Source organism: Chenopodium quinoa, unplaced genomic scaffold (genome assembly GCF_001683475.1).
Source record: "Chenopodium quinoa cultivar QQ74 unplaced genomic scaffold, ASM168347v1, whole genome shotgun sequence".
Taxonomy (NCBI): Eukaryota; Viridiplantae; Streptophyta; class Magnoliopsida; order Caryophyllales; family Amaranthaceae; genus Chenopodium; species Chenopodium quinoa.
The window spans coordinates 3,528,641-3,672,819 of record NW_018743175.1 but is presented as its reverse complement, the minus strand read 5'-3'; the positions used below and the strand labels follow the sequence as shown (position 1 = coordinate 3,672,819).

The following is a 144,179-nucleotide window of genomic DNA, read 5'->3' as shown; positions in this document are numbered from 1 at the left end:
CAATATGGTCAAGAAGTCATAACTAAAAGAAAGTGTACATGTACAATTTCGCCATAGAACAAATCATCAAAAACTCATCCCATCAAAATAAGCTCACACAATGTCACCAATCTCACCTTTTTTTTCATTTTTATTTATAACCACAATTCAATTTTACCATCCCAAGTTCATTATTCCACCACAAGCTTTCCCTTTAACCCTTGTATAAATACACTCTCTTTCCTTCCTCTGCCCCTATCCTAGTCCCTGCACCCTACCACCACCACCATCACCACCACAACCTATCTCACTCTCACTCCCCTGCCGTCGCCGCTGTCCCCTGCACCCTACCACCACCACCATCACCAAATTATTTTCCTCATTTGCTTATTTTTATATTTGCTCTTTTTTTTTTGTATTTGTTCATTTTAATTATGTTTGCTCATTATATTTTTTCTATATTATTACACATATTTAGGTTTGCTCATTTTCAATTTATTTGCTCATTTTAAATTTGATTGAAAATAAGAACTTAATAACATAGGAGCATAATAACATCATTCGTAAATAAGAACATAATAAGAACATTGTAATGAATATGCTGACCATAAATTTAGTACTGAATTTAATTTTGAATAAAAAATTAAGCCATTGTCAATGATTGTACAACTCAATTCTTTGAATAACTCAAATAATGCTTCAATTTCATTCACCGTAAGCTCAAAATCAAATTCGAAAACTAGATCCACAAAAAATTAAAATTAAATGAAAATTCATCAAACTTACATTGAGATTCACGAGCAAGGCGAGTGAGGTCGGTGTGAACTTGCTTATGATTACTTGGAGGATCCAATTCGAAGCAAGGAGAAACAGTGTTACTAAGCTTATCAATGATTATAATAAATGGGAGTAAAACAACGTAGAAAATCTCTTCAATCGTCAATGAGCTCGAATACTACAACAAATCAAGCAATTCATGAATCAATTTTCAGAGCAGTAAAATCGAAATTATGAAAATTAAAATCAGATTAAGAGAAATTCAAATAAGAGAAATCTGAAAATTACTACTTGAAACTATGCAGCACTGAAGAAGAGGAGAGAGAAATCATCGATCTTCAATTTTTAATCTCCAATGTAATGCTACCTTCAAGTTGTTTTGAACTATCAAAATTGGAAGAAGATGATTTGAAATTATCAAATTTACAAAAATCAGAACAAGAAGTTTGGGAATTCAATCGAAATTATCAAAATTAAAATCAAATTAAGAGAAATTCGAATAAGAGAAATCAATTACTACTTGAAATTATGCAACAATGAAGAAGAGGAGAGAGAAATCCCACCTTCAAGCTTTGAAAAGAGAGAAAGAGGAGTATACAAAATTGTACGGGTTTTGGGGGCTGATTTGTTTGTTTTGAGAATTACATTATTGCCATTATTAGTGGAACAATCTCAGTTGTTGGATTAATACAATCTAATGGATGAGATTTGTTCTCACATATGGGATGACTTCTCACATAGGAGGTGGTTCTCACCGGATCCCGACCATATATATATATATATATATATTGAGGTGCATATATAAATTTTGCACATCTAAAAAAAGGTTTAAGTATGTGGCCTCTATCTACCCAAAAAACCAGAAATTTAAATACATTTATATCACCTTAATTAATTTTTAGTTATAAAAATTAAATACAAGAGGCTCTTATACTACTGTTTTGGTATCTCTTTTGCCATATTTTCCATTTCCATAATTAAGGGTTTTACTTGGTTAACATTACTACAAGTTTACACTAAGAATATATAAAGTCTATGTAGTACACTAAGAATATATATGGTGTTTGAAAAGAATGTGTCGGTTATCCTCTATAATCAAGAAGAAGAATGAAAGAACAAATCACCTTTCTTCAAACCTTCTCCCTACAAAAGAATCGGAATAATGTATGTCTTACTTAGAATTTGAGTAATGAGTCATAGCTCATAGCTCATAGGTCAGATCTTCTTCAATATATAGCACAACTATAGTCATACAAGAAACATTTAGTGCACTCTTGACAAAAATATTAAAATTGGTTAATGATTTTCGTTTTTTATTTCTTTGTAAGAAGAAAAATTTAATTGTAATGAACTTTTTTTTAGAATTGTAGGTGAATCAATCCAATTATACAAGTCTAAATCCCTCCAAACAAGGGGATAAAGAAATGTCTGAATACGAAATATAATTTTTTTTTTATTATTTTTTTTTAAGCTTGAATACGAAATATAAATACAAACTATTGCTTCAGTCCGCACTGACCAAATGTTTTGTAGCGGGTTTTTGCTGTATACCAATGATCGCTCCCATCGACGACTTTGTTATTGGCGGTGGTATCGCCGATGGCGAGAAACTCGTTGATTGTTGATTATATTTGTCCATGATTTATGCTTGAATTGGCTTGATAATTGCTTGAAATTCTCGGATATTACGAAAAAATGCCCAAAAAAATCGATTTGGGGCTTTCTTGTGTGATGTATAATTGTTGAAATTGATTGTCCTATGTGTTTGTATGTTGAATTGTGAGCGTTTTGATAACAAATGAATGTATTTTGGTTGAGAAATGAGCATGTTAGTTTATACCCATAAGCTTAGTACGGGATCTTCAATGGTGGTTCCGCCATTGTTGACCTTCAATGGTAGGAAGACAATTATAGCATTTGTTTATTTTAAAAATAAAGATTACTAAATATAAAATAGGCATAATTTTATTCATTCATTGTCTAAATGGTATCATCTAAAGGCTGGATGATATCATGTATTGTGTCTACAATATTATCTATACGATGGATGATATCTTCTCTATTGTTTTTTTTCATATCCTCTATTGTTTTTATGATACGAGTATCTTCTATGAGTTGGATTATATCCTCTATTATTTTGATGATATCCTCTATTGTTTTGATGATATCTGCTATAAGTTGGATATATCCTCTATTGAATCTATCATATAAGCTAGATGATATTATCTATTGTGTATATAATATCATCTATAAACTGGATGATATCCTCTATTTAAAGATGGCAATGGATCGGGCCGGCACGAAGCCTGTCACGACACGGGCGCGAAAAAATGCACGGCACGGTACTGTGCGTGTGGGCCGTGGGCCACCTTTACTTGGGAGAAGCACGATAAGGCCCGGCACGATAAAACATGCTAAAATCAATGCAATTTTGCTTAGGCACGCAAGCCCGACACGATGGCACGTGGGTCGTGCATGGGCCAACCTTTTAAAAACATAAGCACGACATGGCACGAAACTCGTGGGCCAAGCCATGGGCCGGGCCTAACTAACCCCAAAGCACGTGGGCCTGACATGAGGCACGGCCCAGAGCCATCTTTACCTCTATTGGCTACATGATATCATTTATATTGTGTTTATGATATCCTCTATTGGTTGGATGGTATCCTCTATTGGCTATATGATATCATTTATAATTGTGTCTATGATATCCTTTATTGGCTGGATGATATCCTCTATTGGCTATACGATATCATTTATAATTGTGTCTATAATATCATCTATAGGCTGGATGATATCCTCTATTGGCTATATGATATCATTTATAATCGTGTCTACGATATCATCTATAGGCTGGACGATATTCTCTATTGGCTATATGATGATATCCTCTAACAAACTGTGGTATCCTCTACCAAAGATAAATTGTACATATCCTCTATCAAATACTACATATCCTATAACAAACAATACTTATCCTACAACAAAATTGTATGTATCCTCTATTAAATAACACATATCCTCCAACAAGTTGTACATATCCTCTATCAAATAATACATATCATGATCAAATACTGCATATCATATATACTTGATGCACGAATTATTTGGTGCGGCTTGCCGCACCCAATACCTTTTCTGTAATAAAATGCTTGAAAAGTGATAAAATGCCAAAAGGAAAAAAAAAAAAAAAAAAAAAAAAAAAAGCCATACACCATGACAAAAGTACCATATATTGAAATAAAAATACTCCGTAATAGAATCAAAGAATTAACAAATAAAACCAGGGTTATGTCTCTAAAACCATATTTAATACACATGATTAGGGGTTGGCAAATGATGCATGAAACGTGCCCAAAACTATGAAAGTGGAAAATGGAATCAAAATAATGATTTATGACAATATTTGATTATTATAAAAATTGTCACTTTCACAATGCCCATCAAGCAAAACGTGCCTTTTTATTTTTTAATATAGCTCAATTTTGATTAATTTAATAGCTAGTTGATCTACAATAAAATGAGAACCTTATCTTAGAATATAATTAACCATATAGTAATATTTAATTACAGACAATATCTGGGGTGGCCCCATGACCAAATCAATGGTTATTGATTTTTCTCTCGTGAAGCCAACGCATTCTCTCCTACTCCATTTTCTTTGATGCTTTGGTTTTTATTTTTTTGAACTCTTAAATGATTCAAGATTTTATTTTATTTGCAACTTGTATTTATTTATTCATTTTTTTAATTTGTTTTTGGCGTGTATTTAATGCTTTCCTTCAATTATATTGTAAATTAAACTACATATAATTCCCACTTGTCCCTTCAAAAAGTATAATTCCCACTTGTTTATTTGTTCTTATTCTATTTAGAGTATAAGTTAGAGGTGTCTGGTGTCCCTCTTAACACTCGAATAAAATGAGACAATACAAGTTTCTCAACATAAGAAATATTGTATGTATTTTCAAAGGGTATTTTGGTCTTTTTGGTAAAAAAATTACCCACTGTTCTCAACTTCTCTCTCCTCAACCATGGACTTTGAACTGTTTTCAACAATGGAAATCAAATATTTCTTCAACAATGGAGGGTTTGAACTGTTTTCAACAATGGAAATTGAATATTTCTTCAACAATAAACAATCATTTGGAGTTCACCATATCCTTAATTTATACTTCATCCGTTTTATAATGTTAGTCTTATATGGAATCATCACATAAAATAAGAAAACAAGAATATTTGGAATCTAACATTAAAATACAAAATAATTCATAATTAGTTTACCTTATTTAAGTTTTTTGATTTTTTTTTTTTGGAAAGCATAAGTCATAATTGCATAATTCAAGGTAGAAATTTCCTTACTTAGAGTCATGTTATCAATCCACAACCAATTAATTCCAAAAAAATTAAGTTAAAAATGGAACATATTCAATATGGGTATATCTTTTTAAAACGCCCAAAATAGTATATAGGACTAACATTATGAAACGGAGGGAGTATATTATTCTTATTGTTTTTCGTTAAATTCGGCGACGAAGCTGCCAGATATGGTGGTGTTATAGTTGTTGTGGTGTTGGTAGTGTCGGAAATGGTGTTGGTTATGGTGATGGGCTTCGTCTGCCATTAAAATTCGAAAGGTTGAAGAAGGAATGATAAAAATGGAAGGAGGAGGAAGAAGATGAGTCAGCAAGAAAAAAATAATAAAATATTAAAAAGTTTTCCATTATTTACAGTATTTGTCATTTTAAGAAACTGGGGCAAGCTCGAATAAAATATTGAATGATGAGTGACAAATAAAAGCTTTGAGTTTTTGGAATTACTCATTGAATGAGAAAGAAATTGTTGGGAAGCTAATTATATTGAAGAGTATACAAGAGTATTTTATAGTACATAAGTAAGCATTAGACTATAACTAAATACATTAGAGTATTTGTCTAGGTACATTAGCTAACAATTAGGGAATCCTTGTCAATCAACCAAATTGTGTAAATCAAGGGATAATGAATTGCTAATATCATTATCCTTTACACGTTCCTGCAAGACAGACGTCCGAAACGAGTGCCCGATCTTGGATATAATAACGCAAATCGATCTTGGTCAATGTACGAATTGAAGTGTAGTTGGTGAGAAGAGTTGCATTGCATTGTCATTCTCCGTGAGGGTTTAGAGAGTTTAGTTTTTTTTTTCCTCAAATGTATAGAGAATAAGGAGTTGCTTCATGGGTGTTTTTCACGGTTGTTGTGACACGCGAACCATTGACTGCAAAATTAAAATGAAGAATTTTTGCTAGCATGTGCTTTCAACGTATGGGAGAAGAATAAAAAAATAAATAAAATAGGGATTCCTTCACAACTATTGAAGGTGAGATAGAAAGAAAAAAAATGTAATGGTATTGATGGTGGTTTAGAACGGAAAAAATGTTATGTTTCTTCATAATAATGGGTTTGGAGAGAGAATTTCATGTTTGGCAACACTTGGTATAAGTAAATTACGGGATGCCGAAAAGGAATTGTTTCTCCGTAAGGGGTTTGGAGAAAAAAAAATGGATAATTGACATCTCTTGGTATATGAAATACGGGGTGCCAAAAGAGTTGAGCGGAAAGTGTGATTTTGGTTGAATCATTCAGAGAAGGAAGTTTGGTATGGTCACCATCATTTGTCGGGTCGGCAAAGGATTTTGATAGTGTAGCCATGGTAGTAGCGGAAGCAAGAAGAAATGGATCAAAATCTCATGAGACCATGATAAAGTTATGAGAAAGAAAATGTTGGAAAGCTAATTATATTGAAGAGTATAAAAGAGTATTTATAGTACATAAGTAAGCATTAGACTATAACTAGATACATTAGAGTATTTGTGTAGGTACATTAGCTAAAAATTAGGGAAATATTTGAGAATCAACCTAATTGTGTAAATCAAGGGTAAACATAAAATTGTGCCTAGTGAATGGTATGTAATGGAGAATCAACTTTAATTTACACTTTGTTTGGATTGAGATAATTGGAGGGAAAGGAAGAGAAGAGAAAAGAAGGAAACCATCCTCACTTCTTTGGATACCTTTTGATAGAAGGGAAGGGAAGGAAAATGGAAGGATTCATTTTCCCTCCCTCTTTAAGAAACCCAATAATCCTTTCAATGTTGGAAAGATATGGAGGAAAAATGTAACCTTTTACCTTCTCCCACCCCTTCCATTCCTCCCCCTTCCTTCTTCTTCCTTCCCTTCCCTTTCTCTTCCCCTTTGCTATCCAAACAAACCGTTAGAGTGTGTTTGGATTGAATGAAATGGAGGGAATGTAAGGGAAGAGAAATGGAGGTAGGGAATAACTTTCATTTGGATAACAAATTAGGGATGAAGAGAATTGGAGGGGAGAGAAATGGAGGGATTAAATTCTAAGAAAATTATCTCTTCAACAATAAAGAGATTTGGAAGGAAATAACTCCATTCTTCATTCCCATTTCTTTATCTTCCCTTAACATTACCCAAACAAACTGTAACTCCAACCGCGAGTTAGAGGCTCAATTCTTGAAATATTTTATACACATCCGGGCGTACTGTGTACTATACCCAACTAATCCAAAGTTAGTTTTTACTCTTCATTTGATGATTAAATAAAATCAATTATCAAAATGAGAATAAAATACTCATGAATGTACCGTGCACTTGAATGTATATAACAACATCTCCTCAATTCTTATTTCAAATACTTAAGGGTAAGACTCTTTTACGACTCTTTTTCTCTACTTTCTCCCACTTTCAAATTAAAAATAAAATTTATTAATTTAAGACGGATTTAGGCATGTGAGTCCAAGTGCAATAATTCCTCAACCGAAAAAAAAAGTTTTACAGACCTCCCTCTCGATTTGCCCGACCTTAGAATATCTACCACCTTATACCTAGACCTGATCAAGTATGGCTCGGCTCGTTGGCCCGGCCCGATTTTGGGCAGAATTTTTTGGCCCGAAATCGGGTTGGGCCCGACCCGACCCAATTTTTTTAAAAATTTTATTTTGGACGGGGTTGGGAATGCGTTCTTATGCATATTTAGTTGATTTTTAGGCCCGACCTGAAAGCCCGCACGACCCGACCATTTTGAGCAGGTTTGGGCACAAAAATTCCGGCTCGAAGCTTGGCCCGGCCCGAGAAGTGGGCATAATTTTTTACTGCGGCCCGGCCCGCCCAATTATCACCTCTACTTATACCCTATTTATACATGGGTAATGTTATCTCTTTTTCTACCTTTGTTTTGTTGTCTTATTCGTTGAACCTACACAACTTCACATTCATTCATCACTTTCCTATAGATATAAATTATTTTTTTAAGAAAATGTCATAAATTGTGTGGTTATAGTAATATAATCAAGAATGTCTATATGTATTAAACTAAGGATGCACTTCATTCATCTTAAAAAAAGATTTTGACGCTAATTAGATAAAATTAAAAGTAAACATAATGTGAAAATTGGTTCAATCAAGTTTAATAATTTCAGTTAATGAGAAGCAAACGCACCTTATAAGAGTGTATTTAATTGAAGAAAATATCTAAATAATATACTTATGAAATTTACCTAGAAGCACTATGCGTAACATTAATCATATCACTGTAAAAATTATACCGAAATTTTTATTCCACGTATAGTACAGGATATAAAATTGTGAGCATATAATCTAAATCATCAATAATTTTATTAATCTATAATAATAGTAGAGGAGGTTCAATACTCCATTACAGCATTACTCCTATTCTTTCTAGTTTCTAATTTATTGTCATATTAATATTACATTTTGAGAATGTCTAAGAAAACATGTATACATCTGACTTGGAACACGTTTAACATTTGAATGGTATGTAAATAAATAAAGACATGAAAAAGGCATAAATCTTCCATAGACAGACGAAGCTTCGTATGTAATAATGAGGATTTGCATAACTGAAAGAGGCAATAAAGTATGCAAGGAACTAAAGAAGCAAAAAATTGTAGAAGCAACTAAATTTGGTCAAAAAAGTTGATATAACTACTCTACTATCAAGTCTAAGCTTACTCGGTTTGTTACGTACCTACCGACCAAGGTGATAGTAATACACTATTAGTATTACTACTATTGAGTACCGTACTACCGGCCAAAGAGTACTAGAATTGTAAGAGTAGAAACTACTTTTTCATAGTATCTGCCCTCTATAAAGGAGTACGGAGTATTATTCTTACTCTTTAGTGTCTTAGATTGGTAATGTATATGTAAGACACAATACGTGTGTACTCGTTTAATTCATTTATTATGCTATTTCTTGAATATATAGAGATCAATATTTGGTGAAATAAAGTGTTGAAAATGGGTCTTCTTTGGTTAAGGGAGTTGATTTGAGCTTGTTGTTTGACCATAAACCTGAATTTTGTATTCGATTGTGTTGACAATAAAAAATTATGAAAATTCCATTTTAATAAAATACATATTATTATGAATCTAATAAGACCCACTTGATATATTTTTTCTTTATAGATTATCATATACATAAGGTCAAAGTTTGGTCAAATCCGACAATCAGATCAAATAAATTTTATCAGAAACAAAATTAAGGTGAATTAAACTAGTCCTTCGTAAGTGCTTTTTAGCTTTATGTAAGTGTAAAAAATAAAAGGATTGTTGTAAGCAACATTTGTTTTACAAAGATTCGAAAAGAGGGTATAAGTGAAAAAAAAGGCCTAACCAACTTAGGGCCTGTTTCGATTTACTGAAAACAACTGAACTGAATATAGCTGAAATGAATTGTTTATGAGAGAAGTAAATTAAGAGCTAAAGTGAATTGAACTGAAATTAAGCTGAACAGAATAGACCCTTAACCCCTAATTGGCAATATATAGGTCTATAGAAGTTGAGGCTAGCTATATGAACTAAAAATATAACTTTTGACAAAGATAACCTCCACCATTAAGCACTATCCTTATCACTATGTTGCCACACATAGTAGTAGTTTACTAAAAGCTACTTTGTACTTTAAAATAACTGTTGAACAAGCAAAATAAATTAATACAAGTTCAATGTTGTGAAAATCAATTACTCCATACTATATCAAAAATAGTTTAAACGAGACAGACAAAATAAGTTGAGTAAAACGGAGTACTTGAATTAAAAATAAGTCAGATATTTATATAATAGCCCACGCACCCATGACTGAATTTCTCCGAGTGTCATACCCCCCTCTTACCCACTCCCTCTCTAATCAACACTCATTTATTTCTCTCTCCTCTTTCTTCCCCCACGCATTTCACACTGCCTTCCCATCTTCTCCAAGCCGCCACTCCCTCTCTTTCACGTGTTTCATTCCTTCCTCTCCTCTCCTCATTTTTCATGAATTTCTCTCCTTTGAAAATTCATCCCAATTAAATAATCCAATAATGATGAATCTCTGGTCATCTGATGACATTAATGGATCTTCATCTTCTTCCCTACTCATGATGGACTCTTACAACCCTTCCATCTCCACAACCACCGCCTCCGCCGCCGCACACGACACCCTTCACAGCCGTCTACAAGCCTTAATCGACGTCCCCGCCACCCCTCGCGGTGAGAGCTGGACTTACGCTATTTTCTGGCAATACAGCATCGATTACTCCGGCCAATCTCTCCTCGGTTGGGGTGATGGGTATTACAAAGGTGAAGATAAACAAACCCGCCAAGAAAAGGCGGCGACTAACCGAATTTCTCAGGATTTAGCCGAGCAGGAGCACCGGAAGAAGGTTCTCCGGGAGCTGAATTCGCTCATTTCCGGCGTTTCTCCGCCGGAAGATTCCGCCGTTGAAGAGGAAGTTACCGATACTGAGTGGTTCTTCCTTATTTCTATGACTCATACTTTTGCTAGTGGTGAGGATTTACCGGGCCAGGCCCATTTAAGCTCCTCCCCGATTTGGGCCGCCGGGCCTGAACGGTTGTCGAGTTCGCCGTGTGATCGGGCTAAACAAGGGTCGTGTTTCGGGCTTCAGACGATGGTGTCGATTCCGGTGTTGAACGGCGTTGTTGAGTTGGGGTCCACTGAGGTGATTTTTCAGAGCCCAGATTTGATGAATAAGGTTAGGGTTTTGTTCTGTTTTGGGCCTGCGCCTGGGCCCAATGACCCGGGTTGTTCGTGGCCTGTTCCAGGTTCTACCCCTGCTCCTTCCAGTGACAGTGATCCGACTGCGATGTGGATCAACGACCCGAACCCGCCGGAAGTGAAGGAGGCGAGAAAAACTCCTACGCCGCCGCCACCACCGCCGACGATACAACAACAATCTCAGCCGTCTCAATCGAAAGTGATTAATTTGGATAGTCCGATTAAGAGCAACGTTAGTGAGGCTCAGAAACCTGGGTTTTTTACCAGAGAGTTGAATTTTTCGGAGTACGCTGGGTTTAATGGAAGTGGGTCAAAGAGTAATGGGAGTTTAAAGCCGGAATCTGGAGAGATTTTGAGTTTTGGGGGGGGTGATGTTAAGAAACCTGTTAACAATGGTAACTCCAATTCAATTTTTGGGGCGAATTCTCAGTTTTTAATGGATGAGAATAGCAATAAGAAGAAGCGTTGTTCGCCTAATTCAAGAGGGAGTAATGATGAGGGGATGTTGTCTTTTACTTCTGGGGTGATTTTAGCGTCGTCCGGGGTGGGGAAATCGAGTAATAATGGCGGTCCCGATTCCGAGCATTCCGATTTGGAGGCGTCCGTTCGAGAGGTGGATAGTGGTAGGGTGGCACCTGAGCCGGAGAAGAGGCCGAGGAAGCGAGGGCGAAAGCCTGCTAATGGAAGAGAAGAGCCATTGAATCATGTAGAGGCGGAGCGACAACGGAGGGAGAAGCTTAATCAAAGGTTCTACGCGCTTCGTGCGGTTGTCCCCAACGTTTCGAAGATGGATAAGGCGTCCCTCTTAGGGGACGCCATATCGTACATAAACGAACTTAAGTCGAAGCTCACAGTCTTTGAGTCGGAGAAAGAAGGATTGGTTGCTCAAGTTGAAGAGTTAAAGAAAGAGTTGTTAGCCTCTAGAGGAGGCGTGGGATCACTAAACCATCATCAACAACAACCACCACCGCACTTTGATAATGATATCAAAGTGAATGGAATTGAACAACAGCATTTGGTAGATTTAGAAATCGATGTTAAGATTGTCGGTTGGGAAGCGATGATTCGCGTCAATTGTAACAAGAAGAATCATCCAGCCGCGAGGCTAATGGCCGCATTGAAAGAGTTAGACTTAGATGTCACACACGCTAGTGTATCGGTTGTTAACGACTTAATGATCCAACAAGCGACCGCGAAGATGGGGAACCGATATTATAGCCAAGAACAACTAAGGATGGTTCTAACTTCTAAGGTATCAGATCCCAGATAACAAAGTGAAAATTGATGATAAGATGATATTTAGAAGTTAGTTATGCTATGTTGTTCATATTAGTTATTATTGATCCCAGTATTAATTATTGGGCAGTGTATAATTATAGTTTAGTTGAAGTTAAATTCTTAGATTAAGTTTAGTGTATGTTGTATGTACAAGTAAACAGGAGCTGGGTGTATATATATCCTTTGCCAATCTTTGTAAATGGAAATAAAACACTTAGCTCCAACACCAAGTTTTGATTCTTGAGTTGATTTATGGTCTAAGGTCTTGTATGTGTATAAATGTATAATTCCTGTTTGTTCTGAGCATTGAACTGAAATGTAAGGCTGCTAGGAGAGTAACTACTATGGTAGTGTTAATAGTGACCTTTTGGAACTACTGTTATCGGTTTACAGAAGTTAGTGTTAAGGTTACTTATAACAACCACATCTAATCGGAATAACTAGAAATGGAGCAATTATTTGAGGATGTAGTAGTATTCCGTAATAGTGTTACGCGGAGTACTTTATAAACAAATTGGCATGTGCAGATTGAAGGAAATTAAAAAGTTTATGTTATGTTAGTAAAGTGACATTCACATGGGAGTTGTTGTAGCCGAGTAACAGTTTTTTGTTTGTTTATGCAAATAATAAAATGCAAACTTTATAATAGTAGGTCTGTAGGTGGATATTTTTGTACAATTTTTATCTGTAATTCAGTAAGCATGTTATGTTGATTGGTTCATTAATAATAGCAAAGTGCATGATTTGGAAGATTCAGGTTATCTCACTCTGTTTCTCGCGTCACTGTTTTGGGATCACTAACAACCACGTCTTACTTATTTCTGCTTTTACTTAGAATGTAGCAGCATGTTTGGGTTTATCTTGTTAAGTTTTACAAACTTACTTGCCAAACTCCCCATTTCTTGTTTTCTCAGTTTCTCCCCCTCCCCTTTGCATCTTTATTAGGGTGTTTATTCGGTGTTTGGTTTGTATTTGGGTCCAATAAAATTCAATTTGAATTGAATTTTATTTGAAAATATTGAGTTCAATTTAAAATGTCTAAACAACCAATTCTATTCGAAATGAATTATAATCCGTAGTACTTATATATTTTTTTTTATCCAAACCGAAATTTGAATAAGAATAATCTGCCATATAATTTTAAGGAAATGACATGTTTTTCTAATAATGCAATTAAAAATACGAAATATTAAGCAAAGTTTAGTTTAGTGGAAAAGTTAGCATCTCACTAATACAAATATAAGGTTGTGGGATCAAACTACACTTAGGCATTTTGGGGTGGGGATTATTCCCTTATCCTTCCCCCCCCCCCCTACTTCTAAAAGGGCCTAATTTGTTAACTCAGACTGAATGTACTTTTGAGAGATTTCGACATGCAATTCTCCTTATCTTGATCAACATAAAATCATATACAATCCTCATCTACGTCAATTGTATATGTCACTTTAATTATAAGTTGCAATTATTTATCCATATCTACTACTCCTGGCCTATATGTTTTAGCGGACATACCGCCAATGATCTAATATTTAATCTGGCAGCTAACTAACTCTTTGAACTCATTTAATATGTTTAACAATAATTTAGTTTTATATAGTTAATCATGTTGCCTATTCCATTATAAATTCATGCAGCTGCCAGACAAGAATATAATGCTCATGTAATTTTGTTAAATAATTCTCCTAATAAAATATTTGCATTTGACTTTGATTTGTTAACGTTTATTAACTTTGATCGTATTTTAATCAAGCTTAAGCCTTAGGGGGTAGTCGGGGTACCAACTACCAAACTACGAATTGATATATTTGCTTCTATTGATATCATTAGGTGTTAAATTATCTAGCGAATTTGTATCTTAGGGTCATCCTCTCACAATCTCATACACTCCTTGTATACTTGTACGTACCCCTGCTTAGAAGCATGAAATGAGTATATAAAAAGAAATATTATATTTACCTAACATTGTTAATTGGTAAGCAAATAACCACATATCATATTCTTATCCAAAAAATAATTGAAAATAAAACCCCTTTTTTGAAGGAAAGAAGGAAGAAATATAATAATACCATATTACCATAACATAAGCAAAGTGAAGACTAGTGGTTGGAGCTTGAAAAACAGAGATTATATATTTTAAACCTAATTTATTTCAATTCTTTAGCTTGAGTGTAAAATGACTAACATGTTAATAATTAAATCTTGCTTACTCTTTTAAAAATTGCCTTTATATCAATTATCAAAAAGAGTCATCCAAGAATTGCGCCACGGATCTAATATGGACTAGAATAGACATACATTATGGTGGACCGAGGATCGAATTAGTATAGAATTGAAACCAATTTGTCATTTTAATTGGATTTACAAAATTGCTTAGTAGCCTTTCGTAATTCATATATCTTGAATACAATATACTTTATGGTGGATCGAGGATCGAATTAGTATAGAATTGAAACCGATTTGTCATTTTAATTGGATTTAAAAACATATTCGATGTAACATTATAATTGATATCATATACTTGCATAAGTTAAAAAAAAAAAAAAAAAAAAAAAAGTTTCATTATATGGATTGGATTATTGCAGGCCAAACTGAAAAGCTAGAATTAGGGTTTTAAGGACTAGAATCAAAACTAGAATCCGTCGTTCCAATTCATACCGATTGTCCGGATTTTGCATGCATATCCTTAGCTAGTCTGCATATGTAGCAAAACACATGCATCTTCAAGGTAAGTCCAAAAACAAAATAAACTGTATATGGAGGTTGATCCCATCATAACAAGCAAAAGCAATAAATGGTTTCCCAGAAGACAACGACAATTAGAGTACATGTTAATTTTCTCAGATAATTATGGTTGTTTTGTCATTGTCCATGAATAGGTGCAAACAAACTCCCACCACCTTGAAATAGAGATTAGATATAGTCATATAGCTTAACTTTGATAAGAAATTTGTGATCGTCAAAGAAGCAACGTGATTTATTATGTTACATTGATCCCCACCTCCCAAAATTTTGGGAAGCATGTACATGATTCATTATATATGGTCCCTCGAATGCAGCGCACCAAAAGGTTTATGGATGAGCTATGCTCTGTACGCTTTTTTTTTTTTTTTTTTTTTTTTTTTTTTATGCAGACTTTTGTCTAGTTCTTTTTAACTTATTTTCAACTTACTTCAGGTCATTATTCTACTTCATTTTAGTTCAATTCACTTTAGCTCAAAAGAACAGGACCTTAATAAGTCATAATCAATTACATCTAAAATCTCTTAAAACGATAAAATATATCTACTATGAAATTACAACTTCCCCGCCTATATATCCCAATTCCTTCCCTTTGAGGATTTAAAGCACCATCTTGAGTAACAATGTCCTCCGTATAGCTCAATTAGGAATAAGGTTCTCTGGCTTAAGAGTAATTTGTCCATGAGTACATACGGCGGGGATATTTCGCTAAAACAATTGTTCTTCCAAATTGGTTCAAGACAAGCAAACAAAACTAATCTAGCTAAGTGACAAGCTTCATAATTACCCCTTCCAGCTAAAATAAAAGATCATTGAAAAAGAAGCTTTGAAGCCTCCAATAATTGATAGGATTAATCCCAACTTTGTTCGATTCGCCAAAAATAATCTCAACTTTTATTTATTTTTTAATAATCGGAACTTTAATATGAATTTGCTTCTAATGGTCCCAACCGGTCATAAAACTTGTTATAACAAGTCACCTGACACGTGTTAGGACGTGATTGGTCAAAAGAAAATAAAATACTATAAAAATTTTAAAAAAATAATTAACTAAAACGTAAAAAAATAAAAAAATAAATAAATAAAATTATTACTTAAAAAAACTTTAAAAGATTTTTTTTTTTTTTTACAAAAAAAAAACCTCCACCAGCGCCTAACCCCCATCTCGGCTGCCGACGCCTAGTTGGCCTACTCCCCGGTTGGCAGATCTCGCTAGCGCATTTCCCCCCTCCCCCGCCGGCGAAGCCATCTCACCTATTTCCCATTCCCACGAACAACCCCTCCCCAAATTCCTCCACCCCAACGCGTCGCCCTCCTTCCATTTCCTCACCCCGATCCACCGCATAAACGCCCTCCTTCCTCGAAACGACCTTCGTCCCCTATTCGCCGTCCCCCAAAAGCCTAAATCTAACTCAAAACAACCCAAAAAATTTAATGGGAAGCCTACCCACAACAACCCAGAAAATCAAACAGGACGGGGAGAGGGGTGGGTGGGCTTCGTCGGTAGGGGAGGGGAAATGAGCCGTGCAGGATAGGCGTCGGTCGTCAGAGGTGGAGGTTGTTGCATTGGTGGTTTTTTTTTAATAATATTTTTTAAGTTAGTTAATTACACAAATAATATAAATAAAAATTAAAACTAAACTTATTTTTGACCCATTATGAAATGACACGTGTACATTAAACTTTATTTAAAAAAATTTACCTATTCAACAGGTTACTGGTCACCTGGGACCATTGGAAGCAAATTTATATTCAAGTTCGGTTATTAAAAAATAATTAAAAGTTGAGATTATTTTGGGCGAATCGAACCAAATTGGGATTATTTTTGTATCATACCACTGATAAATAAAGCCGGTCTCGCAGCCAGGCCACGAGACAGCGACACTTGGCATTCCAGTTTTTCACCAAGTGTCGCGCCACGTAGGCTATAAATAAGTATTATTGTGACATGTATGATGCTAAGTAAGAGATTTTTAAATAGATTTTTTAAGATAATATTGTTGAATAGAGTTTTATTATCGATAGAATTCTAATATTTCATATATACAAAATTAATCATAACTTTTTATAAATAGCCTATAACTCAATTCTATTTTCATCATCAAATTCGTTTTAAAAAGATCTTTAAAATAAGATCCATTTATAGTATATTTAATCACAAACTTTTATATGTAGCTGGTCAAACCGCGTCGCCAACTATTATAAGAGTTACTTCGTGAGTGTATAGGGGTTAATTGGTTAGTGTTATAGTGGTTACTCAATTAGTGTTATAGATAGGGGTTACTTAGTTAGTGTTAGAGGTTACTCAGTTAGTATTACAAGGATTACTCGGTCAGTTTTATAGGGGTTACTTTGACCGGCCAGATGGTGTGGCTAGCCGCATACAAAATGCATTGTTATTTAATTTATTTAAAAAAGATAGAGAATCAGTAAACATAAGTTTTAATCTGTAAAAATAATTTTAGTTTGGTAAAAATACTTTAAGTTTAGTGAAAATAATTTAAGCTCAATATAAGTAATTTCAAGTCAATAATAACATAGATATCTATTTACAAACAAAATTACAAAAAGTACACTATTATATAATATACGCCATATGATGTCGTATGTCTAATTAGCCTACATTATCATAACGGATTATATGACCGTATTTATTAACATTCAAGTAAAAATGTTATCTTAAAATTTTATCAACCATCTGGGTATTGCCCGGGCACAAAACTAGTATATATATAAAGGGGAGTTTTTTCCCGAGTTTTTAGAGCGCCACATAGGATTTTATTTTTAAAAAAATTATTAGAGCGCCACTTAGAATTAATATTATTAAAAACGCTACAATCGGATTATGCCATGTAAGATTAGTTTATTTAAAGCACTATAATAAAAAAGCGTCACGTAGGATTAATAATTTTAAAACGGTACAATAGGATTATGCTACGTAAGGTTAATTTTAGAGCGTCACATAGGAAAATGCTATATTTTAGCCAATGAAAAAAAAAGAATTGCAATTTATTTTAGATCAAAAATTTTATATTAATTAATTATAAAAATAAAATCAGCGCGTTTTTTGTGTGGCTTGTCATATCGTGTGGGCGGCTGAGACACACCCAAACATTGACCGAGTGACCCCTGATCGATTGAGTAACCCCTGATCAACCAAGTAAGTCCTGACCAAGTAATCCCGACCACACGGTGTGACCAGCCTCATATGAAACCTTTTGAAATAAAATATTATCTTTTTATATTACGAATTTTATCTAAATATGAGAAACAAAGTTAATAATTTATTTTATAATAAAAAATTCAAATAGTAAGCAAGCGAATGTCACTAAAGTTATTAGATAAATATATATTTAGTAAAATATTTTATTTGAAAAAATACAAACAAATCGTGCATCGAACGGACTTTATCTAGTTTTTCCTAATTGATAAGGCTATTTTAAGCACGTTCTTATTTGAGCCGCAAAAAAACAAACACATTTATCTTTGGAAATAAAGGGGGAAGTGGTTTTTCAAGAAATAGCAACGCTAACAGGTATGCATGTATTACTGTGTTAGCGAGGATGTGATATGAAAGCCACCTTTCTTATTACCAGTAAGTTCATTTCACTGTTTATTTTATTTTAATTTCTCAATTTCATAATAATTGATACATTTTTATTTTTGAATATTCATATATCAAGTTTATTTACTTTGATTATTTTTTTACAAATCGATCTGAAGTATCCCCCAACCAACCAAAGGGCCCCAACCCCTTTTTTAAAGTGCCTTAGTTGATTTTTACTTTTTAGCATGCACTATTTACCTAATCGATTCATACATAGGTTAAAAAAAAAAAAAATACTACGTATATAGTTATATAGGTATTTGCTGAAATCGGTCTCAATATAGTTTAAAATATTACTCCGTAACTTTTATTTTTATATTCTATACTTACTGATAATTAAATATATTACTCTGTATTGATCCAAATTCTGCGTTGACAATCGTAGTTAGACAGAGAAGGACGAATTTAAAAAAAGGTACTCCGTATTAACTATTAAAACATATATAGTCTGTATTATATTATCATATAAAATGTTATTATCAACTTTTTAATACTTTTTACGGAGTAATATTAATTATCTATAGTTAGGGGTAAACAAGTACGTTAACCGTGTTAATTATAAAATGGAAACAATATTAGCTTAAACTTTACAGCACAAGACCTTTGTCAAGATTCAATGGTTCTTTACTACTTTTGCCCCAGAATCAAGCAAAGAGTTAAATCATGATTGAAATTTTGCTCACTTTTACCATCTTTTTCATGAATTATTGAGACGGCTATTAGCTTTAGGCATTTGTCACAATCAACTCTTTAACTGTACCAATAATAATTACTTGTTAATCAACTTAGAAAAAAGAATTAAGAAAAGCCTACTCACTAGTCATTACTCATTTGTGGGAGTGGGATGACTGGGATCTTGCATTGTTTGATTCGTTTTAATTAGCATACTACCTCCGTTAAATATTATGTGTAACTTTGGAATATTTTATATCTCATAAATAATACCCCAAAGTTGCACATAATATTTAACGGAGATAATATATGCAATTTTCATATACTACTTAAAGTTTAATAAATTGTTATACGAGTAATAAATATCTGAACACATTTTTTGTTGAATATATGCAATATTAAACAATGCTTATCAATGTTGGTCACTCTCGCATGAAGTCCATGTACATACTAGCCTAGGTAGGCCGTTTACAGGCTCCTCCAATCTACATTGCCCTAGTTAAGCCCTCAATGATGTAAATTAAACCATGTAACTTTAGCTTAATATTACCTTATTTTATACGCAAAGCACTTTGTAATAATTTAACTTTTAGTTCTCATGTTTTAATTTTGTTGACAACCAAACAATTTAACAAGCAATATATTATAGTGTAACCTCATACGGACTCCAATCATCTATAGTTCCAAAATTGACCTTTGTCTTTACCATATTTCCTATGATAGTACATTAAATAACTGGTCAATTTAGGACCATTGTTCAGAACTAATCAATAAAAATATGAATGATCAATAAGACAACAAGGCTTCAAAACATATGTAGTAAATCCCACGTTGTTTTTAGGAAGAGATATCATTAAATTCACTGGTTTATATTTTATTTTTTATTATTTAAGGATGACACTGCATACATCTATATTGTATCATATCTCAACGAAATCATATAGAGTGGTTATATGCCATTGATTTTATTGACGGGATATGCTAGTAGGATTACCGGATCAGATTTCTATATAGCCACGTCTCATGAATAAAACCCTCACCCTTCCCCGGCCCTAACCTACATTGCCCATTCATATTGAGTTAAGCCATTGTTGTAAACTTGTAACTTTAACTTATTTAAAATTTATATCTTTATCTATTAAAAATAAAAAATTAACACCTTTATTATTTTTTATATGAATTTTTTTTTTTGGAAATTAAACCATTTTTTTTTATGTTATTAAGAGTTAAATCGTGATTGAAAATTTGTTTACCGTCTTTTCTCATGAATTACTGAGACGGCTTTAGGCATTTGTCACAATCCACACTTTAACTGTACCAATAATATTTACTTGTTAATTAACTTATAAAAAAGAATTAAGAAAAAGCTACTCATATGTGGGATCTTGCATTGTTTGATTCATTTCAATTAACATATACGTAATTTTCATTTCAATTAACATATATGCAATTTTCATATATCAAAGTTTAATAAATTGTATAATAAATATTTCATATTTGAACATATTTTTTTGTTGAATGTTTGCATTTAAAACAATGCTTTTACGATGTTGGTCACTCTCGCATGCAGTGATGCAGTATAGTTCCAAAAGTTTCCACCAACAAATACAAAATATTTATGTCCATTTTGCATCAACAGTTGTCCAATTATGGGGACCTTTGTTTATATCATATATACTTCGTATTTCCTTGTGATAGTACATTAATTAAATAACTGGTCACTTTAGGACCATTATTTCAGAACTGATCAATAGAAATATGAATGACCAACGATTTTGTAACAATCCTTTTCCCAAGGCTTCAAAACATAGGTATATCCCACGTTGTTTTTAGGATGAGATCTCATTATATTCACTAGTTTTTTTTTTTGTTTTTTTTTCTTTTATATATATATATATATATAATTTTTTTTTATTATTTAAGGATAACACTGCATACATCTATACTGTATATTATATCATATCTCAACAAAATCATATTGAGTGGTTGTATGTCATTGATAATATATTGACGGGATATGCTAGTAGGATTACCGAACTTCTGATAGGGCCACGTCTCAGGAATAAAACCCTCACCCTTCCCCGGCCCCAACCTACATTGCCCTTTCATATTGAGTTAAGCCATCGTTGTAATTAAACTTGCATTATGACTTTTTTTTATTTTTTCATTTTTTATTTTTTATGGGAAATTTTAACTTATTTTAAAATAATACCTTTATTATTTATTGTAGATGAAATTTTTTTGGAAATTAAACCATTTATATTTTTTTATTAGCTGTCCTTTGGTTGAACAAAGGATATGCATTATGTTATTTGATTTACGCATTAAAGTAATTGCTATTATTAATCTCAAATCATTTGATCAGTTTAAGTTCATATATCAATATTATTAGTAAACGTCAACTGATTTTACTATCTATTTTTTAAATTTTTATAAGGAGCAACAATGCAACATGCATTAGTAAAGTTTCTTGTTACCAAAATAATTATTTAAAACTGTAAGAAATTATATATTATTGGCTTTATATATATTGCAGAATTGTGTTCTTACACACACTGCACAAATGTGTTTATTACTAGCTTTGAATCTATTTTACAACGTCACAGATTCACAGTGCTTATACATTAGTAGTGTAACCTGAAAGCAACCTCGACCATCTAAAGCTCCAAAATTCCTACTATACATATACAAAAATCCATGTCTATTTCCATCTATCAACAATGACTGTCCAAGAATTGAGACCTTTATTTGTCCTATTTATCCTAATTAATATCACATATTGGAATAATAATGACTAATCAACAAATATATGAGCGGCCAACATTGATCTTCTAAGAATCTTATAATAAGCTCATTATTACGTTGTTTATAAAATTAGATCTAATTAAATTCAATTCCTCGATTTGATTATTAAGAGTAATCGTCATATACATCCAAATTCTTCGTTCTTATATCATGTCTTTTCGACAGGATCATATCATATCATATCGTTTGATTGTAAAACTATTGACTTCATTATCTTATCAATGTGTTTAAAAGAAGTATGAGGTTGAGGGTTTAAGAAGAATTTACGTTGATGAATTATGTTATGTGTGTGCATGGTAGCCATGGAAGGAAGAGGAGACGAAAAAAAGGGTATGAGTAATAGATAATACGCACGTGCTTTAAAAGCAATGGAGCATGCATGGCAGTTTTGAAATAAATTATTCAAATAGTTGGTGTAAGGGGGCCCTAGCTGGTGTGGGGGTGTGATTAATATTAACACACCAGAAATTGGAGTTATGGACCGACACGTTGGATTTTTTCTCTTATGTTTACCGACATCACCATTACTCCTAGCTATATAGTACGTTCTTCTACTCAACTTCGTTTGATAATTTAAGACATGGTGCATAATAAAGGCCTCATTTGACAACTGGTTGTTGGTTATTTTTCTTAGCTGATCTGATCAGTTGTTTGTATTGACTTTTTTTTCCAGAAACCTGTTTGTATTGACTTTTTATAATTGAAATTTAACTATTGGCTTTTAGTAAATATGTTTGAGTTAGGTAATTGGTTATTGGTTGCCGAAAATAGAGCAAGTATTTAAAAACGGATGAAAAAAAAAAGTGGAGCAGGTATTTAAAAACAAAAGGAGTAAAAGGCAACAACACATAAAAGCGGCTTTTGCTGAAAAGGTTGGCTTTTTATAGCCAACAAAAAACCAGATAACCAAACATTTTTTTGGCTGTTTGACTATATCCAAAAGTCATAGGAAAAGCCATGAAAAAGCTGTTTACCAAACAATCCCAATATCTCTATATTTATTTCATACTTTGTATGTTACTAAAATTTGAAGAAATTTTACTATTGAATATTAGATTTGTCTAAATATATATGAAACAATTTATTAGGTTCGACCTACTTCTTGTTTTTTTTTTTTGTTTTTTTTTGTGACTTGTTTTTCAAAACTTTCAAATTAGATAAATTAATTAATTTGTTAGTCTCATTTGACATGACATAGCTTCTAGTTTCCACTAGTGAATAATTTTTAACTGTAATTACATGTATTTAAAAATTATAAAAAGCTAATATCTTGCGACGAATCTTTCAAGAATCTGGATGCATAATTATACCTTTTTCATATACTCTATAACTTAATGAATAAATACGATCAAAATATATCTTTATTCATATGAAATACCTCAACGAATAAATTAAAGGTCTGAGTATATAAACATCATCAAACCAAAAGGTCAAAAATTGCCTATTACCTCGAGACAAAGGGATAAGTATTTAAGTGTATACTAACCTCACACCACTTTTCATTTTGGAGAAGTGATGGTATCAATTTAGGGCATTTCTTTACAATTGAGACAATGAGGTTTCTTAACTTTCTTATGATTTTGTAATCTCTTAGCAATTTGTGTCTCAAATTTATAGGCACGTCACAAGTACAATGACCTTTGCCCTTAAAGGTTTGTTTTCATAAGCACTAAGCTAATCAACACAATTTGTCTAGGTTAAAATAGGTAAATTTTTTAGGACCGTTGTTGAAGAATTTCTTTAGTTGAGATGGATCATGATTCATCACCATACCCACCCACGTGGAGTTTCGTATTTCTGGGCCCTCATTAAGTTCAAGAAATTTTGGTTGTTAGATTGGGGTAAATAAAGAGGAGTACTAATGACGATTTTGTCAAATTTCCGGAATTTTTATGTGTTACTGCTAAAGACATGCTTTTGATGTTATTTTGGAGTTTTCCTTAACTACGAAGTACTCGTATTAAACACTTTTTGGGTTTTCAAACTATTTCATACACAAGTAACTTTATTTTAGACAAATTATTTACAACTACTCGTAGTATATCTTCTTATAACTTCAAATAAATAAGTCGAATATAACATAACTTTGCGACTATATATGTAAGAGCAATGTCAATGGTGGGCTAAAAATATGCTCATGGGCATATTTGTAAGCAAGAAGGGAAAAATAAGGCTTGTAATGGTGGGCAAAGGGTAAGTTGCCCATGAGCATCTCATAAAATGCCCCAGACTTGGGCATATTTGCAAGTGAACAGTGATGTTGTGGGGCCCACCAATTGCTTGGAGAAATAAAAAAATTTTGGTGGCTGGTTCAACAAAACGCACCGTTTAATGGTGCATGCAAGAAGATGGGCAGTTAAAACGCAGCGTTTTGACCTGCGAATTTTGAAAAAAAAAAAAAAAAAAAAATGACTGACGCGCGTCAGTCAGTGAACGAATCGTGGAGCGCCACGTGGCTTGGGCATGCTGCTGGCCAATAAGAAAAATAGAGCTGTTGGCAACGGTTATAATTTTTGTAATACAAATTCTGAAATAAATATTTATTTAAAAAAAAAAAAAATTACCAATGGTCATAAAATTTAATTCTCTATAAATAGACATGCATTTTGGTATATTTTGGTATAATTTCAGAATTACCATAAATCCTCCATATTCTTTATTTTTCTAAATAAATAGAAATTGTAGAAGAAGTTTTTTTGTTGTATTTCACCGATTTTCAAGTAAATATGATTTTTTTTTGTTTTTTTTTTATAAATTCAGTTATTTATTGAAATTAGTATATATGTGATTTTTTTGCAAATTAAAAAATGTAGTTCATGTAATGTACTTGCAATTTTATATATAATTGTATTTAGAAAGTTGTTGATATGTTGTTCATACATTAATAAATTTAAAGTTAATTTAATATGAATTTATTTGCCAATTTTTTGGAAATTGGGTTGTTGTTTTGTACATGTGAAGTAATTTGTTATGCTAAATTATATTTTATATGTTATTTTGTATAGGTAGTTAATTTCTGTTACATTACATTATGTATTATATGTTATTACGAAGAGATCAACAAGAATTAACACCAGCATCAACGAACGTCTACAACGCCACCATTTGAATTCAACGTAGGTCGACCTACCAACTTTGACTTTAACTCATTTCTACAACGAAAAGCTTCCCTCCGTGATAGAGAAATTCATCTATCTCTGAAAAGTGATTTAGTCGAACATATTTGGTTACAATACGGGCCAACTAATTAGGGAAAAATTAGTACGACTTAAATAAGGCCAAGTACTATGGCCTACCTACTTTTCCGTACGCAGTCGGGTTTTTTTTAATTATTTTATTTATTTTATTCCCTAAGTTTAATTACGCATGACGTTTCAAATGTAATCAGTTTCTAGTACTGTACCGCTTTTTAAAATAAATAAAAACATTTACGAAATTTTGATCGTTTTGTTACCATTATTTCATCTAACGTACATAATTTAACGACAAATTTTACCGATAAAAACGACACAAATAAAAAAAATAAGTTACACATATTTAGACTAGTTTTGGACTTTTGGAGTAATATTGTTAAAGTATAAATGAAATTAAATAAAGAAGTGTTGTGTATGAGAGAGAAAGTAATAGTGGGGTATTGAAAAAGTAAGAGAGAGAGTGGTGGACAAGCATTATTTTTGCTCACCATTGGGAGAGAAATTGTGAAAAAAAATTATCCATGGGCAAAACTGATTTGTTGAGAGAGAAAGTGGATAGAGAGATAGTGGGCAAGCATTTTTTTTGCCCACCATTGGGAGTGGTCTAAATGCTATTAGCATGCTTGTCCTCTAACATTGATTTTAGCTTTGCTAACAAAGGCAGTTGATAAACACAAATTACCACTGGTTTAGCTTACTTGCCGGCAATTAAGCTACATAAATAACATTAGTTAAAACCAGTTGTTATCCAAACATAGATCTTTTTTGCTGGTTTTCCAACATTTCATCTCGAATCCTTGAAATATTTACCTTCATTTACTCCAAAAAATGATTTTCCTCCCTCTATTGTTTTTTTTTTCTTTTTTCTTCTCTTTTCCTATTATTTTTTTTTCAAATTTCTCCCACCCATTATACCTTAATCTTCAACTAATACATGTAAATATTTATAGAATAATATCATAATAAGAATAAAAAGGGGAAGAAAATGAGTCTCAATTGTTGCCATGTTCTTCATAGAACGGACTCCGATCAAGACCTTAGCAAGAGACTTATTAGCCATGATGATAAATCTAGTACTCCTAAGAACATTTCAAGTCTATTTAGTCACAAAATTTTGGCTGAGAGGAGTTGGTCAGGAAAACTTATGGCATCCCCTCGCGAAAAAAAGGTTAAATCGATGGTTGGTGGTGCAACTCCTAAGAAGTTCAAGGCTCATCATCGTAGGTATGGAAGCACCGGAGCTTTGTCATACGGAGGTGAGGGCGACGATCTCACAAACGAGCCAAAGTTAGTGAGGAGTGGTGGATTAAGAAGGGATTGGAGCCTTGAGGATTTGGAAGCCGAGCTAAGAGATGGCAAGAGATCAAAGCAGAGAAGGATGAATAGATTCTCCTTTAACAACAAATATTAATTAACCCTATTTTGCATGGTGATAACTAAAAAGCTAATAATAATGTATTTATACAATTTTGTGCTATTTGGTTGAAGTTATCTCAAGGGTGAATGGGTGGGCTGGAGGTAAAATCGATGGATGAGGAAACTAGGAAAGGAGGTATTGTTTTGTCTATCGTTCTAATTTTATTAGATGTCTCTCAACTAGACATAATTTCATGTACAAAGTAAAACTATTACGCACTAGTTTTGTTCCATTATTATATCCTCCATCTTATATATTGAAATTTTTTTGGTATAAAGATAAAAATGTTAAACTTGTAAATTCTAATTTATTCTGCACTTAATTGATACCCATTTCTGAACTTTATCACGTATATTGCATGAGTTATTGAATAAAAGAATCCATGCTCATGCTGCAATAATAAAGCATCTAAATTTCTCAAAGATGCCGAGAGATAGAAAAAGGTGACGAATTTATCAATGGATGCTAGGATAGGAAGTCCATATCAAATACAATAGCTGCATAGTAAACATAAATAGAACAAAGAAACTTTCGGCCTGAAGACTATTAGAGGAAAGCAGCACGCAGCACGTTCGACCCTGACCCATCCCTCCTCCCACAAGCGGCAGTTGCAGGACAGTAGGACACCCTGGTCCTCCCCTTCTCGGTTGTTGGCAAGTCAATACAGCTCTCTTTTCCGGGCTATATTGTAACTATTTTTCATTTTAGGGACTCCAGATGTCTGCCGGATTAAGGAAGGCTTGCAATATTAATAGATCAAGACAGAACCAGGAAAACCAAGGTTATTCTGCCGATTAGAGCAGCTAATAAGTCAAGCTGTTCATAATGAGCTAAAGCACTTTCTAATTGTGCAGCGTTGCATGATAGAAAGTAATCATCAAAACCCCAAGATTGCAGACACCCTCACCAAGGGAGTGGCTTTAATGACTTACTAAAGATCAGTTCTTAGAATGTTTTAAGCCTGGTTGTTTTGATAGTCTTCTTCACAACCCAACAAACTACTACACCCTAGGCGCTGGACACTCACAATACATCCCAGCTGGTAGTCAGAGAAGTGAGCAACTCACCAAAGCTCTTGACCTGGTTTCCATCTATAACAGAAGTTGATGCCGGAAACTATAGTTGCAATGAGGCGCGCCCAATTGGTCAGAACTAAGAAGCTGTATACACCTAAATTGTGGACCATGCAAAATTTATAGGCCTGCAATTTAATACTGTAGACTAACAAAAGTTTGTTCGGTTTGGTGGCTGTTCAAGATGGAAAAAAAAAAATATTCTACTGTCTTACTGAATTGTTCCTACTGAAGGACAACTACACTGAAGTGCAGCAACCGTACATGCCTTATGTTGCAACAACAGTACAAAGTTAGCTGCACGGGAGAGTTTATATTTCCAGTTTGACAAATATTAATCATGGCTCACGAGGACCACTCAAACCACACCAGCCCTGACATCTTTTATGTCTTTTGGAAACATGAAGTTTGGAAATCTGTATACACAGAAGTGCACTATCTCTAAAGCTAGAAATGGTGAATGAGGTGTGATGTTGCAAGTTTGAGAACCAATGAAGGTCCTGAATGCCAATATGAGAGCTATGTTATGCAATATGCTGTTTTGCAATGGCTATAACATATGTATTTTTAACCATTGAATAGCCAAAACTGGCTGGTTTCATAGACTTGAACTAACGAAAATGTATATAATTTCCAGGATTCATTCCTTGAAAAAATGTACATATTCCACATTACATACTAAAGCATCAATTTTATGTCAATTGCCTTCAATAAACAAGATGTGTATGATATGTTCATCACAAATTTTCAGGCTACCCCTAAGATAAAGATTTTCATCATGTATAAGAATGCTAAAAGAATCTCTGTTTACAATGAATTTTAGCAAAGAACTATAGAAAGATGCTAGGAGCACTAATGCTCAGGTACAAGAAATACGAGCAGCATACAAACAGCTTGTTACTAAGTTGATTATGCAAGATAGTTTGGCATATATCATATCTAAAAATCAAAAGACTTCTTTTTTGGCATTCTAAAGGCTGTCCAGTTCAAATAATTAGTTTTTCTGATCACCCATTGACTGACCTGATTTGTAGAGAGCCAATTCCATTCAGAAATTACCAAGCAGCTGAACAAATTGGATAATTACTGCAATGAATCTGCATTAAAATACTAAGTAGAGATGAAACAACGAAAACAAATGTGAAAATTAAAACAATATTATTGCCATCTCAGTGCACCTGAAACACAAGGGTTACTTTTTGGCTTTTTGCAAGGAGGATCTACCTATTTCTTATTTCTTGCCTCTGCTTTCCAATCTCTTCTTCCGGGTCTACTTCTATTAAGATAGCTTTCTGAAGAATCTTCGCTTTTTAGAGCTTGTTCTGATTCCCGCATTCCCAAAGGAGCATGTGGCATGTTATTTTCAGTGGCTAAAGACTGACCATTGGGAAGAAGTCCATTGAATATGGCTTCTGGTATGGCAACATGGACTCTCCTTGCGTCCTTTTTCCAATCTCGTCTGCAATGAACACGGGTTACAACTTGTTCCACATTCCCATTCCTGTCATGCCCATTTGCATCTGGCAGCGATACAATTTGCATCTGGGATGACTGGTCAGTGACATGCCCATTCCTGGCATTTCCTTGGAGACGTTTTCGTTCCCTGTATCTACGCTGTCGTTCTCTGTTCTTCAGCCGACGATTCATGACATCATTTAGGGTTTTGCTACTATTATTAACATCAGAAATCTCCATTGTGTCACTACTATCCCGTATTTAGTAGGGTTCCCTTGCGTCTGCCTCCCACGGCTCAGAATTTCTATATGTGAAACATGCAGAGACTGATAACAAGGTTACTACTTATCCACAGCTCCATTGTCTTATGATTGTGTTGTGTTTAGATGAAGCATCCTTTGTCTGCTTCTAAACTCAGTTTCTCTGTATGTAAAACTTGTTGAGACTGATTACAGGGCAACCATTCAGACGTGAAATCAAAAATTAGTGAAGTAGTGAACTGTTTCACTCTTCTATGGTTTTGTAGTAGACATCAATGTTATCAAGGCATCCTAACTTTCTCAACCATCAACTACGCAAACTGGGGCAATATCTTGTTACAGGTCCCAACCCTTAGAATATACAGTTTCACGTCAAACAAAGGCAATATCTACATACTAGCCTGACAAGTGGAAAACATTCAAGAATACTGTATGTCAAACAAAAAGAAGTTTAAGTTTCCGGCTTGGAGACGTGTGCAAGGAAAACTCTTAATGTTGCTCAGACTTGACAAAGGAAAAATCCAGTATACATTATTTAGATCAAAACTCTTAAGCACCAAAAATAGCCATAATTCATTCCACATTCCTGGTCAATACATTCACACCCACAGGCCACAGCCACATGAGATAGTGACTAGATAGGGGAAAAACACATTAAAAAAAAAGTCAATTTCAAAGTAAGGGGAAAAAACACAAAAAAAGTCACTTCAAAGTAAAGGAAGCACTATGAAAATAGAATGGTAAAGAGTCTCATGCTAAGATTGCTAACAGTAAACAGAAAGTTCTTTTCATGTTAGTAGGTCCAACAGGCTTTCCATAATAGTACTTAGTCCAGCAGGCTTTAATATCAGATTGGAATCACTCTTATATTTTTATACTTACTGATACTGATATTTATCTTTCTTTGCATGACCAATCGATCAAATTTTATGGTTGAGGCAAGAATGCTAATAAATAATACAGAAACACAAAACTCACAAAGGCTAGGCTAGGAATCTTGCAACTAATCATAGATTCCCTAAAATGCGCTCCATCTGCTTAGCTTGCATCAGAGTAAATAAAGACATAACAAAGACCAAAGCAACTCAGAAACAGAGTTGTGCAGTTTCCCAAGCAATCAGTCCAAAGAAAACAAAATGGAGAATCCAAAAATGAAATACTTCTAAATGGAAATTTTATGTTAAGACTTTACGACAAGAATTTCAGATAGCCAAGTATCATTATCCAGAGTTTCCTTTTTCTCAAATTAGGGGTGAAAGATGTGAACAAGATGTGAGTAGTCCGTTCTTTCCTTTTATCACCCCCCCCCCCCGACACACACACAGTCACACACCATGTAACACTATCCAGGATGCCAGAATCATCAAGGATACCTACATTAGTACATCATCACAAGGCAGGTCTTGTAAATTATATAGCAATTGTGATCATAGGTTCTGCCCACAACCTCTAAATTTAGAAGTCTGAAAATAAAGTTTAATAGCTTCTGACTCTCAGTTATCTGACAACAAAATGTTACCCAGTCTTGCCGATACCTCAAACTTAAGAGTTAAGAGATCCAAAGCTTGGAAAAAGATGAGGAATGAATAAAATAGATCCCTTCATAGAACTGTCTGGGCATAATCTCAATTTCAGTTGAAAATTAACAAGTAGAAGGATGCCATAATAAATTATCCATAATCATCTACAAAATTTGATGGATGATGCTGGCCAATGGAGATTACACACTGCCTCATTGACTTAAGATGGAATTCAAATTCCATTTACTTTCCTCATCTTTGAATATTCTAAGTTCCATCTTGGCTAGTCCAATCCATAAATTCAAGGGTTCAGATGTTCTTTCATACGCTACAAAGATACAAATTCAGATGAATCGCAAGAAAGGAATTGGTCAAGGTCTCAAGGATGTGTGAACTGGAAAAAGTTCATCTTACGTTTGAAAGGTCCCAACCCAGCCAGGTCCCCAAAATCCAATTTGTTTTCTGGTTAGCTTCCTAAAAATTGAACAGTAAATAAATTTACTCTTGCTAGGGAATGTCTCCCCTAGGGCTCCTCAACTTTTTTTCCTATGTCCCTGACTCCCAGAGCTTAGGGGCTATGAGATAAAGATGATTGATAGAAACATCATACTTCTGAGACCCTTTTATATCTGTTTCCTTTAGCTCAGACTTATGAATAATTTATCCTCTAAAGCCATTTAGAATAACTTGCCTCACCTCCGGAGTAATATTCCTCTGAATATGGAAGGTTATGACCAGATCTTTCAAGGTTATACAGTCCCCTTTGACAGATGGGCCAGTCCAATTAGTTAACACAGGACAATGGGAGTTTCATTCCACCTCAAATAGACCTTAGTCCTCCACTAAAACCACTCATCCCAGCTTCTCAATGAAATCCCTCCTTAATGGACTGCTGGTAAGCATTTGGACACTGCTTAAATCTCCAGGGAGTTCAGGTTTTTGACTAAAAAAGAGGGATCAGGATCATCCTCACTTCTAATTTGCCCCCTATTACCCATCACCTTCTCTTATACGGAATCCTTGGTACATGAAAGGGCCCTATTTTCATGAGAGAGAGGAGGGTGATGGCTGATGGGTTTTTTAATTATGCCATTCACCTAAAATTTTCATTGCTTCATGATTTTGCTCTATCTCTTAAACCTCTCTGTTTTTCCTTCTTCAAGATCAAATAGCAACTTTAGAGATGGGAGTCCAATATAAAAAATCTGAATTTGCGATAAAAGTATTTTGTGCAAAAAAGCAGTTTGTATGTAAAACAAAAGATTCTATACTCAAGGCTTTAAGCAAAAGAGGGACATAAGCCACGAAATTGATTTTAGTCAAACTAAACCGACTGAACGAAAACACAAGAACTTCAGAAAAAAAAAAAAAAAAAAAGCATCTAATGTGGGAGGAAATGGCAACATAGTCTGTGCGTATAGCAACTTTGGTCAGTCAGGTGACGGAACAAACACTTTGCAGCAGTTCAGATAAGGTTGATTCATGTCTGTAATCGACAATTATATCCTTTTGCAGCCTCTAGGTATGTTTATGGTTAGAAGACTTACAACTTCGAACACAAAAACAAATTCTTCAATTACATAAATGATGGTGTATAAGTGGCAATACCCTTATAGTAGAGTGGAAATTTGAAACAAATGTCAATTAGGGTCAAAATCTTGCTCTTAGGGACAACACTATATGTCTATACTCTTTCGCATTTGTTTTCTAATGACTCACAAAGATTGGATAAAGAATCTACTACAAACCACTGTGTAGAATATAAGTATCTCACAATCGCACTAATGAACCTTTTCAAAGCACAAAACCAATAGCCCAATACGATATCTAGAAATTGATTTGTTAGGTGATTTGAATCCACTATCCAGTATCCACCACAAAACTGTCCTCCATTAATCTAGAATTATCAAACAACTCCATTTACAAATGAATCATTGTTTTCCTTTCCTACTTTGGTCCCATTACATGTATAATTATCCAAAACTTGTCAAATTTGATTGCATTTATCAATACCATCCTGAGACTCTCCCACATAATTTATTTTTCTGATTTCATAAATCAGTGCACAATCCAAACCAACCATCAAAAGACACAAAGCTACTATGCCTCTGAGATCGACAAAACAATACCTAGTAAAGGTACCAAATACAGATAATCTAATCAACAATAACCACACTGCACAATACTAAAAAGTTGCTAAATTAGCTATTACTCTTCATAAACACTTCATAATAAACACAAACCATCAATTTTTCTTTTCAACTCACCTTCCAAATCCATTTTCCAAATGCAAAATAGCCAACCAGCTTTCCCTTGTAAAAGGGTTTCTGGGCAAGGCATCACAAAACCCAAAAAGAACTATATAATCTACCAAAAATAATCAAACAAAAAATAAATGAAATAAAAAAGGCAGCTTTCTCATACTAAGATATGAATTAAATAATGGGTGAATCAAATTTAACTATGGAAAATCTAGAATCACTGGATTTCAAATGAACAATAAGGAAAACGTGTCAAATTACAAGAAGTAATTAAGGAAATGATCAATAATTAATTCGAACCCATTAATGAAAAATTACATATCAAAAGATAAGTCAATTACAAAAAAAAAAAAAGTAAAGATTGGTATACATACCAGTTGCAGGTCACAGGAATGTAGACTGATTGACAGGAAAGATTTGGAGTAGTTGTAAGGTTTTAGCGACTGGTTCCTAGATTGGTGTTGCAGAATGCAGCCTTCTTACAAAAAAAAGAGAAACTGAGAAAGTGTTTTTTGTATGACCAACTTTGAGTTTAGATATTTAACCCGTTTTTTATCACCCCATTAATCCGAAAAGATTCAAACTATTAACTTCTTTTGTTGTTTTTATCTTTTGATTGATTAATAAATTTCTCACTTTAATCAGAATATTTTTTAATTCAGAATTTTGTCCATCTTTAATTATTAATAAATATAAACTATAAAAAGTTTATATTTAAAAATTATTCATTAAGACAATTCTAACAATTACGGAGTACTAACATGAGTATGTTTAATTTTACATATAAAACACTAACACTAGTCAAAGTCATGTAAGTGATACTGAATACTATAAAAGGGGACATTTATAATGAAGCATAGGGAGTATAATTTATTTTTTTGTAAAAAAAATAAAAATAAAATAAAAATAAAAAAAAAACAGCATATTTGGATTCCATGCAACTAATTTTTTTTCTATTATTTGGACTTTTGATAAACCATTTTTATCATCAAAAGCAAATTAATTTTGTATTTCATCTTTGTCCGTTTTTTATTTTTTATTTTCCCACTAACCACTTCATATAAAATGAAGAGGTAAGTGAAAAATGAGTTTTTTTTTTTATTTACATTTTAGGTAGTAGAGAGAAATTTATTTAGAAACATTGGTATTACCGTATTATTATATCTATCTATACTTATATACTAAAATAATCCCTATAGTTATCTCCTAAGTACACATATCATCACCTCATAAAAAAAATTCCGCCAAAAAAATTTGTTACTTTTTTTTTTTTTTTTTTGTTATTGAAAGAAGTTTGTTACTACATCTTAGGGAGAAATTTTGGCCTTATATTTAAATAAAATTAAAAAATATAGTGGTAGAGAATAATAAATATTACGTAAAATTATAAAATACTACAAAGTATTTAGGATATTATTAAAAAGTATTATTATTATTTCTTTTTTTTTTGTTATCAACAAGAGTAGCATGAATAGTGAGTACTTTTTAATTAAGATTTGAGTATGCTTTCATATTATGAATACTAAAATATTATTAATCCTTCCATCTCATATTAATTGTATTGTAATTTAGACATTGAGATTAATCTTATGGTACATCACAATATTTATTGTACTTTTTTTTTTAATGATTTTTTACTTCTAATGATTCGTTTTGTACAGTTTCTAATAACCAAATAGCATATTATTATTAAATTGTGCATAGCACGGGTTTTGAACTAGTAGTTTTATATAGATTATTTGGTGGGATAAAAAGTGGAATTTTTATTACCATAAAAAAGAATAAATTAAAAGTACTAGCAAATTTTTAAAAAAAAAAAATTCAAAAAGAAAAGTATAAAGTGAACACTAAAAAAGAATTGAGAGAGTAATTTGAGCAAAATCCAAAAAACACTTCACTTGTCAAATACATTTGACTGATTCATTATTCAACCGTTTCACTCTCCTTTCTTTACACATGCAAATTGGATATTTGGATTACATCAAATTTCAAAGAACAATGTTTGTTTGTTGAACTTTGACTCCTTCCTCAAGTACTCTTCCTCGTTAAATAAGCATATGTGTTCAATTTTTATATTATTTTTTGTTATATAATATATGTATTTAGTGGATGTCCATTATACCATTATGATTATTCTAGGATATTTTTGATATACTAGGCTTATTATTTTACAAGGAAACCCTAATTGTATCACATGTATATATATATGTACTCCCCCAACATTCAGTAAGAGGAATATAGATTTATTCTCTTCTCTACTTTCTCTTTCTCTGTAATTTCATAACACGTTATCAGCACCAAACTCTACCTCTAGCTAGGAATCGTCTTTTAGGTCAGTGATTCACCATGACGCAGCAAGTTTGATCTACGCAGCATTGAGATAAATATTTATCGTTTTATTTGCTTATCCAGTAACAATCTGAGACGATTATTAATTTCAAATATTTGATTCTTGATATGTTGATTTTAGCATTTTTTTTATTTGGAGCCAATTTATGTTGTTAAAATTGGTGATGTAATTTATTTGTGGTTGTCACGTAGCTATAATGAGTTTTGGAAAGTTAGGTTTAGTTTTTTTTTCGGACTCTTCCGATACTCGCCAATTCTAATTGATAGATTGTTGGTGGTTTTTTTTTTCATGGGCCTTTATTTCTTTGGGTTATTCAAGAGCACATGTATTTTGATTTCTTTAATTTGATGCATTGTATGATTTGTTATACAAGGGGATTGTGATAGAGGTTTTGTTGTTTAGACTTCTAATACTCTAAATTATTTTATGCTTATTTCGGCTAGTTATGTTTACTCGTTTATGGATATGTGAATTAATTTCTAACATATTAGAGAGTACTTTTATAACTCGTTTGGCAAGTTTTGTTCGTTGAGTTCATGATTCTGCTTTTGAAGTCATTAAAGTTTCCATGCTTTGAATTGGAAACGAGAATAATTAGTCCACCCTTTTAGTATTAGTACTCCAATGTTCATGTTGTGGTAATTTTATCTAGCTCCTTTAATATTCCATCCAGGCATGAAGATGTTTATTTTGTTTGTTTATTATGTTTCCACGATAATTCGTCAACAATTTGCTATTAACTTGATATTATATACTGCTGCATCTATTACTTCAATTTTATGTGATTGTGTTTCTTGTGATGAGCAATATTAAAATAAATTAATAAATATTATTATGTCTTGCTTCGAATAAGAACAATTATGATCCAAGTATTCTTTTGCATCCCATATGATATATATATATATATATATATATATATATATATATATATATATATATATATATATAGTACTACTCTCTACCAAGGGGGACTTTATATGCTTTGGTCTAATTATATTTTAATCTTGAAACTTTATATTCTAGTTTTGTTTTGAGTAGTGGTAGCTATATTCACTTTGTGATTTATCTACTATGTAGCTTTTTATAAATCCTAGAAGGTGAACTACAATAATATGATATCTAATTAATATAGGATACAAGTATACCTTATGTCTCCCTCTTATACCTTATTTTCCCCAATCCGCCATTAAGGTAATTGTTTGCTTATCGATGCTAATTTGGATTACAATATTTTATCACATTGATAATATAAATGTTTATTTGATGATTATCGTTATCCCAACATAGGTTACATATTAGATATTGGAGCTTTTTTTTTTTTGCATTAGGTTTTGTTTCTAATTAGCCGCCAGTATTATAATTAACCTTCTCGTTTGGACCGATATATTTGGAGTGACTAATACTTGTTATTTAAATGCTATTGTCATAACTTGTTTGATGCCCATACATTCATTTGGTTTGATTTAATAAATGAGATGAGAGTCTATACATATGAGCACGACTAATATTTGTTACATATGAGCAAGACTATTATTATAAGTTTATTCTCTCCTTAACGCCATGAGAAAGAATATATAAAAGGCTAAACTTTGAATAGTATTCTAGACGACACCGAATCCTGGGTGGATTTGAGTTGAGAAATCATAAATTACTAGATTTACTCACTCCCTGAAGTAAATGAGAAATTGGGATTGAAAGGATAACAAACATATTTGCATAATGTATTCTTAATTATGATTCATTAAATAAGAATTTCAAAAACATGATGTGCGGACCTAAAGTTCCCTAAATTTATAAAGAGTATTCACACACATAGACTTAAAGTTTCTTGAACTTATAAAGCCCAAAACCCTTAACACTACAAGAAAAAGGCCAGATTCCGACGGAAACAAAATTCCGTAGGAAATCCTATATATTCCGGCGGATTTATATTCCGTCAAAAATTTCCTACGGAATAAACATCCGTCGGAATATATGGACATTCCGACGGAATATTCCGTCGGAAAATTTGTATTTTGACGGAAATAAAATCTGTCAAAAGGTTCTGACAGAATATTCCGTCGAAATATTAAATTTCCGACGGGTAATATTATCCGTCGGAAATTTCCGACGAAATATTCCGTCGGAAAATAATTAAATAATAAAAAAAACAGCGCCCTTTAAATTTAAAAAAAAACCCTAAAAAACCTATTCTCTCTCCTCTCCTCTCCCCGCCTCCCTTCTCTTTCTCTCTCCTCTCTTCTTTCCTCTTCCCCTGTTTCTCCTTCCTTTCCAGCCTTCTCCTTGTTCTCCTTCCTCGGCGCAACTCCTCCTCCTCTTCCCCTCTTTCTCCTTCCTCTCCTCTTCGTTGTTTCTCTTTCCTCTTCCCCTCTTTATTTTCTTTTTCGTTTCAACAACAACTTCTAAATCGATCTCTTCTACAACAACAACAACAACCAACGGCCGGCCACACGTCACCGTCAATCAACATCGCCGGCAGCCGCATGTACTAGCCAAAACAACTTAGGTTTGAGTGTAGATCTTAGGTTTTTGTAGATTTTTGAATTTTGTATGTAATTGTAATTGTGTAATTATATAATTTTTTTGATTTTCGTTGTTTAATTTTCGATGTTTTGATTTTTAGTATTTTTTTAATTAAATTGTGGTGATATAAATTTGTTTATTTGGATTTTTTTTCGGATGTTTAATTTTTGAATTTCGTTTGGATTTTTGTTTGGATTTTTTTTCGTTATTCGGATATTTGGATGAATTTGTTTTTTTGGATTTTTTTGGGTTATTCAGTTTTTTTTGCGTTTTTTGTGGGTGGTGGTGGGTTGGGGGGTGGCGGGTAGTCAGGGGCAGGGGGTGGTGGGCTGGTGATGGTGTGGGTGGGTAAGGGGGTAGTCAGGGGGTAAGGGGCAGGGGGCAGGGCAGGGGTAGTGGGCTGGGCTGGTGGTGGTTGGGGGGGTGGCTTTTTATTTTATTTATTTTTATTCAATTTTCCGACGGAAATTTCCGTCGGAATATTCCCCTTCCGACGGAATATTCCGTCGGAATCCACTTCAGCTCCGACGGAAAATTCCGTCGGAACTTTGCGACAGACTTTTGGTTAAAGTCAAAACCAGCTTCGACATAATGTATTCCGTCGGAAATTCCGTTGAAAAAGTTGCTTCCGACGGAATTTCCCTCGGAAAACGTCGAATTTCCGGCAAGGGTTGTTCTGAGAGACAGTCGGAAGGCCGTTTTCCGACGGATTTTATCCTGTTTCCGACGGAAAAAGTCCTCGGAATTGAGCTGTTTTCTTGTAGTGTAAGAATAATACAAAAGTTTAGAAAAGTTGACATAATGTCTTTTAATTTGATAGTTATTTTAGATACCACACTTTGGGTGAGTATTAATGATTTGTAGATTACTAGATTCTTGATTAAGATGATACATACATGTTTTCGTGATGAATATAATTCACGCTGAATTATACGATTTGCAAATTAAACATGATTGCTTAATATTTATTTGAGCGAGAGATAGATGACATTGTGGGAAACTTACTTGTAAAAATATATTTATTATGCCCATACTTATAGAAATTATATAATTGGGCAAGAGTTACAAGTAAGAGTTTATATGAATAATTTTATTATGCTTGATACATGCATTGCTAAAAGAATTTATGCCTTAAAGGTGAAAGAGATTTAAAGGTTGTTGGATTCGTTACATGCCCCACATGCAAGGATTATGGGGAGATTGTATTTATTTCATTATTTTATATAATCCTTGCACATAAATAACAAAATATAGTGATGGTCAGTTTGGTACATACATTAACTTAAATATTAACGTTTTATTTAATAGAAGTGGCCACATGTTAATTAAATATTTTAAAATGATACCATCTTGAGGATATAAATAAATGTCTGATCATATATATAGTTGTAAATGCTCCAATTAAAATTAATGTTCCAAAAGGACAACATCAATTACTGATAAACCTATAGCAAGCTTGAAGCATGATAGATCAATAAGTTTTAGAGATAATTAAGTATCTTCGAAAATAAAAGGAGTCACTATTGACAATAACAAATTTAAGGAAGTGATAAACTCCATTACATTTCTAGAAGAAATATTTTTTAGTAAAATTCTTATGTTCCATGATTATATAAAAGACTCTAGAAGAGTATGAAGTATCTAACAAGATTAACATATATCAGCAAGTTATAGTCAAAACTCCAGCAGAGTATGAGTAATTATTGGATAAAATATTAGTTGATTGTCTTGCCAATTGTATAAAGAAACACATGTTGGTATTCTAATATCACATCATATTCATCATATTTAAATTGTGATTTAATAGTTTGTTTTGAAGAAATTTCAAGAGATTATATGCTAGTTTTGAACAATTTTGCATGTGAACAAGCTAAGTAATAATAAGTGGCCAGAAGCTCACTAAAACAAGTTGTGTATGTAGAGAGATTTTGAGTAACTAGATGCTCATTATCAAAATATTTGAAGAATTAGGAGATCTTCATACAGTGGCTTTATAATTTACTTGCAAGTGGTTAATCTCTTGATTGGGACTATTTTATGTCAACACATAAGAAATAGAATAAGGAAAAACGTACAACTGCACAACACATGTCTCCCCATTGACATTGATCTCCAGAAGAAAACATATTATGGAAATTGTAAAAATAATTACACATGCAATGTAAAGTTAATTAAGAAATGATTTTTCATTGAAATTCTTCTCTAGAAGAGATTAATGTTGTTTAATACAAATCTTCTGAGTAATAAATTTTGATTGTGATCCTCGCAATGAAATGAATTTTAATGCAAATTTATATACTAAGTTGGTATAGAATTAGACGCCCCTATAAATGAGATATTTTACCAACTTAGGGGGAGAAGAATCAGCAAAAGTTGGAAAATCGAAAATAATTTGATGACCCCTATAATGGTAGTTTGAAAAGTTATATGCCAACTTTTGTCTATATATTATCAAGATATGTTGCACATTTATGATTTGATTTGTATTCAGTTATGACTCATGTTGCATAGCGTTGAAGATACATTTTGGTCATATTATGTGTATACATTGAGATAAAATCTTGGCAATTATACTTGAATCACTACACATGTTGTATGATCGGTTCCAAAATAAAGATATGATATGTGGCAAGATAGTGCAGTTAACACTTTTAATATTGTAATAGTATATATATACCATAGTGTATGAAATACCCCAAAAGTGGTATAGATATCTAAATGATTACTATAAATGGCCTATGATGTAAGAAAAGTTATGATGGTACCAATGAGAAACGTATTCAGATATCATTGTCAAAATAGCATGCAAATTAAAAATTGTACCTTGAGGAATTATATGATTATACCGGTATATGATGGAACCGATAAATAATGCATATGCATGACAGAATGGACTAGTGAATAAAGGATCTGAAATATATGTCCATTTTTTATGTCGGCATGAAACTAAGATAATAAATCAAAAATTTATTATGAACTAGTAGTCCAATTAGAAAATGGATTTCTTAAATCCACACTGTACAGTGTTTGCATTTATGAGTCTTTTATTTATGTGCATGTTTGAGTTTTAAATTTATGAATTACTCGTTGTATGTATAGGATGTAGTTTGATGCATTACTCATTACATATATATGTTGTTTAATATGTTATCATGAATTCTACATCTCATATTACATGCATTAGTTCTATACAACAATTGAGTTATATGTGAATGTTTATGGTATGACGAGTTTATAATAATGATGAAGACTTACAAGAAGAAATTTATACTCCGATGGGCTTATAATTGTGATGAAAGTTTATATGACGACAATCCAATAGCATGTTATGAATCATGCATGAAAAGTTCCCGCAGTACTTATATACAACGTATTCAAATATCTAGCCCTTCAAATCTATATTCTGAAAAATGACAATGTTGATATTGTTATCAAATTCATGGAGAGTATTCGTGATTAAGTTATGAAATATCAACCTGAAGTTTAACCAAGTGAGAGTTAATCGATTTTTATATGCATTGGATAACTCCCGTATAAAATGCAAAATGTCTAAAGAAGAATAGTAATGAACTATATTGTAGTAAGGATAATCTTCTTATGGTCCAGAAGAACCATGAGTAAAGTATATAATAATACTTATGTTATATTAAAACTAATTCATACAAGCTTAGATAATGATATCAAGGTATCACGGGTTGCCATAAATTATTATCAATAGCTACTTTTACGACCTCCAGAAGTAGGCATAATTTTGATGGTAAGGCAACTTGAAACAAAAATGTCATATAAGATAGTGGTAAACGCAACATAGGTATTGTTCTCATAAGTATGGATAAATGAAGATGCTTTACAGCGAAGATTCAAGTTTAGTCAGGGAAGATCAACTATCAAGGAATGTTATTCAGCTACAAGTTTGAAGTTACTAAGGCATTGGATTCATTACATTGGAAGATCTCAAGTTATTGGGGAGAAAATACGCGCTGCACTCTTTTTCCCTTGACCATGGTTTTGTCCCACATTGGGTTTTCATGGTAAGGTTTTTAACGAGACAGCATGTCAAGGCGTATTATGAAAGTGTTGTACTCTTTTTCCTTCACTAGAGTTTTATCCCATCGGGTTTTTCCTAGTAAGGTTTTAACGAGGCACACTATTCGATAATGGTCATCCAATGGGGAGTGTTATATAATATATGTATGTAGTGGATGTCCATTATACCCTTATGATTATTCTAGGATATTCTAGATATATTAGGCTTATTATTCTACAAGAAAACCCTAACCGTATCACATGTGTGTGTGTGTGTATATATATATGTACTTCCCCATCATTCAGTAAGAAGAACATAGATCTATTCTCTCCTCAACTTTCTCTTTCTCTGTAATTTCATAACAATTTTTTTTTATCTTTTTTTTTTTATTTTTTTTACAGTATGTTATGGCGAAAATCAAAAAAATGCACTAGTAAATCTTGTTGTCAATTTTTAAATTAAAGATGAATATTACTCCGTAACACAAATGGTTATATTCAAATTATAACTTACTCTCTATAATTCAAAAATAGATAATGACATAAAACATGTGATCAAGTCCTAATTTAGTTGTGACCACATGAAATTCATTTCCTAAGAAGTACTCCGTACTAAATTTAGTTGCTTTATTATGATAACTATACGGAGTAATTCTCAAATTCCCATAAAAAAGTTGTTACTTCCTCTATTATATATTATATGGGAATAAAACTTTATTGGAAATGAAAATTCTTATATTTTGGTCAATCAAACAACTCTACCGTTCACAACTTCACATTATGAATAACATTTTAAAACCTTTTATTTTTTATTATACCATATAAATAATTTGTATGTATCAACTAAACAAGCACTTAAATTGTATTGATCCGTATATTGTATTAATCCGTAATTCATCATTATTCCATATAGTGGGACCAAATGACCCGCAACCTTCGGTTTTTGAAAGCTTGCCCACATTCCCAACTCGACTACTCAAATAATTCCCCCCTGGATTTTTATAATTTCCTACAAATAATTTCCTAATTTTGTTGTATAATTTATTCCCAGAAAATCACTTTCATTTCGTTATTGACCCACTTCCCTGCTTCTCTCTCCTCCTACTAGATACGTTACCCTCAATTCAACTTTCCTGTTTTTTGCAAAATACAAAAAAAATTATGTTCTAGGGTTTTCCAATTTTCGCTATTCAATTTCGATCTTCCGTCAAATTCCCAATTCTCGTGTGAACGCTAGTGTTTTGACGAAGATTTTGGAAGGAGAAAAAAAGTGTATTCTTCAATAGGAAAGCATTTTAGTCGCCGTATACTTCAATTTCAAGCCACAGTTATTTGTAGTAATCCCCAATTTAATAGTCTAAAAGCTGGAATTTTGTGGGGTTGGTGCTTCTGGGTTTGATTGGCTTTGCATTTTGGTGGGGTAAAGTTAATTGCTTGTTTACTCTTTGTTTTTACAGTGACCCATTTTCAGGGTTTTGTTTCAGAAGAGATCTGGTGCTGTAAATTCATGTGATTGCAGGAAAAGGGTATGATTTCTGGCTTTCTGTAATTCAGTTTTTAGCCTGTTTTTATTGGTTATATGCTTGGAGTTTTTGTGGGATTATTGGGATTAGGACTCAATTTTGGGGGATTGTGGAACAGTTGACTATGTGTGAACAGTAGTGAAAGAATTAGTTTGAGTTTCATATTGTTGTGGCTGAATTTGGTTAAAGAGTTTGTGGATGGATAATTACTTGGGTGTGAACAAGATTGGGAAGAACATTAGGAAGAGTCCGTTGCACCAACCTAATTTTGTTAATAGTGGTACTAATAATAATGGTAATAACAACAACACAGCAAGGCAGCAACCACAACCCCAGGTGTATAACATTAGCAAGAGTGATTTCAGGAGTATAGTTCAGCAGTTGACAGGGTCACCTTCACGGCAAGATCCTTTGCCAAGGCCGCCTAATAACCCCCCTAAGCACCCGAGTATGAGGCTTCAGCGCATTAGACCTCCACCATTGAATCCTATTAATCGCCCTCCAATGCCGCCAGTGGTGGCAGCTCCAGCTCCTATGCAAATGCAACCCCCGCCTCAAGGTCATCATATGGCGCCACCTCAAGTTCCTTTCAACAATCGACCACCACCTCAATTTGGTCAGCGCTCCCCTAGAGGGATGCAGCCATTTGCTCCAGGTGATGCAGCTTGGGGAAATCCAGCACTCTCTCCTATATCAGCCTATATGCAGCAGTTACAAAGTTGTATCGGTGATGGTGGTTCTAGGCCGAATCAGTTCCATCAGCAACCGCAGATGCCAGGACAATATCAAACTCAACCTCAGATGCAGCCACAAGCTCCAGGGCATATCCAAAGTCATCCTCAGATGCATCCACAACACGGTCCTGGGCATTTTCAAGCTCAAGTACAACACCCTATGCCTCAACTAGTTCCTGGGCATGTTCAGGCACATCAACCACCATCTCCCGGTTTGCTTCCTAACCCGAACATGCCACCAGGCCCATCATTGCCTTCACCGGGAACAAATGGTCCTGCCCTTTTGCCATCACCAACTTCCCAGTTCTTGTTGCCTTCACCCAATGGTTTCTTTAACATGTCTCCAACACCAAGGTCTCCGCATCCTCTCCTTTCACCTGGTAGTCAGTTTCCACCGCCATTGAGTCCAAACTTTGCATTTTCACCATTTGGTCAATCTGGGATTTTGGGTCCAGGCCCTCAGCCACCCCTTTCTCCAGGATATGCATTTCCTTTATCACCTTCTGGACTTTTTCCCATGTCAAGCCCAAGATGGAGGGATCCTAGCTTTTAGAAATTGTGAATGACTTGTTAGATGGCTGCGGCATGATTGTTTAGGATGCAGGCACATATCCTTCATTGTAGGATTCATTGTATGTTGTGCATTGAAATGATTTGTACAATCTGATCTTAGTTGTTCAGTGGAACTTATAGCTTTTCCGTGGCCCTTTGTCCATACTGATTATTGTGAACATGAGAGAGGTGGATATCAGCTGTTAGTTGTTGGTTCTCTGGCAAAAAAGCCCTCTTCTTGTTGCTCTGGTATGATCACACAAATCTCAAGAGGAAGATGCAAGTAAACCACCAAAACAAGCTGGCATTACAACCTCTCAAGAGTATACTATGTAAGCAAACTAGTCAACAGCTTAGCATACCTTTATTGTTTTTTAATTTTATTTTTTGGTCTCTTTTGTTAGGTAACTTGTTTTTCGTATTAATATCATGTAGAACAATAAGCAATTTCAGCTCTTTGCCAGTTGCTTAGGCATAATGGTGTCTATTGCTTCTGTAAAGCTAATTTAGTGCTTATAGAATCTAATATACATGTTTTTTTGGGGGTCCAATTGTGATGATTTGTTTGAAATTGGCAACATGCTATCTGATTCCTCTGTTTCCCCTTGTTGGGTAGGTTGATCATCTATGATACTTATATAGTTATATGTTCCTTTTGCATTTGCATAATTCATGTTCCTTTACATATTATTTCTCAGAATTGAGAGCGGTGAGCATGCTGGTCAATAAATTTGCTGTGTTTAAAGCTCCATAGATTAGAAAAGTTTCCATTTTGTCTCTGGTTTTGAAAAACTAGTCTCTGTCGTTTTCAAGAGCTTGTTATGGTATCTTGAAGTCGGTATACTAATTACCTTTCCTGCAATAATTAATACTTTTGGATAAGCAGCTAAGTGGCCTTCATTGAACAATTTCTTGGTGCCGAGTATGTCTGCTTTTAAGTGCAAAGATCAATGTAATTCTTTTTGCAGAGCTTTGGAGTCATTATTTAAGAAAACTACAGGCATGAAAAGGTCAGTGGCTTGTAGAGACTAGAGAAGTATGCTACAAAATTAGTTGATAGAATTGATAGTTGGGAGTATTGTGAGTTATGTTGGGTACATGGTATGTCAATACATCATTGCCTAGGTATCAATCGACACATTTTTGTTAATGCAATTAATGACAATCTTGTGTTGTTGGAGATCTGGGGTAACTTACTTTCGTCAATGGTGGCTATGCAAGGCTTGATAATGATTAGTTTTGTGAAGTATATAATTAGTAATTTGAGGCTGCAGAGATCAAAAGAAGCTTATGGATGACTGTTATTATGAGATATTCTACTTATCATCATTAGGCAGTGATAAGTAGATGTATACTAGAATTGATGGGAAAGCTGTAACCCTGTAGAATAAGGATAAGGATAAGAATAGAATACAAGTATTCTGTTAACTACAGTATATGTTGGTTATATGTCTATAACCTAGGTTGCACAGAAACGGATACGGATACAAAAACGGGTACGGATATGGGGACGGGATACGGCAAAATCAAATTTTCCAAAAACGGGTACGGCATGGATATGCCAAAAAAAAATCAGCAAAATATTAAATCTATAAAAACTTTTTTTTAAAAATAATCTAAAAATTCACAACATAACAACATTAATGATTAAAATCACAAGAGGAAAAAAAAAAAAAAAAAAAAAAGTAAAAACCTACTGATAGTAGGAATCGAAATATGAAGAAAAACCCACATAATCACACCTATGATTGGAAAAAAAAAAAAAAAATAATCTTAAATGAATGCAGAAAAAAAAGATCGAACAAATCAGAACAAAAGAAACCGAGAGTGATAGAAAGAAGCAGAGGACTGCAGCTGGTGTTTGCCTGGACGGAGGTGGTGGTAACTTGGTCGGAGATGGTGGTCGGGCAACAGGCCTACAACAGCAGGTTGCCGATCTACTCCATCGTCTGTGTATTTTAAGATTTAGAGTATCCAAATCGCAAAGGTAAGTAATTAAAGAGGTTTTTTTTTTGGGTTGGGCTTCAATTTGTACTAGGGGACGTCCAAAAAGTACCAAAGCCGTCCCCGAAACGTCCCCAAGTCGCCTGAAAGCCGTACCCAAAAAGGCTCCCCGTACCACTTTTCAAGGGTACGCCATGGGGACGTGTCCCAGGCATACCCGTACCCGGTTTCGTCCCCGATACGGAAACGGCATAGAGGAGTCGTACCCGTGCATCCTTGTCTATAACATTATAAAGCAAGGGAATTTTAGGTTATTTTTCCATGTCAAGGCCTTGTCAGGAGAATTAAAGTGAAGCAGTTTTCAGACCTTATCATTAAGGATTCTTGGGACTGAAGTCATGTTTATATTAATTTGATTTCATTGGAAATACAACAATGGAACCTGTAACGCTGTAAGTGGGCAAAATAATGTATTATGTGTATGGACTATGGAGATGAGACACATCAGAGAGTCTCTTTGGAAGAGGCAACATCAAGGAAACTTAAACACAATGACTTAGTATTGCAATGAACAAGAGATGATATTCTAATAGAACAGGGGATAGAGCAAGATGTTACATTAAATTTATTGTCTGTGATTTGATTTTGAGAGATAAAGGATATATTTGGAACCCTCTACTGACCTAATCTGACTGACTCAGGCCTATGATATTGAACTAATGGTTCAAAAAGTTGTCAGGAAGAAAGAGTTGGGTGATGTTCAATTGAGAATTAAAGCATCAGAGAGCATGTGGAGTGAATTGAAACTGTAACTTGAATTAGCATAATGCCATTTTTTGTTTTGGTTTACTGCTTTGAACTTTGAGGTTAATGCTAAGAATTGGTTCTAAAGTATTTTAGATTAGTTACATATTTGACTTAAGTACTTTACCATTTTTTCTGGAGCTCTCATTAATTAATTTAGCCCTTGAATCATTACATTGGTACACCTTGTCAGTGGATACTTCCTGTCATGTTTCAGTTTGAGTTTTCAAATTGTCAATAATCTATGCATTTGATGCACTGGTCATGCAAAAGGTATATTATGAAAAGTCAACAAGGACAAACATTAGGAAATGTATGGAGTATGATGCTTGTCGTTAGAGACTATTATTTTGGTCCTGCAAGTTAGGCATCTTACCTTGTATTCCCATTAAATTGTTGTACCCAAGATTTTCCAATTATTTGCTCTAAGTAGGTTTGATTGAGAAAGATTTATAGCTAATTACCTAACTTAGTCTTTATTCTAATAGCATTTATGTTGACTAAGCTCCCAAGTTGACCATCCAAGTGATGTTTTTAATCTACATAATTTAAGTGTCTCTTAATTATGGTTATTCTGTCTCAATCTTTTAGTATGTATCCTGAATTCTTGAGATTATATTGTCTCACGTGCTAAGATGTGCTAACGTTTCCCTGATTTGGAATATTTCTGTGGTAACCCCTCTATCATAGGTCTTTTGCCAAATGACCCTCGTTTGACATTCTCTATAATTTCCCGAATCAAAAGTAGTTAATGGTAACCTTGATTAGACTTCATCATCTACAAGGCTATCATATTCTGAAGTGATGGAGGCTGTTCGTCATCCTTGAATTATGTGACTGATGTGAGCAAGGTCTCTAATGCTTTTGATTGTTACCTAGCTTTGACTCTAGTCAGGATGAGCTATTTTGATATTTTCCATATCTTCTGTGTAAGTTTGTGCTGGATGAGAATTTAGGCCTTGGGAGAAAATATTCTATACGATAGCTTGCAGGAGCAGTTTTCCACACCCTGGTTTCCGTTTTTCTTACTAACATCTCCTGTCTTTATGGCTAAAGAAGGGAGAGGGTTGGGTTAAGTCGCTAGTATTTGTAAGGAGGAGATTTGTAGCCTGCATATCTACTTGCTGGCTCTCTTTCTATGCACATCTATTAAAATTTATAGTTATTCATGAAGGTTATTAGGGCTTGAGTTAAATACAATGCTCTGCTCTGGTTTCTGAAATGAGTGTTTGCTGTTAGGTGTTTTGGTTCCTATTGTTCTCTTTAACTTTAAGCATCAAATCTTGTAAAAATTCTTATTGATTGGTTTGAAGGTATCATCATCTTCTGTTTGACACAATTGATTGTATACTTCGTATATGGATGATCATTTTGGGGGTTTAGAGAGCTTATAGGGTGTCGATTTGAGTGGTAGTCATAGTAGTAGTTATCGAACGAACTGAAATTTTAATGACAGGTCTCGTGTGTAAGGGGAAGCAGGGAAATTCTGTATGCAAGCTAGGTTGAAGTATACAGTATGTTGCTTTCCCAGTACTGACACTTTCTTCTATGCTCCTGGAGTTTTTGTTATTCTTCAAAGTAGAGCGATACTGGCAACTTGGCAAGGGCTGCCCAAGTGCGCTAGTTGTATAATCTTTTAGACGTAAACATGAGCCTTTTTAGCAGATCTTTGCCCTGTTTGGTAGCATCATAATATCAAACATCTCTCAAAGATCATCGATTTTTAGTTGATTGGTCGATGACACCGAGTCACCGATTGTACCCTTCTCCTGGATTGATACCATTCTTTTGAAATTGTGTTTTTCAACTTCTGTTTCATATTTGTAGTAACCTTTCCGCTTCTGGAGATGTGCCATGGTTGCATTAATCCTTTTTTAGCTGCATCATTTATTCAATTTGATGATGAAACACTGCTTTTCTGGGTTTGCTATCCGTTCTCGTAGATTTTACGTCACGCACTGGCACCACTCACCTTCCTTCTCATTCCCCTTTCAATCATCCAAACTGTTGCATTTCCTTTTGCTTTTGGCTACACTATCAGAAGATTGAAACTGTTGCATTTCGTGTTTGACCTGTATTGAATGTCATACACACCTGGAACTCATAGTATACTAAAGCCTTGTTTGGTAGACATCATCGTTTTAGTGAGTTTGTGACGAGTAGTGTAACTCTGTCATATAAATTCACATGAACTTTTTTCTTGGCCGTAAAAAAAAAATAAAAAATAAAAAATAATGCATATACACCTAACACAATAGAACAAGAAAACTTAGTCAAGGAAAATCATTTTCAATAATTCAATCATCTAAGACATATTTTAGTAAATTAATATACTTTTAGCCATTAATATTTCAGATTATAATAGGAAGTGAATAATTTCGTCCACTCTTTTGGATTAATTTATTACGGAGTTATTCTTTACACTTAGAAGTATTATCCAAAGAGGTCAGCATTGAATGCAAATGTTTGCAAGTGCGAAAGGATTTGGACAGCTTTATACAGTTATGTCTTTCCACTTTTGCTTTACTACTAAGCTTGTACTTGGAATATTCTTGTTAACATTTCCAGTTTTGCTTTAGGCATGTTTTTTCTTCATCACACATCATTAAAACACTATATACTTGAATACAATAGATCAGCCTAACCTGTCCTATCTTTTAGTTATAGATGGGCACCAATAATTTACATTTACTATCAACATTTCCAAACACACAAGCTGACAAGCGACACGACTCACTATCAAATGCCCACATGATTTAATTCATTCACATACTAATGATTTTTAACTAATTTAAATGCTTTCCTTCAAAAAAAAAAAAAAATGCTTTTGAATTTATTCAATTTATTAGATTATATTTTAATACCTTTGTTTGAACTTATTTCATGAAAGTAGTCTTAGTGCACTCTCTATTTGTCAAATTTTCCTTTTGTGAACTTAACAAAATTTATTCAAAACATTGTTATTGTACTTAATACTCCGTAGCATGCAATGTATTTCTTAAAAGGATCGGACATGTTTAAATATGTATCAGCGTATGAGGTAATATTGGAAACAAAACAAAATATGTTACTATTGCTTGGATATATGTGGTGCTCCACTCTATAATTTCCTGTCAAAGTCTCCCACGATCAAGCTTTGAATTTAATTTCTACTCGTATTACTTATCTTGGAAGTTTATTTCTTTCATAGTATTCATACCAGTGTGCAAGGACATAAAAACATGAAAGAGTGTAGAATGGGTGGTTGATTTAAATTTTAGCGCCAAAATTCGCTGAATTTATGGTTGTGATTGTTCTGTACTCCGTTGTAGTAAGCCATTCTAATAAGCTACGACGATCACAGTATTTGTGAAAATCGAAATATTCCTTATGGCTGTGGTTGTTTTGTTATACTCGTAATATAGATACGGATCGGAGTACAATGTTTTTAAATCATTGATTTCGTTTTAGGAAATATGTATGGCTTCTCTACTGAAAAGTACTAATACTTTTCTCATGCAAATAAGGTGACTCTGACTCGTCTATAGTGACCTTAAAGTGGATTTATAACAAAGGCGTCTTTTTCGGATAGTTTTGCTCAAGTACTCAACCCGGCCTAGATGTTTCATACTATTCTACTCTTATGTAATCGATTTTTTCTAGTAATTTCATGTCACCATTATAACCCCGTACAAAATTTACTCTTTCCCACTCACTCTTTGTATAATCCATTTTAAAACATTTAAGGATTAAAGAAGTATATTTATCATATACTTCGTAGTAAGTAGTAACAAACCACAAGGACAAGGCCGCGCAAGCATGGATCAACTGTCCTACAAATTGAATTTGATGCGACCCTAAGCACAAGTAGATGTCGTATGTACATTATACGTGATTAGGGGATTTTTATCCACCAAGCGCCGTTTGACAAGTGGACCAACCAGGTTCCGCCACGCGTCCTCCACGGACCACTTAAGACACGCCACGTGTCCACCCATGCCAAATGGGACAACCGGCCATCAAGGCCCATTTCAGTCTAGAAGCCCGATCGGCCCTAGGTTTACCTTAAACCTAGAGAGTTGCACGCTTCCCAAGGCTATAAATACTCGATTAATCCTCATTAATCAAGGGACGGAATAATTAACGGAACAGAGGAGAAACATTACGGAACACACTAATAACCGGCTGATCTCGCTAGCAAAGCAGATTACCTACATTAAATACTCTCACCTAGAGAGACCTTATTACTTTAATTTCTGTATTAATTACTCCTTAATCAGTTACTAACTTGACCGTTGGAGGCGGAGCTCTCAGGAGTCTCCGTTATTTTGCAGGTACAGGCGTCCGGTTCCAGTCTCGGAATTGTAGCTCTCCCGCAGGACATCAGAAAACCCCAAAACATTTGGCGCCGTCTGTGGGGAGAGTACTTCAGAGATGGCATCCAAGTCTGTACCGACCCCAGAAGAGAGGCGTCCCCTAGACGACCCTCAAGTTCAGTCGGACCATGATACCGAAAGTGAATTTGAAGTTGAAACTCATACAGCTCCAGACGGGACCCTAAGGGCCCGCCGTACCCGTCATACTGAAATAAGGGAACGGGAGTATCTTCAAACAGGAAGCGAGCCAGCAGGCGCACCGCTTGCTCGGCAACAGCCGACTGATGGGTCTGCTCCCATCACAAGGAACGAACTCATGACCTTCATGAGGGGATTCAAGGGGGAGATCCAAGAGTTGATCAACAAAAAACCGCCTGCTTCAGTCAAAGAGCAGGCGGCCAAAAAACCTTCCACTTCACTGAAGAGGAAGCCAGTTCAAGGGCGAGAGGCGACTCCCCATCCTAAATCTAAGAAGCGGGAGCCGTCTGCTCTTGATTTCACAAAACTCCGTTATCCTACGGGAAATAGGAAACCGGTTCGTCATATTCAGGCGGATGGGTCAAAGCAAACGTTCACAGATGCTCGGCACCTGCTAGAGCAGAAGAAGAGTGACCGATTATCAGAGTCGGCTTCTACTTCAAATTTTCAGGACAGTTTGCGAAATGCCTCGATGAGGCCAACTCAGTCGTACCATGAGAGTCAGTCAGGCGGCACCTCCCGACAGTCTGGCTTTCATAGTGCGCAGGCGGTACCAAATTTGCCATTTGTGCCGCAACAACAATATTTTATGCAGCCACCTCCATTTGGTGGACCTGCAGCAAAAAACGTCCAACCTATGGACTGGCAGCTACGGCTGCTTAGACTTGGTGAACAGCCGTCGGCCTTCTCCAAGGAAATTACTGAAGCCGCTCAGCCGGCCAAAGTAAAAAATGTTTTAGTAGGCGCCTATGATGGCACTACTAACCCGGAAGACCATCTGATGGCATTCACCAACCTGATGTACCTTCAAGGGTTGGATGATCCCACTTGGTGCAAGTGTTTCCCAGCAACTCTCAAGGGAATTGCACAGCAATGGTTCGGCAACCTGCCGACTGGTTGTGTAAACAGTTTCAGGACGCTTGCTTACTTATTTGCCTCCAACTTTGCAATGAACATCCCTGCGAAGAAAACGACCCTTGATTTGGGAACAATTCAGCAGGGTGAAAAGGAGGGGCTTCGTTCCTACATCAGGCGGTTCAACCTGATGAGAATACAGATTCAAGGGTTACCGGATGAGGTAGCTTATACTGACTTTTTTAGAGGTCTCAAAGACGGGTCTACCTTCAAATTTGATTTAGTTCGAAAAAGGGTGGCGACTCTTCAAGAGGCCTTGATTGAAGCAGAAGCCTATATACAGGCGACTGATCTGTGTACAATGAAACAGTCGGACGGGAAGAGGTTCGACAATAGAGAAGGACGACAGAAACAGTCGTCCAACAAAGATGAAAAAAGAAAAGGGGTCTGGGCGGCTGATTCCTCTAAACAGCCGGCCAAGAAGAAAAAGGAATTCAAACCATACTCCCCAAAGTATGTGTTTAACAAGGATAACCAGTTTATCCTAAAAGAAATAAAGGGACGGCTCTCAATTGAGAAACCGCTCCCCATGAAGGGTTCTGCGAGCAACCGGAACCAAGACAAAATCTGTGCTTATCATGATGACATTGGTCATCACACCAACGACTGCATTAGTCTCATGCGGTACCTAGACCGCTTGGCTGATCAAGGTGATCTTGACACTTATGTCAAGAAATCTACGGGGAATACTTCCTCAAAAAAGCAGTCGGCCAAAAAGAATCAACAGGCCGACAGTTCCGATACAGATGATGCAGTCGTCTACACCATTGCAGGCGGCTTCTCAGGAGGCGGCCCCACTATTAGGGGCAACAAAGATAATATAAGGCGGTTAGATGTAAATTCCGTTCACCAAGAACGACCGTCCAAATATACATTTCCTGAGATTGTCATCACTGAAGAGGATCTAGGAGGAATAAGGGGGCCGCATGACGACCCTCTCGTTATTGAATGTAAAGTGGCCAACCAGAGAGTTGGTCGAATCCTCATAGATACTGGGAGCTCTTCAGATCTCATCAGCAGCAAATGTCTGTCAAAACTGAAATATCAGACGGACTGCATACATCCGGCCTCCCACCCTTTAATAGGGTTTGGAGGAGGAGTCGTCCACCCACTGGGACGAGTTGATCTACCCGTCCGCCTGGGCGAAAAAGGGGAAGGACGACACATGGTAGTCCGATTCCTAGTTGTAGAGGAACTCTCTGCCTACAACATGATTCTGTAATTTCATTCATTTGGAAAAACGTCATCACTCGGTTCGGGGTTCCCATGTCTATGGTTTTTGATAATGGTCCCCAATTTGAGACGCCTGTTCTCAAAAGCTGGTTGGGAGACCAAGGAATTGGACATTACTTTGCATCTGTCGGCCGTCCACAAGCAAACGGCCAGGTAGAAGCCTTTAATAAAATCATCTCAGACGGTCTCAAGAAAAAAATTGAACGAGCAGGCGGCCTATGGGCAGATGAACTACCACATGTTCTTTGGGCCATTAGGACGACTGAAAAAGGGGCGACTGGAGAAACTCCATTCCTCCTAACTTATGGTGCAGAAGCTGTTCTTCCAATAGAACACTACGAGCCGACTCTTCGAGTAATGCTATATGACGAAGAGGCAAACTGGGAAGCTATGCGCCTGGCATTAGACTCACTTCCTGAAAAGAGGGGCAATGCTGTTTTGCGCCATGAAATCTACCGCCTGAGAATGACTAGATCATACAACAAAAAAGTGCACAGGCGTCCACTCAAAGTAGGGGACTTTGTACTTAGAAAAATGGAAGCAGTTGGTAGGGCTAACGAGTCTGGCAAACTAACTCCCAACTGGGAAGGACCCTACCGAATCTATGCGGAAGTCAGGGACGGTACCTACCGTCTGGAAACACCAGACGGACAACCGTTGCCTCGAACTTGGAATGTAGATAACCTTAAGAAATATTTCTTTTGAATGATGTAAAGTAAAGAGCTACTTAATAAAGTTGGCACTTACTATTCAATTTTGTATTACGAGGGGCATGCCGTCTGTACCTTTACAGTCGGCTACTCTCCATTGAGTTTCACTCTTTATCTTTACAGAGGCCGCCGTCTGTTCCATTACAGTCGGCTACTCTCCCTCGAGTATTTTACTCACAATACTTAGCTAAAAAGTTTAGGGCCTGGCCGATCCTGTAACTAACAGGCGGCTACCCTTCTTTTACTTAGCACATACGTTCACCAAGAACATACCAAGGCCACTGGCCGAATGATCAGACCAGGCGCCTAGTCAACTGATCTAACTTTTAAAAACTAATCCGACCTGTCCCAACATTATAGCAGGCGTCCGGCGGCATCCATTCGGATGAAATTCGTCGCAGAGAGCAGCTCCCTTTTGGGTGGAACATTGTTCTATAAACTAATTACACGGCACCTATACGACTGTCCCAAAGGGCAACCACGTAGCCGTTTTTGAGACAAGGATAACTCTATCACTAACCAAACCAGTGGTAGCAGTTGACATCTGAGTCAGATGACCGCCTGTATTACTTGGGATAAATGCAGGGGGTACCTATTGAGTTAATAGCCAACAAACATTGGCGAATCAAGGGGTCTAGCCGGTCTACGCCGCCTGGTACCTCTACTTCTCAAACAAAAGTGACGGAGACTGAGTAACTCCAAAGTTAACTCATAGTCACTCCTTCAAATTTGGTATGGAACCTAAAAAGTTTGAGTCGTCCGCCTGTTTTATACAAACAAGGGCACTCGAACCCCTATTCCTACTGGATAACCTATTGAGTAAATAGCCAACAAACATTGGTGAATCAAGGGGTCTAGCCGGCCTACGCCGCCTGATACCTTTACTACTCAATCAAGATTGTGACGAAGACTAAGTAACTCCTATGTTAACTTAATAGTCACTCAAACTTAGTACTGAGCCTAAAAGGTACGAGTCGTCCACTTGTTTTTAATAAACAAAGGCTCTCAACCAATACTCTTGCTAGGTTAACAAATAACAAATTAGAGGCCAACATTGGCAATAAAGGGAAACAACCGGTACCCGCCGCTTGTTTTCCTACTTAAATTCCTTGGCTACTTGGTAATTCTATTTACTTGGTCAAATTGAATAAAGAGTTCGAATACCGATTGATTAAATGGCCGACTGATCATCTATCCTGGAAACAGACAACCAGTCGTCCAGGGGCATAGGCGGCATACTTACTATTTGTACCTGTCTTAACGTTCGGCCATACACAACAGTCTGTCTAGTGAGCAAATTTCAAATACTTAGACAAATTTGAACAAAAACAAAAAAATTTGATTAAAATGAGCCGGCCATAAAAGACCAGCAGAATATTCAAAACCCCGGCCCCCTGGCCGGGTAATTACAAAGCAAACGGCACGCAGGCCGTGAAAAGAAAAAATATACTTAAAGCTTAAGAAGGGGGCAGTTCAGTATCAGCAGCAGCCGCCTGGTCAGCACTCTTCTTGCTGGACTCGGCCTTCGCTGCATCATCTTTTGATGCCTTTCCCCCAAGTGGCACAAGCGCCACAACCGGCTCTTCCTCCTCCAACGCAACGTCCATCGCCTCTTCTTCAGCAGCCGCCAGGATCTGTTGATTATATATTTCCGAACACTGGCGGTACGTTCTTTCCCATGAGGCAAAGTCGGCACTGGGGAACAGTCGTTCCCAGGTCATGCGTTGGATTTGGGCGGAGTCTTCCACCATCTCCCGGACGAGCTCTTGTTTTTCTTGCTCGGCCTTGTCCGAGAGCTCTTGGGTAAGACTCTTCTCCTGGTTCACCAGGCGTTCTTTTACGTTAGCCAAAGATTTCTCCATGGCTTCGTAAGAGTGCATTTTCTGGCGAAGGGGTTTCAGCTCGGCTTTAAATTTGGTGACGGTCCCCTCCAGCTCGTCAACCTTCTTTTGGGCCGCCTCTAGCTGAGCCCGAACAGCGGCGGTCGCCTGCGCCTGATAATAAAGAAGATCAATGGTCAGTACTTCATTTTGGGCAATTTGAAACATTGCTTTATCACAGCTGGAGGCGGCCATAGCCTTTGCGGCCTTTACCTCTTTGTTTTTCCGATCAATCGGCTTGCGAAGGCTGTTGACTCGGAGCAGGGCCTAAGTACAAAGAAAAACAGGCGTCAGTTTCCAATCAAAAGGGTTAACAGGCGTCCTGGAACTTCAAAAGGGTATACCTCAGCTAGGATCCCCGAAATTCCATCGAGGTCAAGGGTGCCGGCACCCTTGACCGCCTCCCTGTCAGAGGGAGGAACTACTTTAACCATTGACTTGGCTACCTCAACCAAGTCAAGTCCCTGGGGGCCGGCTGCATTAAGCAAAAGGAAAAACAAGTTAGACCTAATCAAGAAGGAAGCAAGAGTGAGTTTTTACAAGCAAGTGTCCATACATCTAGGCGGCCCCGCCTGGGTTTTTGAGGAAGTGGCCGGCTGCTTCTCAGCCGCCACTGTTTTCCTGGAAGACCCAGGAGAGCTTGCAACAGTCGTTCTCCGGGCCTTGGGGTCCGGCTGTTGCGAGGAAGAAGCCCTTGGAGTGCCAGACTGAAAACAAAAAGAGTTAGTATATGCATAATACAACTTAAAGGGGAAGAGTTTTCAAAGCTGACCAAGGGTGCCTCCTTGCTGGGGGAGTCGGCGTACGACTGCTTCATTAGTGAAACCCGCAGCATGGCCGCCGCAGTCTTAGATGCTGTTATTTTACTCATGGCGTCGGCTGAAAGAAATAAACAGCAAAGTTAGTAAAAATCCCAAGTAAACAAGGCGTGAAAAAACAGAGTATTCGTCAGGCCGGCTACCTCTAGAGCACCGACTGCCGAGGCCACAGGCGGCCAAGAAGTACTCATCATAGAGCCACTTGAAGCTCGGGACGCAGTGTAGGGGTACTTGCTCTCGTACCCCTGAAGTAGAGTTCACCCTAGTCTCTACTTTGAAGAGTCCTTTGTCTAGGATCTCTCTTTTAGCCTTTGGGGGAACAGGCGGATCCCTGTTCCACTTGTTAAAACGTTTGTTCAGCTCCGTGTCTGAACTCTCGATAATAAGGAAGGTGTTCCGCCAATCCTTCCATTTGTTTGCCTTACCTCTCGTCATGAGGTAACCCCTGTGGCTTGTTAGTTGATACCAGCCGGTACCTCCCGACTTAGGGGTCCGGCTGAGATAGTTCATGTGGGCGAAAGCCTCAAAACTTGGCTCCACCCCGTTCAGTTCGCACCCGGCCACATAGCCGAGTACGTTTACCCAAGAGTTGGGGGCTAACTGCCATAACCCCAGATCATACCCATCTAAAATCCGCTGAACAGCCGGATGTAATGGGAAGCGCAGACCAGCTTTGATGGCCGCCACATAGCAGCCAAAACAGCCGTCACCATAGCTGGTACCAGCCGGCCAGACGACAGTATCTTCTGGATCCGGCACAAACAGTAAATACTCCGGGCCCATTTTGTGGTTAGCAATAAAGCTCGCCACGTTGTCTCGCATGGTTGCGATCCGGCCCCGGGGCACCCTGCAGTAGTAGGGGGTGTTTTCCTCTCTGTAAGAGGCGGACGGCTCTGCCCAATTATCCCCCTTCTCCACTGCATGGGAACTTCTCGCCTCTTGTAGGCGGTTATGTTTTTCTTCTGAGTCAGAAGAACTATGGTCAGAAGAACTATGGTCAGAAGAGCTGGAATCGGACTCGTCCCCTGACGAGTCCGAAGAGGACGACGCCTCCCCTCTCCTAGAGGGGCCCGCCTCCTCTCCCTTAGAAGGAGCAGAAGGTAAATTAGACATGTCCACGGTTAGATGAGAAGGGAACACCTTGGTCCCTCTCTCAGAACTGTCAGCTTGACAGTCGCCTCGTTCCACATCTGGCGCCTGGTCAGATGTTTCGCTAAGGAGTACCCTTTGGGAGGAGCCGTCTGAGTTTGATATTCTAGCAGTCTTTTTTGTTCTGGCCATCACGTTCTGCATAGACACAGATTCAGTCGGACTCTGTATAAAGGGCAAAGATGGGTCCAGAAAAGGGCAGGCGGCACTCCTAGTCCTAGATTCAGCCGTCCCCGGTGACCGGCTGATCACTAACTTAGGGCGTGTCGTGTGCTTCCATGGTGCCATTTCAAAAAATAAAAAGAAAATTAAGAGTAAGAGAACTGAGTTACCTGAACGGATGACAGTTGATGAAGTCCTGAAAGTTCGGGTCAGTCGGCTTGTCAGAACAGGCGGTAGGCAGAAAAAGTCCGAAAATGTCAGATCAAGTTCAGGGGTCCGAATGTTCTCGCAAAAATTCTCAAATGTGAAAATGACCGAAGTCAGCACTTCCTTTTATAGGCAAAATGAGAAGGCGAAGGGTCGCTTCCGAATTCAAATTTGGGCGGGAGAATCTCCCGGCCGTCTGCAAGGTGACACCTGTAACGGGCCGTCGCCTGTCACCGTGCGACACCTGTCACAGGCGACACTTGACCAGTCGCGTGCCACCTGTGAGGGGCAAATGATTAGGGGATTTTTATCCACCAAGCGCCGTTTGACAAGTGGACCAACCAGGTTCCGCCACGCGTCCTCCACGGACCACTTAAGACACGCCACGTGTCCACCCATGCCAAATGGGACAACCGGCCATCAAGGCCCATTTCAGTCTAGAAGCCCGATCGGCCCTAGGTTTACCTTAAACCTAGAGAGTTGCACGCTTCCCAAGGCTATAAATACTCGATTAATCCTCATTAATCAAGGGACGGAATAATTAACGGAACAGAGGAGAAACATTACGGAACACACTAATAACCGGCTGATCTCGCTAGCAAAGCAGATTACCTACATTAAATACTCTCACCTAGAGAGACCTTATTACTTTAATTTCTGTATTAATTACTCCTTAATCAGGTACTAACTTGACCGTTGGAGGCGGAGCTCTCAGGAGTCTCCGTTATTTTGCAGGTACAGGCGTCCGGTTCCAGTCTCGGAATTGTAGCTCTCCCGCAGGACATCAGAAAACCCCAAAACAATACGTAGTAATTAGTTTTACTATACACGATATTTTCATATTGGTATTTCCAGCTACAACCACTAACTATGTCATCGCAAAAGAAGCAATTACACCAAAAACGCTCTGAATATGCTAAAAATACTTTGCATAGAACTAACCCACCTTGTCTTTTCTTTCCCATTTAGAAAAGTAAATTGACACATTTGAAACCAATCACTAATTTTTTTCTACTTAGGAAAAAAAAAATAAAAAACATTTATTGACAAAATGTCAAAATTTGTTGTCAAATGGGTATTCAACTATATAAGTTGCGAATACTAGTTAAAACCAAAATAAACCTCTACTTTTAAGAGGTCAAACTGTCAAAGTAGTTTTTTTTTTTTTTTTTTTTTAAAAAAAATAAAATAAAATATGTTTGCATGTTTACGCTCCTTTATTCAACTTGTATATTATCCCTATAATTCCTATCATATTCCTCTGGCATATAACAACCAAATTTCAACATAATAACTATATCGGCAACAACACCAACAATAATGGTAGAAAATATTAGTGGTGTTCTCAAGTTGCGTGCTTATCGTCTTCAATTGGTTTCTTTGAAAAGCAACCCTAATAAATCTCCCTCCCTCTATAACACTTACTATTTTAACATGCTTCAAATTTATCTCTCACTCCCATCACTTGTCAATTCAAAAGATACACACAAGAAAATACCGTATTTCATAAAGATTGTAAGGCCCCGTTATCTTCACCTTAAGCAAATATATGAAATACTTTTTTTGACCTATAATCTAGTTCTTGGTGTGAAGCATCGTTTGAACCACACACTAGTGTCACAACTAAATTCGTATGTAAAAGGGTAATACTCTTTTTTTCTTTTTATGGGCTTCCGAAATAGTGGCCCAAATAGTGCACCCAAGTCTAAAAAGCCCGTCTTTGTAGCCTCTATAATTAATTTAAGTTGTAGTACTAGTACTAACTAACGTCCCTCTCAAATTAAGAGTCTCACGTTTGCATCTCTCTCAAAATTAATGCAAGTTGGCAAGTTGCAACCAATCCAAAACATGTTTTGATCAAAATTCATAAGTTAATACCATACTATGAAGAAAGGTAGGTGGTGCTATATTGGCCTTGTCTGCCAAATATTAGAGTCTTTCACGTGGGATCTTAGGCTATCAATCCAATTCTCCACCCAAAAAAAAAGAGAAAAAAAAAAAAAAGAAATGTGTGGTCACCATTATTTCAACTTCAAATCTAGCTAATTTGGCAAAGGATGGAGAAGGCCAACTCAAATGTATTAAACCCTAAAGTTCTTGGTAGGTTAATATATGCCTATAATCACACATTTTCATGACTAGCTTTAAAGTAAAAAAGTTAACAAAGTGTTCTGTAACTGATTAGAACAGCTAGTCGCATGTTTTTAGTGATTTGAACTGGAAAAATTATAATATCTGCCATTAAATATATTACTCCCTTCACTCATTTAAGTTATGACCAATAAATGTTCACGTGATCAATTGAACTACTTTCTTAGTGAATACTTAAAATACAATATATGTTAAATTTAATTAGTAACATAATTTGTAAGCAGTAAAAATAATTGTTCAATAATAGGAGTAATAAGGTGAAGAGTAGTTTCAATTAATTAATGAGTAAAAAGAAGGGGCTTTTGACAAGTTGGATAATGAATTATAAGGATCTAATGCTTTGGCCCACAAAAATGTAAGTGACCCATGGATATAACTATATCCTTTGCCCCCACCTTCTCACTAGTCCAGACGCCAAAAGTATTCATTACTCGTAGTATTACTACTTCTTTTCTTTTCAATTTTCATCTATTTATTTTTTCCTTTTTATTATGAAGAAAAAAAAGATACTCGTAATTGTAGATCCTACATTTTGGGTTTTGACTTTTGAGAAGTGGGAGAGCATATTATAAGAACTCTTTACAAATTGCTAACTTTTTAAAGCTAAGAGATCCATATTATAGTTTGACTTGAATTTTTTGGAATTAGATTAAAGTTTTAAACTTGTATAATTAACAAAATGGGTGATCTTGCATATTGTGCTATAGTATTCAAGACATTGAACATTTTTTTTTTTTTTTTTGACGAGAAGACATTGAATTTGGTATATATCATTGTCTTTGTAACTTTTTCTAGGTAAAATTATTAAAAAAAAACTTCATTAATTCTTAAATATTAAGGACCCTGTAAACAAGCATCCTGTGGTTGTAAAATAACAATTTAAAGTAATTTCAAAAATGATATGATGTATTAATTTTGATGTGTATGTCAAAAATTATACGTCAAACGATATAATAATTAATATATATTTCAATCAAACATTTTTATTTTTAGTAATCGTATTTAACATCTCCTAAACGTTCGTTATCTTTTGTCAATAGTCAGTGCATGTTTCTTCTTCTAAAAAGTAAAACGATTATTATTATTATGGATTGTCCTAAAATAACCATTCATTTTCAAAATTTGGTTTGAAAACCTAAGAAAGACAATGCAGAGATCAATTGCATCAAAAAAAAAAATGAAAAAAAAAACATAAAGAAGGTAAGCATAGAATTTCAACTTTTTAAAATTGGTGCTTAGTGCATAACAATTAAACACCATGTTTGTTTTTTGTTTTTTTTTTTTTTCCTCAATTTTTTTTTTTTTTTGGTTTTTGTTTGAATATTTATATATTCATTTTGACAATGAATGCACCATATTAAAAGAAAAGAGGTGTCATATCAATTGTCTCAATCTAGAGAGTATAAATGAGGGATTGCTTCTAAGACTAAAATTTTTAATTTTTTTTGAGGAGTCTATTTTATTTATACTCCTCAATTCCTCATAAAGGTAGGTTAAACTTTTTAATTTGAATTTTACCTTTTTATTTTTAAGATTTTATACAAAATATTCTGCTTTTGACTTACCTGTGGAAAATCCCTTATGCTTACTCCGATCCGTACTAAATTACCTTTTCAATGGATATGTCTTAATCTTTTTAATTCTTATTGTACATGTACAAGTAGTACAACTTATAGTTATTTTCATTTATTTTGGCTTGACGAGAAATACTTAATTTGTCTACCAATAATGGTGAGATGATTAATAACAAATGTATTGTAAAATTGTTCGATAATAAGTTTAATTATCAATAATAACTAATATATAATCGATCCTGATATATTATTAGACTATTGACTGAAATATGTTCATTAATATTTTTAGTATTAATGTATTATAATCACGTAATAATCTACTCTACCTTTGAATTTTGAACTATATATGGGTTAGCTATTGATGAGTCATATTTATATAGGATAGATTTATAGACACGTTTATGCTACTTTTATAGTTGCTTTTTAGGTCTTTTGTCGCTTTTTAGGTCGCAAATGCATAAGTTGTTTGTTTTGTACTCTTTTACGCTTTGTTTGTGTTTTTCTTAATGTTTCAGGTGATTTCACAGTCATTTGGAGTTGATTCGGATGATATTTGGATGGAAGCCGATGAATTGAGTTTATTAATCGAAGATCCCATGTTCATGGATGTTGATTTTGATTATTGTGTGCATGGAAAATGAACATAGCATTCACAAGGGTCATTATGTGCCTTTCCGAATTGAATTTGAGTTGAAAACAAAGTTAAATGATGGTTTACAAAGTGTCAAAACTGATCTTTTTTCACTCTTTTGATCATAATTTGAGTTATACAGATTGGATTGAAGTGATTCAAGTTGCATTGGAAACTAGACTTGAAAAGCTTTCCAACGGTAGGTCACACGCCTATATACAACTTATGTATCAGAAGTTACAAGCCTGTGAAGTCAACGCAATGCCCAGCAGCGAGTGAACGAGAGCTCGCGAGCTAGCTCGCATATGTCGAGAGGAACACCATCCCTGAGCGAGCTGAGAGCTCACTCGACTAGGGAGCTATATGTCACGTGCTGACTAATCCCCCTAGTCTTATGCACGCTAGCCTACTAACTTCCCTCCCTCGGATGCTAGTCAAGTCTTAACCCCGAAATGCTTCAAGTAAGAGTGTGCAACGAAAGTTAAGGAATGTTGAGAACACAAGAGGATATAAATATTTTGAATGCTTTGATTGTTTGAGAGAGAGTGTTTACAAGTATTTTCTGAGATGCCTCCAAATGAAGGCCAAGTCCCCTATTTATAGTGTTCTAAGCATGGCCTAGAACCTTCACTAACCTCCTCAAATGGAGGGTTCTAGATCTAATCCTTTCTAGAGTATTCTATACATTTCTTTAGTACATTCCCTCTATGTACAAGGCTCTAGAATTATCTACACAACTCTAGAATTTACAGATGATTCAAGGATGTCCTAGGAGGTTCTAGAAGCTTCCGGATGCATCTCGAGTCTCCTTGAGTATTCTGGAACCTTCTGGACTTCTCCTTCAAAATCTAACACCACCATGATGTTTATTGGGCCTAAAAATGGTGGACCCCCAAATTTGGGCTCAATCGGACTTCATTTGGGTCCCCAAATAGCCCATTATTGTGTTACTGTCACTTGGGTGTTCACTAGGGTGACAACACTGGAGCAATATAAAGCTCTATAGGGGGAGGGTGTCTCTGGCCTAGCCAGCGCGCACCAAGGGCATTCCCCCTAGCCACGATTGTTGCCTACCGTCCAATGGCCCTAGTGAGGGGTGGAATGTGTGGGTCGTGACATGCTCCCCCACCTAAGTCTTGACGCCCTCGTCAAGATCCCGACTCGAACGCCTCGATCTTGTCCGCAAATTGCCACAAATCTTCTTCTTTTTCCCACGAGGCCTCGCTGTCCGGGAGACCCTTCCAACGAACAAAGTATTCATTGTAGCTTGGCACACCTCGACGCCTTATGACTCTCTTTGCCTCGATGCTCTCAATGTCCCTTTCAAACGATGCTACCACGGCCGTAGGTGCCCGTTGTGATTTTCCCCTGGTCTGATCCTCCAGATCGGCATGGTAAGGCTTCAACATGCTAACATGGAACACCGGATGTATTTTCAGCTTGGGAGGTAGCTCAAGCTTATAGGAAACTTTCACGACCTTCCTAATGATCTGGAATGGCCCTTCATACTTCCGCACTAGCCCCTTATGCACCTTGCGGAAGACTTTGAATTGGTGCGGCAAGAGCTTCACCATGACTAGGTCGCCTTCTTGAAACTCCAATGGGCGCCTGTTTTTGTCGGCCCACTTCTTCATCTTTTTAGCGGCCTTATTCAAGTAAGCCTTGGTGATGTCGAGCTGCTCGTGCCATCCCTTAGCTAATCTGTAGGCAGCGGGACTGCTACCCGTGTAGCCCGATACAACTGCTTGTGGAGTCAAGGGTTGTTGACCCATGACTATCTCAAAGGGGCTTTGCTGGGTTGCCTCGGACCGCTGCAGATTAAAGGAGAATTGGGCAATGTCTATGAGCTTTGCCCAATCTCGCTGATTGGCACTCACAAAATGCCTCAAATAGAGCTCCAACAAAGCGTTCACTCGTTCTGTCTGCCCATCCGTCTACGGGTGGAAGCTTGTGGAGAAATGTAGACCTGACCCTAGCAACTTGAAAAGCTCTGTCCAAAATTTGGCGGTGAACCTTGGATCACGGTCGCTGACGATGCTCTTTGGCAAGCCCCAGTACTTGACCACATTCTTGAAGAATAACTTGGCGGCTTGCTCTCCTGTGCAATCCTTATGTGCCGGTATAAAAGTCCCATACTTGGAAAAGCGATCAACTACCACCATGATAGAGCCAAACCCCTCTGACTTGGGCAAGGCAGATATGAAATCCATTGAGACGCTTTCCCATGGCCTCTCTGGTATAGGCAAGGGCTCCAAGAGTCCTGCTGGCACACGTTGCTCTACCTTGTCTTGTTGGCACACAAGACAAGTCTTCACATAGGCCTCTATATCGTCCCGCATGTGAGGCCAGTAGTATACCTCCTCCAAGAGTGCCATTGTCCGCTGTATCCCAAGGTGACCAGCCCATAATGAATCATGACACTCCTTCATGATGTCACGCCTAAGGTTGTCCCACTTAGGCACATAGGTGCGACTTCCGACGGTGTAGAGTATCCCATCCTCTATCCAGAAGCGTCGGGTCTTTCCCTCGTTAGCCAAGTCCATCAAACTCTTGGCCATAGAATCCTCCTTTAAACCGTCCTTGACTCGATCAAGGAGGGTGCTAGCTATGCTGCTCACGCTAGCAAAGATTGCCTTGCGGCTTAGAGCATCAGCAACTACATTCACCTTCCCTGGCTTGTACTCCATAGCGTAGTCAAAATCAGCCAGGAAGTCTTGCCATCGAGCTTGCTTGGGGCTAAGCTTCTTTTGATTTTGGAAGTAACTTGTTGCAACATTGTCGGTATAGATGGTGAACCGACTCCCAAGCAAATAATGTCTCCAGACACGCAAGCAATGAATGATAGCTGTCATCTCCTTATCATGCACTGGGTATCTCCTCTCAGTGTCATTGAGCTTACGTGACTCATAGGCCACTGGATGCCCTTCTTGCATGAGAACTCCTCCGATAGCAAAATCTGAGGCATCAGTGTGTAGCTCGAATGGCTTTGAGTAGTCGGGAAGTGCTAATACGGGCTCTTTGGTGACGGCATCTTTCAAGTCATCAAAGGCCTCTTGACATTTGTCGCTCCAACACCATTGTGCCTTCTTCTTTAACAGGTCAGTCAATGGTGCCGCCCGTGCTGAGTAGCTCATGATGAACCGCCTGTAATAGTTGGCGAGCCCAAGGAAAGAACGTAGTTCCGACACGTTCTTGGGCTCCTCCCATTCCCTGATGGCTTGCACCTTGTCACGCTCCATCATTATCTTTCCGGCTTTAATATGGTGTCCCAGGAATGACACCTCCTCCTGTCCGAACGAGCACTTCTCTTGCTTCACATAAAGCTCGTTCTCTCGTAAGACCTAGAACACCTGTCTCAAATGCTCCACATGATCTTGTAAGTTGTCGCTATACACGACGATATCGTCGAGATAGACGACTACAAATTTATCAAGGAAAGGCCGAAAAATCTTATTCATTAGGGTGCAAAAAGTAGCAGGGGCGTTGGTGAGTCCAAAAGGCATCACCAAGAACTCATAAGAACCATACCTGGTCACGCATGCCGTCTTCGCCTCGTCCCCTTCGGCGATGCGCACCTGCCAATACCCCGATCGCAGGTCCAACTTGGAGAAGTACCGTGCTTTGCCGAGTCGATCGAACAAATCGGCGACTAACGGGATTGGATACTTGTTCTTGACAATGATCTTGTTGAGAGCCCGATAGTCAATGCACATTCGCAAGCTGCCATCATGCTTGCGTTGAAATAGTACTGGTGCTCCAAATGGTGCCTTTGAGGGCCTAATGAACCCTGCTTCCAGCAGCTCCTTCAATTGCTTCCTTAATTCCTCGAGCTCTGGTGGGGCCATGCGGTATGGTGCCATGGCTGGAGGCTTGGTCCCTGGCTCCAGCTCAATCTCGTGATCCACCTCCCTTCTAGGAGGTAGTCTCTTCGGTAGCTCCGGAGGCATCACATCCTTATACTCTACAAGGACTCCGGAGATTTCTGATGGAACCTCATTCCCATAGGGCTCCTCTTCCTCCACTAATGCAGCCAAGAAAGTCTCTTGTCCCTTTTTGATCCCCCTGGACACCTGGATTGCTGAGATTGTCTTGGCTTCAACTTCTTCTCGTGTGACAGGAACGGACCATGACCCTTGATCCCTTTTGATCATAATTGACCCGTCCGCTTCAAAAGAAAAGGGCCTTACTGTGTCGATGAACTCAAGTCCCAACACCAAAGAGAAGTCGTCCATATGCACGACTGTGAGATTTATGCTGCCACTCCATTGTCCCAGACAAATAGGCACCTTGTGCGCCACACCAAGGATAGGAACGGGCGAGGTGTTGACTGTCTTGATCCTCCCCGGTTCCTTGGTGTACTTGATTCCCAACTTCATTGCTTCCTTCCCCGTAATGAAGTTGTGTGAGGCACCACAGTCCACGAGTGCCTTAGAAGCTCTCCCATTCACTAATGTATCAACAAACATAAGTGAGCCCTTCGGGCGAGGTAACGTGCTTGCCTTGACCACTTTGGTGCTCTCCTCAGCTTTTGGTGTGGCCCGTACGCTACTAAAGAGGCGCAACGACCCCATTTGTGCATCGTCCCCCGACGATTCACCGCCCGAAGCTATGATGGCGCTGAGCTTCTGTCTCCCAGGGCAATCCCTTGCCCAGTGCGGCCCTCCGCACAAGTAACAGCCCCTGTTGTTGGGCTTGTCAGATGATGAAGAAGACGACGATGATCCCTTTGCCTTGTCCTTTTTCACTGTCTTGTTGCTACTGGTGCTGCTTCGATCGGTGGGCTTGGCTCCCCCACCTTTTCCCTTGCTGCCGTTGCTGCGCCCTTCCTTCCTTGTGTCCTTGTAATCAACCAAGGACTCTGCAGCTGCGATGGCCTCAGCAAGTGTTTGAACGTTCCTCCTTTCTACCTCTTGTTGAGCCCATCGTTGCAACCCTCCAATGAAATATATAAGTTGTGTAGCCTCCGGCAAATCATCAACTTCGAGCACGAGGGTTGAAAATTGCTTGATGTACTCCTTGATGGTGCTGCTATGCTTGAGTTCACGCAGCTTCATCATGGAGACCTTGGCTGCGTCATGCGGGCGGAATTGCTTCTTGAAATCTTCCTTGAATTGGTCCCATGTTCGGATGGAACATGAACCACTCTTGATGTCTTGTTCACGCCTTCTCCACCATAGAATGGCATCATCTCCGAGATACATAGTGGCAGCATTAATCTTGGAGGCATCCTCCTCCAAGTGCACAGCCTCAAAGTATCGCTCCATGCTCCATAGGAAGTTGTCAATTTCCCGAGCATCCCTCTTTCCATGATACTTTGGAGGCTTGGGGATTTCCACCTTAGGACCGGCTTGAATGGTGGCGCCCCCAGCCACCGTAGCCCTTTTTAGCAACGTGAGTTCCTCCTTGAGGAGCTCATTCTCCTTCTTCAAAGCAAGGAGTTCCCCCGTGAACTCCTCACGCATTTTCGCCATCTCGCCCATCATCTTCTCAAAAGCCTGATCAGCGAGTGATTGAGCATCAAGGGATACCTCCTCTAGACGATTGTCTAGTTCCCCTAATTGCCCTTTGAGCGTAATAACTTCATTCTCGACCTTGCCGACAGAATCCGTCATGTCGCAAGCAGCAACTTCGGCTTTGGCCGATCTCTCATCAACTTTATTCACTCGCTTCTCAAGCTTTTGGACAGCTTGAATGAGAGCCTCAGGCGCATAGCCCTCGGTTGTTTGTGAAGCACTAGCATCCTTGCCGTCCTTGCTCTTTGCCATTCTTCCTCCTTCGCTCACAACTTGCTAACAAAGCTCGACAGCACTATAGTCCCCCGCGACCGTAGCTGCTCTGATACCACGTTGTCACGTGCTGAATAATCCCCCTAGTCTTATGCACGCTAGCCTACTAACTTCCCTCCCTCGGATGCTAGTCAAGTCTTAACCCCGAAATGCTTCAAGTAAGAGTGTGCAACGAAAGTTAAGGAATGTTGAGAACACAAGAGGATATAAATATTTTGAATGCTTTGATTGTTTGAGAGAGAGTGTTTACAAGTATTTTCTGAGATGCCTCCAAATGAAGGCCAAGTCCCCTATTTATAGTGTTCTAAGCATGGCCTAGAACCTTCACTAACCTCCTCAAATGGAGGGTTCTAGATCTAATCCTTTCTAGAGTATTCTATACATTTCTTTAGTACATTCCCTCTATGTACAAGGCTCTAGAATTATCTACACAACTCTAGAATTTACAGATGATTCAAGGATGTCCTAGGAGGTTCTAGAAGCTTCCGGATGCATCTCGAGTCTCCTTGAGTATTCTGGAACCTTCTGGACTTCTCCTTCAAAATCTAACACCACCATGATGTTTATTGGGCCTAAAAATGGTGGACCCCCAAATTTGGGCTCAATCGGACTTCATTTGGGTCCCCAAATAGCCCATTATTGTGTTACTGTCACTTGGGTGTTCACTAGGGTGACAACACTGGAGCAATATAAAGCTCTATAGGGGGAGGGTGTCTCTGGCCTAGCCAGCGCGCACCAAGGGCATTCCCCCTAGCCACGATTGTTGCCTACCGTCCAATGGCCCTAGTGAGGGGTGGAATGTGTGGGTCGTGACATATAGCTCCAGTTTTTCCCACGACAGTAGCAAGCAAGGGGCATTACAGCACGACTTTCGCTTGGCCCTCGATTCCATCGCGCATCTTCGTGCCACGTCATCCTCTATCGTCCAATCGTTTGACAACTTGTATAATTTATATTTTCTTATTTCTTTTATTTATTTATTTTTAGATTAGAATTTGAGGGAATTATAAATACTCAAGGAGATATCATTTTCTCTTTACGCTTTTTTTATTATTTTTATACGTTTGTTTTCTTTTCTCTCTAGCCATAGTTTCTCTTGGGCAATTTCATGGATTTTTCCATGGATTGCTCTTGAGTTTGTTACATTAATTCTTAGAGGTATTTTATTTCTCTTTTTTAATTATGATTTCTTTATTAGATTTAGATTTAATTATTTATTTCATGCTTGAGTAGTTTATTTCTAGGGTTTGGGAATCCATGTTTATACAATGAATTTTGATTGATGTTATTGATATTTTGATTATTCATATCTCTAATTTATAGTGTTATAATGTTAATGTTGCAACCTGATCAATTGTTTGATTAATTATTGTTAATAAGAGTTTCAATCGAAAGATCGTACTTTTAATTTAGAGGCTTACCTACAATTAGTAATTTTGATTATGTTAGCGACCGAACTATATATGTTGAATTGAGAGCATTACGACTCGACCGTAGGCTTAGCAATTGCTCTAGATACTTGATTAATTGAATTGTTGATGGTATTTTGATAGATTTAGAACTATAAGCATGGTGAACCATAACCCTGGGCCTTTTTATTACTTTTGTCCTTATTTTAGTTTAGATTACTTTTCTATCCCAAATTTCGTGACTTATTTTTGTTTCTCCAATTCCTTAGAAGTTAAATTGAATACCATCTCCCTGTGGATTCAACCCTACTTACCCTACTACATTGTTAGTTGATTTTGTTAGGAATTTATTTTTGACATGTGTACGACAACCTATCAGCTATACACTCTCCTATATATTAAACCTTAAACCCTTAGCTCAACCAACTATCATTGGGGTTTGCATATAACTAATATTAAATTTAAGCAATAAAGTAAGCTACAAATAATGACAAACTCGTATACTTGAACATTATGAATATTCTTTCAAAAATGCATACCTAGCATTTTACTCAATTTAATAAATACTCCTCACATAAACATATACAGCAAATCTTAGCTAATCACGATATGCTTGTTTATATGTACAAAGCACATTAAAACAGATTAGAGCACCTTTCTCGCAAGGAGAAGTCTCATTCATATGATGAACACAAAACAACAAAGATATCGATATATATAAATACATATTTGTATTACATTATTAGTAGTAACGTGAAATCTTGACGTGAAAAAGATGAGGAGACATATAGTACTAGATTATATTCTTAATTCTTATTACTCTATGAGTCTATGTACTAGTAAGTGTTTACCAAACTTTGCATATGCCTTAGCTTATTAGTAAAGAATCCACTTTTTTTTAAAAAATAAAAATAAAAAATAAAAAATATATAATCTGGTGCACCAATAAAAATTAGTCCTATTATTATTTTGTAAGTAAATGATAGTACTACTCTTAGCACCGAAATTAAAAGAAAGAAAAGGTAGTTGTACTCTAGAAATCTTCAACCGATTTCATCATCAAATCAAATATTTTTTTGTTGCAATTTGCATATTTTGTCTCGGACCATATAACTTTCATATCATACAGATTTGCTTTAATATTACTATTTCTATTGGTAGTGGTGGCTAATTTAAGTGGCTTTTATTTTCATTTTTTTTACAAGTTATTTTGATATTTGTTTGTAAAGAGAATATACTTAATACTCCATCCATATTTCTTATCTAAATTTATTTCATATATATTTTTCTCAATATATATTAAATGTAGACAATACAAGTACATTTTACTAGTAATTTATTGCTCTTATTCATGCATTTTATAAGCATAATTGTTTTCAGCTCTCTAGATGAGTAGATCTGTAAATTAATCTCCTCTAACTTTAAGACTCTAAATTTGAACGAATCTCTAATCTAACTCGGTCCCCAAAAAAAAGACAAAAAATAAAAAAAAAAAAATAAAAAATTCAGTAAGAGTTAGTAAAGCAACTTAATGAATACTATAGAGTAGTAGTGTAGTACTAATACATTTTTCCCTTTAAAATAAATTTTAAGTAAGTTGAAAAAAAACTAATTGTAACGTTGAGACAAACAGAATATACAGCAAATTTTATCAACATATCTTAATCTCTTCCTATGTATGTCATTTTCTTGTCATGAAATACTATTTATAAACATAAATTTCTCTGATCCACTTTTTTCAAGATAAGCATTATTGTACGTGATTAAGATATATCGTATGATAATCATATTATATACAAAGTAATATTTTTATATATATTAAACATAGCTTACATAAATGCGGACAAAAGTCACTTATATGCATGTATATAAACAAGAATAACCAAAAAGAATATATATATATATTCTTCCTCCTTAATAATGGAGCAACCTAAGCTAATTAAAAATGGGACAGCCGGACAAGGATACGTGGCTTCATAACATACATACACATATATAATCCTAATTAATTAAAGTACTCTATTATATATAAGATGATCTTAAACAATACTTTATTCCTCATTTAGCAATATAATCTAATATTGCACGCATAGTTTATTGTTTAGATTTGTATCTGAACCTAGATATATATTGGTCATATCCCATTAAAAAAACTCAATTCAATTCCTTTTTTTTTAAACTTAATTTTTCTTTGTTTATACTTCCTCTATTTCATCATAAATATGGAGTATTGCTTTATACATGTTGACCGTTACACTATTCACACGCTCTCGTTGATTTGTCTATTGTAATTTATATTATACGCATGAAAAATTAAAATCATGATTATGTGACTGATGTGATCAAAGTTATGTGTCAAGAAGCGTAAATATATAAACGATGTACGGATTATAGCCCTAGCTATAGGCATATAGCTTATTGTTTAAAAGCAACACATTCTAGCTTGAATATGTAATATGCCTAATAAAGAGAGAATATTATTGAATTAACCTCTACCATCTCCACAAAACACTAGCAGCCAAAACTATGATTATGAGCTCATTGCTTAATAAGCAACACAAAAACATAACATAATAATATATGGTCTTACATACAATTATGTTAATGGGACCCAATACAGTCAATCAATTACATTGACTGTACTATATTTATATAGAGAGGAGTGGGAGATCATAATCATGTTATTGAGCATCATGATTATAATTTATATATTTATGTCATATAATATATTTTCATGTATGATGTATCAACCAACGGCGTCCATCAAATTTGTGATTGATTACTAACCTAATTATAGGAAAGTGGGTCCACCAATTTGCTAATGAAACTGACCAATCAAAATGCTAGGATTTGGAAGAACTTGAAGGACAGTTCTAATAAGTTCTCCAAAAAGAGCTTAACTTTCACTTTTAACCTTTTTTTATTTATTTTTTTATTTTTTTAAGTAGGTTTGAGCCGCAATAACATTCCCATCTTGGAAGGAAATTTGACTATCTTCATTAGGGCTCAAATGATATGTTGGTTAGGTATTTATTTTGATAGAGAGATATATAAGGTTTAAAGTTTGGACCTTTCAAATCTTTTATCCAAGATTTGCCACTAAATTTATATTTTTAGTATGATTTTCATTCTTTGAAGCAAGGTATTAGGCAATTAGCCTATAGTGTATATCATAGGCTTTGTTCAATTCTTCTCACTTTATTCTTTTTAATGCTTATCTATTCTTGTTAAAATTGAAACAGAGTAAAAAAAAATTCAAACTAAAGTCAAATAATACATAAATCCACAAGTAATGATCGATAATGAGTTAGAATAGAAATGTAAAAAAAAAAAAAAATAATTAGACTAGACCAAACCAAAATATACACATATATATACCAAACCAGAAAAATTCCAATCACCCCAAATTAGGTTAATTTTATAAACTTTAGATCAAAGTACCTTAATAAGACCACTCTCAATGGTGAGCAAAAAAAATGCCCACCCACTATCTTTCTATCCACTTTCTCTCTCAACAAATCTGTTTTGCCCATGGGCAAATTTTTTTCACAATTTCTCTCCCAATGGTGAGCAAAAAAAATGCTTGTCCACTACTCTTTCTCTCTTACTTTTTCAATACCCCACCAATACTTTCTCTCTCCTACACAACACTTCTTTATTTATTAATTTCAATTATATATTAACAATATTACTCCAAATAGATAAAAACTAGTCTAAATTTGTGTAAAATTTTTTTTTTATTTGTGTCGTTTTTATCGTTACAATAAAGAATATGGAGGATTTATGATATTTCTGAAATTATACCAAAATATACCAAAATGCATGTCTATTTATAGAGAATTAAATTTTATGACCGTTGATAATTTTATTTTTATTTTTTAATAAATATTTATTTCAGAATTTGCATTACAAAAAATATAACCATTGCAAATTGTGGGGCCCACTAGAGCACTATTCATCTTCAAAAATGCTCAAATCTTGGGCATTTTCAGAAATGCTCATGAGCATTTTTTGGCTTTTTCTCATTTGCTCACCATTGTAATGCATGAGCAAATTTTATGCCCACCCAAAATGCTCGTGAGCAAATTTTTAGCTCACCATTGATAGTGCTCTAAGGAGAAGAGAACATATCTTTCGTAGAGAAAATTGTTTTGTCCGTGAAAGTTGAGAGATGACATCATTGTTTCAATAATGCAGCTTCTCTAATTTCTATCTTAGTATAACAAGAGCAAAAATGAAAATTTAAATTTTATGCACAACTCATGAGCTCACATACATGTAAGACAATTACTCCGCTCATTTACATGTTGATTGTTTAATTATTCAAATATCTAATTTTCATAAATGCATAATTAATGTATATAGTTTGCAATATGTTAGTGAAATTAGAATATTTGGTTTAAAGAGGTTTGAAAGTAAGAACTCTTATGTGGGTTATTCCACTAACAATCAATGATATTTTCGTCCAAAAAATGCATGATGTGCAATAAGCCAATAAAATAAGGCATTTTTGTGGCAAATTAGCATGGGAAGAGGGAAATATATAATGCATACTACTTTTGTATTTTATTTTTTTTTAATTTTATTTTGGATAGCATGTTGGCTTATTATTGCATATTCGGTAATAAACTAATAATTAACGTTCTAGCTAGACTTCTAGTACACCCGACGACATGTGCAATTGTGCATTTGTGCATTTGTGCTAGGGGCAAATGGGTCCCCCAAAAAAAAATAAAAATATGTACAACTAAAAATGGGCAATGTAGGAATCAACGAAAAAGATGAAACATCACAAAAAAAAAAAAAAAAAAAAAGCTTTTGTCTTCATTAAATAAATAAATAAAAGCTTTGGTCTTCACCACCTTCCGCGGGAAAATGAGCTTTGACTACTAACGATTCAATCGTCCATAGTTTTGTTGTTGGTGACGAAGGTTATTTATACCATTTTTTTGTTTAAAAGGTGATTTTTTATAAAAATAAAGATTTAAAAGGTGGAATCTAATATAATTTCCTTATTATTGTTTTTATAATTTATAAATATTTACATGTCTTAATAAGTAAAGAATACGCAAAAGAAAGCATTGTATAAGAACTCCTTCAACGTACTTTTAAAGATGACACGTCTTTAATCGTAATCAACAACTGAACAACTGAACAACGGATGAATCAAATAATATCCATCTTTGAAAAGGAGAGAATGGCTAATTAAAGACAGTGTGTTTCATTATGAGAAAAGTACAAGTTAAACACTTTAGCAAAGGGTTATTAGGAATAAAAGGCTAGAGTAGTTGTGAAATAGAGCGTAAAACCTATAATGTGCCAATGCTTAACAAAAGAGTAGATTATCGTGATTTGATTGGTACATTACTATTAGCATGAAAGCTTGCCAACTAAAATATTATTTGAATAGAAACGGGTTAACACATGCATTACTCCATGATTATCAATGGAATTGAAAATGAAGCAAGATAGCTAATAATAAATGAGTTTCATGAATAGAAATTGTTTTAACCTAATTCACTTGAATAGAAAGGGGTTAACACAATATGGCTTATAATTAATCTGGCATATTGTGTTCGGCAAAATGTAGCAGTGAAGGTAGCTGTTAACTGTGGTAGTAGCTGTTAGCTGTAGGTAGCTGTGAGTTGTAAACAAGTTGTTAGCTGTGAAGATAGATAATTTAGTTATGACTGTTCGGTAAAGTAGCGGTTGACTAGCTGTTGCATATAAAAATCAATATTTTTTCCTAAAATTGTAGATTAAATTTTCAACAACTACCTCTAACTTCAAAAGCTAATATTTCTAACTTTTGATAAAAATTACTTCCACCACTAAAAGCTACCCCAACCACTGCATTGCCAAACACTCATATTTTTTTGATATAAGGTACCTCCACCACTAAAAGCTACTCAAAAGCTATTGCCGAACACGTCACAATTACTCTCTCCATTCCATTAAGATCAGGCGACATACCTTCATTTTAGACTATGTCTTCAAAATTTTCCATCTTTATTGCATTTTTTTTGGAAATGCAACTTAGTCGACCTAATTTCTTACTATATCATACTCTATCTTTTTGCCCATAAAGATTGTACTCGTACTACACACTAATTAGGCCTTGTTTTGAAGTCTTCTTCTCATTATTTTCACTTATTTTAATAGTTCAAATAACAAAGGCTACCTAGTTTAGTTTAGAAATTAAATTAATTAATTTTTGTTAGATTTAAATAAGTTTAATAAATGAAAATCCAATGAATAGGATATATCCTTACATCAAAGAACAGATTGAGTCATATTATTATCACAAATTGGCCTGGCAGATTGTTATGTTTCTCAATTAACTTAGGGTGATTCAACAGTAGTTTTTTTATTAGCTTTTAGTGGTTTGACCAATTCAGGCTACTGCTTAAAAAAAAAAAAAAAAATAAATAAAATAAATAAATAAAAAAGTGTTCGGTAATGTAGTGGTTGAAGTAATGTTTAGTGGTGGAGGTAGCTTTATTAAAAGTTAGAAATATTAGCCTTTTGATGATAAGAGGCAGCTATTGAAAATTTAATCTATGGTTTTAAAAAACAAATATTAATTGAATTTTATATGTAACAGTCAGTCAATCGCTACTTTACCGAACACTCATACTTTGATTATTTATCTTCACAACTAACAGCTAACAACTAACTCCACAACTATATTTTGTCGAACATGCCTTTGATTTAGAGAATAAATCTTAAACCATACCTTAAAGAATGGAATAGTTTAATTTTTAGTAATTTCAAAATCATTCAAAATTAGGAATTTAGGATCTTCTATACTATCCCTTGTTAGGATTAATTCATAACATATACTTCAATCTTCATATCAAATTAATCGGTAAGTCTTAATTGTGGAAGTGTACTTGATTTCATAACAATTAATCGAGTCCCTTCTTAATTATGCGCCTTTTAGTAAATACACACTCTAGGGTTTTCTCTCTATTGATGGGATATAAGTGAGAGTCTATTGTATGTACTACTAGGGACCATAACCCTAGATGTCTATTTATATAGACCCCCTTCCCTAATCCGCCTATCATGCATTAGAAAAGGTCCAACGATCTCTACACATAAAACTAAACATATACTTTATAAAAGACGTAACAAGCCCAACAACAATAATTACTTAAATGGATCACTTTATTTTTGGGTTAAACTATATGATAGCGTATAAATACAATCATAACCGTATATTCTACATACATTATTGTATTTAGGTCCATAAATTTCTTACATCCCTTTTCTGCCACATTGTCTTTGTTTATCATTTAATCCTAACGAATTAGGTTTGTGTTGGTTAGACTTTTTTTTTGTGCTCTTATCCACATAGGGGCGTAATAATAAATTGTGTCAACCTTTTTGTTTGGACTATTACTTCAAATAGTAACACTATCTCCTTTGACCTTATGGCTTATCCATGGCATACGACCATATGAGGTCTTTCATCGGATTTTTTTTTCTTCTTATACCTCAATTATATATTTCAATATTCACCTTCTTGTTGACTTATTTGCCGACATTGAAATATATTTCACATTTTGTCCCTAACTCAAAAAAATTAAGCAAAAAAAAAAAACCCTACATCGAGCTCTTGAAGGGTTTTTTTTTTTTTCAACTATATTTTCCCCAAAAGCTAGAATATGCTTAATTAGGGTGACAAACCATTAGAGAAGTGAACTGGCATCTCCGGCCGGTGATTCATGTCATAAAAAAACCAATTAGTTGAAAGGTTATATAAAAGCTTTGAGCATATACTCTAATTTTTCAATTCTATTTAAGATAAAGACCATTGGAGAATAATTATTACATTCAAAATAATCCATTTTAATTAGATGTAGAAAATCATACTCCCCTTGTCATTTCTAAACTGTTGTTCAGTTATTCCTCTTCTCTGTCAAGTCTTTCTCTCTATTCTTTTATACGTAGTATTCTATTTTAATTCAAGTTGCCTTGTAAACTAAATTTCTTATTGTAATCTGTCCCTTTCCTCTCAAAAATAACAATTATATAACCGCAAAAACTCCGTCATGATACTATTTTCATTTTGGGATATACATCAAACTTAAAAATAATTTGCCCTAAAAAAAAAAAAAAAAAAAAAAAAGGTGAAGCAATTCACTTGATTGAAAACAATAAATAAAAGGCAATTCATATGAAACTATGAAGTGGACAAATTGTTCAATTATATGTATTTTTTTCATTTTTTTAAAAGGTGTAGGAATTGGACGAATTTGATTCCATACGTCTTTACTACGACTTAAATAGATTACCAATTAAGTCAACTCTCTACATTTGCATGACCTAAACTAGCTGATTAAAATTAAAATGAATAATAATTGACATAAAAAAATCCTAATATTACTCATCTTAATTTATTTCTAATGATTATTAGAATATCTCATCTTTGAAATGATCTTCAATTAGTCTGAAAGGTACAAAGCAATGTTCAAAACAATAATACGTACTCCGTATATTATATTGCTTTAAGAAGATGCTTATATTGATTTTTTTTATTAAATAAAAGGCGTAGTACATATAAACTCCGTAAATGTTAAGCTAATGCAAGAGAAATTTACTTTGCCACTACACTACTAATGTCAAATATTCGAAGTACAACCCGTCGTAGGTAAGTTATTGTAATAATAATTGAAAAAACCCGACATAAAAAAATTATGTAAAATGCTAATTTTTGCACAATATGAAACCATCATCAATAAACCTAATTAGTTATTACACCTAAATATAACTTAATTTCAAAAGTTATGAAATACAAAATTAATATCCATATTTTCTGTTTCAACATTAAAAATTGGCCTATAGAAATAAATTGAATGAAAAACACACCTGGTGACAAACACAAACACAAAATTATCATGCTACTGTAAGTAATACGGAGTAATATATAGTGTACAAAATACAAAATTGGTAAAAGGAAGATTTCTTTCCATTTTCCTTAAATAAAAATTCCATCAACATCAACATCTCAACGTGCTTAATCTATTTAACAACTTCATTTTTCTTTTCATGGGGTAAAGATTTTTTTTCCAACAACAAAAAAAAATTAAAATTAAAATTTACCCAAAAGAGTAAATAATCCAAACAAAAAAAAAAAAAAAAATCTGAAAAATGTAATTTTACGTCTCAGATTCAGATTCCCTCCACTACCCTTTTTTTCATTCAATTTTTTTAAAAAAAAAAAAAAATGGACCCCACATTCACAATCACCTGTTTTCGACGGCGGTGGCGTCACCGGAGTACACCGCTGCGGCGACGGAAGCGAGCTTCTGTAGATTAAGCTTAACAACAGTATCAGCAAAAAGGCGCGTATCTTCTTCAGTATTACCTTCAGGAACATCAACTAAGTAACTCTCCAAAACAATAGTGACGTCATCCTCGCCGGAATCTGGGTTGTTAACAGCATGAAGTGACGTAACAGAGCGGTAGTTACGGAGGCGGTGTTCACCACCGATAATAGTAAAGCCAGTAACAAAGCGATGATCATCAAGGATATCGAGGCGTTCGGTGCTGGTAGCAGCAGGGAGGCCAGAAATGACGTTAACGTCGCGCGTGGATCCAACGGAGAGAGTGAAGTTGTCGCGAACAGAGCAGCTTTTGATGAAGTGTTTGTAGGTTTGGGGTTTGTCGAAGCGGCGGACGATGGACCAGACGACGGCGCGTGGGGCGTGGATTTTTTGAGCGAGTAGAGAGGAGCATTGGCGGGATTTGTTGAGGCGGTAGGTGTGGAATTCGGTGATGGAGGGGATGAGGGAGGTGAATTCGTGGTGGGATAAGCCGGGAGGAGGAGAGAGATTGTGGGTGGTCGTGTCGGGGTGGTCGTGGGAGGATGATTGTTGAGGAGGATCTTCCATTGAAGAGGTTTCCGCCATTTGTTGGAATTTGCGGAGGAGAGAGAGAGAGAGAGAGGAAGGAGGTGAGAGAGAGTGGGTGTGTCGTGTGTGGGGGGTAGTGGGGGCTGATAAGGATTTGTTGGCTTTATTTTTGGAGGGTAGGGGTGAAAGTTCGGTTTTCGGTTTGGTTTTTTTGCCCAAACTGAAACCAAACCATCAAATTTCGGTTTCTTGATTTTGCAAACCACACCGCACCACTTTAGCTTTGAAACCGAACCAAACCAAACTACCTAAATTTCGGTTTTCCTAAAAAAAACCAAACCGCACCGAATTTTCCTCTCAAGCATCCTAAATATCACATTTTGCAAAAAAATCGAACCAAACCACACCAATTAAAATCGAACCAAACCAAACCATACAAACATCCCACCTAAAACCCACCTACCACCCACCCTAACCTACCAAAAACCACCGAAACTACCACCACTAACCACCCACAACAATGCCCACTAACCACCACTAACCACCCATAGAAACTATCACCACTACCACCCACAACAACCACCAAAAACCACCTTATCACCACCCCTAACCCAGATCCGCACCCACCACAACCCACAACCCACCTTATTTCACCACCCTTCATCCTTTCCACCCAAACACTAACCCTAGATCGACCCACAACTACCTATCACCACCGCAATTCAATCTACACGGCTACGCCACCATAAAAATAAAGTAGGAAAAAAAATTCAAATCAAATTAAAATTAAGAAAAAGAGGACATACCTCACATTCCACCGAAAAACCTCGAATTTGGGTTTTAAAGGTCAAGTTCGACCATGAAAACACTAGATCTAGTGTTTTCATGGATGAATTTGACATGAAAAACCTTAGCTACTCAGTTGATGGCTTAATAACGTTGTAAATAAACTTGTTCGCTGTGGGCTGGTGGGGAAAAGAGGAGAACAGAGTGATGGAGAAGAGATCAAAGAGGAGAAAGAAAGGACGGAGTTGAGAAGAGGAAAGGAGAGAGAGGAAGAACTAAGATTCTGAGAAGAGAAGAGAGAAAGGGCGGAGAGGTGAGATCAGGAGAAGAAGAGGAAAGGAGAGGTGAGAGACTGAGAGTCAGATGAGGAAGTGAGGGATTAGGGTTTTTTTTTTTCCTTTATATACTTAGGGTAAAAGTGTTGGGCTAGGGGGCTTTTGGGCCTGAAATTTCGGTTCTGTTCGGTTTTGTTCGATTTTTCGGTTTTTCAATTTCTAAAACCGAAACCAAACCGAAAACCGAAATATTTTTTTTTCAAAACCAAACCGAATCACTTTCGAAAAAAAACCGAACCATATTTCTTATTCGGTTCGGTTTGGTTCGGTTTTAACCCAAATTTGTTTCACCCCTACTGGGGGGTGTTTATAATGTTTCAGTTTTCATTTGGGTTATTTTGGAAACTTTCTTCTTTTTTTTTGTACTGCGCTTTTTGTTTTTTTTCGTTGGATAATTTGTTTATTTGGTTCCAATGAATGAACCCGTTGGGTTGTTAGGTTATTAGGGATGGCAGCGGATCTGGATCCGTGGATATAGATCTGTTTTTATGTGTATGGATTTTTTAAATTTAGTCTTGATGGATTCACGTTGGATTTAGAATTTTTTTTTTGGAGAAAAACGGATATGAATAACCCGCGGCTATTTATAATTTTTATGTTCAGACTTGTTTACTCGTTTTTTTTTCATTTTTTTTTAAACAAATATGAGAAAATTTTACCTAAGGACATCAAATCACATCCTATTACAAGAAAGAGGTGAAAGTGATGCAACTAGTACATACTTTCTCCGTTTACGCGGACAAGTGCTATTCATTTTCCATTTACTCCGCAATTCTTATCAAACATTTCACAGACAAATAAATTACACAAATAAGTGAAGGCCAAGGGACTATTAGCATCAAAAATTCACATTTTAGTATTAAATTAGTCAAGAAACAAAGCCGGCCATGAAAAGGGTAAGGTTCACTCATATTTTTGTAAAGTTCTCTAATTTTTACCTCTAAAATAGAACTTAAAATTGTTTAATTCTAGCTAATTAAAACCAATTATTTTATTAAAATGTATGGATAACCAAAGAAGCTAATTAGTGATCGAACTTAAAATAGCTAGGGACTTTTTTGTGAGTGGACACCACACTACACACCAATTAGCCTCTAAACCTCGGCGTCATTACGTCATATTATTAGGATAAAGGGGTGTGATCTGGATTAGGCCTTTGGGATATGTACTCTTTTACTTGTGTGTATTATTTGTATTAATATTACTAAAAAGAACATCAAAATAAATGTTAAAGGTATTAATTACTCTATTATGGAGTAATACTACCTCCGTTAACTATTATGTGCAACAAAGGAGTATTATTTGTAAGATATAAATATTCCTTTGTTGCACGTAATAATTAACGGAGGTAGTATATATCCTAAATTATAAGTGTACATCTCAAATTCTCAATATAAACGTAATAAGATTTATTGCAATGACGATTGTCTTCCCAATCAACATATTCAAGTATGACAATGAGTCAATGACAGTATCAAGGTCGAATAATCATTTTGAATCCCATGAGCAACAATTTTAGGATAATGTACGACTTGCAATCTCGTACATACATGCTCACATGAGTTTATTACACCCCAAACTGGGTCATAGCTTACTTAGACAACGGATGAGAAGAAAAGAGGTTAAGTTGTTTTCAAATTCTAATTACAACTTTATCCTTGCACCTATTTTTGTACAATAACTCAAAATAATACTCTTAATTATTAGTGGCGGCATTAAATAAAAATTAAGAAAGAGGGTCACTTTCCAAAATAGGAAAGGAAGAAAAATAATTGAAAGAAGAGTGTAATGAAAGAATTGGGAAACATCTTCTTGTATTTTCCTTTTCTTTGGATTTAATCCTCTCATAAATCAAAAAAAAAAAAAAAAAAAAAAAAGAATTGGGAAACATAATTGTATGTACAAAATAGTCATGGGTAGTACATTAATATAAGCTGTAAATGAGCTGAATATTGAATCAAAGAATAAAATACCTGCACATTTTTTGCCTTTTATGTTAATTGCTTTGTGTGCTGAAACGCATCACTCAGATTCACACTCTCTTATATAGTCTTATACTTCTTCAATTGTTATTATGGAGTATTATTATTTATTGAGAAATTCTCTTTGATAAACTCGAATTTTCTCCGTGATAAACGTTAAAAAAAACTTATTATTAATGGTAAACCCTAATTATCTATAATAGTCAACTTATTATCAATGGTAAACCCTAATTATCTATAATAGTCAAATGGTGACATTAATAATGTTTATATCCAATTATAAGCCTAACCCTAGTCAACAAAAGCCTAACCATGGTTAATTATTTATTTTTTAACAGTAAAATTATACTTCCTCCGTATTTTTTTTATTGCATCATGGGGTTTTGGGGGCAAAATTTGGTATTGGAAAAAAGTAAGAGAGAGAAACGTAAAAATACAAAATTGTCCATGTAATGTAAGATAAAATAAAAAGTAAGTGCGAAAAAGTAAGGACATGTTGGATATTTGCAGTGCGAACATAGATATTTTTATCCTAAAATAGAATTGATGCAATATTTTGTAAACTTTCCTAAAAGGCAAGTGATGCGATATTAAAAGAACGGAGGAAGTATTAAAAAAAAAAAAAAACAATCCCCTCCCCCCACGCACCCAAACACCACCTGACCCCTCCCTAGCCGGCGGCGCCAAGCTCTACATCTCCACAGGCGATCCCCTACCCCTCCCACCCTTCCGGCGACCACCAACCCTCCCCGACTTCCCACCGTCTCATCTCCGGCGCCGCTCCATTCATACTTCTTACCGTCTTCCTTTCTTCCCTCACCCCAACACTCACAATCAAAAACTCACAAAAACAATCCAATCAAACCAATTCACAAAACTTCAAACCCTTAATAAATTTTCCGCCATTATCAAGCTGTAAAAATGAAAAAAAAAAAAAAAAAAGCAAAAAAGAAAGCCAATAAGAATCTGAATCTTGTTATATATCGAGAAATGCGAGGCCCTAATAATTACTTCAGTGGTCGAATTGCGCGAGTTGTTCCTCTTGGAAGTTAGGATCTTTCGACATCACAGTCGCCGACGCAATTCCTTAGGGTTTGCGTGGTTTAAGATTTTCAGGTGAGGATTTTGGAGTTGAGGGTTGCGTTTTGGGGGAAGGAGAGGGGATCGGATCGATACAGGGAAAGGGGAGGGGGGTGGTGAGGCTTGGGGTATCGGGATAGATCTCGCCGGCGGGGGGAAGAGTCGGCGACCAACAGGGGAGCGTGGGGTAAAGGGGATGGGAAAGGGAGGCTGCCGGCAGTAGCTAGTGGCAGGGGAGTTGGGTTTTTTTTTTTTTAAAGGCTAACCATGGTTAAGGAATCAGTTAATTATATCATTAATATTACCAATAAATTATTAAAGATAATTAAGGTTTACCATTGGTCATAAGTTTTTTTTTTTACGTTTATTACTAAGAAAATTAAAGAGTTCGAGTTTACCGAAGAGAATTTCCCTTGTTTATTTGATAGGAGACAGATATTATATATTATCTATATCTTTGTATTCTATATAATTTGGTTAACAACAATAATACACTTGTCTCTAGTATAATTATTATTCGACAGACTTTGGTTCAAAGTTTATTCAGATTTCTTATTGGACCCTATTTTATTGCTTCTTTTCTTAGAGGTGGAGGGTTTTTTTAAATTTAGTGTGAGGTGAAGTATTTTAGGACGTACTCCCTCCAATATATTTCTACTGCCAATATGAAATTTTAATAAAATAGTGTTATAAATAGTATAAAAGTCAAATTGAAACGCATATTAAGTGAAGTATGTTTGAATATACTCCCTTTAATATATGTTCTCTACTTTTGTCGATACATCTGCTAATATGAAATTTTGATAAAATATTGTAAATAAATAATAATATAAAGTCAAATTCTAAAAAATAATTTCTATTTGAATAATGATTGTATCACAATTATTATTTAATTTGAACTAATTAGAATTCCAAGAATGTTGTTGGCTAATCTGCTAATCCTACAATCCTACAAGAAGGATAACAAACATAAACTGCGGCAAAGGCCACTCAACGTTCAGCCCATTAGCTCCAAATTGGCCTTCTTAGTCCTTATTGTCCAAATGGGCCTTCGGAGTCCTTATTGTCCAAATTGGTCTATTTTATGGAGATTTAAGTGGAGCATTATTACACTCATTTGTAGAGGCCTTCCAACTTTTCAAACAAAAATAAGTCAAGTACTATGGAACTATTAAATATGGGTCTAGGCTACACTCATCTACAAGAGATAGAGAGTCTACTTCACAAATTTAAAAAGGTTACATCCTAAAATCATATGAAAGTAGAAGAATTAGCTTCTTAACCTTATAAATTATTTAACTTTCTCATAGTTTATTAATGTGAGACACTTACGTGTGTTGTTTGGGAAGATTACACCTCAACAAGAATTAATCCTACACAAACTTATTAGGTGCTACCACATACTTAAAACTACACAACACGTAAAATTATTAGTCACTACTAGGGGTGGTTAATGGACAGGGTTGTCCATTGATAATAAGGTCGGGCCAAAATTTAAAAGGTCTTGACCCTTTATTATTTTAGTGGACGGGATTACTAAAGGGCTTTAAAATATAGGGTCAATAATGAGCTTTTATTGACAACCCATTAATATCAAAGAAAAATTAAATGGCCAAAAAGAAAAATCCCAAATTTAAAAAATAAATAAATTAGAAGATTAGAATGACCAAAGAAAAAACCAGAACCTCCAAGTTCTCTCCCTTTTTTCGATCTTCTGAAGAAATAAACCCTAAGTTATTCAATTGATTTACAAATTATTGCGATTTCGAGCTTTCAAGCTTCACAATTTAGGCGACCTTCTTTGTTTTTCCTTTGAGGTTAGTTAATTTCGATTATTTTGCTATATGATTCGAAATTTTAGGTTAATACTATAATTGCTAAATCGAAAATTAACATATGTTAAATAATCAAACAGGATAATCGACATAATTATTAATTTGTTATGTATGAAGAATTGTGCGTGCATAAAAGAATCAGATTAGGAATTTGAATTCTATCAATTGTGTGTACATAATTGATAATCGACATAAACAGGATAATCGACATAATTGAAGAATTTGCTAATCTGAATTTTTAGTTCTGATTAGGAATTTGCATCATGCAATTACATTGTTTGATCGGTGATGTTTTGTTGTGGGTTTGTATTGCTGTAGTCTGAGTGCTGTTCTGCTTAACCAATTATAATAAAAATGATAAGAATTTCCAATTGTATAAACCAACAAAATTGAAGGAAAAAAAAAAAAAAATTGAAATGAAAAATGAATACGAACAAAGAAGAAAAGAATTAGACTTACATAGCATGCAAATAATGTTAAAATGAAGCTAACAATATAATGTTAAATTGAAGCTAACACCTTTTCTTGAAGATATTCTGCTTAACCAATTATAATTGCTATTCTGAATTTTTAGTTGACATGAGTTTTTGCAATTATTAATTAAATCCCATTAATTGTTGGTAATCTTTCTAAGCTTGCAATTGTGCAGTATGTTCCTTAATAAGGATGGTGATACTACTACTACTACTTCTACGGCACATGATGATGGATATAATGAATACATCACTCCGCAACGAAAGAGAAAGAAGAGGTCTAAAGTTTGGAGAGAGCTTATTGAAGGGAAGAATGTTCAAGGTGAGAGAATTGCTACATGTGTACATTGTAATTCTATTTTATCTGCACATCATGATAGTGGTACATATCATTTGAAGCTTCATTTAGAGAGGTGTGCAAAAAGGTCTCTAGGACTTACATTTGAGGAAGATAGTGATGAAGAAAAATTTTGTCTTTGACATGAATGAACTTCAAAAAGAGACTTTTAATTCATTGTTGAGGGAGGTCATTCATTCACTATGGTTGAAGACAAGGATTTAGGAGAATAATGAAAAGAGCTACCCCTAAGTTTATACCATGTGGCCGTGCAACCACAAAGAGAGATTTATTGAAGGCTTATGTATTGGAGAGGGATAAATTAATAGATTTGTTGTCTAATGTTTCGGGTAGAATTTGTTTAATAACCGATAATTGGAAATCAAATCATACTAGATAACATTTTATTTGTGTCACTTCTCACTTTGTTATGATTCTTGGAAACTCCGTAAAAAAATTCTTAGGTTTAGGGCCTTGGCTCCTCCATATGATGGGGTAAGTATTGCTAATGAGATTTGTATGTTTCTTTGCCAATGGAAATTAGATGATAGGATACTCTCTATCACTGTTGATAATGCAACTTATAATGATGCAATGTTATCTTTAGATCTCAATTCACAATTAAATATTTTGGAGTTTTGGCATCAAAGTTTTGTGAGGTATCCTGTGGTATCTAAGATGGCACGGGATTTGTTGACTATTCCTGTGAGTACTGTAGCTTCGGAGTCAGCTTTTAGTATTGGAGGAAAGACTGTTTCGGCATCGCGAAGTTCATTAAAGTAAAAAACAATTCAAGCTTTAGTATGTATGCAAGATTGGCATCGTGAAAGCAATTAATCAAGTAGAGGTTGATAGTGAACTTGAAGACGAAATCATTGAAGAAGAAGAGGATGATGATGCAGACCCTTTCTAATTTTTGAAGTTGTTGATTATGTGTTTAGTTTTAATATGCTGATGGTTTGTAGTTTCCCATGTCTAATTCTGCTCTTCAGAATCTGCAATATTTTGTGCTCATGTGTACCTGCTCAGTTAAGAATTGAGGTGGTTCATCATTTGTTTTGTGACTTTGTTTTAAAGCTCTGACAGTGCTTAATGCTAACTGTTTTCTATAAGATGAGCTTTACTTCACTTTGGTTTCTTAATTCTGTTTAAATTATACATGCTCATTTTTTGTATCCCATTTGACAGGAGAATTATATCATACCCTGATCAAAAAAGTTGAGAGGCTGAAGTATCATGGCAGATTTTGGGTTGGACAAAACTTCATTTGTGAATCTAATCTTTGAAGACTGAAATGGATTTTTTTTTTTTTTTTTTTTTCTTAAATGGAGTATGCAGACTAGACTTTGTGGATTTCAGAATGTTTATTTACTTACAATGCATTGGTTTTTGCTTCTGAAAATGTGATCTGAACTTTGTGGATTTCAAAATGTAATCAGAAATATAAGTTACTCTGTTTGCTTTCATGAAAGCTGCTAAGTTTGGCCGCCATTGGTTACCTTTCTTTAGGGTAAATAATGTGGTGGAAAGGTGTCCTGAAACTTACTTCAATTCTATTGGATGCATTGCCATTTTTGTTACAGGAAATAAGGCCCGTTAATGGCCCGTTTCACTTTTATCTCGACCTTGATTCAACCCTGACCCGCATTGATCTTGACCCGACCCTGACCCACTAAACATTCATCATGACTCGCAACCGATCCGCCACGTTAATGACCCGCACCAACCCGAACTGACCCGCCCAATAACCACCCCGAGTCACTACTAAACAAGTTAATACTCTTTGGAGACATAGTCACAACATGAATATCTAGATTAATACAAGTATGTTTGACATAGCACATGGGAGAAAAAAATAATTTAATGAAACCAAATCATGAGCAGCCCAATAATCTCAAATGTAACAAACTAGAAGAATCCAATTTCTTATGTTTAGGAGAAGATTTTTCACCCTTACTCTTCTTATGCTCTTTTCCCTCTGTAACCTGTGTAAAAAACGTTGATTTAATAACATATCGTTTAATTTTGTCAATAAAAATTAAGATCGTGTTTAGCAAATTACTCGTTTTTAGTTTAATCACTACGAAATTACTGAAATTAGACGTAGATAATACCGGGGGTTTGTCCATGCAAGTTCGGGATATTGGTTGCTTATTGTTGCTACGACGAGGCAGCCTAAATCTTGAAAATGAGTTGGAAAATCCTTTTCTTGAAATCCGAGGAGAAGTTTCATCTTGAGAGTTTTTTGATGGAGACAAAGCAGCTTCAGATTCAATGAGTGAGCATACCTATACATCATAATTGCATAGAATATGGATGTGAGCATATAGTCCCATGTGTATACGAGTTTGTGAGGCCGCAACAATTACCATGTTATAATTGATAGACTCCACAAGAAAAATTAGCAAGTACAAGAATATGTTAATAATGTTTACAATGAACCTAAAATACGGAGTAAAATTTATTTATATAGTTTGTTTAATGATTGGACATGTGGCTATAATTAAATGAGAGGCCGTTAAGGATACAAAATGTAAAATACTAAATACAGCCATCAAAATTGATCAAACCGCCATCATTTTAAGTAAAGAGACTTTCTTGCCCTTACTAATTTTTTTTTTTCCCATTTTTTTCCTCTTACGTTAGTCCATCAACCACAACCAAGTCAACCACCACCAATCACGACACCGGTGCAATCCACGCCATCACGTCTACCACCACAACCCACAACCACCGTGTTTACCACCACCTTCTACACCAGACAGCCACAATGACGACAAAAGTCGACGAGAAATGGATGGTGATTGAGGTGGCTCATCGAAATACGAACCCAAAACGCCACCGTCGGGTAAGGTACGTCACTTTTCCGCTGGTTTAAATTCGAATTATTGGCAAAAAAAACCGCCTGACGACGATCAATCAGAGCCAAAAACTGGTTAACCGTTACAGTAACCGGTTATGGGCTCCGATTACCGTGGACGATAACCAATTTTGGGCTCCAGTTATCGTGGACGGTAACCGATTTTGGCCTCCGATTACCGTGCACAGCTCCAGCTGTGCACGGTAACCAATTTTGACCTCTGTTTGCTGTGTACGGTAACTGGTGACCGACGGTCAAAACCGGTTACTGTGGAGCTCCCCCTTACTCTGCGTCGCCGCCGCTGCCTTGGTTCGCGCCACCGCTGCCTTCCGTCGTCGGTATCCTCTCCAGTGTGTTTGGGGTTTTTGAAGAGAGAGAAAAAGGTTGGTGGTTGGGGTGGTGTTTAAGGAGAGAAAAAGATGTTTTAGCGAATGCTAGTCTTCTTATCAAATTAACATCCAATTTTCAAGACTTTTATGCTAAGAAAGTGATTTTAGCACTACATAATTTGAGTTAACACTCATTGTGAGAGCACAGTTCTATGTGTTGAATTCACTAAAAGTAACCAAATTAATTTTCCTTACACTAGTACGATAATTAACAAATTAAACCCTCATCTACACTATAAGATACTTGCAGAGTCGCAGAGTATATAGTGAAATATAGACTATACAACTTTGTTATCAGCTGAATCCACGTACAATAACATTAGTAACACTAATCACGAATTTACCTGGATTAATCGTTCCTCGAGAGACGTGATTCGATCCAAAATCGAACCTTTGGATTGGGCCTCCATGACAGCCAAGTCAATTGGCACGCAATTTCTGTTCACAACCCCATGTCCTGCACCATCATTGGTCCATCTTGTTGACGAACATTTCCTATCTTCCAAATATTTTATCTTCATACAAATGTATATATTTAGTACAATCTTTCATCATATAATAATTGTGCAAACTATACGTTACATAGTAAAACATACTTTATACAAGGGACTTTATAGTATAAGAGAAACTTGCTTACCGTAGAATCCAAGTGATCAAGCCTAGAATTCAGAGAATACATGGAGTTTGAAGAGAGAGATTTTCTCAGATTTCCATCCATTTTTTTTTAGACGATATGTTTATGATATTCTTAAAGATAAATATATATACAAAAATCTAATTTTGATAAAACAAAAAAATATATATATATTTATAAGATGTGGGAAGTTAGGAAAAATGCACATTTATATGCAAGAAATAAGTGTTGACTGAAAAAAGAAGGCATGTGTTATGGGAGTGTCTGTTAGTGTTACACGATATTGTGGCCATTAAATGTGGCTGCTAATGAGGCATGGATGATGGATGTGTTTAGTGAAGTTGATCGGATAAAATATGGCACCATTCACATGGTATTTACTATTTAGTTATTTATGTATATGCCTTTTTTTGTATTATAGATATCTACTCTGCTTCTTACCCTCTTTAATTCCATTTATGCGATGTATCGGGTTGTTTTTGCATTAACTCGTAGTTCGATACTTAATACTGTATTTTGAATTAATAATTTATAAATCATACGGAATACTAGTAATTGTTTAGTAATCTTATACTTCGTTGGAGAACCCCTCCCATATCCACTTTGCTTTCAAAAAAATTTCCCAAAATTCATCCGAAGTCATGTATAAGTGTATAACCTTCAATTTTACAGAATTATTGACTTTTCCAGGCTTGGAAAGGATAGAGAATGATTTGCTTCCATGGACACCCCCCCCCCCCATGAGGCCCGAGGAGGCCACTTCAATGGTTGAAACCATCTACTTTGCTTATTAATTATCAATTTGGCCAATTATGGACACCTCCTGTTAGTGACTCAAAGCTACCTCAAGCCTTGCGCGACTGATAAATCGAATGTATGCTTGTATGTGATATGCTGCATATCAAGGAGCAGCACTTCAGGGGAAATAAGGTATACACAAAAAATTCATTTATCAGACTTTACAATTGTTCAAAATTTGGCCAGCTATACGAACATATCTTTCAACCTCATCGCCTCTCAATGCTCATACTAGTTCTACTCTACCACACTTCCAAACATGATGTAAAACCAGCACTTTTCTCCCACACTTTATTCAAGGGGTAAAAAATGATTTGAGCAAACGTTTGAAATTAAAGAATTATCAACATTAACAAGTCAAATCAGTAATAGTTTAAAAACAAGGGAACATTAAAGTCACCCTAAGCTAGACCTAGTCATCTCATAAGCCAAGAAACAAGCTGCATTTGCTGGTACACTCCGACCCATTGCAGGACCAAACCCCTTGTACAATCCTTTGACACCCTCAGTGGCTAATATCTTTTTGAACGCGTCAATGGAGCCAGAATATTTGGGTGCCTTAAAATCATCGATTTGGATAACACTCTTCACCACATCAGTCGGGTACACTGCACCCCAGAAGCAAGCTCCACCTATACCTCCTGCCAATATCAAAGAGCCCCTACCTAACGAGGAAGTATCATGGCCACCAGCTAAGTACATTTTGACTGCTTCATACACCCCAAACATTGCAGCATTGCCTGGAACTTCACGGGCTAGAGTAGGGATCAAGCCTTTAAATAGACCCCTTGCACCTGCTTCAGATAAGACATGCTTTGCTACATCTATAGGCCCTCCGTACTTAACTGCCACTGTAGCTGCGCCAGCTCCAGCCAGGGAACTCTGGGCCTGCAACCTGTCCTTGCCAGAGGGGATGTTTCAGAAAAAAGCCTATTAACTTTGATCTAAAACATTCATAATAAATCCATTTTCGCAACAACAATTTACACATGTCACTGTTGTAATTTGCAGGTGTGCTTAGAATCTTAGATAATAATTTGTGTATCTGTAAGATCTCTAAATTCTCAGACATGACATCAATCAACATTTTTTTTGGTAGCCTGTAAGAATTTTATGAATTTCCCACTATTGGAAGTTCCACAATTTGGGCAAAACAGTTAGCCAAACCATTAAAGAAATCAGAAGCAATTACCAACCAAACAACAAGACGCAAGAAATGCACGGGGTCATTGTTACAATACCAACAATACAATAGAACACATCCTATTCAAGACACCTGCTAATGCTTGAATCAAGCATATTAAGAAAAACTCATTTCTGGAAAAAAGAAACAGAAGAAGAAAAATAATAGTATTCCAGCCAGCACAGCCTATTCACATATACCAGTAAATCAACATGTTGCCTCCTGATAGTGAAATACACAGGTAAGCAAGCAATCACATATTCACATCTAAATTATGATCAAACTTAAGGAAAAAACGCAAATTAGGGGAGCAGATTGCATTTTCATTGTACCTGCACTTGATCAATTCTGTGGGGCATGCCAAAAAAGAGACAGCAACTCCAGCTCCAGCACCACAAGTAACTTGCTGGCCAACTGAGAGGGGTGCCCCAGGTTCAGACCTTAACAGGCCTTCCATTTGGCCCCTAACTGTGAAGAGTACAGCGTTGAAAGCAGCAACAGTAGCAAGTGGGGCCCCCATACCTTTGTACAAACCCCTAGGACCTTCTGCAGCTATTGTTTGCCTCACAGCATCCATAGCACCTGAGTACCTGGGAGCTTGGCCAGGAAGAGGAGTTGGCTGGCTTTGGAGCTTCACCTTGATGGTGTCAAAAGGATGCCCAACTACCAGCTGAGCAGCCCCTCCGACAGTCCCAGCAGTCAGGTCCTTTGCTACGTCTCCCATTTCTGAAGGAAGATACAAAATCAATATGTTTCCAAGACCCGTAGTGATTAAAGAGCATCTCAGAGAAATTAAAAGGTGTGATATACATTGACATATTCTTCTAGTAAATGATAAAGCTGTAAACTGGACAGCAAGTTTGTGTGTTGTAACTTACAACCCTGAAATCCAGTTCCAGTTCTACTATATCAAGCAAATGAAGAAACCTAAACATCTTTTTTCACACAGGATGACAAAAATCTCAATGATGATATTCGAAGATTGCCATTATAATACAACCACAATTCATTTTTAAGGAACTTTAAAAACCATTCGGTTTACCAATCAACAGTAAAATTCTCACACAATTTTCAAACTTGCACGTTTGGAGCTGAAAACTTCAAATTCTTTAGCCAATACTTCAATCACTATTTTCATCCTTCAAATTCATCAGCTGAATCACACGTAAACAATTCAAATGCCTAGAACCAATCCTCCCAAGTAATTGAAACTGTATAAGCCCCTCATATATAATGCTTTCAACTGAAGGATAATCAGCTCCCCACTTTATCCTACCCTGTAGCCACCATCTCTTGACCTATTTCAGGATAACTGAATATATCATACATTCAACAAGGTCATCTTTTAGTAGTTGGTTTACAAAAGTCATAAAACTTCGCAATGCCCAAAAATACAATCTCCTCTTAAACTGCAAAGTATTTGATGAAACAAAGTTCAGTTAGCATTTGTCTATGAGACTGAATTCAACGACTATGAGGCAAAAAAAAGGAAGCCATAGACCAAAAAATCAAACCAACAGGTTCTCCTTCGACCATCATGGACAAAATACTATATTTAAAACTATAACATCTTAAACCCCTATCATAACAAAATTTACCAGAAAGTACAATCCTTGAATTTAATAGTCACTTTTAATTGTGTGATATGAAGTGCTTAAGTGGCAGCTAAATCGGAGAGGAAGTAAAAGCATTTGGCATCGTGATACTGATTCAGATACATCTCCAGACTGGTGTTATTCCCCAATTATGAAGTTCGTAAGGAAGCAGAAACTCTGCTCACCATTGCAATTATCTAAACAGATAACAACCTTGAGAAATAAGTAATCATATAACAAAGCACTCAGAAAAAATAACAAGTATATCTTAAGATTTCAGCAATCTAACTAATAACAATAGCTGGATCAGCTAAAAATTGTCAATGATTTTACGCAAATTCAAAAAATTATAAAGCAAACATGAACATCTCAGAATGTTAGTTAAATCAATGAAAAAGAACACAACTTTTTTTTTTAAAAAAAAAAAAAGTTAAAGACCCCATTCACATGAAAAACATCAATGCGAAATTGAGAACTGAATAAAATATTGGAATTAAATTCGATATCAATACTTACCAACAAAATATTCTTATGCAACCCAAATCACAGCCAACAAAAGCTCAAATCAAGCTTCCAATTCAAATCACTCAATCAGAATATACGATCTGAAAAAATTAAACCATTCACTATTACATTTAAACAAAAAAATCACCACTATCACCTAGTCAAATAATCACACTCAAGTGAATTCAACACACATTAAAAAAAAAGAGAGATACCATTTGAGTATTACTGCATGAACCCAGTAAAATGCAAGAATATAAACAGATTAAAAAGAAACCCAGAAAGAGGGAAACTCAATTAGGGAAGCTGACCCATAAAAATTGGGATTATTTATTTTAATATTCTGGGAATCTGGGATTCTATTAAATTTATAGAATTAATCATTGAAAAGGGGTTGCCCAGAATCAGAATTAGAGAGCCACAAAAATGAGAGTAATGATAAAAGATAATCAAAAGGGACGTGGGTAAGAATGTAACCTTAGGTTAGAGATGATGAAAATCAGCCCCAGAAAATAAAGTTCGCTACTTTTTTATTTTCCTTTTTTCTGCAGCAACCACCACCACCAGTTGCAGACAGAAGGATTTGTTGCCGTCGATTTGATGGGGATGAAGGAGGAGAGAGAAAGAGGGGATGTGGTTTTTATACTCCATGATTTTATGAGCAACATCCAAGGGCAGGCCAATCACTGAAAATTGACTCAAAAGATACTCTTGGGATTCTGTCCTTTTCTGTATTTTTGTTTGTCACTTCTATTCAATTTAGGTAGTGCACACATGAATGGAACAGTACATTGTCCACCACCAAAAGTTGGTGACCAACCCATGAGCCTGCAATTCTGCAAATTGTGTTGTTAACTTGTTATTCCGTATTATACATCTTGCTGTACCTAATTGACAGAAACGAAATAATGTTATGCATTACATGCTGTCTTGCATATACCCGTATTGTCTAAATAAAATTGTTGTTTGCAATAAAGAAGGAGATGTTGAAATTTTGGGATTATAAGTTTTGCTTTAAATTTTCCTTAATTGTAAAATGTAATTGTCCTATGCTTCTTTGTATAGACCCAAATGAAAACAATTTGCATTGAATGAAATGATATTGACTAGGGAGTACCTCTTTTGATTATGTCACTAATTGAAGGCCACCAAATGGAATCATGTTGCTCTCCCCTTTGAATCAAATATAGGCTTTGTTCATTTAACTTATTTAAGTAAATATTTTAAATATTTTAGAAGTGATAGAAATTACACCATACACTAATTTTGAAATTCAAATTAGATTAGACCAAATCAAATAAGGTGAAACTTTAGTAAATATGAAATTCAAATTAGACTAGACCAAATCAAAAAAATTCTGATCAAATCAAGTGAACTAAAAATACTAAGAAAATGCAAGTTCAAGCCAAACAAAAATTTATGAGTAGTTTATATTTTTTAAAAAAATACTATAGTTTTTAAAGTTGTGTCACCGTTTACTCTCTTTTTATTATCGAAAACTACATGTTATTCACTTCTCACAAAACACGAAACTTAAAGTCCTTTTAATAATTAAAAAAAATTGAAAAATGCTTGATTACTTCTTTAGCAACAAATTAGTTATCTTCAGCTATTACTGATGATTCTTGATCTTTAACCTGATTCTATGTTCCTTTCGGCGCTGCTACCTACTCAGTAATTTCCAATCTGCAGAAAATCTAATTAGACGATTCACACTTCAGTATCATATCAAAGGCAAAGGAAGGGAGATAAGAGAAAACAATATTTTGTGCTGCCGCTGAAAAGATCTCTATCACTGCTCAAAAGAAACAATTCTCATATGTATGAAACCTTTATATCTATCATCACACCCTTGGCTACTACTATTTATTCTCATATAAGCACCTAACTATTATTATTATTATTATGACTTTATCTTTTGTTCTATATGTAATATTTACATCATCTATACCTAAAGCCTGAGGATAAAAGCCGGCCCTCAGCAGCAGCAGCAACCGCACCAAGTAATCAACACCTTGGGTTACCTAGAAGAGGTCAGCTAGTAGAGCATGGCATCCCAAGAGAGAGAACCAATGAAACATCCCCATCTTGGTCAGTTCCATCATTCAAGGAATTTTCAGGTTCATATTCACTTTTGCTGGGAAAGCCAAGAGCCAAATCCAAGTCCAGTTCTTCTGAACCTGACCTATCGTCTAAGCAGTGGTTGAGATTAAGAGTATTATATCTCCTGGGATTCTCTGATGGCTCTATCTGCAGCTCAACAGCTGATTTAGCACATTCTCCACCATCGGATGATCCTGATGGTCCCGAGTCTAAAGAAAAGGAATGCCCACTGAAAACGTCATGCCCCTGCCTCAATTTAGAGGCTGTAAAACTCATATCCTTGTAGTTTGCATCAGAGCGAAATCCAATCGCTGTAGTGTGTTCCCTTGCTAATTGGCCACATGGAATGAGATCAGTCTTCATAGGGCTCTTTATATCGTTATCAGAGAAGGTATTATCTTTCTGCAAAAAGATTAAGATGTAATGAATAAATGCGAGACAACATCATGTCACATATACAATGTAAAAAAAAACTTGGTTAGCTGCCTAAGCATAAACCATTGTCAAACTCATACTGACTAGTATCTCAACTCTACCAACACCAACCCCTCCCTCCTCCTCCCAAAGGATAGGAAAAAAAAATATAGAAGTATAAGAGAAAAATTATATCATGCAATGAAGGTGATACAGTATCAAGTCAACTTAAGGGGACTCTCACTGGCTGCAGTTGACTTGCACTCAATAACTCATCTCCCCTGAAGACCAGCAATTTAAGGGGACCAAAATAAATAAATAAAAGGTATTGGTATCGTAAGTTCTGATAATACTCAATCAAAATCTATTCCACACATATTCGGCTACATACTGCTGCAATATTCAAAGATATTATTAGAGAACTCAGGCGAATGATACCTGCAAGTCATAACTATGTAGACCCCTACCAGAAACCTCTTTACTCCAATCACGGACAGATGTAATACCATCGGCTTGGGAATCATGATATTTTAGAGTTGCTATATGTTTCTTTAATGGAGGCAATTCATGTTCAATACTTTGTTCTCCAGACATGACTACAGCTGAAGATGGCAAAGCCAGTGGTTTAGCAGATTCTGGCCCATGCATGGAGCTGTATGACGAACGAAGTGCAAAGGAGCCTCCAGAGAGTAATGCAGAAACAAATTTGCTCTGTGACCCACAAGTAGCAGGTGAAGATACACCTTGATTCACAGTCACAGCGTTCAAGTCAGGGACATGAGAATCATCAAAGTTTTTCATTCTAAATACACCCCACAAAAATGGCAGAGAATTCCAGCCTGTCAAAAAAAAAAAAAAAAAAAAAACACAATTAGAGACAAATAGGACTCATAGATCTTTGAGACCACCAAGAAATAAAGTAATAAACACTCACTTGGTAACAAAGGAAGTTTATTTTTAATAAGAAAAATTAATCACTATAGCAAAGAGATACTTACGCTGTGATCTTGCAGGAAGCAAGCTCGATGGAAAAACTAGAAGTTGAAAACCTCCAAAGTTCGCTTCAAGAGCTATATCATTGATTGACATGCCTTCTAGCAACATCCTGTAACTTCTTTCATAACTGCATGAAATACCAGGAAATTAAAATGCAAGAAATCGAAATCTTTCACTGGAAAGGCAGATGGGGATTCCAGCATTACTAACCTACACAAATCTTGAGCAAAGAAGTAGAGAGCGATATCTTGCTCGTTCGGATTTTTCTTCTGAAACTGAATGGGCCAAGTGTGCAATCGCGGCACTTCCTTTAACAGAAGTTCGTCAGAAAACTTAAGAACCAAATCAGCAATTTTGGATGATGCACGAGTCGATAGATGTGCTTGTACCCCATAGCAGTCAGTAGGAAGTTTCCCACTTTTCTCCAAACTAAAAGTACCCCTAAATAAATATGGTAACATATTAATTTAAGATGCTCCAAGAGGTCCACAGATAAAACATGAAAGATAAAAGAGAGAGAGGAGGGGCTAATCAAACAAAACAAAAGGAGCATACCTCCAAATACACCTAGATTCTGGAACTGCAGAAGTCAAGTTGGGAGCCATATGGTCAAGATTTACTGGATCAATTGTAGGCTTGACTTTCATATGCTGGACCTTAAAAGACGAAACATCATTGTCTTTTCTTTTGATGTCGGCTAGATCAGCCTTCAGAGTGGATAAGCTCATTCTCAGATCAGGGTAAGCATTGACATTTTTGGCTGGAGAATTGATCACACAGCTTGCATGACAGGGTGAATTTCTTTCTTCGACAGATCCAGCTACGAGACAAAACAAAACCAAATATTAAAAAAGCAATACCGGAAAGCGGAAGTCCCTTAACATTGTGGACCAAACCACAGTTCAAAAAAAGTCTCAAATCAGAACATGTAAGAAGAATCCTACCTGATTTGTTCACACGGTTTTTGCCTTCAAGAGCAAGGGAATCAAGTGCTTCAACATTTGTATTTCCATTAACCTGGATGTCAGATTTGTCCTCAACACTCTTTATGGGTGAAGATGCCGCTTTACCAATCTGGGGAGCCACTTTGGTACTAGAAGAGCTAACTTTCGAAGGACTAGAACTAGCAAAAGGAAAATCTACTTGATTGGTCTTGTTCTCCAATGAATAATTTTTTTCAGCAACGTTCCTTTTACTTCCATGTCGTACACCCTTAACATTTGAAACGGAAGACTGCGTATTTGAAACATCTGGAGGGATTGAGCTGGCACCAGTCAATGGCAAAGATTTGAACACCTTCTTGTCAGAATGATCCTTCTTCAGTTCACAGTCAGCTTTATCTTTGGTAGATTTTCTCCTTTGACGGATATCTTCCATCAAGCGTCTAACTTCCAAATTTGAGACAGAACTGTCAACTATTTTTTCATTGATAAAAGATCCTGCAAATGAAAAGAAAATGCCATTGAGTTACTGACATAAATGAACTGAACACTGACATGTCCACTCCACCACGTTGTCAATTGACATGGGAATTAAGGAACAACTTGCCTCCACAAGATTGTTGTTCAGGTTTGGATGATCTATGTTCTGATGAACATGCTTGCTTCACCATTTTCTTAGCAGGAACAACAAAAGAAGATACCTGACGAGCAGCATTTTTCTTCACATTCATGTTCTTCAATGAAGATCTATGAGTCAACTGCGAATTCCCTCCAGAGTCAGAAATCTTCAGCGATTGAACACTTCGGTCAACAATTCCTTTCTTTGCTTTTGGTCTCACATCTATATCAAGCCCAAGTCTCTTATCAGATGAGCAGGAAGCTTTACTCGAATGATTTGTCTTCATTTTACCATCATGATGAATAACAGAATTTATTGTTGGTGAACCTTGACTCGGTTCCTTTAAACATGATGGGTTTGAAGCATTGTCTGGTCCCTCCATCATAACTTGCCTCTGTCTTTTTGGATCTTGCATCAACAAGCACTCTTCGCAAAACCAATCACCTTCGGGCACTTTACCCATCTTAGGGCTCATGCAGTAACTAATGGTATAAACAAAATGCAAAAAGGGGCATCAGCATTAATCTTTGCAGGAATTTCAATTATGTTAATAGACAAAATATGTATCTACATGATCACTTACATATGCTCTGCTCCATCACTGCACCTGCTACAAAGAGCAAGTGATGCCTCTCGACCAGCATCACCGCAAATATCACATATTCTTACCTATACCAAATGGAACAAGCTATGTCAATCCACACACAAGTATGACACAAGCAACAGTTCAGATAACAAAAAATCGCGACTTCAGGAAGAACTTATAAGAAACACAAGATATCATCTAAGCACTTGGCAACCTCAGTCAGGGTAGCTGGTACCAAATGCACAAACAAATGCATGCAAGGTCACACACAAAATAAGTAGAAGAGGGACAGGAGTCTAGGTTAAAGACAGCATAGACCCAATATTTTGCAGCAACATGTACACGTCCATAGCTAATGCCCTGGAGCATGACTTGCAAGGAAGGGGTTTTATATATATATATATATAATTAGCATAGGCCACCTAAAAGCTCTGAATTGAGTTCCAGCAATACGTACACAATCCACAGTAAATGTACCAGATAACAACTTGAAAATATTCACTATTAGTTTCAATGAAGACAATTTAAAAGCTATGAATTGAGTTAGAACCTTATATACATAGATTATACCTAATTTAAGTTTATGTAGGTAATCAATTACCATGATGAGGCAATGCTTGTGATAACTTTTACACATATCCGGAATGGCAAACTACGAAACCCAACTTTTTCTATCTGTTGAATAATTTGGCAAAGAAGCATATGCAGTAAACAGTCCCAAAAATGCAGATGCAGTTCTGAAATCCAATTTGACCCAGAACATGCCAGCTTCTTACATCTTAGTACTAAAATGACAAACAAGAGAATCATGAGAGATTAATTAATCTTTCAACATGTTGAGACACAATGACCTTAAAAGAATAGAAACCCACCAAACAATTTATGTGACAGTTTTTTCTTACAAGTACTATGTTTCAGAATAGTGAGACAGCTAAATTTCTACACAGAACATGGCTTCATAACACACACACAACAACAACAACAACAACAACAACAAACGGATAGAGTAAAAAGTACAAAAAAAAAAAAAAAAAAACATACATCCACCAATTCATCAGGTTCATCTGGTCTGTCCTCATGCATTAAATTCTGGTTTTGAAGACAGGGATCCTGTGTGCTGGGACTGCTGGCAATTGGGGAACCTTTACTAATAGACGGACCATTCAAAGATTTCTCCAAAACATCAGGACAGGGGCTACTAACTGAAACTGCTCTGGATGTAGCTATTTTGTGATCTTCACCGCCATATTGATCACTACTAATCATAGCTGCACCATCGTCTTTACTTATACAAGAGCTGTAGTCCCCTTGGCAGTCAAAAACATCTTGATCCTGATGTTTTACTGTAGTCTGAGAAGTAATTGCAAGTTGAAGCATTGGCAAATCTTTAGAGTAACCAGGAGATTTCAAAGAGTCCAAACTCTGAAGGTCTTCAGAAAATGAGCTCTGGCAAGAAGTAGAAGGTATGTTACTCACTTCACTACTGGATAGCTTCCCGTGACTTTCGACTTTTCTATCCCAAGATAGATCAACAACTAAAGCTTGATCTATAGTTGACTCCAGGGAGGCTTTCAACAAGCCAACAGCCTGTTTGCACATTTCAGATTTAACTTCAGAAAACGTTCATTAGGAAGGCATGAAAAGGCATAAAGATTGCTCATTGATATTTGGCTTTTACAAGACTTCCACTAGAAAAATATATTCTTGATATTATTCAGATATTCAGATTCTACTAGATAATTATTATAGATAAATAAAGTTACAGTACAATTAGGCAGAAAGCAGTTAAAGCAATGCTAGACAATTTACAAATTAATACAAACTGTTAGACTTATAGTAAGACTAGAATACTCATGTAGAATGATAAACTCATTGGAGCAGGGTCGACAAACTACTAATAAGTAGTCCATATATCATATCAGAAAATCAGAAATACAAAAATATAAGCCACTTAACGATTAAGCAAGCCATCCCTAGGCCTCTAAAACCTTATAAGCATACTTCAGACAACCACCAGGTATGCACTTGGGGGTAAAAAAAAATAAAAATTCAGTTTCTCGGGCAGGAGCTTATGTCATGAAAGCTACAAAAAGAATTGCCAAATGCTATCGCCCTAATATAAATTCACATAAAGGCTAATAAATTCAAATACGGTTTTTTCAGGAGGAAAAGAATCAAACACGAAACATCAATGAGTCGAATACGCCAGACTAACAAGGGTTCCTTTTCATATACCTGAAACATCACTCAGTTAAGCACTAGGCACCTAATTCCTGAAGCAAATCATCAAAAACACAATAGCTAAAACCCACAAAATTCTAGTATAATGGAAAAACACAAAAGATTCAACCTTTACAAGGTCATTCGACCGCGGAATGCATACCACCAATCCACCATATACAAAACACAAGTCGACAGCAATCATTTTTATTTACAGCATGATTAATCATGATCCAATTCATTCAGCTTCATCCTCCGACCCTAAACTAACAATTAAACATTGATTAATCTCCCAAATCCCCATATAAATCATAATTCTGCCTTTATTATACTAATAATACGTGCACCATCCACCATTATTTCATTGATCAAGCATAATCATACATAAAACAAATACACGATTAACCATCATCATAAACTACAAATTTCTGAATAAAAACCTAATAAACAAACCGCCCCCATAAAAAAAATTCCCATTTTTATATCATTTCAATCAATTTTCATGAAACTGGGATTCAAACAGCTAACAATTTCACATTGATTAAACCCTTTAACTCTCAAAATCCCAAATCAAAACCCAACACAATTTCACAAAAAAATGAACCCCAGATATGAAATCTTAACCCAAAAGTCACGAAATTTCCAGAAACATGCAAAAACCCCAGAAAAATCCACCCCTGAAAATTGAATAAAAATCATCATAAAACAAATAAGACATTGGAATTAGAAAACATGCCTTGGATTTCAAAAGGGTATCGTCACGATCATACAGCTCTCGGAGTGGTTTAAACTTTTGATGTTTCTTCTTCATCACACTGAAATAACAGAGAAAATATTAAGGGAGAAGACTGACCTTTTTATATATTATGATTGTTATATTTGTTTTTTTCTTGTATTTTCCTCCAATCCAAATAAACTAAAGACTCAATTTTCCTATGCTAATTTTTCTCTCTCTATCATCAGCAACGTGTAGTTTGCTTCATCTTCATGCATCATCTACAACTACACGCTCTCTCTTTTTTTATAAAGTTTTATTTACTTAATTATATAAATAATTGACACATATAACACATTTGGAAAATTTTGAATTCCAAGAATTGGTACATTTTTTTTATTATATAAAAGGAGTGGGGGAGAATAAGAGGGTTTTTGGAGTAGCTTTTTATCCCCTAAGTATTGGTTGTTTTACCTTTAATTGTTGATTTTCTACTTAATTACAAAAGATTGGATAGATGCAATTAAATCCAATATGGGATGAGATTTTGCTGAGGTTGTCACATCAAAGTGGATTGGATATTGATAATTGCACTAGGTTTTCCGCCTATAATTTATTATCGCAGTACTTTCTAGAATGTAATAGGTGGTAATATAGTTGTGAATTGGGCTTATAATTTAGGCTTTGCAACATTACGAAGACATCGGTGAAAAAATCGTGGGAGGTGATACGGAAACCTTAGCCATTTGAGAAAGCAACTGCACAGAATTCCAAATTACGATTAGCATTTCATTTCCCCTCTCTTAGGCCTATCTTAAGTTTTAGGTGATTTCTTATAAAGACTATTACTTTACTTATTAGATTAAGTAATAACGTACACTTTGTTTTAAAATGTAAAGCTTCACATTTTTCCACTTTTTGGTACTAGTGTACAACCATAACACTCCTAATGTAGAATAACCAGATTTGTGTATGCCTAGATGTGTGCAAGCAACAATGCAAGTTTATCCCTAAATAACCAAATTATCACAAATTTGTTGTAGAAAGCCCCATAAAAATTGATCACCTAATTGAATAATGAATGGGTGATGTTCCCTCTGCCAAAAACAAATAACCACATATACTGATATACATAATGTAACCTTATTGAAATAGTAGCATTATCTGTCAGAAGAAGAAGAAAAAAAAAAGAAAAAAAAAAAAAGAGATAAGATAAGAAATAGTAGCATTATAACTAAACTTCTAATTTGTTAAACCCTATATTAACCATGAACTACTTGTCCTACTCGACATTATAAGTCTTACTCCGTATAAAGTATACGAGCATATAATAGTGCATAACAAATGCATATGAAATTACGAATACATGAAGTATATATACCAAATCATATTGATAAATGAACGTCAACTAGTTCTCTTACTTATAGAAGTAGTAATCTCAAACACTTGTCTTAATCATACTCTTTCAAATAATTGCAAATTGTTTAATATGATAGGGTTTTACCATTATTTTTTATTTCATTCTTCCTCATGATTTATTACGATTTTTTTTTAAAAAAAAAAACTCAATGTAGTTTTATTCTCTTAAAAAAAATGAACTATCTACCATATGTTATACGTAGTATTATAAGTTTATATTAGACATACTCTTTTATGATTCATAGTTTACTATCCGATATTGCAATTATTTAGAAATGATGATATTGCAATTATTCAAATCACACCTTAAATTACATTAACTAGATCATTAATAGAAATGAAGTTATTTTTTGGTGTTATTTTGTATTTGAAAAGAAATATTTTTAAGTTAGTTTATAAAAATTTGAAAATAAGAGAACGCATAGAGTTGCTCTATTTATGGGATGGAGTGCTGTGGTGGAGTGCTCCATTTAAGAAGCTGAATTCGTTATAACCCTACTACATATAAACTAGACCCTATTCCAAGTGAGTTGAATACAACCCGCCTAACTAACAAATTACAACCGTAAGTTTATTTAAAATAATCGAATAAAGGATGCGTTTTATTCAACTGATTTTTACTTATCTTAGTTATAATTTGAACTTGAGTAACCCTTATCATAACTTATTTTTCTTGAATCTGAACTTATTAGATTTGAAATAAATGAAAATAAGGTAAACAGAAGAGTTCCTAAGAGAGTGAGAGTGTGAGAGATAGCTCAAGTGGTTAAAACTTCTTTTTCGATTTTAGGAGATATTAAAATCGATTCTCATCATTCACCCTTATGATTCTCTAAACACCAAAAAAAACAAAACATGCCAATCAAAAACCTTTATTTCAACCTGAAAGTGTTCAACCCGACTCATAATCAAACCGTCGGAATCAACGTCCCCTAAGGCCCTAAGTACTAATCACTTTATAACACAACCATATTTGTATTTAAGAGTTTAAAGTTGACGGGTATTATACTCCAATTAGTAAGGTAATCATTATCTCCACTTGGCAAACATTAACAGGCTACCACAGATATCATCCTCTCAAAATTCCCATTTGTACACCATTAACATTTAAACCTCCATTACCATAAACTAACCACGGATTCACAAACTCCACTCTCTTTCTCTCTCCTCTCTCAGCCGCTACTTCCAAATCCTGAAAAATAGAATACCCATTTGCAAATTCACGCCATTTTTATTCAATTTATCAATAAATAAGCTAATAAGCTATGCCAATTACCCACAACTTCACCCTTTTCTGATAAGGTTTCCTCTGTTTGTCCCTTTTAATGGAGTCACTGCCATTGATATACCGAGCTCCACACCCTCCAACGACGTCGTTTAAGGCCTATAATCATGGATATGGGTCTCTCTCCTTTGACTTTTTCCTCCCTAAGTCAACCCTTTGCAGGAGGAGATTCAAGTATGGTCCTGGTGTTGTGAGGGGTTCAATTGACCCTAGTAGTAGGAGGAGAGATGGGGTTGATGGGATTGAAAGATCAGACGGTAGTGGAGTAGGGTACACTAGATCAACTATGGAAGTTACCACATTTAATCAGAGCTTTGGAGATGCTGCTAGTGCTACTTCTGCTGATTTTCCTGTTTGGGATAAGATTGGAGCTGTTGTGAGACTTAGCTATGGAATTGGTGTTTGGGTCCAATTTAGTCAAAATTGGGCCTGAGCACTAAATGATCCAATTAAAAGCCCAAGGTCAAGGTTCAACTCTCCAATTGCTCAAAAGTCAAAAGTCAGCCCACAAAGTAAGCCAATTGGGCTAAAGCCCAACCTCTCCAAGTATGATGAGGTATAAAAGCCCTCATATTAACACATTCATGGGGAGATCAGACACATTATCACATACATTATCTCATACACGGATTATTCCAATTCATATGCTCATTCTTGCATTGAGAAATACTCCACAAAAGCCTCAAGCTACAAACTCTCTTGCATAGTGTCTTCCTTTTTACACATTGTACTGACTTTAGCATCGGAGGGGCCTTCCTCGGAAACACCCCCGAGGCTAGTTTACGTGTGTTCACTGTGCAGGAAACCTTCGGCCCAACACAGCTTGGATCGAATCCAGTCTTCTCCATTTCAGTGGACCTTCGGCAAGGTCCCATTGTTTTCAACCGAAACAATTTGGCGCCGTCTGTGGGGAAGACTTTCAAAAATCTTTAAGCCAAATTCCTAACCAAGATCATCTTGCAATTATCTTAGCAGCCATGGCTAAGAACCGCAAGAGCAAAAGCCTCCGTCAAGGAGCGGGCGAAAAGCCTAAAACCCCTACACCATCGCCCACGCCGGACCGGAACTCTCCCAAGGGTGCCGGCTCGGGGGGAGGATCACACAAGGAGGATTCCCTATCTCCTATAATGCATGACTCTCAATATAGGCCGGACCACTCTCGGTCTAGCAGGGGTCAGTCTGATCATAGGACATATTCAGTGTCCCGAAGCCAACCATCGGCTGCACGGCCTCATGCCCACACTCGGCCGGGGACCCCTTTGACGGGGCCCAGTTCGGAAGAGGTGGCAAGAGCGCTGGCAGTACTCATGGAGGCAATGAGGGCACAGAATATGCCACCGCCTCGTGATCGAACTCCTCCGCATACCCGGCATCAGCGGAGGAAGTTAGACCATGACGGTGGGAAGCTTCCTTCCTTCCGGGAACTGGAAGAGTGGGAGGAGGATTCTTGGAAAAATGAAAAACAGAGGAAGAAGAACTCTCAATTATTTAAAGGATCCTCATCCTCAAGACCAGCAGCGCATAAGAGCAGCAGCTCAGCTTCTCGGCCAGAATCTACTCGCCGGGAACCCGAGACTGCTCGCAGAAGCGTCCTTGACCGACTCGGCGGCCAGGAACCGAGCGTGCGTAGTCGCCTCTCGTTCCCTGCAGCCGAGGCCCAGACTTCCCAGCCAGGGACGAAAACCACTCCTACCTCTCTAAGAGGGCGGAGCGCGGTCCCTTCGGCCAGGAACAAGGGCAAGGCCATTATGCTTCCCGCTAGTTCACCATTCGAGCAATGGATACTGGAAGAGCGCGTACCCACGGTTAAAATACCGTCGCATATCACATATGACGGGACCACGGATCCGAAGGACCACGTGGCCTCGTATGAGACTCATATGCATCTTTGCCCCAGATCCGAGGCGACTTGGTGCAAATATTTCCCAACCACTCTCAAGGGGGTCGCGCAAGCGTGGATCTCCAAGGGAGTAAGGCAAGGCTCCATAACAGGTTGGGATGATCTGTCCTCCAAGTTCAGGAGCAAGTTTTCCACGGCAAACCGCCGAGAGAAGACTACCGCAGAGCTCATGGGTCTGCAACAGGGGGAAACCGAAAGCCTCCGAGACTACCTGACCCGTTTCAGTAACGAGTCATCAAGCGTCTCTCAGCTGGACCAGGGGCTAGCTGTTTTTGCAATGCAGAATGGCCTTCAGCCAGGAAAATTCCTAGACTTCATGGTCATGCATACCCCGCAGACCTTGGAGGAAGCTCTTAGTGCTTCGGATAAGTTCATCCGAGCCGAAGAATGGAATAAGGCAAAAACCCAACCTCAATCCGGGGGAGGGAAACAGAGGCAAATACCCTTGTCTGAAGGCCAAGGCCATAAGGCAAAGGGAAAATCAAAGGCCTCGGAGCCATCTTCGGCCAGCGACCTAAAGAAGGACAGGTTTGCCTCATACACAGGCAGATATGAGTCCTACACTCCGCTCTCTCTTCCACGCGCCAAAATTTACAGTGTGACGAAGGAGGAGCAGAGTTACCGAAAGCCGAGACCACTCCCAGAGTGGTATCAGCGAAAAAATAAAAATCAGTGGTGTGAGTTCCACGAGTCTTCGGGCCACAACACTGAAGAGTGTATCCAGCTGAAGGACCAGATAGAGGACATGGTCCGGAAGGGATACTTGAAAAAATACATCGCGGATCACCGCGAGAAAAAAGAATCCGAGAGGCTAGCAAAGGACCCTCGGCAGGACCTTGATTTCCCCCGGAAAAACAGTAAAAAACCGGAGGGGAAATTCCCTCCGATCAATGTTATCTCGGGAGGAATATACTCTCGGAGGGAGCACAAGCGTCACCTTAGAGCTTTGACTCACCAGGTGAACAACGCTGACATTCAATCTCCCCAGTCGCCGGTGCCGAACATGACGTTCACAGCCGCCGACTGCCGGGGGATTACGTTCCCTCACGAGGATCCGTTGGTGATCATCGCCACGGTGGCCAACCACGACGTCAGTAAGGTCCTTGTTGACGGTGGCAGCGGAGCAAACATTCTGTTCCGAAAGGCCTACAACCAAATTAAGCTGAAGCCCAAGCACCTTACGCCGGTACCCTATCCGGTATCCGGGTTCAATGGGGCTTCAACTTATCCAGATGGGAAGGTGACACTTCCTGTCACCATCGGTTGCGATGAGGCAGCCCGGAACGTCATGATTGAGTTCTTGGTCATCGACGCTCCTTCAGTGTACAACGTGATTTTGGGGAGACCCATAATTCACGAGATCCAAGGGGTCGTCTCAACTTATCATCAGCTGATGATTTATGTCTCAGACGCCGGCTTCCCCGAAAGGATACAGGGCAACCAGAAGGACGCCCGAAGGTGCAACTACCTCAAGCCATCCAGTAGTCGCCCAGATAACGACAAGGATGAGGAGGAGAAAGAAAAAGAAAGAGAGCCAAGCACAAAAAAAGCCGAAAGGCCTAAGTGCTTCGGCCCAAGGATCAGTGCCCAGAGAAAAAGGTCCCGAAAGGGAAAAGGTTGACTCTTCATCTGAGCCGAAAGACTCAGAGAGCCAGCCGAAGAACACAAAGACTGGGACACCTGCTGACATTGGCAGCAGACCAGATTCTGAAGAGTCCAGTCCATCGGCAATGGACATGGACCAACAGACTGAAACAGCAGAGTTGGCCGAAGGAGATGCTGAGAAATGTGTAACAATCGGGATGGACCTTGATCCTAACACCCGTTGTGAACTTATTCAGCTCCTGCGGGATAACAGAGATGTGTTTGCTTTCTCGGCAGCTGATATGCCCGGGATAAGTTCAGACCTCATCTCCCATAACCGAAGGGTCCATGCAAGGCCTCTCAAAATTGGGGATCTTGTCCTTCGGAATGCTGCTGTAGTTCAGAAAGGCCGAATCCATGGGAAGCTCTCAGCTACATGGGAGGGACCTTATGAAATTTATGATGAGCTTCAGCCAGGGACATACCGACTTCGGCAGTTGGATGGAACTGAGTTGAAGAATCACTGGAATGCTGATGTACTGAAAAAATACCATGTGTAAACCCTTCGGGGCAGAACAATCTTTGTAAGTACATTTTGAACTAATGACAGGCCTTGGAGCCGCCATTTATATAAAATTTACAACTTTTTATCCTTTCAAAATTTTCTTTGTTCTATCTACTCTTTGAGGGTTTTTTATTCAGCCTCGTCTGAAGCCTTCGCCTTCGGGTAACTGGGTTTCAGATTGCTGACAAAACCTGTCTTTTTAAAGAACACTGGTCTTTCAGCTGAAGTCAAACTTCAGTAAGACTTGTTCTCCAAAGACATGAGTCCATGGACAATTCTGGGATATTGCCTTAACTGAGCCTTGTATCCCAGAGAGCCATTATCCGAAACATTGCCTTAAGTTGGCCCTGTGTTTCGGGTATCCATTTTTCAAAGATAGACAGAAAATCAAGGATAACAGCAACAGTTGAAAATTTTTAAATCAGCCTCGTCTGAAACCTTCGCCTTCGGGTAACTGGGTTTCAGATGGCTTACAAAACTCAGTCTTTTTAAAGAACACTGGTCTTTCAGCTGAAGTCAAACTTCAGTAAGACTTGTTCTCCAAAGACATGAGTCTATGGACAATTCTGGGATATTGCCTTAACTGAGCCTTGTATCCCAGAGAGCCATTATCCGAAACATTGCCTTAAGTTGGCCCTGTGTTTCGGGTATCCATTTTTCAAAGATAGACAGAAAATCAAGGATAACAGCCTTTTTAAATCAGCCTCGTCTGAAACCTTCGCCTTCGGGTAACTGGGTTTCAGATGGCTTACAAAACTCAGTCTTTTTAAAGAACACTGGTCTTTCAGCTGAAATCAAACATCAGTAAGACCTGTTCTCCAAAGACATGAGTCCATGGACAATTCTGGGATATTGCCTTAACTGAGCCTTGTATCCCAGAGAGCCATTATCCGAAACATTGCCTTAAGTTGGCCCTGTGTTTCGGATATGCGTCTTCTTTAAGAACGCTGGTCCTTCAGCTGAAGTCAAATTTCAGTAAGACTTGTTCTAAAGAGGTTAGTCCCAGAAAGCTAATATCCCAAGCATTGCCTTCAGTTGGCCCTGTGTTTCGGATATCCAACTTTCAGACAGTCAATCTTCAGTAAGACTTGTATCCCAGAAGCATTGCCTTCAGTTGGCCCTGTGTTTCGGATATCCATTTTGAAGAAGTTCAGAAATTGCTTATTCAACTAAAGTCATACTTCAATTTCTGTGGGGGCAAGAAGCACGCAGTGCAGCTATGTTCGGCAGAGTTGAAGAAAAGAAACAGTAAAGCATTCAAAAATAAAGCAACTGAAGAAAAAAATTGAGCTACAAGTTCAATAATTCAGTATCGGCAGCCGCCCACAAGCGGAAAATAACAGCTGCCGAAATACGTACATAAGCAAAAAAATAAAACTGCTGTACGACAAGGCAAGCTGAAGCAAAAAACAAGGCAAAAAACTCAGAAAGCGGCAAGTCTAAAGTTAAGCACATGATGAACCGCAAGATTCTGAAGACGACTGCCCGAGTTCCTATGCTTCAGCCGGCGGATCAGACTGATCAGCGTTGAGTCCCATGGTGGCCTCAGCCCCAGCAGCAGAAGATGCGGGCTTTGCACTTTGCCGAGCCTCCCTTTCCCTCTGCTCAGCTTCCAACTCCAGTCTTTCAGCTTCCTCTTCGGCTTCCTCAGCCTTAAGAATTTCAGCTTCAGCTGGAGTTGCATACTTCATGTGAGGGTCTTCGGGATTCTGGACCCACTCAGCACATTTAGACCAGTCCAGTTTCGGCTCAGCATGAAGGCAGACTCTTCGGCATACTCGGAATCCGTTTCTGAAACCCATCTCATATTCCTCTTGGGTATAAACATGGACATTGAGTAAAGCCTCAGCGTCAGCCAGCTTCTTCTGGGTCTCCTCCAAGTCTTCCTTGGATTTCTTCAGCTCATCAGCGACTTGGGAGGAGGAACCTCTCAGCTCATTCAGCTCTTGCTGAATTTGGAAAGCCTTTGTCTGGGCCTGGGCCACTTCAACTTTCTGGATCAGTAATTGATCCTCAGCCTTTTGGAATTTAGCTCTTTGAGCTTCGGCAGCAGCAGCAGCCTCTGAGAGTTGGACGTCTTTGGCCAGGAGCAATTCTTCAGCAGCCATTCGGCTGGCTTCAAGAGCCTCTAGACGCCGCTGCACTTCAGCTTGTGCAGCAGTTCCTTCTTGAATTCGGCTCTCAATAGCAGCCTTGAATTTGGAGACGTCCACTCCCATATGCTCCTGGAGGAATTTTTCCCCTTCCATCAGTGGGGGAAAAACCTCCATCTCCATAGCATCGCAGAAGGTTTTCAGAGCTTCGGCAGCTTTTTTACCGTACTCCTCAACCTCCTGCTGCTTCTCTTCAGCTGCTGCTTGCTTCAGCTTAGCAAGCTTAACTTCCTCTTCAGCCACCTTCCTTTCGTGCACAGCAGCGTCTACCCTATCTTGTAGGGTATCAATCAGCTCTACAGTGAGAGTCTGATTGTGCACGAACTGAAAACAGGAAGACAAAAAAAATAAGTAATAAGAAAAAAATAGAGCTGAATTTCGGAGGAAATGAAGGAAAACTACCTGCATCATCAGCAGTTGGTTAGACCTGGCTGGGTCAGGAACTGATCTACTGGATTCGCCCATCCCAGCAGTGGCCTTCAGCGACCAGATCCTTGCCCTGTCTACTTCGGACATGCCAGCAAAATTGCCGAAGTAGGCTGCTGCTCCTTCTCGGTTTTGACCCCATATGAGGTCCCAGATGTGATCTGGGATTGGAATTCGGGGGGCCGAGAAACCCATTTCTCCAGAATGCAGAGTCTGGAAAGAAGGGAAGGACGACGATGGAGCTTGATTAGCCTTGGTTGTCTCAGCATCGTCCTTCTCAGAGGAGTCAAGTACTATGACCTCCTCTTCTTCAGGGGTGAGGACGAAAGCCTCAACCTCTCTTGCGATATCTGCCGTGAAGCCTTCAGCACTTGACATCACGGCATCTTTATTTTCGTGCTCAGCAGCACTCTTCTTGATTTCTTCTTGGACCCCTCCCTTAGGTTCGGGAGTTCTCTGATCCACCTCCATCTCAGGAGGTGGCGGAGGGGTCTTTTGAGGAGATTGGGGTGTTGGCTGGGGAACCCTCGGCGATCCATTGCCTTCCTCAGGTTCCCTTATTGCGACGCCTATGGTCATCGGCCTCTGCTGAAAATCATGAGGGCCGATGATGGCCATCCTTCGGCGCCTTTTCAGAAGGGGCTGCTCGTCCATATCTGAGTCTGAAGACTCTTGTATTTGATCTTCGGGACGAACAGGAGCTTTGCCTTCTCTGTGTCTGTTACTCTCTTCAGACTGTAACAGACAGGGGGGAAGAAGAGTGTGAGTAAAAAAAAAAAAAAAAGAAAAAAAAAAAAAAAAAAGTTGTCTGAAAACTCACCGAGGTTTTCAGCAAAGCCTCGTCTTCTTCAGCTGCTCTAGCTGCAGCTTCGGCTTCAGCAGCTCTGGAGGACCCTTCTCCTCCTTCACAAGCCTCAAGTACCCGTGCAACCTCTTCGGCTGTGCGGGCAGCTTCAGCCTCTTCGTTCAGCAGCTGAAACCAAGGGTCTCTCTTCTTCCACCAAGGCTTCTGCCTCTGATACAGAGCAACAGCCTCAATTTGGAAGTGGGAAGAGTCCAGATGAACTTCCCTATGCCTCGGCTCAGTGATAGACGGGGCCCGTTCAGTTACAACTCGCTCTCGGTTAACACCAAGACGAGCGTAGTTAATACCAACGTTGGTCTCGTCCCGCTCTGAAAAAAGGAAAGGGAAAAAGTTTAGCTCAGATATGTTGGCACAACATAAAAAAGCAAAGCGAGAGAAGAAAAAGAGGTAGTTAAAAGCCTCGGCCCCAGCCGAAGAAGCTTACCATCCTTAAACTTTCGGCTGAGGCCAACAGCTGCTAGCATGTTCTCTTGGAAAACGTAATGCGTATCGGGGAGCCAAGTCTCCGGGATATGCTGCATTCGACCACTTCCCCCCGGGTTCGGCAGCTTGCCGAAGATATGTTGCTGATCCAGGTTCGGATCCGCCCCGTTATCTGCGGGGGGACCTAGACTTCCCATTTCGGGATCAGGCTCAGCTAAGTACCGGGGAGCGCTGAAGACGCAAGGGTGGCCCGGATCTGTGGGTGCCCTAACCCAAATCCATTGACCTCTCCAGTCCTTGTCTGAAGAGTCATTTGGCCACATGGTCAAGTATTGGGGCCGGGACTCAATCCGATACCACCCAGAACCATGGCTTCCGTGCCCACTCTGAATATTTGGCACTAGCCGATGGAGCTTTCTGAAGCAGTGCAGGTTCGGCACGTATTTGAAGAACTTGCAGACCCATAAGTATGTCATCACCCTTCGGATGCTGGTGGGGGTTAGCTGACATAGGGAAATGTTGTAATGGATCAGCAAGTCTCGGACGAAAACGTCCAAAGGGAACCTCAGCCCATACTGAAGCTGTCTCGTGTACACCCCCACATACCCCGGGGGTGGACGATGGATTCTATCGGATGCTGAGGGCATTCGGCACCAATATCCATCAGCTTCAAAAATGCCGTAGTGCAACTCAATTTGCTCAGCAAATCGATATTGATCGGCGTTCTCTACCCACCATGAGTAGGGGCGGTTCTTTATCATGGCCGAAGCGACTTCGGCATTCTCCCACTCTGAAAACCCAGGGAGGATATCCCAAAGGACAGCGGGAATTTCATCGTCCCGTCCAGAAGCACTCGGCTCATCCGTTCTTTGAGGAGGAGCCGAGGAAAGGGGAGTCGCCCTAATCCCTTCAGCAGGGTCAGACTCCGGCCTTTGACCATTCCAGGTCCCAATCCTATTCCTAGGATCGGGAATCGGCCTTGCTCTTCTTGGAGCACGGGCTCTACCTCTAACTCCTCTTGCCATGGATTATTTCGAAGAGAAAAGTCGAAAGAAAAGGGGAAGGAGTTCGAATTCGAAGAAAAATAAACTGAAATCAAAGGAATTTACCTTAATCTGAAGCGAAAGTTGCCGATTTACGAGTTCGTAGTGGCAAGTCTCAGTTTCTAAGCTCAATGCTCGGGGGAATTTGCGAAGTTTTGATGCGGGTTCTTGGTTTCTCTCTCGAAGAATTCTGGGTTTGTGTTGGTGAATAAGTGAGGAGAATGACGCGCCTCTGTTTATATCTCCAGGTACGGGATACGAAGAGTCTGTGCTTTAATTTCTCTTAAGTACCCACTAAGTAACCATTAAACACATGTCTTGTGATTAAACCGCCCATTATCCGTCCAACTTCCGCAAATCATTAACCGTTGTTATCTCATTAATTACGGTTTAAATTCAAATTTTTGGATCAATTAAATCATTTACTTCCCTCCTTTTCTGAGTTAAATCAAACCCGACCCGTCATTCTTCCAAATCGGGTCTGGGGGGCAAGTTGTTTGGGTCCAATTTAGTCAAAATTGGGCCTGAGCACTAAATGATCCAATTAAAAGCCCAAGGTCAAGGTTCAACTCTCCAATTGCTCAAAAGTCAAAAGTCAGCCCACAAAGTAAGCCAATTGGGCTAAAGCCCAACCTCTCCAAGTATGATGAGGTATAAAAGCCCTCATATTAACACATTCATGGGGAGATCAGACACATTATCACATACATTATCTCATACACGGATTATTCCAATTCATATGCTCATTCTTGCATTGAGAAATACTCCACAAAAGCCTCAAGCTACAAACTCTCTTGCATAGTGTCTTCCTTTTTACACATTGTACTGACTTTAGCATCGGAGGGGCCTTCCTCGGAAACACCCCCGAGGCTAGTTTACGTGTGTTCACTGTGCAGGAAACCTTCGGCCCAACACAGCTTGGATCGAATCCAGTCTTCTCCATTTCAGTGGACCTTCGGCAAGGTCCCATTGTTTTCAACCGAAACAATTGGTAACTTTTTTTATCTGGGGTTTTTCCTTTTTAATGTGGGGTTGTCTTTTTTTTTTTTTTTTTTTTTTTTTTTTTTGAACACAAGCTATGTGGGGTTGTTTTAATTTTAAGTAATTTATTCTTATTTGATGTTACAAGGCATATATGTTGATAATTAGAAATTTTTATAAATTGTACTGTTTCATTCATTAATTGGATTAGGAGAGCAATAAAGGGTAATGATGTAAACGAAATTTGATAGGAGGTCCTTGGTACTACGATGCGAACAATGGAACAGAAGGGTAATGATGTAAACGAGGTTCTGATAGAAATTTTATGATTGTTGGTTGCTGCCAAAAAGAGAGGGGAATGAGGTAATTAGGTGTAGTAGGTTTTGAGAATGAATTCCATTACCTAAATTGTTCAATTGTTTGTTAAATTGTAGAAGGTTGGATTAGGGAAAATATAGAAAGTTGTTTTGTCCTATCATCCTTTTATTGTCACTTTGTTGTTCCTTTAAATTGTTGGGACTCTTGGGAGGTTGAATTTCTTTTTGTAGTTGCTTTTGGGTTAATGCAAATCACATGAATTTCTAACGAAGAAAATAAATATGATTATTAAGTAAGTAAATGATTGGGTTAACCATCACTTCTGCGAATTTTCCACACAGTGATATCCTCTTTATTCGAATCTTATTTTTATCTTATTAGTAATCCTTGTACACTGTTCTGATTTTTGTTTCCTATATAATGAGTATGTTACTTTGACTCGACTACTTGGGTTGGAGATGAGTATGTGTGACAATGTTTCTAGGTGTCAATCTCGCTATTAAGCTTAATATTTCATGTTTTTGGTCAATAATCATATTTCAATTGTACATATCCATGTCACACTGCTGAGTACCCAACATGGGTAAGTACTTAAAGTAAAATGATAAGTACAGTGGTATGAAGTATTTTGTTAGACTGTAAAGTGGACTTTATGACATAGCGATTTAGCAATGTGGTGTAGTGTTTGTTGCTTAAGATTTGCACAGTATGCCTTATGGATTTCCTTCTAAATTTGAAAGACTGTTCTCTTTATCAAATTATGTGACAGAAAAATGTGTTTGATGTACTGATAATTGCGTGTGATTCTGCTGACATTAGGCATATATGGTGCCATGGCTCTTGCTGGGAGGTTCATATGCTCTCTTTCCGGAATAGACAGCTCTGGAGGTTTCCAACCATCATTTGATGCCATTATTCAAGGACTTGGATATGCTACTCCTCCCATTATGGCTCTTCTATTTATATTAGATGTATGTCTTATGACTTTTCCTATGAATGAGGCTGAGGCTATATGTTACTCTCTATATATAATCGTTGGCTTAGATGTTTGTATTTTTGTCATGTTCACCTTTTCTTTATTCAATTTCCTAATGGCTTATGTAAACTGGCTGTAGGACGAGGTTGTGAAGCTATCACCCCATGCTCGTGCGATAAGGGATGTGGAGGATGAGGAACTACGAAGCTTCTTCTATGGAATGTCACCATGGCAGGTAGATGATTTAGCACCTTTTAGAATTAGAAGACTTGCTAAATTGAGATAACATGTGATATTGTGATTAAACTGTTGGAAGTTTTGACTAATATTTCATCAATTTTGCAGTTTATACTCATTGTTGCAGCAAGCTCAGTAGGTGAGGAACTCTTCTATAGAGCTGCTGTCCAGGTTAGTATTTGTCTTCAACCATTTTGGATTTCTTTATCAAATAAATCCAGTAGTAATATTCCATTTAGGGAATGCTGCCACTTAGTGATGGATATTGGAGAGTAGAAAATATAGCTATGTCTTCTGCAAAAAACTTGTGAAAGTTTTAGCCTTTAAGATTGAATAACCACTACTTCGTAAACAAAAATTTCAACTTCATAAAAGAGAATAGTAGCCAGTGATAGTTGCCCGTGTTAAGTACATTATAAGGACATATCTTAGCTTGGAAGAGGCCTTAGATCAACCCTTAGATAAACATCCAAAATGTTGTTTAAACCTATGCACTTCAGGCCTGTGCTGTGAAGTTTAAACAGTTATATGTTGATGCTGTAGGGTGCTCTTGCTGATATATTTCTTAGAAGCAGTGACTTGGTAACTGATGTTCGGGGAGTGGCAGCTCTGGTAAACAACCTTTCCTTCTTGTCTATTTTGTGATAGATTTAATGTTCTATATTGACTTGACATACTATCTCACTTTACCCTGTAACTCAATATGTAGACTGGTGTGCTACCCCCATTAGTACCTTTTGCCCAGGCATTTGCTGCAGTCATCACAGCTGCCCTTACAGGTTCTTTATATTATATAGCCGCATCACCTAAAGGTAATTTCTCACTGTCCTTGTTCAAGAGAGCTTCACGGATATATTTTATCATCTTATTATAATCTTGGAAGTTTCTTCATTTTATTTCAGATCCTACATATGTAGTAGCACCTGTTTTACAATCTCGCTCTGGCCGTGAGGATTTGAAGAAGCTCTTTGCAGGTTGGTTTTCTTCCCTCTTTTTGACTATGGCAATGCATTCAGCTGATTACATAAAGTATCTGTGGTGTGTGGTAGTTGTCAATTCTTGTTCAATTCTCTTACCTTTTCAGTTTTAGACACGATTTGGTTTAGGTTTCTCTGGTTATGCTCTTAATAAAATTAATATTAATCCGTAGCAATGTCTAATTGAATTTATTTGCATTGCTCATATGCGTGCATTATGCAGCCTGGTATGAGCGTAGGCAAATGAAAAGGATATACTCACCCCTTTTGGAAGGAATTTTGGCACTTTACCTTGGATTTGAGTGGATCCAAGTAAGCTCTTCCATTCACTTGTGTTTGACATGGCTGTTACTCACTGTTAGATTATGTCTGACAAATTGATAACTTTTTCTTTTTGGTTTGCCTCAGACAAATAACATCCTTGCACCTATCATCACGCACGGGATATACTCTGCAGTTGTTCTTGGGCATGGTTTATGGAAAATTCATGATCATCGGCGCAGGTTACGCCAGAGAATCCAGCGGCTAAATTCAGAAAGGAAGAACCTTTTTTGAAGTTTGCTAGTTACCTTTACACAAAACTGTATATCACTACCTAGACTCTAAATAGGTCCTCAGTTTTATAATCAAAATTACAGGAACTATAGTCATAGTAGTATAGAGTGTGTATATATAGCTATACTATACTGTATATGATAAATAGATGAAATGAATATACAAACTAGAAGTAACTACAAGGGGTTTGTGATAAAATGTCAATTTAGAGAGCAAGGTCTATGATACTATACTTTCCTATACATAGGTGCCTTCTTAAGCTTAATGACTTTACTCTCTGCATCATGCGATTTTTGGAAAGTGCATTCGGAGCACCTAAACTTTTAGTTGAAAAAAATTGTATTATGTCAATATTAATGGATGAACCGTTTAAGACTGATACCGGGGTGGCTAAACTGTCCCACAGGGATCTGAGCAAGCAAAAATCGAGCTTGGCTGGATCAGTTGGACCACTTGGCTATCTATGCCGAATAATTTTTGATTTACTTGTACTAATCACCATATTACTTAAACACATGGCTCGTTAAATGGTTAATCTCAATCCATCCTTAAAAATGAACTTATTATTATGACTGTTATATAACAGTATATGTATATCCATGTCTTGTGCAATAATGAGAACTTTAAATTCCAGAGCAATCATAATTCGCAGGAAGTCAGTCTTCTAGTTGTGCAATAACGCTAGCAAAGACTCGGTAGCCTTGGCACATGTCCGACAGAAGGCAGTATTCATTCTTGGCATGGTAAGTTGCCATTAGACCTGCAAGGCACAGATATCTTATTAGACACTCACATTCACAATGGATTTTCTGATAGTTAAAAACAATAGCGATAGCTAGTGCACATCAATGCAAGAGAGAATCATAGGAGCCACTATAACATACAGAGTGAAGAAATTATTTCTCTTAGGTCACCATAACACCTAGAGGTGTTTGATTGGACGTAGGAAGTAACACTTCTCCAAGAGTTGCAAAATCCTAGAACTTTGACTCCAAGGAACAGCAAAAAAGTTGTCTGATTGACCATGGGAAGTTGAATATCCCGTCGGAAGTTCCACTCACCTAATAATCTAATAAGGAACTAGGTAAGCAACAATTTCCTTTGAGTGAGAAGTAGGAGAGTGGAGCTTCCCACAACTTGCAACTTATTGTGTTTTTGTCAACCAAACAGCTTCATTGTCATCCAATACCCAAGAAAACTTCCTGTGTATGGTGTGTATTTAACTATTTATTTGTCAACCAAATGACAAATCGTAGCACTACTACTAAATGGTGTGTATATATATATATATATATATATATATATATATATATATATATATATATATATATATATATATATATATATATATATATATATATATATATATATATATGAAAAATTCACAACAATAATCCAAACTATAACCACTCTTCCCATATTAATTCCAACTATAGATTATTATAGTATAATCTAAACTATAGGGGATACCTTCCCAAAATAATCCCAATAACCCTTAACCTATTGAACAGGTTTTTAATTAATTGTTTTTGTATTTTTTATTTTAAATGTCTTCTTTTCATCTCTTTGTTCTTCTAGAGCGTTGGTTTTAGCCAGCCTCCTCCCTTGCCACCACTAGCAATCACAAGCAATATCTTCGCCCAACTACTAATGCCATCACTAGCCACCATAACCAAACCACCCAACTATAATTGACCCATAATTGCACTACTAGCCTTACCCCACTCTTCCTTACCAGCCATCACCACCACCGCACATTTCTTCCCAGAAAACAACAATATCATACATGCTACTTTATTCCAATATCAACCACAAACTACCAAATCATCCTTGGTCTCCATTCTCATACACATAAGAAGAATCGATGCACTGTCATGGACAAGTGAACAACAACCACCGTCACCACCCATGGTACTTTTACTAGCTGTTGAAAGTGGTAGCTTTGTGGTGGTGATTTGTGTGACAGAGAGAAGTAAGTTTGGGAGGAGTTTGGGGTTCCCGGCGATGGTGGAGAAGTTGCGGTGGACGGTGGTTGCAGTGGGTAAGTAGGATAGTAGAGAGAAGGGGGGAGTATTCTGATTTTCAAATTAATCCTTTAATTTTTTTTTATGGAAGCCAATAATTATGAGACATGTGGCCAAATGAATTGTTTAACCGGTTTTATCAGGTCACAGCTCAATAGAAGAAGATGTCTCGTATAGTTTGGATTATTATAGAGTAACCTTTAGTTGGGATTAATATTGGAATAATGAACATAGTTTGGATTATTCACGTGAATTTTTCCCCACACACACACACACATATATATATATGTATATAGAAATCTTCTCGCTCATGATTTTTGACTAGTTTATGACTCAAAAAAAAAAAAAAGGACACCACGACAAACATGTATGGTTCAATTATATGCAGCCAAGAGCCAAAAAAAGCTATCATGCCAGAACAAGACTTTTTGACCAACTTTGTGCATATATAAATAAGTCGTTGTAGAAAGTAGGGGTGTACAAAAACTGGACCGGACCTGAAACCGGACCTGAACCGACCTGATCCGGACCGGACCTGACCCGGACCTGTTGATTCAGGTCCGGTCCCGGTCCTTAAAAATCAAGGTTCCCGGTTCCGGTCCGGACCCGGTCTAAACCCGGGGTTTTCAGGTCCGGACCTGAAACCCGGAAAAATTGTTTTTTTTTTTAAAAAAAAAAAAAAAAAAAAAAAAAAAATTAAAATAATGCTGCTGCTTGCTTGACAGCTTGAGGCCTTGAGTGACGCTTGAACTTTCATTTCATTCTAACCCTAACAAACAGGCTCTCTCCCCTTCTCCCTCACGCAGACACGCAGTCACGCTCACGCAAGTCTCAGCCGAGTCAGCCCAACGCGGCAACGCCCACCGCCGACACCTCCTGCCTTCCTCACTCTCTCAGGCGAAGCCCAGGCGCCCACCGACCACCGCATGAGACAGCTACTGCGCGATTTTCCATTTCTCCGGTAAGTTATTTTTTTTTTAATGTAAATCTAAATTATCTAATTATGTTTGGGTATTTTGTATTCGAAATAATGAATTAAGTGTTAGAATTTATATGTTTATTCATGTTTCAATTGCTTATAATGATTATTTGATGTTTGCATGTTGAATTTCTTTTTTTTACTTCAATGTTTTCGAATTTATGTTTTTTCTTTTTTGGTTTATTTTCGAATTTCTTTCGAATTTATGTTTTTTTTTTTGGTTTTTTTTAGTTTAAAGTTTAGGGTTTTAGGGTTTAATGTTTAGAATTGATAACAAGTATGGTTTATCTTCGAATTTATTTATTTTTATGTTTTGGTAATGGGATTGTAGCAGAGGACAATTAGTTTTTCATCATGATTGCATTGTTTATTTTTGTCAAGTACCTGAATTTCTTAGACTCCTTTTGGTTGGACTTTGAAATTAGAGAAAATGCAATTATTTTGATTTCAAAATTAGAAATTGAGAGAAAGGTAGAAATTAGCTTGGTTGATATATGATAAGTTGGAATGTGCCTCTGAAATTGACATAAACTTCAGCAAGTAACGTGTAACACAAAAGAGAAAAATAAAAAGGAAGAGAACAAACAATGAGATTATGAGAGCAATGAAATTTTCTGACTGCGACTAGCTAGAATTACCATTGGAACTGCTGGATAGAGTCTGAGAGTTTCTGTCAATGCAGCATGTAAATACTGCATTCTTTCAAGTGATTCTTCTGTCAAACTAGCAGCAAGTTCTGAAAATTTTCCAACTCCTTCCATTTTCGTAATTTTCCTTACTTCTTCAGCAACCTTTTCCTGTATATTCTGGTGTTTACAAAGCATGTAAACAAACCATGAAAGTGTAACTGCTGTTGTGTCTTTACCCGCAATTACAAAGCTCAAGATTATATCTCTCAGATACTTCAAATCAGTGTCGCTCTGCTCCAGGAACCTTGACAAGATATCATCCTTTTTCATCTGCATTTCCTACAAATTCACACAGAAAGAATGCATTAATCTCCTCAGTAAACCGATATGATTACAGACTTCTAAGTTATGATTCACTTACTGAGACATTGCTTTGTGAACTTTTCATTAGTTCCACTTTGTTACTGATTAATTTGTAAACAAAATCATCAACAGTTTTGACACTTCTCTTAAGTTTAGCCTCTGCGCCAATGTTGAGAAATTTCTTGATAGGCCAAAAGATGTCTACATATTGTAACATGGTTGAAGCACTAGCATCATCAAAAGCCTGGCCAAATTTCTTCCCTTCTTCATTTGAGCCACACATACTGTCTAGATCAACTCCAAATGCAACTTTGAAAATAGAATCTAACGTTGACTTCATAAACAAGTCCTATAGAAAGCCATTTCAAGTTGGTTGTGTTGGTTGTGTTGTGTTGTGTGGGCAATGCCTCTCTCATTTTTTTTCTTAACATAAATTTCAGAAAGTTGAAAGTATTTCTAATGTGTATTGATATTTCTAATGTGTATATATGGACACTTTTTAAGCTAACTTATACTTTAAAATTTGTGTTTATTCCTGCTAGGCTGCTAAAAGTATGGACTCAGATTATTAAGATTAAATAAGTTGGCTAACCTGTGTGTAGTTCAGGGGTTCTTATTTTTGTTTTTATTCTTGCAGGGAGTGAAGGAAGTCAAGGAACCACGGATTCTTATTCTTGCAATGTAAGTTGCTCTTAAATTTTTTTTTATAAAATGGTATGTGTATATAATTGTTACTTTAAAATTACTTATATTGTATATAATTATATTGTAGATGGAGAGCTCTCAATCCAAACGGTCTGCTTCTTTTTCTGAACAAACGTCACAGCCACTTTCTGAAAAGGATATGGAAGAATTGCAATCTACTTTGCCTCCTGATAAGAAGCTAAAAGCGGGGCGGGAATATATATGGAACAGAAAAAGTAAGAGGAAAGCTGAGTATTGGAAATATTACTTAGAGTACGTCGAGAATGGAAAACTACGAGCTGAATGTAAGTTCTGTCCTAAAACTTTTGCTGCTGATGGTAATCTTAATGGTTCAAAAAATGTTAAAAACCATGCAGAATCATGTCTCGGTAATCCTATTAATATAGAAAAAGAAAAGGGCAAAGAAAAGCAAACTAAATTGTATTTTGATCAAGAACATGAGAGTAGTGAATTAAAGTGTGGGAGTAGGATTATTAACTTGAATGATGTTAGAGAGGCATTGATTCACATGATTATTGTTGATGAGTTACCATTTAAGCATGTGGAAAAATCCGGTTTTAGGCACTTTGTGCAAGTTGCATGTCCACAATTTCACATTCCATCTCGTGTTACCATTGCTCGTGATTGTTTAAAGTTGTATTATAGTGAAAAAGAGAAATTGAGAGAAATGTTTAAGACATGTCAAAGAATTTCTGTGACCACTGATACTTGGACTTCAATACAAAGAATTAATTATATGTGTCTTACAGCTCATTTCATTGATAATGACTGGAAATTGAATAAAAAGATCATAAATTTTTGTCCAATTTCTAGTCATAAAGGAGAGGCTATTGGAAAAGCAGTTGAGGCATGTTTAGAGTATTGGGGTATTGATGATAAACTTTTTACTGTCACTGTTGATAATGCTTCTTCAAATGATGTTGCTTGTGCACACTTGAGTAGAATGGTTAGAAGAACAGGATGTATAAATGATGGAAAAAATCTCCATGTTAGATGCATTGCTCATATCATTAATTTAATTGTGTGGGATGGTATTAGAGAACATGGTGTGTGCATTGATAGAGTTAGAAATGCTGTGAAATATGTTAAGAATTCCCCTGCAAGAATACTTAGATTCAAAGATCTTGTGCAAAAAGCAAACATAGATTCAAAATCTTCTTTATCCTTTGATGTCCCCACTCGTTGGAACTCCACATACATAATGTTGGAAACGGCTTTGAAGTTTCGACGTGTTTTTAGTGGGTTATCTCTTCCTGATGGAGAGGATTTGAATGACAATGAAAGGCCTCCCGAACCCGAAGATTGGGAAAAAGTGGAGAGGTTGGTTTTGTTTCTAGGGGGGTTTTATCTGTTAACTAAACGAATTTCTGGTTCCCATTATGTGACAGCTAATAAAGGTTTAGGAGAAATTGCTTCTATGTATGATATGTTGAATAATTGGGAACAAAGTGAGGACTTGAATTTTCAAGCCATGGCCATTGCAATGAAAAAAAAGTTTGATAAGTATTGGGGGGATGTGGATAAGATGAATAAGTTCATTTATGTTGCTCTTCTTCTCGACCCTCACTCTAAGATGGTCATTGTTGAATTGACACTAACGGATATGCATGGACCGGAAAAGGGTACAAAACTTGCTAATGATGTGAAGGAGTTCGCTTACTCTTTATTTGAGGAATATAGAAAAATGTATGCTACTTCTAATATTCCAGATTGTGGAGATAATATGTCAATGGATATTGATAATAGTAAAGGAGTGGGTTCCGATTATGTGAGGAAACTAAAAGAAAGAGCAAAACGATTGAAGGGGACAAGTGGGTATGCGATAAGTGAGTTGGATAGGTACTTAAATGATCAATTAGGGCCGGAGGAGGAAGAACAAGATGCATTGACATGGTGGGGTAAGAATGGTCAGCGTTATGTGATTCTTAATCGCATGGCACGTGACATACTAGCCATCCCATTGTCGACCGTTGCATCGGAATCTGCTTTTAGTACGGGAGGTCGTACTCTAGATCCATTTCGGAGTTCTTTAACTCCTAAGGTAATGCATCGTTATCTTTTTATTTTATAAAATCAAGTTTGTTTATATCTTAATATGACTTTGTTTATACATATTTGTGTAATATTTTTGTATTGAAGATGGTTCAAGCGTTACTTTGCACACAAGATTGGCTTAGAGCTAAGGAAGTGCCAATTGTTGATGTGGAAGAAAATTTGAAAGAGTTAGAGGAAATAGAGAAAGGTAGTAATAATTTTATGTATTTGAAATTTTGTTACACCAAATTTATTATTTCATTGTTATCAATCATTAATATATTCTATATTGTATTTTATTTAGAGGTGCAACGTGGTGAATCTAACGATGTAGACGATGAAGTTGTTTTCGTGGACTCATTAGTGTGAATCACGCGATCAAAGGGAAAACAACTCGTTGGAGAATTTATGTATTCCTAGTACTTGAGAGTTGAGAGTTGAGACTTAAGAGAATTTATGTAATTTTATGAGTTTTCGTGGACTTATTTGTATTTTCGGTGGACTCATTTGTATTTTTGGTGTTTGAGAATCGGGACTTTATGTAGTTTTGTAATTGATAATTTTGGTTTGTATGTAATTATTAAATTATGCAACAGGTCTAAAAATCACAAAACAGGTCCATATGCAGGTCCATATGCAGGTCCAACAGGTTTTGTATTAAAAAAAAAAAAAAACGAAAAAGACACAAAACAGGTCCATTCAGGTCCAAACCCGGACCGGACCTGATTTTTCAGGTCTGGCCCGGAACCGGACCTGTTAATTCAGGTCCGGTCCCCGGTCCTCATAATTACCCAATTCAGGTCCCCGGTCCAAACAGGTCCGGTCCAGGTCCGGTCCGGTTTTGGACCGGTGTACACCCCTAGTAGAAAGGTTACCATATCCTGCTGTTTGAACATCAAATCCGTCATCCTGAAACACAATAGGCATATAAATGAATGATGATACAACAGAAATAAATAACTAAAAATTATAGCAAAAATTTACAAGTATATAATAATCTCACTTTTAGATCACGAATCAGTGGCAAACTTCCGGTGATGGAGTATGGTTTAACATGACCAACAACTTCTTCAGTAGCTTTGCATAAGACATGGAACCCACGAGAATCAAGATCACAAGCCACACCATTGTTGGCCTCGTCAAAAGTTATTGTAAGTCTGGTAAAGACAGCAGATGTTAGTTACCACAAACACAAGGAGGAAAAATAGACTACATAAGATAAAATGAAGAGGTATAAACCTTCCCCTTATGTTTTCATCAGGTAGCACATATTTTGAAACTGATCCTCTCGTATCTAGCTTCTCAATGTTAGAATTTATGTCATCGACATATTCTTGAAGCTTTTTCATACAGTCAGTAACACTGCAAGGGAACAAACATGTATAAGACATCTGAATCACTGATCTACCCAACAAGAACCCATAGGTGTTGAAGAAGCAAAACAAGTAGAGCACGCAGGAAAGTTTAGTTTGAGGATAAAACTAAAAGATACAATAGCATGAGTATGCTTTGCTTACTCGTAAAAGGGAGTTAGCCTGCAAAGAAAAAAAAAAGGCTTAATGAGATATCTCTCTTATCAATGTTTCTTAAAGAAAAAGGGACACCACCAAAGTCAGCACCGATTAAGAAAAACAGTGATATACCTAACGTCACCAGAAATCGTACACTCGCCAGGGATCTGGTTGATACCCCCTCCTGGATCTGAAACATCAATAATCAGCTAGAAAGTCAAGCATCTATAGAAGACTATTAGCCGGTTTCCATACAAAAATCTGGAATTCAAAGACCAGCACTTACAAATCCATTGAGTGGGCTTCATGGTTGATGGGGTAGCAAATCCATAGCGTTTCTCTTCGGGGTGTGGAGGAAAATCTTTGTAAAATCGTAACTGTATCTCCTTAAGTGCTTCCATTGTCATTTCCATAGCATTTACTGCCTGCATATACAATATGCATCTATTATTCAGGTTTGGTTGGGAGGGTTGCGAAAAAGTGGATTGCATCATGATAACAAGCAACATTGTTAAACTACAACTAAACTACTTGATATTGTACCAAAATGCTTCCCATCTTTTTCGCCTATCCATGCAGAGGAGTTGGTTTAGCTATTCTTAGTAACTTCAATAGTACAACATTTTAGATGAAGATTGGCAATAAGCTATTCTTAGTAGCTTCAATAGCACAAGATTTTAGATGAAGATTGGCAATTTGCTTCCAGAATCATTCATATCTGACCTTCGCTACACCAAACTTTGTACCTCTCCCAGCATCACCTAGAAAACATTTACATCCTGCTCGTATAGAAATGACCCTCTGTACTAGTACTTCCCTTCATTAATTTAAATTAATATTATACCAAGGGAGCATTGATAAGTATGTAAATGTGTAATAAAAGGTTATTCAATTTTCATCATCTTCAGTACTCAATAGTGTCAATAGGATTGCAAACAGAAATTGATCCATGAACATTCCAACGACTAATTCCATGCAATGATAATCACACATCTGGCTATTACACAAACTCCAACATTGAATTCAAAACAAAATGACATCCTTGAAATACAGTAAATATTTAGATGTTCCAGGTAAAGTGTTTATATATGAAGCAACCAGCTAATTCAGACAGAAATACTTAACAAAGAGAACGAAGTGTCAATATTTACGGAAAAGCTCCCAAATAGAGAATTTCAAATGGTAAGATAAGAAAATTGCACCAGAAAATTTATAGTAAATCAATTTCTTAGCCCTAAAAAATAAAAAATAAAAACCACTTCAAGTTTAGTTCAAAGCACACAACTTCCATACTGGAAAAAATTACATCATTATAAATGCAAACCAAAGAACCAGAATTTTGACAAACATCAAATTTCAAGACAAATTAGAATCTCCAACGCTTCATCTGACAATGTAAAACGAATTGCAAACTAAATCAACCCAAGCATGAAAATCAGAAGGTTTTAGCAAAAAATGTATCGCAAACATTGAAAAATTAGATTGTAGAATATAACAGGTCAAAAGGCAATCTATTAAGAAGGTGGACTCAGAATCTTTTCATCTCCTCTAGTTCTACTCCTTATTGACCTATTTCCTATAGAGTCAGATTCAATGTTTTGAAAGACATGAGAGCTGAGCCACACAAGGAAATTGGGGTCCTAAAACCTGAACATAAACTGCAAGGTGAAGATGCACACATAGGCAAAGTGAGGCATACATTCCCATAATATTAATATAAACTAGTCATTTATGTAAAGAAAATTCATACCAATCAAATATTCTGAAAATAACCAAAATTATGCATATTTTATAACAAAAAATACCTTGTGTGCAAGGCCACTGTGAAAAAGTTTTCCAACACCCTGTAATATTCACGGTATCACTCCACCAGTACCAATGCAAGGTTGTTTATCTGCTGTGTCTATCCAGAACCTGAAGAAAAATATAAAGGATTACATAGGTTAAGTATAAGCATTAAACATGGGGACATCATATATGTGATGCTCCAAATAATGGCTCAAGGGACACATACAGTGGACCTCCCTTCAACTTATCAAGCAATCCATCCTTTCCAAGAGCATCAACACCAATGCCTGTTATAGCTGAGTTCTCCTCATTTGCTATGAAGACTGCAACCACAGTAGACTTTAATTTTGGTTTTGCCTCCCCTAGCTTCTTCATCAATTCAGCTACCAAGGCAACATGTCCCAAACAGTCTGTAGTCCCTCGACCCCTAAGTTTATCACCCTCGATGCTCAATGAGAAAGGATCGAAGTCCTACAAATCAATCCATAATTTAAATTAAGGACCAAACCCGTATATTACAAAGTAAATTTGAGCGATGAAGCCTGAACAAGGGGTTTCCAAGAAAGTAAGAAGATACTATAATCAATAAACCTAAAGCAAGGTCAAGAATCTAGAAAGATTTGAAGTACATATTCATACCACAAATGTTGCACATAAGCATTTGGTGACTCAAGTAAACAAACATACTCAGTGTTAGTGGAAAGGGAGAAAGGTAAGGATTTCATAAATTATTTTAAACCTTGGAATGGAAACTAGACACCCTTAGGCCTTAGATTATGTTACCTGGACTATTCTCATGTGGGCCATGTCGAATCCTTGACAACCTAACATGGATATGAAAACTTGATACACAATGTGGACCAAAATTATGGAAATTTTTCACACAATAGCCAAGCATGACATTTGGACAAGTACCTGGGTTCAAGCAACATAATCCTTATAGTAGAAATCTATGAACAATACACATTAAGACAAACCGTAGGTTACAGCAATGCCTCTAATGATGTTTCTGCCTGGGCTAGTCAGATGTATACAGCATAAAGTGGCTCTTTTACCCTTATAACTCTAGCACCAAAAAGATTGTTTTCATTTAGCCCCCTGATCCAAAGGCAACTGAGTCACCACAGAGCATAAATGAAGTGACAGCTTACAGATAATCGATACACTCGATTGTAGTCAAAGTCGAAATTGCCTACTAGCTATTAATACATTGGGAATTTGGGATACTTTGAACATTTGAAATTGGACAAGGGTTGTGATCAATGCTACCCCGAAAAGGTAAATCATTGAATCGACCTCCTTAATTGACTCATAACTCCAAGACTGCAGATATTCACACAGGACAAACACAAAATAACTAAATAAGAACAACCCTGCTTGCATCTTCAAATGTTGACATTACTTCAGCACCTCAAACCAATTCCCTTGACCCTCAATTCAAATTCAATAAATTAGCATCCTTTACCAGAAAAAGCAGCATCAAGTAACTCCATGATTCAGACCAATAAAAAAAAAAACCAGCAAACTTTACACAGAAGCAACAGATTCAAAGAACAATCTCATAAGCAATCATTAAAATTTCAATCAAAATCAATCTATATATCTCAAACTTCACATAAATCTAACACAATCAATTAGACAAATATCAATTAACACCTTAATTCGCAAAAAATCAAAACCCCAGAAACAAAATGTTCCAAACATTTGCAAAAAAATAAAAATTCATCAACAAAATAATCAAATAAAGGAAAAAAAAATCAGTACCCAATCAGAAGGATTAGCAGTGACAACATCCATATGACAACCCACAAAGGAGACAACTTTACCGGGCTCAGTACCCGGATACTCAACAATAAGGTTTCCTCTTTTCGGGTAATAAGTTGCATGGTTGATGATGAGGGGCCCACCTCCCGTGGTGGTGGAAAGAGGAGAGAGAATCTCAAGCAAGTGATTGACAACCCTGTCTTCTTCTGGGATTAATTCAGGTGGGTTGTTCTGTAAGTATTTGGATTCTCCGATTAATTTGGTTAAGAGATTGACGAATGATTCTTTGTTTAGTTCTCCAAGTGTTTGATCTAATTCTGACGATGGTGCCATTGAAGAAGAGACTGTGAGAGCACGATAGAGGAAACTTGTTTTTAGAAGCAAAATGGAGGGTATATCTGTAAGCAAAGGAGTTTTTGTAACGCAAGTAAATCGTTTTTATAGTTTCATTGACTGTACAGTCCATAATGATTAATGTGTACTTGTGTAGTTGTGCTTATCTAGCACTCCACAGTCGACATAAGTCGACTTGTCAAATGGGTTGGTTTAGTTGCGGTTAACAATTTAGGTTGAAGTCAAGGGATGAATTTGCATAAATCAAGCATGCTGCCACGTTTTGGGTTTGGATTGATCAAATTGGTTAAAAAATCTAAACTTTTTTTTTCTTTAGGAACTTGTCTAGTACTTCGTACATATGTTTCTATTGTTTAATGCATCATATAGAATTAATTTAATTAATTATCAATAAAATAAAACCTTATAAATCGAATAAGAATCATGTCAAATCCAACTAAAAAAGATTGACAACATGCGAATGGTAAAAGATTAAGGCATATTAGGTTTAAGTTTAAATCACTTTAAAGTTGTCTAAATTCACATAAAATTAAAATTCGGGTTAATAAAAAAACCTTCCTCTATTTTTGGGTCAGATTGATTTTTGAGAATGATTTGGAGAGAACATTTTTGTGGGATTGACAGTGAATTTTGGCAATTTGGAATTTTGGATCATAAATTGAATGTGAGTATGTGACCGTGGTTGAGGCCTGGAGGGGCTTGACATAAATCACAAAGTTCAACCCAGGCTTACTACATTAAATAAATCAAGGCCTGCATATCAATGCCTACTTCCACTTCACTCTCTTTTATATGTGATCGTGGGTCGGGCTGGGCCGAAGGTTTATATCAGCCCATTTGTTTGGGCCGGGACATGCTAACATTCAGGCTGAGTATGCTTGCTCAAAACCCGCAAAAATATCTGGATCTAGCAGGCTTTTCGGGCAGGGCAGATTATAATCTATCTATACTATTTTCCCTCCGTTTCGTAATACTCGCAACACTTTCTTTTTCCATCCGTTTCATAATAATTACAACACTTCCTAATTTAGTAAAGACCCACTACTATTTATTATTTCTCTCTCCTACTAAGCTCACTTGCATAAATATTTATTATTTCACTCTCTTCCAAACCCCACTTATACTACTTTTTTTTTTTCTCACTCTTACTAACAATTAAATATATCTCCACTGACTATAACTTTATACTATTAAAAAATTCACCCTATTATCTCTACCTTATAAAATTCCTAAAACTATGTGCAGCACCTACTGTTGCGATTAATATGAAACGGAGGGAGTATATTAAAAGGCGTACCTTTCAAAGAAACGGTGCCACGTAGCACTATTTAAAGTATACAACCTCCAACACATTAAGGTCACCCATTTACCGTCTCACCCAACTTTTATTAATGTTTTAAATTTCACATAATAACAGTATATATTCCTTTCATTAATTAAGTAAATTAGAGGTTATATAATTTATTTATTTTTCACATGAGTAAAAAATAAATACATACTTCCTCTATTCTTTTTTACTTGACCTGTTTCTTTTATCACATTTGTCAAAACTTTAACGATCAATAACTTTAATTCTCCATAAGTAAAAATTATAAAAGTTATATATTATGTTAGTTCTTGTTGAAACGAATTTAAAAAATCCCACATGAATATGTTTTTCCTTACATATTGTTCATAAAAGACGGTCAAAGGAGGGGTGGTGAATAATGTAAAAGTCAAAACGTGTCAAGTAAAAAAGAACGGAGGAAGTATGAGGTAAAAAAAAAAGTGACACCTAAGGCAAAACCTGAATCACACACTATACAAACAGTCGAACATAATTATAAAATTAAAGAAATACAAACCAGCAACCCAAAGCATCACTCGGGCCTAGTACTGTCAAAACGGTTTGACAGCTCGGTTTGAAATCGGTTCAAATGTCTGATGGGTCGGTTTCAGTTCGGTTTAAATAATTATCAGTTCGATTTGGTTTCGGTTTATTCTTGAACGGTTTAAATTCGGTTCGGGTTGTAAATGGTCCGGGTAGTAAACGGTTCGGTGCAGCCGGGTTGCGGCTTGTTAACGGTTCGGTGTAAACGGTTTTTATCCCGGTTTAAATTCAGTTCGGGTTGTAAACGGTCCGGGTATTAAACGGTTCGTTGCAGACGGGTTGCGGTTTGTTAATGGTTCGGTGTAAATGGTTTTTATCCTGGTTCAAACAGTTTCGGGTTAGAAACGGTCCGGTTCTTTTTTGGTTCAGTTTTATTTTAGTTCGGTTTATAAGTGGTTCGGTTCTTCTACAATTTAACATTATTTGGATCGGTTTTATTTCAGGTTTACTAAATTACGGTTCGGGTTTGTTTTTTATTTCAAAAAATCGGTTTTTTATCGAGTCGTTTGGATTCGGGCAATTAAACAGTTTTGGTTTGAAATTTTATACTACTTTCTAACTTTTTGCTGGTTAACAAGTTTTATATCAAGGTGAGACTTCATATCTTCATATTGAGGCATCATATTATATGCAAATTCTCATTAATTTTATAAATACATATCATGTTATGTTTCAAGTTTAGCCATACTGATCTTACTAGTTTATTACGAAGTAGATTATAAAAGTTTAGTGCATTAATGTATTATTGTTTTACTATCAGATTATTATCTGCTTCTTATTTGATCATTTAGTTGATAGTGTCATAATCATCATTTGATGAGTTGTTGTAAGTGGTTAATAAACGGTTCGATTTATAAGCGATTCGGTTCATAAACAGTTAGGTTTATAAGCGGTTCGGTTTATAAACGGTTCGGTGCAAACGGTTTGCAGTTTGTTAACAGTTCGGTGTAAACGGTTTTTTATGCCAGTTCAAACGGTTTCGGGTTAGAAACGGTTCGGTTAATTTTCGGTTCGGTTTCCTTTCAGTTCGGTTGTTAAACGGTTTAACGTTACTCGGATCGGTTCGGCTTCGGGTTTACTAAAATGCGGTTCGGGTCGGTTTTCGGTTTAAAAAAATCGGTTTTTAATCGGTTCGGTTCTCATTCGGATCGGTTTGAATAGGTTCGGTTTAACCAGTTCGATTCGGTTCGGTTTTTGACATTACTACTCGTGCCACATAATAGTTAAAATTCTGAAAAAAATGAGTAACTAATACTGTACTTGGTATGTGTTTTTTTTTTTGGAACGACCGCTTGCAATTAGAAAAGCAACCAATACCATAATTAAGTATGGATAGCAGAGCTCATGCACGTGTCCAATGCAACCAATGAACCATGCATTTGACCTAAAAAACATGCATTTATATGAACGAAATGATTACTTCAAATTGGGAACGAATTGAATTGAAGATGAATAATGGATGGAGCTTTCATGATTCCATTACATTCCAACTATATATCATGTTTCTTCTCAAAGTTTTCATTTATTTCCACATTTTTAGGAATATGTCATCACTCATTTCTCATTCAATTCATTACTATTGAACTAATGTCTTCTTCTTAGTTCTTCATTACTTCTTTTATTTTAATTTTTTTTTGTTTGTTTTGACGGGTTCATTACTTCATTCTCAACTAACTATTACACTATGCAAAAACTGAAGGAACTATTAATATCCATGCATAAAGATAGGACCATTGCCACCCTCAAATTTTTAATGTGGTCCTCGCAAGAACTCCCATTCTTTAAATTAATAGATTGATCATCGGTCACCATACCATACATCTCAAACTAAATACAAAGTATGATATAGTTCTAATTTAAAAAATTATTATACTCCCTCTGTCCCTATTTTTTTTGTCCCATTTGACTTTTCACGGTCTTCAAGACATGTGTTAAAACGTTTATATCTCCAATTCAAAATACATAAAAATTATAAAAAGTTGATATTAATAAAATATATAATGAAACGAATAAAACAAAATCTCACATGACTATATTACCTATTGTAGAACAATGAGAATTCACTCTACAAGAAAATTGTCTTTTCGTAGCGATTATACATTCGCTACAATATGCACATGTGTTTGTGAAATAATAGAGGAATCTAATCGACATAGTAAACCCATATGAAATCGATACGAAAAATATAATAATATTTATTCACTTTTTTTCTTCACGTTTATAAAATTATGGAAAAGCGTATCGTTTACATGATCGCCACTAAAGCCCAAAAATCGATACGAAAAGCCTTTTTTACATTAGATTTTAAAATTTTGTTTGACTAAGAGAACATAAAATATATCATGGCTTATTGGATAAACATTTAATATTAGAGCTTGATATTCAAACCTTGTATAGGGATCACATGTAGGGATTTTTTTTTTTTTTTTTTTTTGTTGTAGAAAATGAGTTTACATTTGTAGCAATTATAATCGCTGCAATAATCACCATAATTGAATGTAGTTTTCAGTACCGATTAATGAGGACAACCTCAGCAAAAGCGAAAAACACTACTAAAGGCTATGGTAATGACGAATATTGTATCGAATAACCATTCGTTGGGAATTTTTTTTTTAGAAATAGTAGTGTCATGGTCAATGTTTTCAAAGTTAGACCCAACTTTTGACAATGGGCCAAAAAATTAGGAACAGAGGGAATATTACATAGCAAAAGCTATTCAGTCACAATACATATAGTTGTCTTAAAAGTTTAAATGTACAATAAATCTATCGTATTATACATATAATGTGGAAGAACTAATGAATGGACAGGTTGTCCAATCTATCAGATGTTACATCCTTGTTTGACCTTTATTAATTATGATCTTAAAGTCATGGGTGAAATTTTTACTAGGGCTCTATTTTTTTTTTTTTGGGGGGGGGGGGAGAAAGTGAACTAGATTATATAGTTAAACAGAATCCTACAGAGTTAACAGGCCTAGGCCCAGTTACAAGGTTAATTAACCACCATAAGCTAAGGTGGTTCCAAAAGAGGTGTCACAGCACCCAAAGTAGTTTGCTGATTAGCGAAGTTAATAAGTTTGCTGCTAAAAGAAAAGTTACTGCTATTATAGATCACTACCCCAGTACCCCTGCCTCTGCAGGTAGAATAATTACACATGCAGTCTCCAATCATGGTTGCTGGAAGGTGTTAGACGCTGCATAGCTTCCCTAGCCACCACATTTGCTTCATTGACCTGAGCTCTGGGCACCTTGCACAGCCTTCCCCTTGGGGTCTTTTTTAGCAGGTCCCTGCAAAATCAGTAATGATTGCCAAAGTCATAGGATGGGTGGTTAGGGGGGCTGATGATGATTGATGTTTGTGGCTGGTGTAGAGCAAGGACCAAGGAGAGAGAGTTCATTGACTAAGTGTTTAGCAGAGCAGACAAGGGATAGAGCTAGACTAGACTTTCTGTTAAAGACTCACTCATTTCTTTTAAGCCAAAGTTTCCAAGTCAGAATGGCAAAGGATTGGTTCCCAGGGAGACCTATGGTGTTGTGATGTGTGGTCAGGTTTAGGTTTGCACATAGCCACTCATGGTCTGAAATGGGTTGAGGCATGTGAGGGGGTTGGATAATGTCTATTATAGTGTGACGCGTCGAAGTTGATTTTGGGACAAGAATTATTATATATATTATAGTGTGACGCCCGTCGAAGTTGATCTAGTGTGTGCATGACCATTCATTGTACCTATATAAACAAAATCAACAACATAAGTTCATTCTATCTTGTTCTTTTTTCATTCAACATTAATCTAATTTGATTTCTTCCATGGAGCTGAGATTTATGGAAGTGATGTAAATAATACAATCAATTAAATCTGGCATTGCAAGAAAAAAAAAATAAAGATGTCTATTGATTTTCAATATGTATGTACAATGATTTCATAAGCCAAATGATGCCCACGGATATATTTATTCATACTCTTATTCATATAAATATAGATATGACAGAAAACAAATATAGAGACATATATACGTTGACAGTGCAATGCTATCTTCCTGAAAAAGCAAAAAGAAAGAAAAGGATAGTGCATCCTAATATTTCTCTTCTCTATCAATATCAACACTGTGGTCACTCAAACCCATGCAATTTTATTTTTACTACTTTTGTGGTGCTACCTAGTTTTCATCATTTGCATACAAGTTATAAAGTATTTGGCATTGAAATAAATTGCCTAGTATAGAGATATACTTCCTTGAATGATTCATGACGGTTTAACAAGTATGGTAATGAGTACACTATGTATTTCATCTCTAAAAGGTTTTTTTTTTTTTTTTAGACGGTAATTGTCTCATCACAAAAAAGAAAATTAAGAAGAGCTCTTAGCGAATAAAGGGAGCACAATATAGTTATTTTATGAAAAGATGGAGAAATAAAGTACCTACAATGTTAAATCGATCATATAGTAAAGCTAACATCAATCTAAAACAGCAATTTCTTCTGATCATAGGATCAACTCCTTTTTATTTGGATCATAAAGATAGAGAAAGGTATTCTTTAGTATTCCCTCATCCATATCATGTTAAAATTAACATGAAAAACTGTCACCTTCTCAAATTGACAACTCCTTGAATAGGATAGTTACCTATCTACATTAATTAGGACACTAAACATAATGTACTAATTAATTAAGTGTGTTTTTTCCATATTTATTTTTTATTGGGGGGGGGGGGGAGGAGTTGGGATGGGGTCCCCTAGATGGGGGGTTCCATGGAATGAATAAAAACCTACTTATAGAATTAATAGTTTATAACTAGGCCTGTTCACGATTCGGATATTCGATCCGAAATCATATTTTGGATCGGATATCCGAATACTCGGATATCAAAAATAACTGATATCCAAATCCGATCTGAAAATTTTGAATATCTGATATTCGGATATCTAAAATTTTCGGATCGGATGTTTCGGATATCCATTATCCAATATTAAGTAAAATTGATTATGATTACTTTCTAAATTTCACTAATTTTACCGCTTTTTTATCGCTAAGTTGTACAACATATTTTAACAAAATAGTAGTCTTTTTGAAATAAAAATTATCGTCAAATATATTAAGAATATTATAATAAGTTAATAATACATGGTCAGTTTTATATGAACAATTTAATTTTTATATATATTTCACTATTTTAGCCTTTATATTTCGGATATCAGATATTCGAAATTTTGAAAATCAATATCCAAATCCAAATCCGCATCCGATAACCGCCTTTTTGAATCGGATATCCGATCTGAAATGAAAACTCGGATCAGATATCTAAAAATTCGGATCAAATTATCGGATTCTCGGATAATTTTGTACATACCTATCTATAACACTACGAAACAACACCATATACAAAGATTAAACGATCTAATCCATTACAACCAACACGAACATCTTTAACCTAACTGATAGTCAAACTAGCTATATATGATAATTAAACGACCTAATCCGCTACAACTAAGCTGTGCACTAGAGTGCACATCTAAATCTACCAAAACTCTCATGAAATCTTCTTAGGTTAATAACAACACTCCTTGTTTTATTGTTGAAGAAAAACCAGTATATATCTAGTGTAATCATGTATTGTACGAAATATATATTACTTATGTGACACAACAAACAATCTTTCATCCAATTAGATATTTTAATTTAAATCAACCCAATTTCCCAGCTCAAATCCAAGGGCCCTGATCTATTTTTCAGAAGATGTGACAAAAGTTGCACCATGCAACTATCAATATTGAATAAAGAATGTAACCGTTCTATGGGAAATCTTTCGAGAAGAATAAGAGAGAGCGTGAATAATTAAGATTTCAACTGATTTAGAGACTACTTATTGTGACCAGAACCTGTATGAATATCAATAATATCTACCACAACTTTCTCCAATTTTGCCCATGTTATGCAAATTAAACCCTTGAATCTGTAAGAACTGTAACCTTAAAATATACATCAAATAAATATAATCTGAAAAATGCTCTTCTTACAATAGGAAAATTATACATTAATCAAACTAATTACAAGAAATGGATTTTATAAACTTATAGATGTACTACTTAAACCATTCTTCAATCTTGATCATTATTAGGAAAAAAAAAAAAATTGGAAAATTCCAACATTATCATATCATCATCTAAAGTTAAGAACAGACACATTACTATTCTTCTCAAACAATTTCTCATGTGAAGCAGAAGGTCTTGGTAAAGGTATATGCCCTAAGCGAAGCTCGAGATCGAGTTCTTCAATGGGCGCTCTTTCCTCATGATTATTAACCTTAATAACCCCTTGTGAAATATCATTAACTTGCATACCAATATAATTAGTACACCTACTAGTAGAAGGCAGCATAACCTCAAAATTATTAGTACTTCTACAATTAGCTGCTTGATAAAAGAGAGAAGTTGGACTATTTATAGAATTATTCACCGTGGAGCCGGCTTGTGCTTGGGACTGGACAGTAGACTGATGGTGGAGACGAGCACGGTCACGGCGGTGGACATTCATATGACCACCTAGAGCTTGTGCTGATCTGAATTCTCTCCTACAAAAAGTGCAAGTGTATGACCTTGGTGGCCAGTTTGTATCCATGGTGCTCCTTGTATCCTCGGCGAACGCGCGTGCTAGCTCCCATGTGTCTTCTCCTTCTTCTTCTTCCACAATGATACTTACTCCCTTCATATTTGACCTCCACATTTGCTATGTAATGTGTTTTGAAGTTATGGGTATAAATTTAGGGTTTTTGTTTTTTTGTTTTTCTTGGGTAGCTAATTGTTAGAATATATAATTTCTCAAATAAGGGTAGTAATAATAAAAATAGCAGGGCACATAGTTAGTGGGAGCAACATTATTTTCCATGGAATTATCAAAGTTGTACATTTCAATTTGTAAGATGATAATATTTCACATGTTACAATGACAAAATGTTACTTACTACTTGAGGGTTTTTGCAGTGAATTAAGGAATGGGCTTGCTAGTGAAAGATGTAGACATAGATATTATTTATAAATATATACTTGCGTTATATTATGAAACCCTAAAAAGTATTCAAGTTGATTGAATGTAATGTAGTAGTAGTAGTTTCTGTTGGTCCCCGTTTCCCTTACAAGAGGTAGGTCCGAATTTTGGATAGAGGAAACGAAGGGACATCTTTAGAGATAAGTACTAGTCATAGATTTGGGACTATCCATGTTCCATATTATTACTCGATCGATATTGCTTTTAAATCGCGCAACGTACTTGACATGGCATCAGAGATATGCACATGGACCATTGACCATGAACCATGCATATACATCATTTCCAAATCAAACAAGTTTTTAGGCCCAGGAAATGCCCCGAGTTGCTGCATTAATTCCATGATTAAAATTCTTATTTATATTTAATTTTTGTAGAATGGCATATAATATGGTGGTAGCTTAGTGGCTAATGCTTTAGTTTTTAAACTTAAGGTAATCTTGTATAATCCATATTTTTAAGCATGTGAAATAAAAGACTCGATTAATTTAGGAGGGCGCCATGTGATGACATGTGTAGGCTTGTTTAGAAACGTCTTTTAATATATAGTATAGATTTGGAATGAACCCGACACAAGTATGACAAGTTGGCCACCATATTATCTTGCTTATTTTTACAAAGTTATAGATTATGTACTAATAACAAATTAAGTTATTAATGGAGCTTGTTGGAACAACATAATTTACCATTGTAACACCCTAGAAATTCCTTTCCATTAAAATACCTGTTTTGCTCTTTTTTGAAATACGAAATAGAAAATTCTAAGACATTACCGCCACCGTGAAAACGGCTAAGGCAATTATCAAAGACACACAACAGAAGACTCTCTTAAAAACCATTCAAAACAAGTCAACTTAAAAAGTCAAACCAAATGAAAGTAAAGTCAAACAAAGTCAACCTATAACTTGGAACCATTGTAGGCCCTTAATAAAACCGAGATAAAACATTTGAAAACCTTTGCATTAGTCTCAAAAGCAAAATATATAATAATTAAAGCAACAAACCACGTCATATTCTTATGAAAATTAAACATGATTCGCTCTTCACACAAGCTTACCATGAATATGCTTCATCACCTGAAAAACTCCTCTTTATTTTTTCCCCACTACTCGCCATTAGAAATGGGTCGTCGTATGGCCAAGATAAAGACAAGGCCAAACAAACACACAACACACAATCAGCAATGTTGAGTACGTAAGCGTAAACAGTACACACTAACATGCTTTTATCCTACCAACATACAACTTACCTTGTTGCACTTGTTTACAAGCATACAACATAACCAACAAAGAAATGGATAAATAAAATTGCTTAATTAATTTGATTACGCATCGAACGGGTTTCCCACCAAATCTCTGCCCCAAATAAATTGAGGTAAACTACACCGGGAGCTAACTGGGTAGGCAAATGTCACATGAAGTGACTGGACGTCCTGCGCATAATAATAATAAAAAGGAAAATACAGCGTCCTGTACTCCCAGTAGAAGTCATGGTTAAATATAAAACCCCATAACTTCCCCCATATGTCCATACTCAAGGTATATACGTTCCAAGAGTTTTGGTGCATAATCTCTTTCACTTTACGTTATTTACATATTTTTAAACTTGGGGACGACTCTTAAACCATAACACGATCAATCATAATAAATCATTCAAGCAATCAAACATACCAATTTAATTCTTGAATAGTTAGTGACCACATATTTTAATGTTGAATCCTTTTTGTACTACCTCGGCGTTAAATAACACCTTAAGCGCATAAAGCACCGCAAATTCTATCCCTCGGTGTTTAGAACACCTTAAGTGCACATAAGCACCGCACAATATTTTATTCTTGTGTACTAAGACACTTGATAGCTCAATTCCCATGCTTAAAGCATCAACAAAAGTTATATGAACTACAATAAAATTCCCTTTCAATATTCCAAACCAAATTAAACATTTAGTTTAATTAAATAAGCTCTCAATCATGCCAATAATAAAAGAGTAGTTTATATTCGATCAACATGCCAATATAATTAATTCCAATCATTAATCCATGATAAATAATTCATACATCACAAATCAACCACCAACATCAATCCAATCACCAATTCCAATTCACACCTATTATGATACTATCATGCAATTAATTATACAAAGCCTAGCATGCTTCTATACACTTAAATAATTACCGAGTACGCGAACGTACCTTGAATATATGATCTCAAAATCACCACGACTACACAATATCACTCACTTGGAAATCTCCTACAACCCAAAATTACAAAGAGACATTAATACCTATTCAATATAAATTTTCAGCAATATATACACTCTTTAAACGCTCATAAACCCTCTAAAACAATCTGAAGATTACTTTAAAATCCTTACTATTATTCCCAATTGATGGGTAATTAAAAATCCTTTCAAGAAACATAATTCTAACCTTTATATAAAAATTCCAACTTTATAAAAACATGTAAAACTACTGTAATTATGTTTAAAAACATCTAATTTATTAGTTTCAATCACCTACAATCAATTTCCATCAACACAAAGTAATTTAGAAACTTAGGGTTTTCAATTTGGGACTTTTTAATTCGAAAACTAAATCTGAAAATTATATACATAATAATTACAATATAACATCATAAAAATCATCACACAACCCAAAAATAATAATTGAATCAAGGCTAGAATAATTTTAAAACAAAAGAAGAGTTTTTTTTTTTTTTAAAAAAAAAAAAACACACGCACAACAAGGGGGAGGGGAGAGTGGCCGGCACCACCTCCCCGCCGCTACTGCTGCTGCCGGCCCTGTGCTGGCGGCGGCCGGCTGTGGTGGTGGCAGCCGGCCGCCGTGGTGGTGGTGTGTGTGGGGTGATGTGTGTAAATTAAAAAGGGAGGGGGAAAATTAAAAGAGAGAGAAATTAAGATGAGAGAGAGAGTTTACCTTTGGGTATTCTCCACCCGGGGCAAAATCTAATTTGCTCATAAGATGGGTATTTATACCCCCTCTCTAAAATCCTCCTAAGCTTAAATTCCCTTTCTACCCTTAATGATCCATTCTCCTATTCAAACTAGTCCTTTGACTTTCTTTAAATACCATTGACTTTAAATTTCCTTTTATAAAATAATATGCCCCAAAGTTTCTAAATAATAAAATAAAATATTTTCAAAACAATTAAATAAATAAAAATGGACCTTTAATTAAAATAATTCTTTTTAAATTAATAAAATACCATAAATAATTCATTTCAAATTATTTAAATGTTTCATAAAATAATATTTTAAATTAAAATACGTATAAATACGGGGTATTACAACCACTACACGTTATGTGGCCCCATGCATGAGCTTCATTGTGAAAGATCGATATGAGTCTGACACTTTGGCATGACCTAACTTTTTTTTAACCCCTT

General features: G+C 36.3%; 10 protein-coding genes, 1 long non-coding RNA gene and 1 pseudogene across 16 annotated transcripts; 4 read left to right on the top strand and 8 right to left on the bottom strand.

Annotated features, from left to right (window-relative positions):
* Positions 1 to 9,921: 9,921 nt before the first annotated feature.
* LOC110732543 (transcription factor MYC2-like) lies at positions 9,922 to 12,462 on the top strand. Its single transcript, XM_021912498.1, has one exon. It carries the CDS (start codon positions 10,148 to 10,150, stop codon positions 12,110 to 12,112), a length of 1,965 nt encoding a protein of 654 aa, XP_021768190.1. The 5' UTR covers positions 9,922 to 10,147; the 3' UTR covers positions 12,113 to 12,462.
* A 16,306-nt stretch (positions 12,463 to 28,768) lies between these two features.
* LOC110732542 lies at positions 28,769 to 33,676 on the bottom strand. Of its 2 annotated transcripts, none has more exons than XM_021912496.1 (2): positions 33,498 to 33,676; positions 28,769 to 29,743 (listed from the first exon to the last, which is right to left on the bottom strand). In XM_021912496.1, the coding sequence occupies exon 2, from the start codon at positions 29,320 to 29,322 to the stop codon at positions 28,852 to 28,854; it is 471 nt and encodes a 156-aa protein (XP_021768188.1). In that variant the 5' UTR covers positions 29,323 to 29,743; positions 33,498 to 33,676; the 3' UTR covers positions 28,769 to 28,851. The 2 variants fall into 2 exon arrangements, with proteins under 2 accessions (XP_021768188.1, XP_021768189.1); XM_021912497.1 differs by having other exon boundaries at positions 28,769 to 29,693.
* Positions 33,677 to 42,991: 9,315 nt separating this feature from the next.
* On the top strand, positions 42,992 to 46,599 carry LOC110732541 (protein HAIKU1-like). Its single transcript, XM_021912495.1, has one exon. It carries the CDS (start codon positions 43,744 to 43,746, stop codon positions 44,830 to 44,832), a length of 1,089 nt encoding a protein of 362 aa, XP_021768187.1. The 5' UTR covers positions 42,992 to 43,743; the 3' UTR covers positions 44,833 to 46,599.
* A 33,062-nt stretch (positions 46,600 to 79,661) lies between these two features.
* On the bottom strand, positions 79,662 to 81,940 carry LOC110732540 (abscisic acid receptor PYR1-like). The gene has a single exon (XM_021912494.1). It carries the CDS (start codon positions 80,672 to 80,674, stop codon positions 80,009 to 80,011), a length of 666 nt encoding a protein of 221 aa, XP_021768186.1. The 5' UTR covers positions 80,675 to 81,940; the 3' UTR covers positions 79,662 to 80,008.
* A 4,436-nt stretch (positions 81,941 to 86,376) lies between these two features.
* Positions 86,377 to 88,996, top strand: LOC110732539. The gene is made up of 3 exons (XR_002513499.1): positions 86,377 to 86,617; positions 87,285 to 87,430; positions 88,634 to 88,996. It is a non-coding gene; the product is annotated as an uncharacterized LOC110732539 (long non-coding RNA).
* On the bottom strand, positions 88,745 to 92,040 carry LOC110732538. Its single transcript, XM_021912493.1, has 4 exons — positions 91,332 to 92,040; positions 91,039 to 91,209; positions 89,560 to 89,733; positions 88,745 to 89,430 (listed from the first exon to the last, which is right to left on the bottom strand). The coding sequence occupies exons 1-4, from the start codon at positions 91,410 to 91,412 to the stop codon at positions 89,320 to 89,322; spliced, it is 537 nt and encodes a 178-aa protein (XP_021768185.1). The 5' UTR covers positions 91,413 to 92,040; the 3' UTR covers positions 88,745 to 89,319.
* Positions 92,041 to 92,254: 214 nt separating this feature from the next.
* On the bottom strand, positions 92,255 to 96,117 carry LOC110732537 (mitochondrial carnitine/acylcarnitine carrier-like protein). Of its 4 annotated transcripts, none has more exons than XM_021912488.1 (4): positions 95,886 to 96,110; positions 95,421 to 95,509; positions 93,642 to 94,035; positions 92,255 to 93,021 (listed from the first exon to the last, which is right to left on the bottom strand). In XM_021912488.1, exons 3-4 carry the CDS (start codon positions 94,031 to 94,033, stop codon positions 92,523 to 92,525), a joined length of 891 nt encoding a protein of 296 aa, XP_021768180.1. In that variant the 5' UTR covers positions 94,034 to 94,035; positions 95,421 to 95,509; positions 95,886 to 96,110; the 3' UTR covers positions 92,255 to 92,522. The 4 variants fall into 4 exon arrangements, with proteins under 4 accessions (XP_021768180.1, XP_021768181.1, XP_021768182.1 ...); XM_021912489.1 differs by lacking the exon at positions 95,886 to 96,110 and adding an exon at positions 95,624 to 95,862; XM_021912490.1 differs by lacking the exon at positions 95,421 to 95,509 and having other exon boundaries at positions 95,886 to 96,117.
* A 1,060-nt stretch (positions 96,118 to 97,177) lies between these two features.
* Positions 97,178 to 104,326, bottom strand: LOC110732535. The gene is made up of 10 exons (XM_021912487.1): positions 104,024 to 104,326; positions 102,109 to 102,654; positions 101,065 to 101,150; positions 100,470 to 100,963; positions 99,866 to 100,360; positions 99,477 to 99,741; positions 99,132 to 99,362; positions 98,924 to 99,048; positions 98,364 to 98,764; positions 97,178 to 97,913 (listed from the first exon to the last, which is right to left on the bottom strand). The coding sequence occupies exons 1-10, from the start codon at positions 104,096 to 104,098 to the stop codon at positions 97,443 to 97,445; spliced, it is 3,189 nt and encodes a 1,062-aa protein (XP_021768179.1). The 5' UTR covers positions 104,099 to 104,326; the 3' UTR covers positions 97,178 to 97,442.
* A 2,110-nt stretch (positions 104,327 to 106,436) lies between these two features.
* Positions 106,437 to 119,951, top strand: LOC110732533. 2 transcript variants are annotated; one of them, XM_021912484.1, is made up of 9 exons: positions 106,437 to 107,104; positions 117,784 to 117,935; positions 118,080 to 118,175; positions 118,286 to 118,348; positions 118,721 to 118,789; positions 118,887 to 118,989; positions 119,080 to 119,151; positions 119,378 to 119,466; positions 119,563 to 119,951. In XM_021912484.1, the coding sequence occupies exons 1-9, from the start codon at positions 106,747 to 106,749 to the stop codon at positions 119,707 to 119,709; spliced, it is 1,149 nt and encodes a 382-aa protein (XP_021768176.1). In that variant the 5' UTR covers positions 106,437 to 106,746; the 3' UTR covers positions 119,710 to 119,951. The 2 variants fall into 2 exon arrangements, with proteins under 2 accessions (XP_021768176.1, XP_021768177.1); XM_021912485.1 differs by lacking the exon at positions 106,437 to 107,104 and adding an exon at positions 116,714 to 117,009.
* Positions 119,952 to 120,201: 250 nt separating this feature from the next.
* Positions 120,202 to 131,941, bottom strand: LOC110732532 (annotated as a pseudogene).
* On the bottom strand, positions 122,921 to 124,085 carry LOC110732534 (cytochrome P450 704C1-like). Its single transcript, XM_021912486.1, has 2 exons — positions 123,763 to 124,085; positions 122,921 to 123,680 (listed from the first exon to the last, which is right to left on the bottom strand). The coding sequence occupies exons 1-2, from the start codon at positions 124,042 to 124,044 to the stop codon at positions 123,306 to 123,308; spliced, it is 657 nt and encodes a 218-aa protein (XP_021768178.1). The 5' UTR covers positions 124,045 to 124,085; the 3' UTR covers positions 122,921 to 123,305.
* A 7,817-nt stretch (positions 131,942 to 139,758) lies between the features above and the next one.
* Positions 139,759 to 140,802, bottom strand: LOC110732238 (transcriptional regulator SUPERMAN-like). Its single transcript, XM_021912153.1, has one exon. It carries the CDS (start codon positions 140,452 to 140,454, stop codon positions 139,891 to 139,893), a length of 564 nt encoding a protein of 187 aa, XP_021767845.1. The 5' UTR covers positions 140,455 to 140,802; the 3' UTR covers positions 139,759 to 139,890.
* Positions 140,803 to 144,179: the final 3,377 nt, after the last annotated feature.

Coding starts and splice junctions, on each gene's coding strand:
- LOC110732535 (XM_021912487.1), bottom strand. CDS start 104,098: ATGAAGAAGAAACATCAAAAGTTTAAACCACTCCGAGAGCTGTATGAT. Junction 99,742..99,865: donor AAACCGTGTGAACAAATCAG/GTAGGATTCTTC, acceptor TTTGTCTCGTAG/CTGGATCTGTCGAAGAAAGA. Junction 99,049..99,131: donor TTTGCTCAAGATTTGTGTAG/GTTAGTAATGCT, acceptor TATTTCATGCAG/TTATGAAAGAAGTTACAGGA.
- LOC110732238 (XM_021912153.1), bottom strand. CDS start 140,454: ATGTGGAGGTCAAATATGAAGGGAGTAAGTATCATTGTGGAAGAAGAA.
- LOC110732537 (XM_021912490.1), bottom strand. CDS start 94,033: ATGGGAGACGTAGCAAAGGACCTGACTGCTGGGACTGTCGGAGGGGCT. Junction 93,022..93,641: donor ACAGAATTGATCAAGTGCAG/GTACAATGAAAA, acceptor TGGCAAGGACAG/GTTGCAGGCCCAGAGTTCCC.
- LOC110732534 (XM_021912486.1), bottom strand. CDS start 124,044: ATGAAGTCAACGTTAGATTCTATTTTCAAAGTTGCATTTGGAGTTGAT. Junction 123,681..123,762: donor GTTCACAAAGCAATGTCTCA/GTAAGTGAATCA, acceptor GTGAATTTGTAG/GAAATGCAGATGAAAAAGGA.
- LOC110732540 (XM_021912494.1), bottom strand. CDS start 80,674: ATGGCGGAAACCTCTTCAATGGAAGATCCTCCTCAACAATCATCCTCC.
- LOC110732542 (XM_021912496.1), bottom strand. CDS start 29,322: ATGGAGATTTCTGATGTTAATAATAGTAGCAAAACCCTAAATGATGTC.
- LOC110732533 (XM_021912484.1), top strand. CDS start 106,747: ATGGAGTCACTGCCATTGATATACCGAGCTCCACACCCTCCAACGACG. Junction 117,936..118,079: donor CTCTTCTATTTATATTAGAT/GTATGTCTTATG, acceptor AACTGGCTGTAG/GACGAGGTTGTGAAGCTATC. Junction 118,176..118,285: donor ATGGAATGTCACCATGGCAG/GTAGATGATTTA, acceptor TCAATTTTGCAG/TTTATACTCATTGTTGCAGC.
- LOC110732541 (XM_021912495.1), top strand. CDS start 43,744: ATGGATAATTACTTGGGTGTGAACAAGATTGGGAAGAACATTAGGAAG.
- LOC110732543 (XM_021912498.1), top strand. CDS start 10,148: ATGATGAATCTCTGGTCATCTGATGACATTAATGGATCTTCATCTTCT.
- LOC110732538 (XM_021912493.1), bottom strand. CDS start 91,412: ATGGATGGAAATCTGAGAAAATCTCTCTCTTCAAACTCCATGTATTCT. Junction 91,210..91,331: donor TTGATCACTTGGATTCTACG/GTAAGCAAGTTT, acceptor ATTTGTATGAAG/ATAAAATATTTGGAAGATAG. Junction 89,431..89,559: donor CTTGCATGGACAAACCCCCG/GTATTATCTACG, acceptor TTTTTTACACAG/GTTACAGAGGGAAAAGAGCA.